The sequence below is a fragment of the Peromyscus maniculatus genome, chromosome 1, assembly GCF_049852395.1.
Source record: "Peromyscus maniculatus bairdii isolate BWxNUB_F1_BW_parent chromosome 1, HU_Pman_BW_mat_3.1, whole genome shotgun sequence".
NCBI lineage: Eukaryota > Metazoa > Chordata > Mammalia > Rodentia > Cricetidae > Peromyscus > Peromyscus maniculatus.
The window spans coordinates 10,607,042-10,737,975 of NC_134852.1; the positions used below are offsets into that span (position 1 = coordinate 10,607,042).

A 130,934-nucleotide genomic window follows, 5' to 3' on the forward strand; every position below is an offset into this window, starting at 1 on the left:
GGGGGCCTGGGAGGAAGGGGAGGGGGACAGGAAGGGAGAAAACAAGGGAATCTGTGGCTATTATGTAGAACTGAATAGTATTGTAAAATAAATTTAAAAAAGGGGAAAAAAGCCAGAAATTGTCTTTGTATGATCTGTATAGCATTGTGTTGAAATATTGATGTGACTGCATAGATGAGATTCTTTAGATTACTTTTGAGAGAATGGGCATTTTTACTATACAATTCCTACTGACACATGAGCATGAGGGATTCTCCATCTTTTGATATTTTTTTAAATTCTAAGAACAAATTTCAAATACAGAAAAGCTTACTTGCTTTGTTTGTTTGATTTTTAAAAGGTGGAATTTTATTTTCTAAATATGTACATGATTAATTAAGAAACTCAATAACTTTAACATAAAACTGGAATAATTCAGTATAATCACTTTGACTGAAACATTAGGACTATTCTTACAATATGAAAAATAATTATGGAACATGTTGTATACAATGCCAGAGGAAACACTGAGTCTTGAACTTAAAAAGCAAAGAGAACACATCAAAAGTTTGAGAAAAATAATCAGATTTAACCACTTTGCATAAAGGTGATGGATTCAAGATACAATTCAATTGTAGTCATGGTAAATACTTCTGCTGAAAAGCTAAAGCCTGAACCATTTCCAAGAAGTTATGATCCACAAAGTCAATGGCAAAAGAGATTTCATTAACTTAGTATGAGAACACACACATTTAATTGAAGCACTTGGGAGGCAGATGCTGGTGAGGCTTTTAATTCAAAGCCAACGTAGCTTGGTCCACAAAGTACATTCCGGTATAGCCAGGGCTACAGAGAACCCTGTCACACACAAAATTAATGAACGTGGCAACAAGGGCAGATGTTTCTGTTGTTAAGCTTTCCGAGCTGTGGTCAGACAGACACCTCAAGCCTCTTTCAACACCCAATATGTTTTATTCTTGTTCTGACAGTTGTCAGCCAAAGCAGCACCATGCTGTCTGTGCTCCTAAACCTGATCTGTACTGGTGAGTCCTGCTGGGAATAGATGGTGAGCAATAACAGGATGGAAACATCATCCTGGGAGGCTAAATCTACCTACAGCAGAAACACTGGCCTCCATGGTTTATATTAGTACATGAGTTCATCTTAACTAAGTAAGCTCTGATTCTAATGTACAGAGGACCAACAGGATAGGGATGTCAGATGGCCAGGCTACTGAAAAAGAAAGATGAGTTCAACATGAGTTTTTCTTTCCAGGCCTCTTCCTAGTCCTCAGGACATTGGCACAAGCAGGTGAGTCCATCTTTAAATATTGAGATACTATCCATTGCAATAGATAGGTTTCATTCTAACAGGAGAGCAGGCATAACAGGGTGTTGGCTGCTGGTTTCTATGAGTGAATTGTTTTTGAGCCTTCTGAATTGTGAAGTTAGAACTCTGAACCCTGTCCATCAGCTCTCTCCTAGATTGTCCCAGACACAGCCCTTGGCTGAGTCAGGCATCAACATATATTGGATAAACTTTAATTTCTGGTTGTTCAACACAGGGTTTCTCTGTGTTGCCCTGATTATCCTAGAATTTACTTGGTAGACCAGGCTACCCATGAACTCAGATATTCACCTCTGTCTCTCAAGTGGTGCAATTAAAACACCTAATAACATATGACCAGCCTTTATTTCAGCATGAGGCATTCCACAGATTTTCCAGAGCTTACTGCAAAGAACTCTGTCTGCTACAGGTATTCTGATAAAATTTTATATACTTCATCTCTGAAGGAGAGTGTTGCTGACAATTATAGGCACAGTTTTTTGTTGGAGACCGACTCTGGACAGCGGTGTCTAGAACCTTGTGTTACCTGCCACGATTTATCAAGCCTCATGTAAATAAGAGGCTTTTAGTCTAACCTAGGAATGTAGGATTAAATAAACCTCTTTAAATCAGCTAGCTGCAGGGGCCTGGGACCAAAGCGACCTCCTGCTGACCCTCCTTAGGAATTTTCTTTGTCCTCTCCTCACTCCTGCTCCCCCTCCCTACCTAAAGCCCTGTTTATAAGCTCTAACACCAGTCAATAAAGTGAGGCCTTGAAGCAACTCAGACTGCTTTGTCTTTCTTCACGCGCTTGGTCTCCTTTCCCTCTCGCCCCCCATTGATTCACAGGTGGTCCCTCCTCGAGACCCTCGAATAACCTGGCCTGCTGGACGGGCCAAGTGGCGCCCGAACGTGGGGCTCGAGGCACGGTGGCTCACTACTGGACGGCAAAGAGAAAACGTGGTCTGGCCAGACTCACTAGGGTAGAGGTGCCCCAACAGCATCACTCGTGCGCCGTGGGCAGCCTTGAGGTAAGTGCCGTTCATCAATCAATGGGTAAAGCACTCTCTAAAGAGGCTCTCTTCATTAAGGAAATGAAGAAATCAGGGAGAGGGGAATAAGAGTCAAAAACAAAGAAAGAAAAAAAGATTTAACTAAGTTTTTCTGTTTCGTGGAAGAAAAATGTCCCTGGCTGGTTATTAATGGCCCGGGCATCCACCCTTTGACGTGGAATAAAGTTGGAAAGGATATCAATAACTTGCTTAAGGACGGAGAGTACGTCCCCGATGCATTCTTTAGTTTCTATGGAGTAATCAGAGATGTTTTAAAGGATTCAGAAAAGGATAGTAGGGTGTCATATCTTCTGGCACTTGCTGAGGACCTATTAAACGATGTGTCCATCCCAGAAGATGGTAAGAGTGAGGTTGTCACAAATCACATTGAACAAAAGACCAAAAGACCCCACCGGGACCCTCTAGGGTCCAGAGGTTTATTGACATCTACCGGTAAGAGCGCTCTCTGTCTTGTCTCTGTCTCTGTCTTGTCTCTTTTAAGTTTTGTGCCGGTCAACTGATTTGTACTTTGCAGGCTCACTGGGACAGACGTGTCCGGACAGTGATCCTGGGAGGGAAAGAGAGACGTCTCATTCCCTGATTTGGGCAAGGGACCCCCTAGTCCCGAGCCATTTGGGGCCACCTCAGAGGTGACCATTTGATTTTAGGAGTTTCCTCCAGGGAGTGCTCAGGAGAGGAGCATCTTTGGGTACCTTTCTCCATGGTGGGAGGAAGTGCCACTTTGTATTTTGTCCCGGGAAATTGTTAGAGACATTTTGTGGGGTTTTTTGTGTGTTTTATTGTGGTCATTGTTACTTGACACTCTGTTTCTCTTCCAAGAAATAAGGTACATGTCTGAATGACAGGGATGTGAAAGCCCCCTTATGTCTGTTTGATCAAGGACAGAGATCCTTGAGTCTGGATTGTTTTTGGTGTGATTGAGCCTGGAGGGTCACTCTCCACAGAGCACATCAGGCTGTCATTGTTCTTGGAGCTTTGTTGGTTGTCTCGTTGGGGCAAAGTTTTTTTTCGTGTGCCCTTTGTCTTGTGTGTAGTGTGTTAACTGTTCTCATTGTTGACTTGACTGTTTAAATAAATAATTTTTTGACTTGAGGAAACAGTTTAAGATGTAAAAATTTAAAGGCTTAAGCATGTCATGAGGGTTTAAAAAATATAATAAAACTTTAAGGTCTAACTTTGAAGTTGAAGTAAACATGTTTCAGATTTCTTTCTCTTGCTATTCTGCTGTTACATGGAGACTCCAAGGGGTCGTAGTTTTAAAAATGTCTGTCTATTCTGCAAGTATGAATGAAAATGTGGCCACATGTATGTTTGGTTTTGAATGTCTGCTTTTGCATGCATGTCCTTCTGTGTTAAAGAATACAAGTTAATACTAGTCATCTGGCTATCCAGATACTAGTTTAAAGCATAAACGGTTCTATTTAAAATAAAACAAACTAAAAGGTATATTTGACTAATATATCTATAGGAAAACAAATTAGCCTGTTCATTATTAACAAACTTAGAGATATTTTCAAGATTAGGCCTAGATTTGTTTGGCTCAGATACATTTAATAGATAATGGTCCTCTAACCTGTCAATGATCTGATGAATATGACATTTAAATTATTTGATTAAAAACTTACTATCGGAAACAGAGACTCCTAGCTCCCCAGCTCCTAGCAATGACTCCCAAGGTCTCCAAAGAAGATATGGAATGACAAGAAGATGCCACCTGAATAGCGAACGACACTGACCACAGGGCAAGATGCCCCAATGCAACACCTGCCTCCAGGACCCAGCCCAGACTGTGGACAAGTAGTAGGACACTGTCAGTCTTCCGTGTCCCTATTCCACAGAAAAGGTACTCTGCCTTATGGGCTTGATGGTGGTAGAAGATTGATGTTGTTCTGACTGGTACCTCCAACGCTATAGAGACCTGGGTAGGGATTGAGCACTGTAATTTATAGGATTGGATGCTTCTTGGTCTTCACTCAGATATAGTTTATCCTTCTCAGATCTTTGATGGCTAGGCTAGCTCTAACTTTGTCAGCATGGCAGCATCAGACAACCAGATCCTTCTGCAAGGCCATAGCTAGCCTTTTAGCTCACTTTAAAAGAAAATGTTCTAAGATATAAAAAGTTAAATAAATTATAAAGGTTTGGATATGAGTCTAAAATAAGATATGTTTCAGATTACTCTCCTGTTCTGTGGTTCAGAGCTTAACATTTAGGAGTCCTGATGAGCTGATAGAGCAATGACCATTTACTGTCCAGTCACAAGCTCAACATTTTGGATTTGTTTTAGATGTCATCTAGATATGTCTAAATGTAAACCTAAAAGTGCTTTTCACCAGGCTTAAAATCTCTGTTCAACTTACACCTGGCTTTCTGGACAGAAGTAAAATGCCCAAATCTGTAGCTCTTGTTGGGACTCAAAGGTATAAGTCTACTTCTGCTGTTTTACAGATACCCATTATCTGCTTTGTCTACAATATGGATTTCAGTACAGATTGGTAATACTAATGTATATAAAACTTTTATGTCATTTTGTAAGTAGGCCTCAAAGGATTAAAAGAGTCATAAAAACATAGACCCACTTCACAGAGGTCGAAAGAACCCCAGATAAGTATTCCTAAAGATGGTATTTTTCCTCTCTCCTGGTCTTGGGATTAGTGCTTTTCCCATTACTAAGGGTATAAACCTAAGGGTTCCAAATAAGTTCACAAATTTTAACCTCTGTTCCTAGTTTAAATCTGTCTCAACAGATTTCTACTTGGCTGTCAGATACCTCCAAGTTTCAGTTGCTGACTCCACCACTCCAGACGACTGTGGACTCCGGACGTGCTAAAGGCTAACTTGGACCAGCCCAGCTAACATGATTCTTCTCTGTCACTATGGTGTCAGGCAGCTATATGCTACTGACAAATGCCCCCTGCCCAGTCTTTGACCAGCTTTTCAGCCTTTTGGGGGAGGGGCCCTGATAACAACGCCCCAATGCCAGCTTGAAGCAGTTCCAGAAAGAGAATACATCGTCCCATTTTCCTTGTTCATAAAAGGCTGAAATGCTGGGTCAAAAGAAAACTCCCTGGAATAGAGACCAGATGGCTAATTGTACATGAACTATGCATGGCCATTACAGGCCATGAGTTACTAAAATAGGCCATGAGGTACCAAATGTAATGCCATAATTTTAAGATTAAAATTTGCCAAAAAGAAAACGGGGGAGTGAAAGACCCTAGCCCTTCAGGCTTACACCCCCAAGCCTCAGGAATAGAGAAAACTTCAAGCACCAGGAAATGAGAAACTAAAAATCTAGTTCCAAAAGCAACCTGACTTAGCCATTGTTCAATCTCCCCTGCAACCATATAACAATGTAAAGAGATTTCTGCTAAGATATGTGCTCAACTGTGACTGGGAGAGTTGCAGGTGTTCCAGGAAGGACCACTGTGACCTTTGTGTAAACTCCACTTTGGAACCCTGATACCCCCTTGAGGTTTCAGGAAAAATGTACCTGTTGACATAACTGTACCCCTCTGTGATTACTCTGTAACCAGACCATGATCTTGTGAAACGAAATTGTATGGGAATTGTAATCTTGTGGGTTTTTCCTTTATTAGCCTTTATGGGGCTGCAGTAAGATGTGTCTCTTGCTCTTAGGAGCAGGGTTTGCCCTTCTATATAGAAGCTTTAAAGAATCCCCTTGGCTTTCTACCCTGATCCCCACCCTCCTGGACCCCTCATTATTTTCCTTCTCCTTCTCATTACCTTTGGTCCCTGGGCCTTTCAGCGGTTGACTCAGTTTATCAAAAATCAGATTGATTTGGCCTTACCACGACACGTCTCGATTCATTATCACAGAGTAGATTCCAAGGAGGCTGGCCAGGAGCCCCATCAAGGACTCAGATTCAGTGTCCTAAAGCCCTAACATCCCCACGGTCTTGCTAGAGAGTACTCAATGACGGGAATAGTACAGGGCCCACGCAGGAGACAACAGCGTACAGAGGTCGTTGAGACCGGCTCAACATGGCAACTGCCATGCGTGGGAGTCCCCCTGTATAGCCTAAGACAGAGGCTCTCTCGGACCTCCGCAACCCCGATCACATGGACTTGGTCCATTTTTGAGAAAAGAGGGGGAAGTGTTGGAGGCCGACTCTGGACAGCGGTGTCTTGAACCTTGTGTTACCTGCCACGATTTATCAAGCCTCATGTAAATAAGAGGCTTTTAGTCTAACCTAGGAATGTAGGATTAAATAAACCTCTTTAAATCAGCTAGCTGCAGGGGCCTGGGACCAAAGCGACCTCCTGCTGACCCTCCTTAGGAATTTTCTTTGTCCTCTCCTCACTCCTGCTCCCCCTCCCTACCTAAAGCCCTGTTTATAAGCTCTAACACCAGTCAATAAAGTGAGGCCTTGAAGCAACTCAGACTGCTTTGTCTTTCTTCACGCGCTTGGTCTCCTTTCCCTCTCGCCCCCCATTGATTCACAGGTGGTCCCTCCTCGAGACCCTCGAATAACCTGGCCTGCTGGACGGGCCAGTTTTTCTTTGTTCCACCCAGCTGATCATCCTGGTCTCCTGTGTCCTGTAGGTGTTTGCTCAGAAGTCTAACATTAGCTGAACTGGAAGTCACCTATGTTCTTTTCCTCTTTTGTCAATCTGATGTCAGGATCTCTCATGACAATTATATGATCAGTGATCTTGATGATTGGATTTGAATTTGTTTCATGTCATTTGACCATCTTTTACCTGACCATTTTCAGTTTTCTTCATGTCTCCAGAGTGTTGTACAGTAACGTTTGTAAATAAGTTTTTCTCTCCTTTTTTTCTAAGCTTTGTTTTTCTGTCTTTATGTAAATATTATACAATTTATTTGTGAATTTCATATAATATTTTAATAATATTCATTCTGCTCCCAAAACTCATTCTAAATGCCACTTCCATCATCCCAATTAAACCTCAATGTTCCTTTACCCTTTCTTGAATTTTTATGATTTAAAATTTGGTATTTGGATGGTTTCAATTTATTTTCATTGTACTTTCATTCAGGTTTTGTACTTCCATGTCAGATCATGTAATGTATGATCTAAGCTCACTCATCTCCTATATTATAGTCAAGTAAACTGTTGAAATGTTCTATTAACTTTTAATTTTTACATTTATTTGGGGAATGTGTGTGAGTGAGTGAGTGAGTGAGTGAGTGAGTGAGTAAGTATGTGTGTGTCTGTGTGTGTGTGTGTGTGTGTGTACTTTCACCATGCCACTAGTGTGGAGGTAGAAGAAAACCTGCTGAAATCAATTTTCTCTTTTCACCATGTGCATCCTGGCGATGGTTTTCAGAGAGTCAAGGTTCGCCAGACAGAGCCTTTGCCCACTTAGACATTAAGCTGGCCCATATATTCTTCCAATTCAGTAGCTGATTTTTTATATCTGTGGGGGTGGTTTACAAAAATTTTATGCTAATGTTGATTCATTTCAAAATTCAAAATATTTTCTACCCAGAGTTTCTTTTTTTATAGTTAGATTGCATTTCTTTTCTTTTATAAAAGATGATTTTCTTTGTTAATTTAATATATTGGAGAAAATTATACATAACTATTATATGTACATCATTTCCACCCCTTGGAATGTATCCTAAGAACTTGACGTCCTATGGCATAAATGCTTTTTCAGCCAAGTTCTTTGATGCTCTATTTTCAATAGCCAGGACAAGGAAACAACCTGAATGTCATTCAGCTGATGAATGGATAATGAAATTTTAACACATATACACTGTGAAATACTGTTCAAAGGTAAATAACAATGGAATTAGCACTGACACAGATAGAACTAGGAAATCTCACACTGACCAAGGTAACCCAGACCCAGAAACACAAATAGCATATTTTCTATTTTGTCACTGGATGATAGCTCTAAAGCTGAATCAGTGAGTTTTATTCTCCTAACAATTGACAAGTATTATTTTTTGTTTTCTCTCATACATTATATCCCTACCACAGTTTCTCCTACATTCATTTCATATTCAGAAAAGAGCAAGGCTCCCTGGGATATTAACAGAGCAAAGCACAAAAAGTAACACTAAGCCAAGGTCCATAAGCTTGTATCAACACTGAACAAGGAAACCATATAAGAGGAACAGGGTTCCAAGTGTAGGTATAAGAATCAGAGACAGAACCAAGTCCCAATTCTAGGAGTCCAAGAAGAACACCAAGATGTACATCCATACCACTTATACAGAGTAACTATCTTAGACCCATACAGGTTCCCTGATGAACTCTTCCGTCTCTGTAACTGAAGGCCATGACCCCTTCTACTTGAATCCTTGGGTCATGTTCTGGTGATGCCTTTGACCTCTTGGCTCCTACAATTCTTCCTTCCCCTCTTATTTGAGCTTCCTGGAGCACTGCCTAATGTTTAGCTGTGGATCTCTGCATCTGCTCCCATCTGTTCATAAATCTGGTTTGATATTGAGGTCTTTGATCCACTTAGACTTTAGTTTTGAAGGGTAATAGCCTGCTTCTTCTATCCCTTTGCCTAGAAATTATTGAACCTATGCTTTATTCTGAGATATTGAGGTGATGTTTACCTTTGCTATTAGTGCTGTTTCTTGTATGCAACAGAAGGATGGGTACTGTTTTCACACCATTCTTCTAGTCCGATCTTTTCATGGAGGAATTGTGTCCATTGATACCAAAAACAGTAATGACCGATGATTGTTAATTCCTGTTACTTTGGTGGTGGTAGTGGTAGTCTCTGTCTCTGTCTCTGGCTCTGTCTCTGTCTCTGTCTCTCTCTCTCTCTCCCTCTTCCTCTCCCTCTCCCTCTCCCTCTCTCTGTGTGTGGGGGGTGTTGGCAAGTACATGAACATAAATGTCCTTCCATTATTTGCCTTTACTAGTGTGAAATTATTTATTTCCTGTTTTTACATGGGTGTAGTTGAAGTTATTGGGATGGAAATGTCTTTCTAGTATTTCTGGATCTTCAGGTAGATATTGTTCGAATTTGGCTTATATCATGGAATATGTTGCTTTTCCCAGATATGGTGATTGAAAGTTTTGCTGGATAGTAGGTCAAGAACGGTGGTGGCATATTGAGTCTTGGGAAACTGAACCTACTGATTCAGAGAGCTACATGTGGTGGAGGGCAGCCTATCTGCTCTTCATGCTGGTGTGGCCTTCACCTGTTCTTCTGATTATTCTGACCTGTCCATGAGCAACAGATATCTGCCCAGGTTTTGTTGGTGGTTTCTTAGACTTGTAACTTAATTAAAACACACTCTGGGAATTATTCATCATGGGGTTTATAGGTTTCTCTTTTTTGTGTTTACTTCTTGAGCCTCACCATTGTTCTCTGTAATGTTTTACGTCTCTGATTTTAATTCTTATGCTCTTACACTTGGATGACTGTGCACTAATAATAATAAACTCCTCTGCCATATAATGGAGTTCACTGTTGGTAAATAGACCTTTACTATTTAGTATAACTGGTGATAGTAGTCAGGTCAACTTGTTTTAACCCTGGATTGGCTGACTTTGGTGTCAGCTTCTGTATTTCAGCTGGGATCCTTCATATATTTTGAGATCAGACGCTGTTCCTAGATGTACTTCCTACTGCTTTAAGGGACCTCAAAACACTCTGCAATGAAGAATAGTCCCTGGCTAGGGTCTACGATGACTACTGGGTAGCCAGTGTTGCAAGATGTCTACCAGACCTGACTGGTAGTATACCTTGGAGTCTACATAGTTGAGAATACTGAGACTAGCTGTTGTCTCATTCCTCAGGAATATCCACAAGGTGGATACAGATAAATGAACAAGATTCATGGGCTGACCATTATGAGTCCAAATCCATTCTAAATACAAATAAACAAGTTGCTGAGCTATACTAGACTCCCAATACTTCACATAAGGAGTCTTGAAATGAAGAAGGAAATATCTATCAGCCTCTAGCTTATCACCTGAGTGTAGAACATGAGCCTGTATAAACTCTGTGAATACAAATTTTTACAAAAGTACATCACAGGCAAAGTGATTCAAAAGACTCATTCCTCATCATTGTTCTAGATCTTCTCAATTATGTGGTCCTGGCTGCTATCTCTCCATCATCCATGAGTTTTGGAATATTCATGATATAATTCTCATCTCAATATTGTTAGATTTCTAGAGTTGGTGAATCTAGAACTGTCTTTTTCTGCTCCCTTTGTGGCATCAATTGTGATCTATCATCTCAATCACACTAACCTTTCCTTCTACACTTCTGGTGTAATTTTTTTAATTATAATGTTTTCATGATGAAATTTACTTCATGATTCCAAATTCAAAATCCTCAGTTAGAATATCTTAACATGAAAGATATATCATATATATGGTATGTTGGATAACACGTGCAGTCTTTTGTCTTAGGGTTTCTATTGATGTGAAGAGACACCATGACCATGGAAATTCTTATAAAGGGAAAGATCTGATTGGGCTTAACGTACAGTTTAGAGTTTTAGTCCATTAAAATCATGGTAGAAAACCTAGCAGTGTGTAGGCAGTCATGATGATGATGCTTGAGAAGGAGCAGAGATTTCTTCATTTTGATCCACTAGCACCAGACTAAGACTGTGTTTCACACTGTTAATAGCTTGAACATAAGAGTCCACAAAACGTGCCTCCAAAATGACACACTTCCTCCACCAAGGCCACACCTACTCCAATGAGGCCCTATCTCCTACTAGTAATATTCCCTATGTGACATACAATTAAACAGAAGAGTCTATAGGGACCATACATATTCTAAAAACCACAGTCTCTCACACTTATCACTTCAAAATGGCCCTCTGTGTACAACACATACAAATCTACTCAACTCATGGGAGAAATCCATGGCAGAGCAGTGATTGCAGCAAAGCATAACTCTTTGAATCTATGGGTTTACTGTGTTACTGATAGCAATGTGGATTATGGGTTACTCATAGAATCAAGGGTGACTCAAACCTTACTTAAAGCACACCCCAATATGAGTGATTTTCATGAAGCCAAAACCCTGGAGTTCAGTGCACAACTTGCAGGCAGACCAACAGGTCTTAGACATTAGCACTCAGAGCTCAGCTGGTCCAGGGTCTCAATCTTTCCATAGAATTAGGAATGGCCACTGATGACTCTTGAATGTTTCACCTTTCCATGACATAGAAAGTTTGTTTACTTTCTGAATCTCCTGAACATCTCAGCCTATTACATTGAAGAAGGGATGTATGAAATCAGAGAAAAGTGTTATACAAAGTACATCAAAGAAGAGAAAAATTGGAGACTTAGCTCTCAGGGATGAAGGAGCAACATTAAATATTTTCTCTGTGCACCCCTCTGCAGGATATCATGACAAGCCTTCACTCTCAGCCTGGCCAAGCCATATTGTTCCTTTGGGACGGCATGTGGAACTTCAATGTGACTCTCCTAGTGATTATTACACATTCAAGTTGTACAAAGAACTCGGTCATCCTATCCCTCACATCCAGGGAAGACCATTCCAGAAGAAATTTGTCTTTGGACCTGTGACATTAGAACATGCAGGGACATACAGATGCTATGGTTTCAATGGTCATTACCCTACTAAAATTTCAGCCAACAGTGACACTCTGAAGATAATAATTTCAGGTTCGAGATGGTGTTTTGAATGCCTTTCATTTCCCCAAACCTCCCAACCCGGGAATTTTCAGAAACAATGTTACTAAGAAGTTTGGACTTATAAAGGAATATTAAACACAGAAAAATATATAATGTTCTGGGCATAATAAAATATACAAGGTCATATATTTTTTTAGTACCTAAGGCTTCCTTTTTGTTAAATAAGTCAAGGAAAATTGGGCTGGAAGATGGAACTCAGATTTTTAACAGTTGATATCAGGATGCAAGAATATCCTGAATTATTTCAGGTGGTAGATCTTCAAGGGTTGGTGTAACAAAATAAGGAAAAATTCAGTTGTGGGCCAAAGAAATTATCATGAAGGAGACACCCTGTCACTAACTCTAAACATGGATGAAGTGTCCGGGTGCCAAGGAATGCATGAGGCTCTAGAAGCTAGAAGGTAAAAACAAATACTTTCCTAGGGATTTCAGTTGTTATTATCCCTGAAGAAACCTGATTTATGCCATTTGAGCTTTTCAGAATTCTGATCTGCACAATAATTGTATTCTGTTTAAGAATCAAATTTGTTGTAATTTGTTAAGATAGCAACTGGAAAATAATATATGTTCTCATGTCAAGGGCAAATTAAGATGGAGGAAAGGGATGCTCTGAGAGCAGTAAAACCAGGATGCTAATTCATCAACGTGTTAGAGTAAACAATGTTCATGATCCTGGACGAGGAATGCCTTATAGGGGTTTGAACCACAGTGAGAGCTAGAAGTCATTCCCTCATAACTATGTTCAATACTAATTCCTTTGTCCTACCAAGGATTATACTTAATCCAAAGTTGCATAAAAAGACACATAAAGCAGCCTGGTGTGAAGCTTGCCATGTTTCCTGCACTTTCCTATCTTAGAAAAAGATGATAGGACCTATGGAAGTAGTATTAAAAAGACACATTATCATAACAAGCCAGTGGGAAGATATTGTTCTAATCCTAGACTCAAAAAAGTGGGAAATGGACACAAAGATGGAGGTGGTTGTGTCTAGAGTGGAAGCAGACAAAAACAAATTCACTGGAGTACTAACAGGGAAAACAGACCAATTGAGGGGGACCAAGGGTCTTCAAGGACACAGAGATTTTGATCAGGTTCATACAATTTTTTTTATTCTTAGGAGTCTACAGAAAGCCTTTCCTCGTGGCCTTACAACCTCCCCTGGTGGATTTAGGAGAGACGGTGACACTGGAGTGTCGATCAGAGATTATGTTTGAAACCTTCATTTTGACTTCACATAAAACTGGAACAATCAAAGGCTCTTTCGAGCTTTCTGCAGAACATTATCATGGGGGTTCCCAAGCCAACATCTCAATAGGTCCTGTGACACCTGATGATGCTAAGACATACACATGCTATGGTTCTTACAATCACTCCCCATATGAGTGGTCTGAATCCAGTGACCCCATTGACGTAAAGATCACAGGTAAGAAAATGTTACCTGCTCATCATTCTCTTTGTGAACAGAAAAATATTCTATACACTAAAAACTATGGGAGGTCACCAGAAAAAGGAGTGTAAATAATTTATATAAAGGCAACCTTGTTAAGTGTCTTACTGACATAGACAATGAAATGAAATACACAAGAACAGACTCTTGCTTATAACATAAAGCACAGATACAGGGAGGTGCAAAGGAATCATAAGTAGATATAAACAGAAAATGACAATTAGGTGAGCATAATATGAACCAAAGGGAATGAAGTCTTTCTATTGACATCCAGAAAATTATTGACTTTTACATCTATAAGAAGTCTACCAAAAGAGCAAGAGAGACCTGAGTCCAAATACTTAGTTGGACTGGTACTTAATGAGTCTTTAAGCCTTCACACAGGTGGAGCCCAGGTAGGGCTGAAACTAGTAAACATGGAACATGTGGCAAGAGAAAAATCTACACAAAGACAGAAGCCTGCATGGAAAATTTGATAGTAGAGATGAAAAAATTATAGCACATGTTAAATATGTCAAGACAGAGCTTATCAGACACATGGTATGTCTTGCTCTCTTGGTAGAAGTCTTAAAAGGTAAAAGCAAAAAACAAATTCTGAACTAAGTGCTTGGAAAGCACATGATAGATCACACTTGAGCAGTACACACACTAAGAGGAACAAGAGAGGAAAGATCACCATGGCCTTTGTTCAAGATAAATATAGATATTTATGGAGTATTATGTACTTTGAAAAGAGACATTAATTAACACAAATATGTAAACAGATACAAGAATGAAAAAGAGAATGACATTAGATTCTAGATTTTTATTATACATAGGATGGCAAAGTTAAAGGTCATGAAATTAGCAAGTGACGATGGGAGGAAAAAAATTTTCATAGAGAGGGATGGGAAAGAAATGACAGACGTATGACATGGAGGAAGAAATGAGGGGAGTAAAGAGATCAGCAATGCTGTACAAAGAGGGAAGAGAGAAGAAAATGAACAAAAGGAGCTGTATGAGGATAATATAATGAAGACTGTTACTTGGTATGCTAATTAAAACAAAATCATAAGTAACTCTAATTGAACCCATTTACTTGTAAAATAATTGAAAAAAAATGAAAGTATAGAGAAGACCAATTAGAAAAATGAGTGTGATTAGTGGAAGTCGAGGGGCAAGAAAGAATAATAACATTAATATGGTTAATAGTATACATCTATAAATATATGTAACAACAATTTTTAAAAACATTAAATGATATAAATACATTAAATTATATAGCTCAATTTCAAAAATTAAGAAATATTTTCAAAACAAGCACAAAAATATATTTTGCATGCAAATGAATATTTCATAATGAAGGTTATTGCTAGAAAAATTAATTATGCTCATGAAAACAAACTTTAAAAGACAGATGGAATGAACCAATGCAAATAGAGGCAGAAAATGTCAATAAGCAAAAGTTGGCATAAAATATTTGACTCCAGAGTGAGGTCATAGACTAAAGATGGTAACATAAAAATAGAGAGAATGAGAGAAAGAGAGGAGAGGAGAAATAGAGAGGAGGAGATGGTAAGAGGCAGAGAGAAAACAAAAAATAGAAGCTGGTAGGGGAAACACTCAGGAGTGAATGAACACTGGTAACTAACTCCATCTTCCTCTTTTCTTCCAGGGTTATACAAGAAACCTTCTCTGTCATCATTGATGGGCCCTGTGGTGATGTCAGGAGAGAACATGACCTTGTCCTGTGTCTCTGACCTTCAGTTTGACATGTTCCATCTATCCAGGGAAGGGGTACCCAAGGAACATGGGCTGCCTTCAGTGCAGAACCACAATAGGACATTCAGGCCAACTTCCATCTTGGTCCTTTGGTCCAGGCAGGGTACTACAGATGCTATGGGTCTTTCAGGAAGTCTTCCCATTTGTGGTCAACCCCAAGTGACCCCTTGTACCTTCCTGTCACAGGTAAGAAAACTTCATATATATCTCATACTGTGTGACTAATGAAATACTGAAGCCATGTCTCAGAATCCTCCAATAGATGATAGAGAGAAAGTAGCATTGGGAGCTACAAAGGACTGCTGTGAGTTCTAAAGTCACGTGTGTGGGATTAAACATATATTTGTGTGTGTGTTACATTTATATATGTGTGTATACATATGTGATGTGTATATGTGTACATGTATGCATATATATGTGTGTGTATATATGTCATGTGTATATATATATAAGTGAATATACATAGCTTTAGACATATATCTAACAATAATTTTCAGGGGAAAACAGGCTATCAATTTAAGAGTGTTGTGAGGATATGAGAAAGCTTGGAGGAAGGGTTGCTGGGAGGGACTGGAGAGAGGAAAGGGAGGGGAAGGCAAAGAATTACATTTCAATTGAAATCTTTTGTAAAAAACATGGAATTTGGGACTTTGTAGCAAATTACAAAATAACAGACAGACAGCCTCCTGTACACTTCTTATACGACTTATATGTATCCATACTGGGATATCTATAAATAGAGGTAGATATTATAATATGTCAGGACAGACACATTAGGGATGAGGTTCATATCAGTTTGGGCAGACCAAGGATGGAGCAGCCTTCTTGAACTCTTGCTCACATAGATCTTCCCACAGCAGTCCTATGAATCATCAAAACTTGAAATCCAAAGAGAGAGCCAACACCTAGAAGCAAACCACTAAAAGTCATCCTATAACTCTACAGGCTCAGCACTAAGAGGTGGAGTGGGTGGTGGTCACTGTCCAAATTTAAAAAACTTTCCTTAAGGGGAAGGCAGACAGCCTCTGATGAACTTTCTCCCTCTCCTGTCCCCTTCTCTAGTTAACTCAACACGAAATTGCACTTCATGCACAGAAGTAGACTCCACAAATGGTGAGTAAGTGATTTCCCTCCTATTGTGGAAAATTAGGGACCAAAAGCTCTTTAGTTTATTTCTAATTCAACTCCCATCTTGACTCTGTATTCTTGTCATCATCATCTCCCCTCTCTGATTCTTGAACTCTTCAACATTAGATGTTATTTAGAGCAGCATGGGAAATTTAATGACTATTCATCTCTAATTTCTGTACCTGAGACCTTGGTGAGTGAAAAGGAGAGTAAATTTTCTCCCTTCTCAGGATCATTGAAGTGCTCATTCTAGCTCTGTTCTTCCTGGAGAGGAGGTGATGGGGACTGAAGAAGGAAACAAGTGTTGAAAAGGGAGGATTTTATATAAAAATACTACTTCTGACAGAATAGCCTTGACTTCCCTTTTTCCCTACAAGAGAATTCAATGTCTAGTTCAAGGTGTTGTAGAAGTAGAAGTTGCAAAGCAGCTTAGCTGAGCACTGGTGTCAATCTCAGATGGAGAATCTGAACATGTGATTTACACATAGGGTCCTGTAGGTTTCTGCCAATGGCACAATGCAAATATATATCATTGGATCTGTGCATTCTGCTGGGTCATAGTCAATTTACTAGTAACAACACTCCTAACACTGACACTCCTCTGAATAGTTATCAGTTGTCTATACCTTGGCTAGGGGTGGGACTTCATGTCACCTCCAGTCCCCATGCTAGGATTTTCTCTAACTTGAGCATGCACTGACCATGGGAATGCAGTCACAACCTCTTGTGGAGTTCATATATGTGTCTGCCCTACTGTGTCCAGAGACACTTTCCTGTAGTTCATATATATGTATATATGTACATATGTGTATATTCATATATATATGTGTGTGTATGTGTGTTTTGTATTAAAATGCAATACTCAGTGATATATATATATAAACATTACAATATATCAATATATAAACACTATGACACATACAAAAATAATAATCAAAGAAAAAGAGAATAACAACTTAAGAGTGGTAGGTAATATGGAAACTTGGAGTAAGGATATTTGGGATGTGCTGGAAAGTTGCAAGGGAGAGTGAAGGGATATAATTTTATATAAATTAAATTTTTTTTAATAAAAACAGATGAAGTTTGAGTAAGAATATCATATTACATAATAATAGACCAGGAGCATCCCAAACAGTCCTGACCCTGCTTGACCAGACACACCAGGACATCGTATGTACATACAGATATAGAAAGTGGTCAGGAAAGACTCATAATGGATGAGATTGGGATCAGTTGGGTAGAGCAGAGATGGAGCAGCCCTCCTGATATCTCAATCACATAGATTTCTCCACAGTATTCCTATTGTCTCATCACAACTTGAAATCCAAGGACAGAGTGTGATCCTCTAAGCAAACCATATGAAGGCCTCCTATAACACTGACACTCAGAACTAAGGGTAAAGTGGGTGCTGGTCACTGACCAACCTGAAAGGACTTTCCATAAGAGGAAGACAGACAGCATCATTGACAACCCCCCCCTCTCCTCTTTGCATTACATAGTAAACTCATCCAGAAATTGTTCTTCCTGCAGAGAACCAGAATCCAAAACTAGTGAGTAAATTATTCTTTTTTATGTAAAAGTGTAGGTAAACCTCTTGGTGCCATGTGCTGTGTCAGCTATCTCACAGCTCTGTAAAGTTTGTCTAGTCACTTCTCTTCTCTGACTCTCAAACTCAGCAAAATCAGAAATTATTCACTGGCATAATGGGATCCATGGGGACTCTCAATCCTTTATGTCTTCACCTGAGTCCCCTGCAAGTGAAGAGAAGGGGAAAATTGACTCTCTTCTAAATAACAGTGAAGTGATAATTCCTCTCTATTAGTTCAGGAGAGGGATGATCTGGCCTGATAAAGGTAGGAAGCAAGGGGAACATTACTAACTTTAGAAACAATATCTGTGATGGAATGGCCTTGACTTCACTTTTTTCCTTTGGGAGAAGTTAATGTTGGTTCAGTGGTGTTGTAGATATATTAGTTCCACAGGACATTCAATGAACACTGATATGAATCTCAGATTAAGACACTTAACACAGGACCTTTACAATGTGTCCTGCCATTTTTCTGTCAGTGGCATAGGGGTGATGAGATTGAAAACTTATGCACAAGTCACATGAAATAGAATTACTTATAAGTAAAGTATAAGAGATACAAATTGATGTTTCAAGTTATTAGAGTCTATCAGTCAAGGAATTTTGCAAAATGACAATGGCATTGCATCAATACTTTCCTTCTGCACAGTGCTTCATGGAAGATGAAAGACAGCCTATCCTGGATTTTATACAATGAAGCCATAGGAACACACAGCTAAACTAGATGGCATTTGTAGTGTAGGCAGAAACAGAGCCCAGGTTATTCTGGAATGTTCCTCCTTACTACCATTAATACCATATATATTACATGTTATATTAATTCTTAGAATTACATTTTAGAAAATGCAGAACACATAGTCATAGGATATTTACCATCTAGATCAATATTTCTTAATACTTGATTTGCATTAGTTTTTTGAGAATTTCAACCAATGGGCTTTAATCATATACACCCCCTTACTCAAATCCTCCTGGTGCTACCCAAACCAAGTGTTATCTCTTTTGTCCAAGAAGTTCAATTTGTGATGGACATATATTTGAGAATGTGTGGCCTCTCACTGGAGCATGGTCAAATTACTTGTCACAACTCTCTTGAAACTGACTCTCCCAACAGCTATCATTTGCTTATACCCCCTTGATTAATGGCAGGACTTTATTACCATGGCCTCAATGTATGCTAGGATTTGATCTAGCTTGCACATGTACTGTTCTTGTGCATGCTGTCACAGCTACATTTGAATTCATCTATGCAACTTCCTTCTTGTGCCCAGTAGATACTATTTCTTTTTAATTATCATAAACCTTTGATCCATCAATTCCACAACTAAGACTGAGACTTTGTAGACTTAGATGTCATGTAAATGTCATATATAGAGCCAAGTGTTCCACAGTCTTTTATGCTCTGCAGTGTGGTGAATTTGTGTTCCCCAAAATATTGTGCACACTAATAAACTCATCTGGGGTCGGAGAACGGAATAGCCACTAGATACAGGGGCCAGAAAATGGTGGAACACATACCTTTAATCCTAGCATTCTGGAGGCAGAGATGTGACTGGATCTCTGTGAGTTCAAGGCCACACTGGAAACACGCAGGAGTGTTAACAAGAAAGAGCTTTTAATCCCAGGAAGTGATGGCAGAAAGCAGAAAGGTATATAATGCATTAGGACCAGGAACTAGAGCTGGTTAAGCTTGTAGGCTTTGAGCAGCAGTTCAGCGGAGATCCATTTGGATGAGGACTCAGAAGCTTCCAGGCTGAGGAAACAGGATCAGCTGAGGAACGGCGAGATGAGGAAGCTGTGGCTTGTTCTGCTTCTCTGATCTTCCAGCGTTCGCCCCAATACCTGGCTCCAGGTTTGTTTTTATTAATAAGATTATTTAAGATTCATGTTACACTGCATTTGGCTATTGTAGGTACCTGTATTGATAACCATATATTGCAAATATAACTTTCCTGCTGAGGTTTGAGAGATGCATTAATATAGGGATCCAAAGCAAAGCCATAGGAGTCAGTTTAATACCATGTGCATTTAGCAGAATGAGAATAGTAGGTTCTTCATCAAGAATCTTGTCCTAAAGATTAATAATATATTAGTTATCCATCTACCAATAAACGTTAGGGAATCTATTACAGGGATCTTATGATTGTCATCTTATTTATTGCATTCATATGTTCCATCAGATAATCATGGGCTCCTGTATATTCTGATTAGACTGTCATTCTACATGATGGTTTTTTTTTTATCATTTTCCTCATCCATTCTTGGTGCCGGGCAAAAAGGAATGTACAACAAGAAGAAGGCTGTGAGTGTCATCTGAGTAGCATGAGAAACTGAACCTGGAGGAATACAGGTGTGTGGTCTTCATTTACTTGGCCTAGGACAGGGACACTGATGTGGGTCTTTGCAGAGAGAACAGCTGAGCCCTTGTTCTTTCCCTCAGCTCACTGTATATTCACATTCAAAGCAGACTAATATCTAGAAGAAGGTTTTATGAAAGACAGAGCACTAAAGAGAGAACTAGGAGCACAGAGCAAGAAAGAGATGGGGCTGGAACATAGAGATGCAGAACATCTGGTTCTCATGTGTGGGAGAAGAGAAACCTTGGGGTTTACCGTATCTCTCCTTAATAAATTGGTATTTGAAATGAACATGCAGAAGTGCTTTCTTAGATGTTATTAATTACTCCTATGCTCTAAAAATTCAGCATCAATGACCAAGGGTCTGAAGTGAAAAGAATTTGGAAGAGATAGGTCCTCATGAACTCACACTTTCCCATAAAGGGTTTCCTACATCCCCTCATACTGCACAAGAATATGTTCATATAAAAGCACTCAACAATTGCCTCTTTTTAGGACCCTGAAGGAAAATAAATGCAGAATGTGACATGCACAGAATTTGATCAGTGGATCTTCAAACAACAATTTATCAGGACCAGTTCCTCACAGCCCAAGGAAGCCTCCATGCATATCAGTGTGTGCATGTGAGTTATGAAATGACAAGCTGAGATCAAAGATTGTTGGTACCCTATGAGTTCTCAAAGAAAGATATTAGGAACTCTTCTGTAAAGACCACAGCTCTTTTGGAAGCAAAAATGAATAGACGCAGTGAAACAATTGCTGTAATCTTAGGATAGAAGTCTCTAACTTAGGGGCCATCTGTCATTATTCTGATATGGATCTTAATGTGGATTTCCTACACTTAAAATGCTATGGCTCTCACTTTTCCTTTGGACAGAAATCAAACTATAATATGATATTGGACTTGAAATGTTAAAGCCTGCTAAGAGTTCTTTTTTGTAATTGCCTAAATTGCAGAAATTTAACAAACCTTCATTGCATGTTTCTGTAAATTAAAGCGTGCTGGGTACCAGATGACCTTCTGTTTGCCCGAAGATAGAGTGTAATGTTAGGTACTCTGCCTTTAAAATCCCCTGATTGAGGTGTCCTGGGGCTGCCTTTGGGAACCCCAAGTCTCAGGTATATATCTGGTATCAGTATGTGAATAAAAACCTTTGCTTTCTTGAAATTTATTAATGATCAGAGAGGTAAATCTCTGAATGAGCCCACTTCCATAACACTATGATCCTGTAAGTAATCACAATATCACAATAACCTTCTTAGTTCAATAAAATAGACCTGTCTGGTTCATTTATTGGATCTGTCATTGGTGCCCTATCTGCTAGAATCAAGAGATGTATGCTCTAGTTTTACCAGAAAAATTCACAAAATCTTTGTACACACTAAAAATCTTAAACTCATTTTTTGTTGTTGTTGTTGCTATGATAAAAGCCCATGATCAAAAGCTCATTGAGGTAAAGGGTTTATTTGGCTCACATATCTTAAATATCCCAGGTCACAATCCATTGAGGGAAGCTAAGGCAGGAACAAGGATGAAAGAACTGAAGCAGATGCAATGAAGTTTCACCACATACTTGAATGTTCTTAATGGCTTGGTCAGCCTGCATTACTCTGCAATTTATGATGACCTGGCAAGAAGTGTAACTACCCACAGAGGTCTAGGCCTTCCCACATCAACCTTGAAACAAGAAAATTCCCAACAGATTGCCTCCAGGCAATTTGTGTGGATGCATCTTCTCATTTCATAGGCCCAAATGACTATATCTTGTTTCAAACTGACAAAAATAAATAAATAAATAAATAAATAAATAAATAAATAAATAAATAAATAAATAAATAAAATAACTGGGACACTACCCCATATGTTCTCTTTTGCATTTTCTTTGTTTTCATATGTGATAAAATGTGTTTGTTAAATGAAAAAGAAAAGCTGAGCTATTCAACAGATTGTCTTCTTGCCCTATATTATACTGATTTGAGGGTCAGTCAACTAATGTATCTCCTAGAAGCAGACATCTAACCCTTAGTAAGTACTTAATTTCCAATGTGCCATTGCATAAAGAAATGTTGACTCTCCCAAGATCCAGCTATACCACTCTTGGGCATATACCCAAGAAATGATCAATCATACCATAAGAGCATTTGCTCAGCTATGTTCATATCAGCATTGTTTGTAATAGCCAGAACCTGGAAACCACCTAGATGCCCTTCAGCTGAAGAATGGATAAATAAATTCTGGCACATATACACAATGGAATACTACTCAGCATAGAAAAACAATGACATCATGAGGTTTGCAGGCAAATGAATGGATCTAGAAAAAAAAATCATCCTGAGTGAGGTAACCCAGACTCAGAAAGAAAAACATGTTATGTACTCACTCATAGGAAGATAATAGATGTGGAACAAGCATGACTGGACTGCTACTCACATCACCAGTGAGGCTACCTGGAAAATAGGACCCCAAGAAAGACATGAGGATCACAAAATGATGGCAAGATGGCTGAGATCTATATGAACAACCTGGACAAGAGTGGGAGCAATGAAAGGCGAGGGTCAAGGGAAAGAGAGCCTGTGGGAGCGGGAGATCCCAGCTGGATCAAGAACAGAGAGGGAGAACAAGGAATAGGCGACCATGGTAAGTGCAGACCACATGAGAAAAGGAAGAAACAAAGTGCTAGAGAGGCCCACAGAAATCCACAAAGGTACCCCCACAATAGACTGCTGGCAATGGCTGAGAGACAGCCAGAACTGACCTACTCTGGTGATGGGATGGCCAAACACCCTAATAGTTGTGCCATAAACCCCATCCAAAGACTGAGGAATCTGGATGCAGACATCCACGGCTAGGCCCCGGGTGGAGCGCCGGCAGTCTAATTAGCGAGAAAGAGGAGGGTTTGTATGAGCGAGAATTGTTGAAACCAAGGTTGGATAAAGCGCAAGGACAAATAGCCAAATGAATGGAAACACATGAACTATGAACCAAAGGCTGAGGGGCCCCCAACTGAATCAGGCCCTCTGAATAGGTGAGACAGTTGATTGACTTGATCTGTTTGGGAGGCATCTAGGCAGTTGTACCAGGTCCTGGGCTCGCTACATGTGATAGCTGTTTGAAAGCTGGGACTTATACAGGGATGCTTAGCTCAATCTGGGAGGAGGGGACTGGACCTGCCTGGACTGAGTCTATCAGGTTGATCTCAGTCCTCAGAGGAGGCCTTGCTCTGGAGGATGTGGGAATGGGGGTGGGCTGGGGGAAAGGGGAGGGGACAGGAAAGGGGGAGAACAAGGGAATCTGTGGCTGTTATGTAGAACTGAATAGTATTGTAAAATAAAATAAAAATATATTTAAAAAAAGAAATGTTGATAAATGATCCTACCTTATGCATCACTGCTGTGACATAATCTTTTGTACACTCTGAAGATAAGTTACTCTCACTGGTTTAATAAAGAGCAAACTGTCTAATAGCTAGGCAGGAATAGGTTAGGCAGCAGAACCAGACTGAGAGAACAATGCTAAGAAGGCCACAGTCACCATCTAGAAAGAAAGCAGGATAGGGAGTAGAGAATAAGGGAAACTAAGCCACTTTAAAGACTGTAGATTTAAAAATATGGGTAAATTTAAGCGATAAGAACTAGTTGAAAACAAACTTAAGCTATCTGCTGAGGTTTCATAATTAGTAAGTCTCCATTTGGTTATTAGGGAGTTGGCTGGTGGGACAGAAACTTTTTCCTGCACATGGCAGAGCGTGAGCATGATGGATCCAAAACAGTACAACCCAGTCTTATCTAAGTGTTGAGAATGTAAGCTAGATTCCCAGGTGCGATGTTTCTAGGTGTATGCTCCGGGGTAATTTTCTGAGACTCGGGTTTTACATTTATCATTTGGGGACCATAAGATCTAACTATGATTATTGATGTGGGGAAAACATTCACAGTACTTGATTTTTGTTATAGTGAAGCCCTTTATCAAAGGACTTTTGGCAAAATATTGAAACTTAATCAGGTCTTAAAATTAAGAGTGAATCTATACTAACAACTAGTGACTCATATCTGGACTTGGTTTCCATAACTAGTAGTTTTCAATAACTCAAATCAAATAAGAAATCCTTGGTCAATGCATCCATTTATTTACTACTAATAAGTACATGTCACAGTAGGTGATCTTTTCTAAAACTGTTTTAAATTTAAGACATTTAACAGAAGACAATTATGTTTATGACTCAGATATTAGTGTGTTCAATGCAGATAGAAAGATGTGCTCCATACAATCGTAATATGACCAATGGGATAAGAAGCCCCGTCATTTTATTTTATTTTATTTTATTGGTATAACTCTTTTAATTTATTTTTCCTGCCAACTGCAGTTTCCCCTTCTACTCTCCTCCTAGTACCCTGTGACTTCCCATCTAGCCCTGACTTCCACTCCTCCTCCATATCCATTCAGAAATGGGCTGGCCTCCCACTGGTTTGAACAAAACATGGCACATCAAGTTGAGGCAGGAATCCAGCATTGTACCCATATAACTCATTTAACAATGCAAATTTCTAGTCCTTGAAAGTTATTATTAGCAACTAAGTAGGATATAAAGAAATGCAACTTAGTAGTTATTCATTACAATCAAATGTTTTTTTCTAAGAATAATCTCAACAGAAGAGCCCTACCTGCTGGACAATGCAGAAGGTGTGACAAAGGCAGACATTGCAACAATGAATGCAAATCAATGAGGGACAGTCAAAGTAACCCTTCACCATTCAGAAATGCCTTGAGGGGCCTCTCACAGCCTCCATGTCAAATTGGGTTCAGTCATTTCCTGTCATCATGGAGGAAACTCCTTCTCATAGCAATTAAAAACCTAATGCCTACTGTAAAAACATCATATTGCTCTCAATAATAGAACAGCTTTCAAAAATAAAATGAATATTTCAAGAGAAAGTATAAATAAAAAAATTGATAATGATTAGATATGAACAAGAGAATCCTCTTAATTAGTAGAGAAGATAGTTCATTAAACACCATGACAGTTCAATCTACACTAATATATATCACTAAAAAACAATCTTCATTTGGCAAGCATAACTTGCCAAAATGGAACCCCCCATGTTAGCGTTTGGGCAGAATTTTGTTTTTGTCTTTCCATGAAAATAAAAGAACCATCTTGAGGAATTAAAAGACCTTTGGACAAATAAGCTTCCAAAGAAGAAGAGAGAACTACCTGGAAAAAAATTTAATATGATCTAATGTGATCTATGAAGTCTCCAAAAGGAGGATGAGGCCCCAAAGCAATGATTCTAGCGGGACTATGGCAATGCCACTAAGCTGACAGACACCACCTAAAGATCGGCTTTGGACTGCAAACTGCTCAAGACAATTTCAGGATGACCAACTGACATGATCCAGCCTCACAGGCTAATATGTCTGCTGTTTCCCATTATGAAAAGACTGGACAACAAATGATACAGCTAGCTCTTCCAGGACTTGACAGTTATCCCAATTTCTTTACAGGATCCCCTAAAGATGCAGTCACACCCAGACAGCAGGAAGTAATCTTAAGAACACAACCCCAACATTCCCAAGAAGTAGGCTGTGTGGTTTATTTGTTCTGTCAAAAGATTATGGATATTTGTCATTGTTTAGGGTGGTTGTTTACAAGTTGTTACTGGTAATGGTCAGGAAAAAAGCTAAATGAAGGAGACAAGATTCAGGCTACATGTTTTGAAATGAAAAATGGAGGATACCGATATGATAGGATAGAAGGGTAGCTTTTTGAATCTACTCTGAAAACAAAAAAAGGGGATATAAAAATGATAAGATTAAAAAGAATTCAGGTTATTGAATTTCATTTTAAAAAGCAACTACTAGTATTAAATATTTTACATGGATTTGGATCTTTGTATATTGATAACAATTTAAGTTTATTTTTGTTAGAACATGTCTACTCTTATGCAAGCATTGTACCCATATAACTCATTTAACAATGTAATACAAATTTCTAGTCCTTCAAATTTATTATTAGCAACTAAGTAGGATATAAAGAAATGCAAGTTAGTATTTATTCATTACAATCAAACTTGTAGTCATATAAGGTATGCTTTCAAGGTCAAACAGAGATATATTTTAGATAGACAGGTTGTCTTCAAACACTTCAGAGGTTTACAGAATATGACATTTAAGATATTTTAATAACGAAGGTTCTTTTTTTTTTACAATGAGATATGTCTGCTCTGGCAGCACCAATCTAAATCAGAGAAGATGATGGGAATTGAAGAAAATCCATAGAAGTTTACTTTCTTTGTCGCAAAAGAGAGCCACTGGGCAAGAAAGAGCTTTTGCTTCAACTGCTGGCAGTTTGTGTCCAAACTGGACAAGCAGGACACAAAAGAAAGCATCTGCCAAAATTTTGCCAAGGCTAAATAGAACAGCCCTTCAGAACAATCTGCTTCACAGTCAGTCAGATAGTCTAGGCCTGTAGCCCAAAGATGGATGCCCCAACATTACCGATGAACTTTGGGTGACTGTCTAGGCAGCTCACCGTTTCTGCCATTTCTCACAATTTTTGGAAGTCACTTGCCTGCACTCCCTGCATACTAAGATAATATTACTTCCTTCTCCAATCTCTGAGGGAATTAAAAACTTTATAGCTATACTATAGTTTTCCATATTACAGATTCAGATAATATACTCACTAAGGCATAAAGTGTATAGGATTGAGTGATTTGGTGAGCTAGGAGATGATGTGACTAGCTCCTTTGTCTCTCTGATCTTGAAGCATTTACAGATATCTAGCTCCGAGTCTTTATTTTAATACCAATTAGGATTCAAACTACAATGGAAAAGTGTTCTAACCTTCACTGAGGACTTAGCCCTTCACACTGGTTGTCAGCTGTGGGGATCCTTGCAAATGCTATGGGTGGCAGAGAAATAAACATTGAAAGACAAGAAGGAAACTCGGTTCAGCATGACTTAGTTGTCCTGACTGGTGCAAACTTCTGGAGTCTGAAAACAGTTTGTTTTAAGCACATTGAAACAGTGCACTTTGAAGGGAAAAAATATCCTGATATAATGCAGTCCCTAATGCAAAAGGAAGTATAATGGCATCAAAAGTCAAAACATTGTATATGTAATTTGTTCCAAAGATAGACTGTAGAGATAGGCTACCTGTATTAGTGTAAGGGTCTAGGGTAGGCTCTTATGTGTTCTCTATCACACAAATAGCTTAGTGATCATTGGACTATTAAACAACTCTGTTCCTGGTTCTTGGAGCCTGAGGGAGTACCTGGCTATGAGGATAATGTAAAGGATTCAAAGACTAATAAGCATCTGCAGACCTCATTTGGAGCTTCATATGGCCTGGCCTTTCAGAGAAAACAGTGTTTATATAGACTATTAGCTACTTACAGCTTATAGGCAATTAATAGGACCTGAACCTTCAGACAACAGAGATCACCAGGTTATTGATCACTTTTAATCCCTAGATCTCAAGGAAAAAATCAGGCTACACATCTGTTTTTTTGAAAAGACAACCATGGATGTTTGAACTTCTTGGCTTCCCTAGTGGTCATTGGGCACAAATATATTGTTTTCCTAACATGTATTCAAAATGAAAAATTAAATAGAAAGTTTTCAGGACAATTTAATCAACTGGAAATCATAGTTTATCATAATGAGCAAGTTTCAGAAAGATATAATAACATATATTTCGTTATGTTGAATAAAATTAAAAATTATGCTTCTATATTTTTAATTATTATTAATTTTTATGTTAGCTAACAAAATATAGCATTTCCTCATGGCATGTATATATATACATGTAAGTATATATATACACATATATATGTGTATTATACTGTATGTGTGTTTGTGTCTGTGACAGAGAGAAAGAAGGAGAGAAACATTGCTGTCTCTTATGATGATCCATGAGACTTGTAGAAGCAGATATGACAGAAAAGATGAGGAGAATAAAAAGGGTGGAGAATAAAGGATGGTGGGTGAGAAGTGCATGTAACAGGAAAGCAGAAGAGAGACCAAGCTAGAAGTAGAAAGGAAACCAGCAGGAGCAGTGGGTGTGATCTAAAGTCTTCCAAGAACAAATTCAGGCATTTCTCAGACACATCAGCCCAAGAGTCCGAAAACACTATATAGAGACAAACAGCCATCTTGGAACATCTACAGCAACCCCTTCCAAGATTCAGGGATGATCACAAAAAAAGGCTTTGAAGAGAGCATAAGAGCTAGAAGATGGGAAGGAGTACGGTGAGAAGCTGGTCTCTGAACATGAAAAAGCTGTTATACAAATGAAAGCACCACAGATGTAAAGCTACCTAGTGGATCAGCAGACATGAATATACAACTGTATCCATGGTGTGCTGATGACTAACAGTCCTTCAAGTATATTCTCAAGAGAGGTGTAGCTCTTGTTTCTAAATGTTTTAGGCAATTGTAAATGGCAGTATTATCTTGATATATCTGCTAGTGTGATTTTTAATTTAAAATGTCAACTTGCCAGAATCCAGAATCATTTCAAATATCTAAGAGTTGAATAAACCACAGATATTTTGCATATTGGCATGTCTGGAGGAAAATTTTCTGATTCAGTATAATTGGTATGAAGAGATCTGCTCAATATATAGTGAGTGGCATAATTTCCTAAGTAGAAAGTCCTTAAAGTTTTAAGAGTCAAATAAACAAGTTGAATATAAGCATATATTCCTTGATCAGATTTTTATTTGTAGATACAATGTGACCACTGTCTCTTGAGTGACAGTACAGTTGATTCATCCACAAAGATGAAATTGCAAGTGAAACAAAACTTTGCTCCTTCAAAAATAAAAATGAAGATAAAAATGTTTACAGGCAGGTGTGGTAGTGAACACCAATATTCCCAGAATTGGGCAGGATGGAGGAGAATTAACTCAAGGTTGAGGCCAGTCTTGGCTTCATGACTGAATTCTGGTATAACCTGGGCTGCATAATATAGGCTGCCAGGAAAAATATAAAAAGAAATTTAAGATGAGAAAAGAGACAAGAATTTGAGCAACCTTAGACATTTTTAGGGAAAACCTCCTTTCATGTTGGAAATATAAACAGAAGGATTCTTTGTTTCTTCTGCAATTCCCCACAAGACCAACTAAGTATTTCAAAAGGGAACTGCATATTTTGCATTTGAGGTAACAAATTTAGAAAACTGTGGTCAGTAACTGAGACCTCACACCTCCTGAGGGTCCTACTACCTCACAAGTACCTGTGGTTTTGAATGCACACTAACAGGAAGCTAACTGGACTGCAGCTATATCAGCATTTAAACCCACAAAAAAAACATCTTCCTATGTCCCAGTGAGTCCTTAATGAAAGCGAGTTATCAAGGAAGACAGGTCTCCCCAAAAGCTAGACTGTCTCTTAACAGGAAGACTAACTCATTTTAGTGGCAGGCAAGGATAGTCTAACCTCCTAAGCATTCTGCTAATGTGACTGTAATTGTGTCTGGAACTGTGGGACTTGGCTGCCTGTCTTCAACCCATGACATTCTGTCTGGGTTTCAGGGTGAATGAACATTACTGAGAGGACAATGCGTGACTGAAAACTACATAGAAACCCTCAAGCCTCTGCTTATTTGAAAAGAAAATGTGCTGTGAATATATAGAAAGACAGGGGGGAATTTTATTAGCCTGGTATAAGAGCACACACTGATTAAATAATGTGTAAAGGTATGCATGTGAGTTCTGGTGCTTGTAAGAGAAGAAGGGGGCATTGATGGGATCCCCTGGAGCTGGAGTCACAGGCAGTTGTGAGCCTCCCGCTGTGAGCACTGGGAACTGAAGTTGGGTCCTCTGCAAGTTCAGAACACACTCTTAATGGATAAGTGATTTCTCTAGCCCTGTACGCTCACCATTCTTTACCAAGACACCAGAAATGTATTTTTATGTCGTGTTGTTTCAATTCATTGTTGAATGGTTGACTTAGAAATATTTAAGAATGTTTAATAGGTACAATTTGACAAATGGTTTTGCATATTTTCAGACATTTTTACTTTACAAGGCTCTTTCCTGACTCTGCAGCACTTGCTCTTTATTTCAGTAGGACATATGCCATCCTCGACAATGAACCTAGAAAAGAAACATCAATATTCTCATGATAGAGAATATTCTTTCTAGAAGATTCTGTCAGGGGTGAAAGCTACATTTCCATGTATCTGTAAGGAGGATATTTAATTATTTAGAATGCAATTAGGGATTATACTCATTTTGAGTTTGTTGCAATTGATAAGTATAAAGCTATTTGCATTCTTCTACATGTGGCCATCCAGTTTGATCAAACCATTTGTTGAAGATACTGTCTTTTTTCCAGTGAATGTTTTGGGTTTTTAGCAAGGATCAGATACGCATACATGTTTAGAATTATGTCTGGGTCTTCAAATTGATTCCATTGATGAATCTGTCTGTCTTTCCTCCAATACTGTGGTGTGTGTATTCACATAGGTCTATAGTATGACCTGAAGTTAGGAGTGGTGAGACCTCTAGCAGTTATTTTAGTGTTCATGATAGTTTAACTATCCTGTTAGTTTCTCTGTGTGTTTACATTAAAGCTGAAATTGTCTTTATAGATCTGTGTAGCATTTTGTTGGAATTTTGATGTGACTGCATAGATGGGATTCTATGGATTACTTTTGATAGGATGGCCATTTTTACTATGAAATTCCTACTGATACATGAGCAGGAGAGATTCTCCATCTTTTGATATTTTTTCAGCTTCTTAAAACAAATTTCAAATATAGCAAAAACTTACATGCTTTGTTTGTTTGATTTTTAAAAAGTGGAATTTTATTACTCTAATACCAACATGATTAATTAAGAAATTGAGTAACTATAATGTAAAACTGGAATAATAGCAGTATAATCATTTTGACTGACACATTAGGACTATTCTTACAATACGAAAAATAATTATGGGACATATTGTATAGAATGCCAGGGGAAACATTGAGTCTTGAATTTAAAAAGCAAAGAAAAAATCAAAAGTTTGAGAACAATAATCAGATTTAAACATTTTGAATAAAGGGAGTGGGTTCAAGATGCAATTCAGTTGTAGTCATGGTACATACCTTTGCTGAAAAGCTAAAGTCTGAATTCCAAGAAGTTATGATCCTCAAAGTCAATGGCAAAAGAGATTTTTTTTAACATACTATGAGAACATACACATTTAATCAAAGCACTTCAGAGGCAGATGCTAGTGGGGTTTTAATTCAAAGCCAAAGTAGCTTGGTCTACAAAGTGCTTTCCAGGATAGCCAGGACTACAGAAAAACCCTCACACACACACACACACACACACACACACACACGCACACACACACGCACACATACACGCACACACACACATACACACACACACACACACACACACACACACACACACACACACACACACACAATGAACGAGGCGGTGAGAGCGGATGTTTCTGTTGGTAAGTTTTCCGATCTGTGGTCAGGCAGACGCCTCAAGCCTCTTATGACACCCAATATGTTTTATTCTGGTTCTGCCACTTGTCAGCCAAAGCAGCACCATGCTGTCTGTGCTCCTAAACCTGATCTGTACTGGTGAGTCCTGCTGGGAATAGATGGTGTGGAATAACTGGGTGGAAATATCATCCTGGGAGGTGGAATCTGCTACAGCAGAAACACTGGCCTCCATGGTTTATATTAGAACATGAGCTCATCTTAACTAAGTAAGCTCTGATTCTAATGTACAGAGGACAACAGAGATAGGGATGTCAGATGGCCAGGCTACTGAAAAAGAAAGATGAGTTCAACATGAGTTTTTCTTTCCAGGCCTCTTCCTAGTCCTCAGGACATTGGCACAAGCAGGTGAGTCCATCTTTAAATATTGAGATACTATCCATTGCAATAGATAGGTTTCATTCTAACAGGAGAGCAGGCATCACAGGGTGTTGGCTGCTGGCTTCTGTGAGTGACTTGTTGGTGAGCCTTCTGAATTGTGAAATTAGGACTCTGAAAACCTGTCACTCGGTTCTTTCATAGATTGTTCCAGATACTGTTCTTGGCTGAATCAGACTTCAACTTTTATTGGATACACTTTTAATTTCTGTTTGTTCAACACAGGGTTTCTCTGTGTTGCCCTGACTATCCTAGAATTTACTTGGTAGACCAGGCTACTCATGAACTCAGATATTGACCTGCCTCTGTCTCCCAAGTGCTGCAATTAAAAGTGTGGGCCATAACACCCAGTAACTCATGACCAGACTTTCTTTCAGCTTGAGGGATTCCACACACTTCCCTGAGCTTATTGTCAGGAACTCTGTCTGCTACATTTTTTCTGAGAAAATTTTTATTATCTCTGAAGGAGACTGTTGTTGACATTTGTAGGCAGAGTTTTTCTTTTTTCCACTCAGCTGGTCATCCTGTTTCCTGTGTCCTGTACATGTTTGCTCCAAAGTCTGACATTAGCTGTTGCTAGAGTTTTCCGCCTTGCCCACAGTCAGGACAAATCTTTGTCACCCGCCAGTCCCACAGCCACTCAGATCCAACCAAGTAAACACAGAGACTTATATTGCTTACAAACTGTATGGCCGTGGCAGGCTTCTTGCTAACTGTGCTTATAGCTTAAATTAGTCCATTTCCATAAATCTATACCTTGCCACGTGGCTGGTGGCCCACCAGCATCTTCACATGCTGCTGGTCATGGCGGCATCTGGCAGTCCGTCCTTCTGCCTTCCTGTCCTTTTATTTCTCTACTCTGTTAGTCCCGCCTATCCTTCCTGCCTAGCCACAGCCGATCAGGTTTTATTTATTGATCAATCAGAACAACTTGACATACAGACCATCCCCCAGCACAGCCAAGTGCAGACCATCTCAGACACCTGCACTCAGGCCCATGGTCCTAATCATCCTCTATGCGGACCTGCTGGGTAATGCCACAAAGAACCCAAGAAGTGCTCCCACAGGACATACAGAACATCCCACAGCACTTCCCCTTTTCTTTTTTTAAAAAGGAAGGTTTTAACTTTTACACATCTTTAAAGCCAGCTTGGTATATTTGGGAATTTGGGCGTAGCTTCTCTTACTACTTCCTTCTGGAGGGGGGCGCAGTATCTTATGGGGATACAAAGAAAATTTTAGGTTCATGGAGTAGTCCGTGAGACTGTATCGTCTGAGCCAGTTGCCTTGAAACGATTCTGGATGTTGGATCATCTGGGCCATGGTGTCATCGGAGACCTTTCAGGGGGTCTTGGCTGGTCAAATCTGATGTATCTTAATCTGGAACAAATCCATAGCCTCTGGCTTTCTGTAGAGACAAAAACAGAGCCTCTTTTCCAAAGCAACATATCCTTACATCTAAATTTTGAAGTCAAGGTACCTTTAAAATATACATTTTGGCATAACTCAACAGCCTTTGCAATCAAATGTTTTTCTTCAGCTACAAATATCAAAGAGAACATAATCCAGATTCTCTGTGCGATATCCATCTTTATGTGGCTTATTTTTTATATTACTTTTACTTTCTCTTTAAAGACTTTATTTTTTTTAACTTTCTATTTCTTTATATAACTGTCTATGTTCCTTTTCCTCTCTCTTCCAAGCCTATGTACATTTTTACACACATTGTAAAGCATTTAAAGTCTTGTTCCATCTGAATCTGTCTTATTGCGAACTTATTGCTTTAAACTGTAGCCTTCTAAGCCTGAAACGCCTCTGTGGCTGCTGGCTCCGCCCCCTTCAATTTCCCAACTTGGCGGTGGTACGTTTTCCACCAGCTCTGGGAGCCATCAAGTCTCAGAAATAGTGGGTCTACACTTTTATCCAAGCAGCGTGTAGCCCAGAAACCTCTTTTTTTTTGTACTAGCAAAGGCTAAATCCGCCACGCAGCTTAATGTTCCATTTGCAGAGGCCTCATTCCCGCCATACTGCAGGTCAAGCGCACACGCCAGGAACCCGCCAGGAACTCAAACAGGCAGCTGCTGCTCATTTGAGAGAGACAATTAAGAAGCTGTTTTTAGTTCCGTTTTAGAATCTTTTTTCTCAGGTTTTAGGTACAAACTCTTGCCCCACGTTGGGCGCCAATTAGCTGTACTGGAAGTCACTCATGTTCTTTTCCTTTTATGTCAATCTGCTGTCAGGATCTCTCATGACAATTGTATGCTCGGTGATCTTGATGATTTGATTTGAATTTATTTCATGTCATTTGACCATCTTTAACCTGGCCATGTGCTCTGTGACTTTACCTGTGTGCCATTACATGCTGCTTCCTGGACTGGAGGCTGTCATCTCCTGACTCAGCTTTCCTCTTCCCAAAAATATCATTGTCTGTTTATCCTGTCTATACTTCCTGCCTCGCTACTGGCCAATCAGCATTTTATTTATCAACCAGTTGGAGCAACACACTTTCACAGCATACAGAACATCCCACAGCAAGGTGGTGTCCATTCTGTTGATTTTCTCAAAGAACGAACTCTTCATTTTACTGATTCTTTATATTATTTTCTTTGTTTCTCCTTTGTTGATTTCAGCCTTCAGTTAGATTATTTCCTGCTGTCTTGGATGTATTTGCTAATTTCTGTTTGAGATCGTTCAGGTGTGCTGTTAAGTTGCTAATATGAGATCTCTTTAATTTATATATGTAGGCACTTAAAGTTATGAACTTTTCTCTTAGCACTGTTCTCATTGTGTTCCATTGGTTTGGTTATGTTCTGCATTCATTTTCATTGAACTCTGTAATGTTTTTCATTTCTTTCTTATGTTGGTCTTGGCCCAGTTTTCATTCAGTATAGTGTTCTTAAGTTTCTATGAGTTTATAGGCTTTCTTTTGTTTCTGTTTCCTAGAATTCCAGCTTCAAACTATAGTGGTCTGATATAATACAGGGGTTATTTAAAGTTTCTTGTATCTGTAGAAACTCTTTCTGTGAAAGAGTATGTGATCAATTCTTGAAAAAAATTCATGAGGTACTGTGAAGAAGTTATATTCTTTAGCATTTGGGTGATATGTAATGTAGATAGCTATTATGTTCATTTGGGACACCATGTCTGTTAGGTCCAGGATTTCTCTGTTTTCCTTCCTTCAACAAGACCACAGAAACCCCAACAAGACCACTCTTCCTAATAGCCCACTCCCTTTCATGCCATTGCCTTTCAAATCACCACAGAAGTCTATTTTGTTAGATATTAGAATGGAAAAACCAACCTGCTTCTTATATCCATTTGCTTAGAAATTCTTGGACCAGTGCTTTATTCTGGAATAATGAGGTGATGTTTACCTTCAATATTAGGGGTGTTTCTTGTATGGAGCAAAAGGATGGGTCCTGTTTTCACACTATTCTGCTAGTCTGGATCTTTTTATTGAGGAATTGTGTTCATTGATATTAAAAAATATTGATGACCAATGATTGTTAATTCCTGTTGTTTTGGTGGGGGTAGTGGTAGTCTCTCTCTTTCTCCCTTTCTCTTTTTCTCTCTATCTCTTTCTCTCTCTCTCTCTCTCTCTCTCTCTCTCTCTCTGTGTGTGTGATGTGTGTGGTGTGTGTGTGTGATGTGTGTGTGTGTATGTTGGCAAGTACATGAACATACATGTTCTTCCATTATTTGCCTTTACTAGTGTGAAATTATTTATTTCCTGTTTTTACATGGGTGTAGTTAATATTATTGGGATGAAGATGTCTTTCTAGTATATCTGTGGGGCTGGATCTCGAGACAGCTATTGTTCAAATTTGACTTTATCTTGGAATATGTTGATTTTCTTATATATGGTGATTGAAAGTTTTGCTGGATGGTAGGTCAAGAACGGTGGTGGCATATTGAATCTTGGGAAACTGAACCTACTGGAGTTATAGAGTTACATGTGTTGGAGGGCAGCCTATCTGCTCTTCATGCTGGTGGGGCCTTTGCCTGTTCTTCTGACTGTCCTGGCCTGTCCATGAGCAGCAGTTGTTTGCCTATGTTTTGTTGGTGGTTTCTTATACTTCTGTAACTTAATTAAAAACACTCTGGGAATTATTCATCATGGGGTTTATAGGTCTCCCTTTTTTGTGTTTTCTTCTTGAGTCTCACCATTGTTCTCTGTAAAGTTTTACATCTCTGATTTTAATGCTTATGATCTTACACTTGGGTGCCTGTGCACTAATAATAATGAACTCCTCTGTCATATAGAGGAGTTCAGTGTTGCTAAATAGACCTTTACTATTTATTATAACTGGTGATAGTAGTCAGGTCAACTTGTTGCAACCCTGGATTGACTGACTTTGGTGTCAGCTTCTATACTTCAGCTGGGTACCTTCCTGTATTTTGAGATCAGATGCTGTTGCTGGATATACTTCCTGGTGTTTTAAGAGGCCTGAAAACACTCTGAAATAAAGAACAGTCTCTGTCTAGGGTCTATGATGGCTGCTGGGTGGCCAGTGTTACAAGATGTGCACCAGACCTGACTGGAACTATAGCTTGGAGTCTACATAGTTGTGAATACAGAGATTATCTGTTGTCTGCTTTCTCAGGGGCATCTATAAGTTGGATGCAGATAAATTAACAAGTTTCATGAGCTGGCAATTATCAGTCCAAATCATTTCTAAATATACATAAACAAGGTGCTGAGAGCGGGGCGGTGGTGGCGCACGCCTTTAATCCCAGCACTCGGGAGGCAGAGCCAGGCGGATCTCTGTGAGTTCGAGGCCAGCCTGGGCTACCAAGTGAGCTCCAGGAAAGGCGCAAAGCTATGCAGAGAAACCCTGTCTCGAAAAACCAAAAAAAAAAAAAAAAAAAAAAAAAACAAGGTGCTGAGCAATACTAGACTCCCAATATTTCACATAAAAGGAGACTTGAAATGATGGAAGAACTATATATCAGCCTCTAGTTTATCACACTTAGTTTAGAAACATGAACCTGTATAAACTATGTGAATGAAAATTTTTACAAAAGTACATGAGGGCAAATTAGTTCAAAAGACTCATTCCTCATCATTGTTCTAGATCTTCTCACTTCTGTGGTCCTGTTGGCTATCTCTCCCTCATCCATGAGTTTAAGAACATTCACGATATACTTCTCACTGGAATATTGTTAGATTTCTGGAGTTGGTGCATCAAGAACTGTCATTTTCTGCTCCTTTGGTGACATCAACTCTGATCTATCATCTCAATCACATTAACCTTTCCTTCTACACTTCTGGTGTAATTTCTCTTTAAAATGTATTATTTTCATGATGAAATTTGCTTCATTATTCAAAACTCAAAATTCTCAGCTAGAATATCTTAACATGAAAGATATAGCATATATATATATATATATATATATATATATATATATATATATATATATGGTATGTTGGATAACACCTACAGTCTTTGTCTTAGGGTTTCTATTACTCTGAAGAGACACCATGACCATGGGAATCTAAGAAAGGAAAACATCTGATTGAGGTTGACTTACAGTTCAGAGTTTTTGTCCATTAAAATAATTGTAGAAAACCTAGCAGTGTGTAGGTAGTCAGGATGATGATGGTAGAGAAGGAGCAGAGATTTCTTCATTTTGATCCACTGGCAGAAGAAAGTGACTGTGTTTCACACTGCTAATAGCTTGAGTTAACAGACTACAAAGTGTGCCTCCACAGTGACACACTTCCTCCAATAAGGCCACACCTACTCCAATGAGGCCATGGATCCTATTAGTGATATTCCCTGTGTGCCATGTAATTAAACAGAAAAGTCTATGTGGACCATAACTATTCAAAAAACCATAGTCTTTTACACTCATCATTTCAAAATGACTCTATTGTGTACAACACATACAAATCTACTCAACTCATGAAAGAAATCCATGGCAGACCAAACAGTAATTGCACCAAAGCACAACTCTGTGAATCTATAGATTTACTGTTACTGATAACATTTTGGATTAGGGGTTACTCATAGAAGCAAGGGTGACTCAAACCTTACTTAAAGCACACCCCAATATGAGTGATTATCATGAAGCCAAAACCCTGGCGCTCAGTGCACAACTTGCAGGCAGCCCAACAGGTCTTAGACATTAGCACTCAGAGCTCAGCTGGTCCAGTATCTTACTCCTTCTATAGAGCTGGGAAGGGCCACAGATGAATCTTGAATGTTTCACCTTTCCAAGACAGAGAAAGTTTGTTTACTTTCTGAATATCCTGAAAATTGCAGCCTCTTACATTGAAGCAGGGATGTTTCAATTCAGAGAAAAGTGTTATACAAAGGACCCAAAGAAGAGAAAATTGGAGTCTCAGCTCTCAGGGATGAAGGAGCATCATTAAATATTTTCTCTGTGCATCCTTCTGCAGGATATCATGACAAGCCTTCACTCTCTGCCTGGCCAAGCCATATTGTTCCTTTGGGACAGCATGTGGAACTTCGATGTGACTCTCATAGTAACTATTATTCATTCAAGTTGTACAAAGAACATGGTAATCCTATCCCTCAGATCCAGGGAAGATCATCCCAGAAGAAAATTTTCTTGGATTCTGTGACATCAGCACCTGCCGGGACATACAGATGCTATGGTTTTAATCTCCAATACCTTTAAAAAATTTCAGCTAACAGTGACCCTGTGAAGATCATAATCTCAGGTTAGAGATGATGTTTTGAGTTCCTTTCATTTCCCCAAATCTCCCAACCCTGGAATTTTCAGAAACAGTGTTAGTAAGAGGTTTGGATTTATAAAGGAATATTCAACACAGAGAAATATATAATGTTCTGGGCATTATAAGACATACAAGGTCATGCATTTTTCTAGTCCCTAAGGCTTCCTGTGTGTTAAATATGTCAAGGAAAAATTGGGCTGGAAGATGGAACTCAGGTCTTAACAACTTGATATCAGGATGCAAGAATATCCTGAATTATTCCAGGTCTGTAGAACTACAAGGATTGATATAAGAAAAGAGGGAAAATCCATTTGTGGGAAAAACAAGCATCATGAGTGAGACACTGTGTCACAAACTCTGAACATGGAGGGAGGGTACAAGTGCCAAGGAATGCATGAGACTAAGACAAAAAAATGGATACTTTCCTAGTGATTTCAGTAGTTACTATCCCTGAAGAAACCTGATTTATGCCATTTGGGCTTTCAGAATTCTGATCTCCACAATACTTGTATTCATTTTAAGAATGAAATTTGTGGTAATTTGTTATGTTAGCAATTGGAAAATAACATAGGAACTCATGTCAAGAGCAATTTTAGAAGCATGGAAGGGATGCTCTGAGAGCACTAAAGTCAGGATGCTAATTCATCAACATGTTTGGGAGGAAACAATGCTTTTGATTCTGGATCAGGAATGCCTTATAGGGGTTTGAACCAAGCATAGAGCTAAAAGTGTTTCCCTGATAACCATGTTCAATACTAATTCCTTCATTCTGCCAAGGATTATACTTTATCCAAATTTGCATTAAAAAGGACACATAGAGCAGCCTGGTGTGAAAATTGCCATGTTTCCTGCACGTTCCAGTCTTAGAAAAAGACAATAGGGCCTATGGAAGTAGGGTTCAAAAGACACATTGTCACAACAGGCCAGTATGAAAATATTGTGATAATCCTAGAGTCAGATAAGGAGGAAATGGACACAAAGTTGGAGGAGTCTGTGTCCAGAGTTGAAATAGAAAAGAACAAGTGCACTGGAGCACTAACAGGGAGCACAGACCAATTGAGGGAGAACCATAGGTCTTCAAGGACACAGAGATTTTGATCAGGTTCCTACAATTACTTTATTGTTAGGAATCTACAGGAAGCCTTTCCTCTTGGCCTTACAACCTCCCCTGGTGAATTTAGGAGAGAAGGTGACACTGGAGTGTCGATCAGAGATTATGTTTGACACCTTCATTTTGACTTCACATAAAAATGGAACAATCAAGGACTCTCTCAAACTTTCTGCAGAACATCATCGTTGGAATTTCAAGGCCAAATTCTCAATAGGTCCTGTGACACCTGACCATGCTGGAACTTACAAATGCTATGGTTCTTACAATCACTCACCATATGAGTGGTCAGACTCTAGTGACCCCATTGATATAAAGATCACAGGTAAGAGGGTGCATACACACTTTTCATTCTCTTTGTGATACAGAAAAATATTCTATACACTAAGAGCTGTGGGAGGTCTCAATAAAATGAGTGTGGGAAATTTACATGAAGGCATCTTTGGTGAGTATTTTACTGATATAGAGAATGAAAAGAAATACACAAGAACAGACCCTTGGTTATAACATAAAGCACAGATACAGGAAGGTGCAAAGGAGTCATAAGCAGATATAAACAGAAAATGGCAATTAGGTGAGCATAATATGAACCAGAGAGAATGAAGTCTTTCTACTAACATTCAGAAATTTTTTACTTCTACCTCAATAAGAAGTCTGTCAAGAGATCCAGAGAGATCATGTGTCTGACCTGAGTCCAAATACTTAATTGGGCTGGTTATTAATGAACCCTTATGCCTTCACACAGGTGGAAACCAGAAAAGACTGTGAATTAGTAAACATGGAATGTGTGCTAAGAGAAAAAATACAAAAAGACAGAAGCCTGCATGGAAACTTTGATAGTAGAGATGGAATAATTGTAGCAGATATTAAATATGTCAAGACAGAGCTTGTCTGACACATGATATGCCTGGCTCTCTTGGTAGAAGTCTTATAAAGGTAGAAGCAAAAAACAAATTATGAACTAAGTGCTTGGGAAGTAGATGACAGATCACACTTGAGCAGTACACACACTAAGAGTAACAATAGAGGGAAGATCACCATGGCCATTGTTCAAGAGAAATATAGATATTTATGGAATATTCTGTACTTTGAAAAGAGAGATTAATTAACACAGATATGTAAAAAGATACACAACGAACAAAGAAAAATAGAAAGATATTAGATTCTAGATTTTTATTATATATAGGATGGCAATGTAATAGGTCATGAATTTAACAAGTGACCATGAGAGGAAGAAATATTTAATATTAAGGGATGAGAAATAAATGAAAGATGTATGACCATGGAGGAGGAAATGAGGGGAGTAAAGAGATCAGCAAATCTGGTCCAAGGGAGGGAAGAGGGGAAAAAATGAACAAAAGGAGCTGTATGAGAATGTTATAATGAAGACTGTTACTGGGTATGCTAATTAAAACAAAATCATGATTAACTCTAATTGAACCCATTGACTTGCAAAACACTTGGAAAAAATGAAATATAGAGAAGACAAATTGGTAAAATGAATGTGATTATTGGAAGTAGAAGGTCAATAAAGAATACTAGCCTTAATATGGTTAATATTGTACATCTATAATTATATATGTAACAACAATTTTAAAAATATTAAATGATATATAGTTTAATTTCAAAACTTAAAACAAGCATAAAAATATATTATGTTTACATAGGAATATTTCATAATGAAATTGAGTGCTAGATAAAAATCAATGATGCTCACAAAAGCAAACTTTAAAAGACAGATGGAATGAACCCCTGCAAATAGAGGGAGAAAATGTCATTAAGCAAAAATTGGAAAAACTAGTCTATGACAGAGTGAGGTCATAGACTAAAGATGGTAACATAGAAATAAAGAGAGAGAAGGAGAGAAAGAGAGGAGAAGAGAAAGGGAGAAATAGAGAGGGGGAGATGGTAAGAGGCAGAGAGAGATCAAAGAAATAGAAGCATGTAGCAGGAACACTGAGGATGAATGAACACTGGTAACTAACTGTCTCTTCCTCTTTTCTTCCAAGTTTATACAAGAATCCTTCTCTGTCAGCCCTGATGGGCCCTGTGGTGATCTCAGGAGAGAACATGACCTTGTCCTGTGTCTGTGCCCTTCAGTTTGACATGTTCCATTTGTCCAGGGAAGGGTTACCTGAGGGACATGGTCTGCCTGCAGTGCAGAACCAAAATGAGACATTCCAGGCGGATTTCCTTCTTGGTCCTGTGGTCCCAGGAGGGAACTATAGATGCTATGGTTCTTTCAGGAACTCTTCCCATGTGTGGTCCCAAGTGACCCCTTGTATCTTCTTGTCACTGGTAAGAGAACTTCATTTATATATCATATACTGAAGCCATGTCTCAGAATCCTCCAATTGATGATAGAGAGAAAACAGCATTGGGAACTACAGAGAAGGACCGCACTGTGTTCTAATGTCGTGTGTGTGTGTGTGTGTGTGTGTGTGTGTGTGTGTGTGTGTGTGTGTGTGTTACATTTATACATGTGTGTATACATATATGATATATATGTACATGTATTTATATATGTATGGGTATATATGACATGTGTACATATATATGTGAATATGCATAGCTTTAGACATACACATAACAATAGTTTTCAATGAAAAGGAGGATATCAATTTAAGAGTGGTGTGGGGATATGAGAAACATGGAGGAAGGGTTGCTGGGAGGGACTGGAGAGAGGAAAGGGAGGGGAAAGGGAAACAATTATAATTCAACTGAAAACCTTTTGTAAAAAAACATGGAATTTGGGAGTTGGTAGCAGATTACAAAATAACAGAAAGGAGTAATAATGAGTAAATCTAATTGAGCCCATTGACTTGCAAAACAACTGGAAAAACTGAAATATAGAGAAGACCAATTAGTAAAATGAATGTGATTATTGGAAGTAGAAGGGCAATAAAGAATACTAGCCTTAATATGGTTAATATTATACATCTATAATTATATATGTAACAATTTTTAAAACACTAAATGATATATAGTTCAATTTCAAAACTTAAAACAAGCATAAAAATATGTTATGCATGCATATGAATATTCCATTATGAAGGTTATTGCTAGATAAAATTAATTATGCTCATAACAACAAACTTTAAAATACAGATGGAATGAACCCATGCAAATAGAGGCAGAAAATACCATTAAGCAAAAATATTTGAGTCCAGAGTGAGGTCATAGACTAAAGATGGTAACATAGAAATAAAGAGTGAGAAGGAGAGTAAGAGAGGAGAAAAGAAATGGAGAAATAGAGAGAGGGAGGTGGTAAAAGGCAGAGAGAGATCAAAGAAATAGATGCAAGCAGAGGGAACATTGAGGAGTGAATGAACACTGGTAACTAACTGTCTCTTCCTCTTTTCTTCCAGGTTTATACAAGAAACCTTTTCTGTCAGCTCTGATGGGTCCTGTGGTGATGTCAGGAGAGAACATGACCTTGTCCTGTGTCTCTGACCTTCAGTTTGACATGTTCCATCTGTCCAGGGAAAAGGTACCCAAGAAACATGGGCTGCCTTCAGTGAAGAGCCACAATGGAACATTCCAAGCCAACTTCCATCTTGGTCCTATGGTCCAGGCTGGGTACTATAGATGCTATGGCTCTTTCAGGAACTCTTCCCATTTGTGGTCAACCCCAAGTGACCCTTTGTACCTTCCTGTCACAGGTAAGAGAACTTCATATATATCTCATACCATGTGACTAATGAAATCCTGAAGCCATGTCTCAGAATCCTCCAATCGATGCTAGAGAGAAAGTAGCATTGAGAGCTACAGAGAAGGATTGCTGTGAGTGCTAATGTCATGTGTGTGTGTGTGTGCTACCTTTATATATGTGTGCATGAATATGTGATATATATGTACATGTATGTATATATGACATGTGTACATATATATGTGAATATGCATATCTTTAGATATACACATAACAATAATTTTCAATGAAAAGGAGGCTATCAACTAAAGAGTGGTGTGGGGATATGAGAAAGCTTGGAAGAAGGGTTGCTGGGAGGGACTGGAGAGAAAAAAGGGAAAGAATTATATTTCAACTGAAAAACTTTAAAAAAAAACATGGAATTGGGGACTTGGTAGCAGATTACAAAATAACAGAAAGAAGTCTCCCAAAAACTATTTATATGACTTTGCATCCACACTTGGATAGCTATGTATAGAGGCAGATATAAAAATGGGTCAGTACAGACGCATTAGGGATGAGCTTCATATCTCTTTGGGCAGAGCAGAGATGGAGCAACCCTCCTGAACTCTTGCTCACATAGATCTTCCCACAGCAGTCCTATGAATCATCAAAACTTGAAATCCAAAGAGAGAGCCAACACCCAGAAGCAATCCACTAAATGTCACCCTATAACTCTACAGGCTCAGCACTAAGAGGTGGAGTGGGTGGTGGTCACTGTCCAAATTTAAAAACTTTCCTTAAGGGGAAGGCAGACAGCCTCTGATGAACTTTCTCCCTCTCCTGTCCCCTTCTCTAGTTAACTCAACAAGAAACTACACTTCTTGCAGAGAACCAGACTCCAAAACTAGTGAGTAACTGATTCCTCTTCTAATGTGGAAAGTTAGGGACCAAAAGCTCTTTGTTTTGTTTTGTTTTTTGTCTCAGCTCCTTCTTGACTCTGTATTCTTATCATCATAATCTCCCGTCTCTGATTCTTGATCTCATCAACATTAGATATTATTTAGAGCAGCATGGGGAATATAAGGACTATTCATCTCTAATTTCTGTACCTGAGACCTTGGTGAGTGAAAAGGAGAGTAAATTTTCTCCCTTATCAGGATCAATGAAGTGCTCATTCTAGCTCTGTTCCTCCAGGAGAGGGGGTGATGGGGCCTGTAAAAGGAAACATGTGAGCAGAAGGGAGGGTTTTATATAAAAATACTACTTCTGACAGATTAGCCTTGACTTCTCTTTTCCCTACAAGAGAATTCAATGTCTAGTTCAAGGTGTTGTAGAAGTAGAAGTTGCAAAGCAGCTTAGCTGAACACTGGTGTCAATCTCTGATGGAGAAATTGAACACATGATTTACACATAGGGTCCTGCAGGTTTCTGCCAATGGCACAATGCAAATATATATCATTGGATCTGTGCATTCTGCTGGGCCATATTCAATTTACTAGTAACAACACTCCTAACACTGACTCTCCTCTGAATAGTTATCAGTTGTCTATACCTTGGCTAGGGGTGGGACTTCATGTCACCTCCAGTCCCCATGCTAGGATTTTCTCTAACTTGAGCTTGCACTGGTCATGGGAATGCAGTCACAACTCTTGTGGAGATCATATATGTGTCTGCCCTACTGTGTCCAGAGACACTTTCCTGTAGTTATTCATATATATGTATATATGTACATATGTGTATATTCATATATATGTGTGTATGTGTGTGTGTTTTGTATTAAAATGCAATACTCAGATATATATATATATATATATATATATATATATATATATATCAGAAATTATTCACTGGCACCATGGGATCCAAGGGGACTCTCAATCCCTTATGTCTTCACCTGAGTCCTCTGTAAGTGAAGAGAAGGGGAAATTTGTCTCTCTTGTAAATAAAAGTCAAGTGATAATTCCTCTCTATAGTTCAGAAGAGGGATGATCTGCTCTGAAAAAGGTTGGAAACAAGCAGAATATTACTTCCTCCCAGAGAGGAGGTGATGGGGACTGAAGAAGGAAACGAGTGAGCAGAAGGGAGGATTTTATATAAAAATACTACTTCTGGACAGAATAGCCTTGACTTCACTTTTTTCCTTTGAGAGAAATTAATGTTGGTTCAGTGATGTTGTAGATAGATTAATTCCACAGGAGATTCAATGTACACTGATATGAATCGCAGTTAAGACAATGAACACGTGACCTTTACATTGTGTCCTGCCATTTTTCTGTCAGTGGCATAGAGGTGATGAGATGGAAAATTATGCACAAGTCACATGAAATAGAATTACTTAGAAGTAAGCTTTAAGAGATAAAAATTGAGGTTTCAAGTTATTGGAGTCTATCAATCAAGGAATTTTGTGAATGACAATGCATTGCATCAATACTTTCCTTCTGCACAGTGCTTCATGGAAGACAAAAGACAGCGCATTTTGGATTTTATACACTGAAGCCAAAGGAACATACAGCTAAACTATATGGCATTTGTAGTGTAGGCAGAAACAGAACACAGGATATTCTGGAATGTTCCTCCTTACCTCCATTCATACTATATAGATCACATGTTATATTTATTCTTAGAATTTCATGTGAGATAATGCAGAACACATAGTCATAGCACATATGCCATCTAGATCAATATTTCTTAATAATTGATTTGCATTAGTTTTTTGAATTTCAACCAATAGGCTTTAATCATATACACCCCCTACTCAAATCCTCCTGGACCTATACAACCCAGCTGTTATCTCTTTTGTCCATGAAGTTCAATTTGTGATGTCCATATATTCATGAATGTGTGACCTCTCACTGGAGCATGGTCCACTTACTTTTCCCAACTCTCTTGAAACTGACTCTCCCAACAGCTATCATTTGCTTATAGCCCCTTGTCTAAGGGTATGACTTCATGTCCACAGCCTCAGTGCATGCTAGGATTTGGTCTACCTTGCACATGTACTGTTGTTGTGCATGCTGTCACATCTGCTTTGAATTCATATGTGCAACTTCTTTCTTGTGTCCAGTAGATACTATTTCTTTTTCATTATCATAAACCTCATTCAGTCATTTTTGGTCCATCATTTTCACAATTAAGACTGATCATTTGTAGAGTTAGATGCCATGTAAATGTCATATTTAGAGCCAAGCATTCCACAGTCCTTTATGCTCTGCACTGTGGTGACATTTTGTTCCTCAAATAGTGTGCACCCTAATAAACTCATCTGGGGTCAGAGAAAGGAACAGCCACTAGATACAAAGGCCAGAAAATGGTGGCACACATACCTTTAATCCTGGCATTCTGGAGGCAGGGATCTGACTGGATCTCTGTGAGTTCAAGGCCACACTGGAAACAGACAGGAGTGGTAACAGCTTTTAATCCCAGGAAGTGATGGCAGAAAGCAGAAAGGCATATAAGGCGTGAGGACCAGGAAATAGAGCTGGTTAAGCTTGGAGGCTTTGAGCAGCAGTTCAGCTGAGATTCATTTGGAAAAGGACTCAGAAAATTCCAGTCTGAAGAAACAAGATCAGCTGTGGAATTGGCAAGGTGAGGAAGCTGTGGCTTGTTCTGCTTCTCTGATCTTCCAGCGTTCACCACAATACCTGACTCCAGGATTGTTTTTTATTAATAAGATTATTTAAGATTCATGTTGCACTGCACTTTGGCTATTGTGGGAACCTGTATTGATCAACATATATTACAAATATAAACTTTCCTGCTGAGATTTGAGAAATGCATTAAAGTAGGGACCCAAAGAGAAGTCATAGGAGCCAGTTTAATACTGTGTGCATTTAGCAGAATGAGAATAGTAGTTTCTTCATCAAGAATATTGTCCTAAAGAATAATAATATGTTAGTTATCCATCTATCAATAAATGTTAGGCAATCTGTTACACGGATCTTTTGATTGTCATCTTACTTACTGCATTCATATGTTCCATCAGATAATCATGGGCTCCTGTATATTCTGATTAGACTGTCTTTCTACATGATGGTTTTCTTGTTCATTTTCCTCATCCATTCTTGGTGCCATGCAAAAAGGAATGTACATCAAGAAGAAGGCAGTGAGTGTCATCTGAGCAGCATGAGAAACTGAACCTGGAGGAATACAGGTGTGTGGTCTTCATTTAGTTGACCTAGGACAGGGACAATGATGTGGGTCTTTGCAGAGAGAACACCTGAGCCCTTGTTCTTTCCCTCAGCTCTCAGACCGGTGACTAATTCCTCACTGTATATTCACATTCAAAGTAGACTAATATCTAGAAGAAGGTTTTATGAAAGAGAGAGCACTAAAGAGAGAACTAGGACCATAGAGCAAGAAAGAGATGGGGCTGGAACATAGAGTTACAAAATATCTAGTTCTCATGTGTGGGAGAAGAGAAAACTTGGGTTTTACCATATCTCTAATTAATAAATTGGTATTTGAAATGAGCATGCAAAGTGCTTTCTTAGGTGTTATTAATTACTCCTATGCTCTAAAAATGCAACATCAATGACCAAGGGTCTGAAGTGAAAAGAATTTGGAAGAGATAGGTCCTCATGAACTCACACTTTCCCATGAAGGTTGTCCTACATCCCCTCATACTGCACAAGGATATTTTCATATAAAAGCACTCAACATTTGCCTCTTTTTAGGACCCTGAAGGAAAATAAACGCAGAATGTGACATGCACCGAATTTGATCAGTGGATCTTCAAACAGCAATTTATCAGGACCAGCTCCTCACAGCCCAATCAAGCCTCCACATGTATCAGGGTGTGCATGGGAGTTATGAAATGACAAGCTGAGATCAAAGATTGTTGATACCCTATGAGTTCTCAAAGAAAGATATCAGGAATTCTTCTGTAAAGACCTCAGCCCTTTTGGAAGCAAAAAATGAATAGATGAAGTAAAACAATTGCTGAAATCATAGGATAGAATTCTCTAACTTTGGTGCCATCTGTCATTGTTCTGAAATGGATCTGAATGTGGACATCCTATATTTAAATGCTATGGTTCTCACTTTTCCTTTGGAGAGAAATCAAACTATAAAGTGAAATTAGACTTGAAATGTTAAAGCCTGCTAAGGGTTCATTTTTGTAATTGCCTAGTCTTGCACAGCTTTAACAAAACTTCTTTGCATGTTTCTGTAAATTAAAGCTTGCTTTGTGCCATATGACCTTCTGTTTGCCTGAAGATAGAGTGTAATGTTAGGTACTCTGCCTTTAAAATCCCGATTGAGGTATCTTGGGGCTGCCTCTGAGAGCCTCAAGTCTCAACTATATATCTGGTGTCAGTATGTGAATAAATGCCTTTGATTTCTTAAATTTATTAATGACCAGAGAGGGGAATCTCTGAGTGACCCCACACCCATAACACCATTATCTTGTAAGTAATCATAATAACCTTCTTAGTTCAATAAATTAGACCTGTCTGGATAATTTATTGGATCTGTCATTGGTGCCCTATCTGCTAGAATCAAGAGATGAATGCTCATGCTTTACCAGAAAGATTCTCACAAACTTTGTACACACTAAAAATCTTAAATTTGTTTTTTTGTTGTTGTTGCTATGATAAAACCCCATGATCAAAAGCAAATTGAGGTAAAGGGTTTATTTGGCTAACATATCTTAAATATCCCAGGTCACAATCCATTGAGGGAAGCCAAGGCTTGAACAGGGATGAAAGAACTGAAGCAGATGCAATGAAGTTTCACCACATACTTGAATGTTCTTTATGGCTTGGTTAGCCTGTATTACTATGCAATTTATGATGACCTGGCAAGAAGTGAAACTACTCACAGAGGTCTAGGCCTTCCCACATCAACCTTGAAACAAGAAAATTCCCAACAGATTGCCTCCAGGCAATTTGTGTGGATGCATATTCTCAATTGGTAAGCCCAAATGATCATATCTTGTTTCAAACTGACAAAAATAAATAAATAAATAACTGGGACACTACCCCATATATTTTCTTCTGTGTTTTCTTTGTTTTGATATATGATAAAATGTGTTTGTTAAATGAAAAACAAAAGCTGAAACAGATTGTCTTCTTGCCCTATATTATACTGATTTGAGGGTCAATCAACTAATGTATCTCCTAGAAGCAGACATCTAAGCCTTAGTAAGTACTTAATTTCCAATATGCCATTGCATAAAGAAATGTTGATAAATGATCCCAACTTATGCATCACTGCTGTGACATAATCTTTTGTACACTCTGAAGATAAGTTACTCTCACTGGTTTAATAAAGAGCAAACTGTCTAATTGCTAGGCAGGAATAGGTTAGGCAGGAGAACCAGACTGAGAGAACACTGGGAAGGGCACAGTCACCATCTAGACAGAGAGAAAGCAGGATAGGGAGTAAAAATAAGGTAAAACAAGACACTTAAAAGAGTGTAGATTTAAAAATATGGGTAAATTTAAGCTATGAGAACTAGTTAGAAACAAACTTAAGCTATCTGCTGAGGTTTCATAATTAGTAAGTCTCCATCTGGTTATTAGGGAGTTCACTAGTGGGACAGAAACTTGTTCCTGCACACGGCAGGAAAATAAAAGAACCATCTTGAGGAATTTAAAGACCTTTGGACAAATAAGCTTCTAAAATCAGCCCGAGAGACCTCAAACACTATATAGAGACAAACAGCCATCTTGGAACATCTACAGCAACCCCTTCCAAACTTCAGGGATCATCACAAAAGAAGCCTTTGAAGAGAGCATAAGAGCTAGAAGATGGGAAGGAGTATAGCAGAGGCTGGTCTCTGAACATGGCAAAGCTGTTATACAAATGAAAGCACCACACCAATAAAACTACCTAGTGGATCAGCAAACTGAATGTGAAATTGTATCCATAGTGTGCTGATGACTAACATTCCTTCATAAATATTCTCAAGAGAGGTGTAGCTCTTGTTTCTAAATGTTTTAGGCAATTGTAAATGTCAGTTTTCTTGATATATCTGCTAGTGTGAATTTTAATTTAAAATGTCAACTTGCTAGAATCCAGAATCACTTCAAATATCTAAGAGTTGAATAAACCACAGAGAGTTTGCATGTTGGCATGTCTGGAGCAAAATTTTCTGGTTCATTATAATTGGTATGAAGAGATGTGCTCAATATATAGTGAGTGGCATAATTTCCTAAGTAGAAAGTCCTTAAAATTTTAAAAGTCAAGTAAACAAGTTGAGTATAAGCATACATTCCTTGATCTGATTTTTATTTGTAGATACAATGTGACCACTGTCTCTTGAGTGACAGTTCTTTTGATTCGTCCAGAAAGATGAAATTGCAAGTGAAACAAAACTTTGCTCCTTAAAAAATAAAAAATAAAGACAAAAATGCTTACAAGCAAGTGTGGTAGTGAACACCTATATTCCCAGAATTGGGTAGGATGGAAGAGAATTAATTCAAGTTTGAGGCCAGTCTTGGCTTCATGACTGAATTCTGGTACAACCTGGGCTGCTTAATATAGGCTGTCAGGAAAAATATAAAAAGAAATTTAAGATGAAAAGAGAGACAGGAATTTGAGCCACCTTAAACATTTTTAGGGAAAACGTCTTTCATGTTGGAAATATAAACAGAAGAATTCTTTGTTTCTTCTGCAATTCCCCACAAGACCAACTAAGTATTCCAAAAAGAACTGCTTATTTTGCAGTTGAAGTAACGAATTTAGAAAAGTGTGGTCAGTAACTGAGACCTCACACATCTTGTGGGTCCTACTACCTCACAAGTACCTGTGGTTTTGAATGCATGCAAACAGGAAGCTAACTGGACTGCAGCTATATCAGCATTTCAACCCACAGAAAAACCCTTCCTGTGTCCCCAGTGAGTCCTACATGAAAGCGAGTTATCAAGGAAGTCAGGGCTCACACAAAAGCTAGACTGTCTCTTAACAGGAAGACTTACTTATTTAGTGGCAGGCAAGGATTGTCTACTCTTCATAGCATTCTGCTAATGTGAGTGTAACTGTGTCTGGAGCTTTTGGGTTGGGCTGCCTCTCTTCAACCAATAACATACTGTCTGGGTTTTAGGGTGAATGAAAATTATTGAGAGGAGATTGAGGGACTGAAAACTACATTTGAACTCTCAAGACTGTGCTTATTTTGAAAAGAAAAATGTGTTTTGAATATACAGAAAGACAAATGATAAAGATATTTATAAGAAATCATAGAAAGGCCAGCAATGGTGGTGCATGCCTTTAATCCCAGCACTCGGGAGGCAGAGCCAGGCAGATCTCTGTGAGTTCGAGGCCAGCCTGGTCTACAGAGCGAGATCCAGGACAGGCACCAAATTTACACAGAGAAAACCTGTCTACAAAAACAAAAAAAAAAATTTAAAGTAATGATAGATGAATGGCAAGCAGAGATAAATAGATAATGAGTAGAATAAAGATGTGTAAAAATAGATGATTAGAAAAATAGTTTAACAAATCACAAATATATAAATGACTGACAGAACATTTGATTGATAGAATGAAGAGGATTAAAAAAATATGATTGATAACTAATACATATACATATGTATATATATATATATGTATACAGATAATAGATAGATGATAGATACATACATACATATAGATACATAGAAAAATACAAAGATGACTAGATATATGATAGATAAATAATAGATTCATAGATGATAGATAGATAATAGGTGCTAGAAAGATAGCTACCAACATGATTACAGATCACAGTGACATACATAATTGATATACCCAAACTTATTGTCAGATCATTAAGTACATAAATAAAATATTGTAGAGGTATAATGAAAGGAAGTTAACAGCATACCAGAAAGCTCTAAATCAAAAAGAAGAAATCATACACAGCAGGACGATAGAGCAATAAATAATCAAAATCATGGTTGAATTTAATACAATACAAACAAAATAAATACAAAGAATCAATAAAACAATTTTAGTCATCAGAAAAAACAAGATTGACAAACCCTTATCCAACTTAAATAAACCATAGGAAGAATACCTACATTAAGAAATAAGTCATGAACATGAGATATAAAAATAAAGAAGGTTAAATCAAAGGAATCCTAAGGACATACTTTAGGTACCTGTACCACACCAAATTGGAAAAATCTAGAAGAAATGGATAATTTTCTCTATGCACACCACTTATAAAGGATAAAAATTAAATAAAGATTAGATAAGCAATTTAAGTGGACCTGTAACACCTACTGAAATCAAAGCAGCAGTCAATAAAACATATCCTCAGCAAAAAAAAAAATAGATTTAGCACAAAATTTTGCCAGAATTTCAGAGTTAATGCCAATATCCCTCCAGTTATTCCACCTAATATAAAAATGGTATTTTATGAGGCCACAGTTACCCTAATACACAAACCAAGCTATGGTCCTTGGTAAATGATAAAAGGCAATGGTAAACAGTGGGTTTACTTTTAGCCTGGTATAAGAGTGCACACTGATTAAATGATGTGTGAATGTGTGCATGAGAGTTCTGGTGCTTGTAAGAGAAGGAGAGGGCATTGATGGGATCCCCTGGAGCTGGAGTCACAGGCAGTTGTGAGCCTCCTGTTGTGGGCACTGGGAACTGAAGTTGGGTCCTCTGCAAGTTCAGAACACACTCTTAATGGATAAGTGATTTCTCTAGCCCTGTACACTCACCATTCTTTACCAAGAGCACCAGAAATATATTTTTATGTCTTGTTTCACTTCATTGTTGAATGGTTGACATGGAGATATCTGAGTATGTTTAATATGTACAATTTGACAACATAGTTTTGCATATTTTCAGACATTTTTATTTTACCAGGCACTTTCCTGACTCTTCAGCAATTGTTCTTTATTTCAGTAGGACATATACTATTCTCAACAATGAACATAGACAAGAAACATCAATATTCTGATGATGGAATTCTAGAAGATTCTGTCAGAGGCCAAGAAGCTGTAAAAACACTGCAAAGAACTGGGAACAGGTGAAACTGGACTGACTACTGGCCACAGAAATCCTAGCAGTAGAGTATGCATATGTAATGTTTAGTACCTGCAACATTTTATTATATTGTTAGGCTTTTTCTTCTATATTATTCTACATTTCTAAACTTAAAACTTTTATTAATAAATTTTTTCAAATACATTATAACTAAACCATTTTCTCTTCTTACTCTTCTCAGGCTCTCATATACAGCCATTTTCTTCTCTCAAATTCATCTTTATTTTCAATTACCTTTAAATATCTATATATTTTCCTAATTTTATGAATATAATTAGATTAGTGTGTATAATGTTGTATACATTTACATAATTTTATATTGACATTTCTAGCAGATGCCATCTCACAACAAACTTCCTCCTCTTGTTAGTAGAATCTTTCTTTCCCTTCTTCCATAATATTGCCTGTGCCTTAGATGCGGGAATTCTGCTGTTAAAGATCAGCTAGGCTTGGATACCTCATAATCATCTTTTCTCTCTATTTTTTTGTTTTCCGGTTTTTATTTGCATTTGTTTGATGCTAATCAATGAATGTATTTTTCTCTTCATGTGTGAGAGCTACATTTCTATGAATCTATAAGGAGAACATTTAGATATTTAGAATGCACTTAGGGATTATACTCATTTTGAGTTTGTTGAAATTGATAAGTATGAAGCTTGCATTCTTCTACATGCAGCCATCCAGTTTGATCAAACCATTTGTTGAAAATACTGTCTTGTTTTCCAGTGAATGTTTTGGGTTTCTTTGGCAAAGATAAGCTATGCATATATGTCTGTAATTATGTCTGGGTCTTCAAATTGATTCCGTTAATGAACCTGTCTGCCTTTCGACCAATACTGTGGTGTGTTTATTAATATAGGTCTATAGTAGGACTTGAAGTTAGGAATGATGAGACCTCCAGAAGTACTGTTAGTGTTCATGATATTTTAACTATCCTGTTATTTTCTCTGTGTGTTTACATTACAGCCAGAAATTGTCTTTTTAAGATCTGTGTAGCATTGTGTTGAAATTTTGATGTGACTGCATAGATGAGATTCTTTATATTACTTTTAATAGGTTGGGCATTTTTACTATGCAATTCCTACTGATACATGAGCATGAGAGATTCCCCATCTTTTGCTATTTTTTTCAGCTTCTAAAAACAAATTTCAAATACAGCAAAAACTTATTCGCTTTGTTTGATTTTTAAAAGTGGAATTTTATTATTCTAAATACCTACATGATTAATTAAGAAACTGAATAACTATAACATAAAACTGGAATAATTCAGTATAATCAGTTTGACTGACACATTAGGACTATTCTTACAATATGAAAAATAATTATGGGACAAGTTGTATAGAATGCCAGAGGAAACACTGAGTCTTGAATTTAAAAAGCAAAGAAACACGTCAAAAGTTTGAGAATATTAATCAGATTTAACCATTTTGCATAAAGGTGATGGATTCAAGATGCAATTCATTTGTAGTCATGGTAAATACTTCTGCTGAAAAGCTAAAGCCTGACCCATTTCCAAGAAGTTATGATCCACAAAGTCAATGGCAAAAGAGATTTTTTAACTTAGTATGAGAACACACACATTTTTTTTTTTTTTTGGTTTTTCGAGACAGGGTTTCTCTGTGTAGCTTTGCGCCTTTCCTGGGACTCACTTGGTAGCCCAGGCTGGCCTCGAACTCACAGAGATCCACCTGGCTCTGCCTCCCGAGTGCTGGGATTAAAGGCGTGCGCCACCACCGCCCGGCGAGAACACACACATTTAATTGAAGCACTTGGGAGGCAGATGCTGGTAGGGCTTTGAATTCAAAGCCAACGTAGCTTGGACTACAAAGTGCATTCCAGTATAACCAGGGCTACAGAGAACCCTGTCACACACAAAATTAATGAACGTGGCAACAAGGGCGGATGTTTCTGTTGTTAAGCTTTCTGAGCTGTGGTCAGACAGACACCTCAAGCCTCTTTCAACACCCAATATGTTTTATTCTGGTTCTGCCACTTGTCAGCCAAAGCAGCACCATGCTGTCTGTGCTCCTAAACCTGATCTGTACTGGTGAGTCCTGCTGGGAATAGATGGTGTGGAATAAGAGGGTGGAAATATCATCCTGGGAGACTGAATCTGCCTACAGCAGAAACACTGGCCTCCATGGTTTATATTAGTGCATGAGTTCATCTTAATTAAGTAAGCTCTGATTCTAATGTACAGAGGACCAACAGGATAGGGATGTCAGATGGCCAGGCTACTGAAAAAGAAAGATGAGTTCAACATGAGTTTTTCTTTCCAGGCCTCTTCCTAGTCCTCAGGACATTGGCACAAGCAGGTGAGTCCATCTTTAAATATTGAGATACTATCCATTGCAATAGATAGGTTTCATTTTAACAGGAGAGCAGGCATCACAGGGTGTTGGCTGCTGGCTTTTGTGAGTGACTTGTTGGTGAGCCTTCTGAATTGTGAAATTAGGACTCTGAACCCTGTCCATCAGCTCTCTCCTAGATGGTCCCAGACACAGCTCTCGGCTGACTCAGGCATCAACGTATTTTGGATAAACTTTTAATGTCTGGTTTTTCAACACAGGGTTTCTCTGTGTTGCCCTGACTATCTTAGAATTTACTTGGTCCACCAGGCTACCCATGAACTCAGATATTCACCTGCCTCTGCTTATCATGTGATGCAATTAAAAATGTGAGCCATAACACCTGGAAACTCATGACCAGACTATCATTCAGCTTCAGGAAATCCACAGAATTTTCTGATCTTATTGTTAGGAACTCTGTCTGCTACAGCTTTTTTGAGAAAATTTTTATATACTTCATCTCTGAAGGAGAGTGTTGCTGTCAATTATAGGCATAGTTTTTCTTTTCTCACTCAGCTGGTCATCCTGGTCTCTTGTGTCCTGTAAGTGTTTGCTCAGAAGTCTGATATTAGCTGTACTGGAAGTCACCCATGTTCTTTTCCTCTTTTGTCAATGTGATGTCAGGATCTCTCATGACAATTATATGCTCATTGATCTTGATGATTGGATTTGAATTTGTTTCATGTCATTTGACCATCTTTAACCTGACCATTTTCAGGTTTCTTCATGTCTCAATACTGTTGTACAGTAATTTTCTAAATAAGTTTTTCTCTCCTCTTTTCTAAGCTTTGTTTTCCTGTCTTTTTGTAAATATTATACAATTTCTTTGTGAATTTCATATAATATTTTAATAATATTCATTCTGCTCGCAAAACTCATTCTAAATGCCACCTTCATCGTCCCAAGTAAACCTCAATGTTCCTTTATTTTTCTTGAATTTTTATGATTTTTAATTGGGTATTTGGATGGTTTCAATTTATTTTCATTCAGGTTTTGTATTTACATGACATATCATGTAATGCGTAATCTAAGCTCACTCACTCTCCTATATTATAATCAAGTAAACTGTTGGTATGTTCTCTTAGCTTTTACATTTTTACATTTATTTGGTGAATTTGTGAATGTGTGTGTGTGTGTGTGTGTGTGTGTGTGTGTGTGTGTGTGTGTGTGTGTGTACATCCACCATTACACTAGTGTGGAGGTAGAGGAAAACCTGCTGAAATCAATTTTCTCTTTTGACCATGTGCATCCTGGCAATGGTTTTCAGAGAGTCAAGCTTGACAGAAAGAGCCTTTGCCACTTAGACATCCAGCTGGCCCATATATTCTTCCAATTCAGTAGCTGATTTTTTTGTCTGTGGGGGTGGTATACAAAAATTTTATGTTATTGTTAGTTCATTTCAAAATTCAAAATATTTTCTACCCAGAGTTTCTTTTTCTCATAGTTAGATTGCATCTTTTTTCTTTTATAAAAGATGATATCTTTGTAAATTAAATATATGGAGAATGTCATACATAACTGTTATATGTACATCATTTCCACCCCTTGGAATGTATCCAAAGAACTTGACGTCCTATGGCATTAATGCTTGTTCAATCATGTTCTTTGCTGCTCTATTTTCAATAGCCAGGACATGGAAACAACCTGAATGTCCTTCAGCTGATGAATGGATAATGAAATTTTAACCCATGTACACTGTGGAATACTGTTCAAAGATAAATAACAATGAAATTAACATTGACACAGATAGAACCAGGAAATCTCATACTGACCAAGGTAACCCAGACCCAGAATCACAAATAGCATATTTTCTATTTTGTCACTGGATGATAGCTCTAACGCTGAATCCGTGTGTTTATTCTCCTAACAATTGACAAGGATTATTTTTATTTTTCTCTCATATATTATATCCCTATCACAGTTTCTCCTACATTCATTTCATATTCAGAAAAGAGCAAGGCTCCCTGGGATATTAACAGAGCAAAGCACAAAACGTAACACTAAGCCTAGGCCCATAAGCTTGTATCAACATTGGACAAGGAAACCGTATAAGAGGAACAGGGTCCTAAGTGTAGGTATAAGAATGAGAGACAGCACCAACTCCCAATTCTAAGAGTCCAAGAAGAACACCAAGCTATACATCCATAACACACATGCAGAGTAACTATCGTAGACCCATACAGGTTCCCTGATGAACTCTTCAGTCTCTGTAACTGAAGGCCATGATCCATTCTACTTGAATCCTTGGGTCATGTTCTGGTGATGCCTTTGACCTCTTTGACTCCTACAATTCTTCCTTCCCCCTCTTATTTGAGCTTCCTGGAGCACTGCCTAATGTTTGGCTGTGGATCTCTGCATCTGCTCCCATCTGTTGATAAATCTGGTTTGATATTGAGGTCTTTGATCCACTTAAACTTTAGTTTTGAAGGGTAATAGCGTGCTTCTTATATCCCTTTGCCTAGAAATTACTGGACTAGTGCTTTATTCTGAGATATTGAGGTGATGTTTACCTTTGATATTAGTGCTGTTTCTTGTATGCAACAGAAGGATGGGTACTGTTTTCACACCATTCTTCTAGTCTGGATCTTTTCATGGAGGCATTGTGTCCATTGATACCAAAAACTGTAATGACCGATGATTGTTAATTCCTGTTATTTTGGTGGTGGTAGTGGTAGTCTCTCTCTCTCTCTCTCTCTCTCTCTCTCTCTCTCTCTCTCTCTCTCTCTCTCTCTCTCTCTCTCTCTCTCTCTGGGGGGTGTTGGCAAGTACATGAACAGACATGTTCTTCCATTATTTGCCTTTACTACTGTGAAATTATTTATTTCCTATTTTTACATGGGTGTAGTTGATGTTATTGGGATGGAAATGTCTATCTAGTATTTCTGGATCTTGATGTAGATATTGGTCGAATTTGGCTTTACCATGGATTATGTTGCTTTTCCCAGATATGGTGATTTAAAGTTTTGCTGGATAGTAGGTCAAGAACAGTGGTGGCATATTGAGTCTTGGGAAACTGAACCTACTGATTCAGAGAGCTACATGTAGTGGAGGGCAGCCTATCTGCTCTTCATGCTGGTGTGGCCTTCACCTGTTCTTCTGACTGCTCTGGCCTGTCCATGAGCAACAGATATCTACCCAGGTTTTGGTGGTGGTTTCTTAGACTTGTAACTTAATTAAAAACACTCTGGGAATTATTCATCATGGGGTTTATAGGTTTCTCTTTCTTTTGTGTTTACTTCTTGAGCCTCACCATTGTTCTCTGTAATGTTTTACGTCTCTGATTTTAATTCTTATTCTCTTACACTTGGATAACTGTGCACTATTAATAATAAACTCCTCTGCCATATAAAGGAGTTCACTGTTGGTAAACAGAACTTTACTGTTTAGTATAACTGGTGATATTAGTCAGGTCAACTTGGTGTAACCCTGGATAGGCTGACTTTGGTGTCAGCTTCTGTATTTCAGCTGGGATCCTTCATGTATTTTGAGATCAGACGCTGTTCCTAGATGTACTTCCTGCTGCTTTAAGGGGCCTCAAAACACTCTGCAATGAAGAATAGTCCCTGGCTAGGGTCTATGATGACTGCTGTGTGGCCAGTGTTGCAAGATGTCTACCAGACCTGACTGGTAGTATACCTTGGAATCTACATAGTTGAGAATACTGAGACTAGCTGTTGTCTCATTCCTCAGGAATATCCACAAGGTGGATACAGATAAATGAACAAGATTCATGGGCTGACCATTATGAGTCCAAATCCATTCTAAATACAAATAAACAAGATGCTGAGCTATACTAGACTCCCAATATTTCACATAAGGAATCTTGAAATGAAGAAGGAAAAATCTATCAGCCTCTAGCTTATCACCTGAGTGTAGAAACATGAACCTGTATAAACTCTGCAAATAAAATTTTTTACAAAAGTACATAACGGGCAAAGTGGTTCAAAAGACTCATTCCGCATCATTGTTCTAGATCTTCTCAATCATGTGGTCCTGGCTGCTATCTCTCCATCATCCATGAGTTTTGGAATATTCATGATATAATTCTCATCTCAATATTGTTAGATTTATGGAGTTGTTGAATCTAGAACTGTCATTTTCTGCTCCCTTTGTGGCATCAATTGTGATCTATCATCTCAATCACATTAACCTTTCCTTCTACACATCTGGTGTAATTTTTTTAATTATAATGTTTTCATGATGAAATTTACTTCATGATTCCAAATTCAAAATCCTCAGTTACCACTCATGACCAGGCTATTCATGTAGATCTTGTCCATTTCTCCGTGTCTTTTTTGGGGTCCCGTTTTCCAGGTAGCCTCACTGGTGATGTGAGTAGCAGTCTAGTCATCCTTGTTCCACATCTAGCATCTTCCTATGAGTGAGTACATACCATATTTGTCTTTCTGAGTCTGGGTTACCTCACTCAGGATGATTTTTTCTAGATCCATCCATTTGCCTGCAAACCGTGTAATGTCGTTGTTTTTCTCTGCTGAGTAGTATTCCATTGTGTATATGTGCCACAATTTATTTATCCATTCTTCAGTTGAAGGGCATCTAGGTTGTTTCCAGGTTTTGGCTATTACAAACAATGCTGATATGAACATAGCTGAGCAAGTGCTCTTGTGGTATGATTGAGCATTTCTTGGGTATATGCCCAGGAGTGGTATAGCTGGATCTTGGGGGAGATTGATTCCCAATTTTCTAAGAAAGCGCCATATTGATTTCCAAAGTGGTTGTACAAGCTTGCATTCCCACCAGCAGTGGAGGAGAGTTCCCCTAGTTCCACATCCTCTCCAGCATAAAGTGTCTTCAGTGTTTTTGATCTTAGCCACTCTGACAGGCGTAAGGTGGTATCTCAGAGTTGTCTTGATTTGCATGGTCATGAGTTGTCTTGATTTGCATGGTCATGAGTGGGAACAATGAAGGGCGACAGTCGAGGGAAAGAGTGGGAGATCCTAGCTGGATCAAGAAAAGAGAGGGAGAACAAGGAATAGGAGACCATGGTAAATGAAGACCACATGGGAAGGTGAGAAGGGGAGGAAGCAGAGAGCTAGGGAGGCCCACGGAGATCCACAAAGATACCCCCTCAAAAGACTGCTGGCAATGGTCGCGAGACGGCAGGAACTGACCTACTCTGGTGATGGAATGGCCAGACACCCAAATAGTGATGCCATAAACCCCATCCAAGGACTGAGGAATCTGAAGGCAGACATCCACGGCTGGGCCCCTGGTGGAGCACTGGGAGTCTAATTAGTGAGTATGAAGAGGATTTATATGAGCGAGAATTGTTGAAGCCAAGGTTGGATAAAGCACCGGGATAAATAACCAAATGAATGGAAGCACAGGATCTATGAACCAAAGGCTGAGGGGCCCCCAACTGCATCAGGCCACCTGAACGGGTGAGACAGTCAGTTGGCTTGATCTGTTATGGGAGGCAGCTGTGCATTGGTGCCAGGTCCTGGGCTCGTTGCATGAGTTGGCTGTTTGAATCCTGGGACTTATGCAGGGACACTTGGCTCGGTCTGGGAGGGGGGAATGGACCTGCCTGGACTGAGTCTACCAGGTCAACCCCGGTCCTCGGGGGAGACCTTGATCTGGAGGAGGTGGGAATGGGGGGTGGGCTGGGGGGAGGGGTGGGCGAGAGGGGGAGAACAGGGGATTCTGTGGCTATTATGTTGAACTGAATGGTGTTGTAAAATAATAATAATAATAATAAAAAAAAACAAAATCCTCAGTTACAATATCTTAACATGAAAGATATATCATATATATGGTATGTTGGATAACACGTGCAGTCTTTTGTCTTAGGGTTTCTATTGATGTAAAGAGACAAAATGACAATGGAAATTCTTATAAAGGGAAACATCTGATTGGGCTTAACTTATAGTTTAGAGTTTTAGTCCATTAAAATAATGGTAGAAAACCTAGCAGTGTGTAGGCAGTCATGACGATGATGCTTGAGAAGGAGCAGAGATTTCTTCATTTTGATCCACTAGCAGCAGACTGAGACTGTGTTTCACACTGTTAATAGCTTGAGCATAAGAGTCCACAAAACGTGCCTCCAAAATGACACACTTCCTCCACCAAGGCCACACCTACTCCTATGAGGCCATACCTCCTATTAGTGATATTACCTATGTGCCGTGCAATTAAACAGAAGAGTCTATAGGGACCATAACTATTCTAAAATCTATAGTCTCTCACACCCATCACTTCAAAATGGCCCTCTGTGTACAACACATACAAATCTACTCAACTCATGAGAGAAATCCATGGCAGAACAAACAGTGATTGCACCAAAGCATAACTCTGTGAATCTATGGGTTTACTGTGTTACTAATAGCAATGTGGATTAGGGGTTACTAACAGAAGCAAGGGTGATTCAAACCTCACTTAAATCACACCCTAATATGAGTGATTATCATGAAGCCAAAACTCTGAAGCTCAGTGAACAACTTGCAGGCAGCCCAACAGGTCTTAGACATTAGCACTCAGAGCTCAGCTGGTCCAGGGTCTCACTCTTTCTATAGAATTAGGAATGGCCACTGATGATTCTTGAATGTTTCACCTTTCCATGACATAGATAGTTTGTTTACTTTCTTAATCTCCTGAACATCTCAGCCTCTTACATTGAAGAAGGGATGTATCAAATCAGAGAAAAGTGTTATTCAAAGTAAATCAAAGAAGAGAAAAATTGGAGATTTAGCTCTCAGGGAAGAAGGAGCAACATTAAATATTTTCTCTGTGCACCCCTCTGCAGGATATCATGACAAGCCTTCACTCTCAGCCTGGCCAAGCCATGTTGTTCCTTTGGGACAGCATGTGGAACTTCGATGTGAATCTCCTAGTGACTATTACACATTCAAGTTGTACAAAGAACTTGGTAATCCTATCCCTCACATCCAGGGAAGACCATTCCAGAAGAAATTTGTCTTTGGACCTGTGACATCAGAACATGCAGGGACATACAGATGCTATGGTTTCAATGATAATTACCCTATTAAAATTTCAGCCAACAGTGACCCTGTGAAGATCATAATTTCAGGTTTGAGATGATGTTTTGAATGCCTTTCATTTCCCCAAATCTCCCAACCCTGGAATTTTCAGAAACAGTGTTACTAAGAGGTTTGGACTTATAAAGGAGTATTCAACACAGAAAAATAGATAATGTTCTGGGCATAATAAAATATACAAGGTCATACGTATTTTTAGTCCCTAAGGTTTCCTGTGTGTTAAATAAGTCAAAGAAAATTGTGCTGGAGGATGGAACTCAGATTTTTAACAATTGATATCAGGATGCAAGAATATCCAGAATTATTTCAGGTGGTAGAACTACAAGGGTTGATGTAACAAAAAAGGAAAAATTCAGTTGTGGGCCAAAGAAATCATCATGAAGGAGACACCCTGTCGCTAACTCTAAACATGGATGAAGGGTCCAGGTGCCAAGGAATGCATGAGGCTCTAGAAGCTGGAAGGTAAAAACAAACACTTTCCTAGGGATTTCAGTAGATACTATCTCTGAAGAAACCTGATTTGTGCCATTTGAGCTTTTCAGAATTCTTATCTGCACAATAATTGTATTCTGTTTAAGAATCAAATTTGTTGTAATTTGTTATGTTAGCAACTGGAAAATAATATAGGAACTCATGCCAAGGGCAAATTAAGATGGAGGAAAGGGATGCTCTGAGAGCAGTAAGGTCAGGATGCTAATTCATCAACGTGTTAGAGTAAACAATGTTCATGATCCTGGATCAGGAAAGCCTTATAGGGGTTTGAACCACAGTGAGAGCTAGAAGTCATTCCCTCATAACTATGTTCAATACTAATTCCTTTATCCTGCCAAGGTTTATACTTAATCCAAAGTTGCATAAAGAAGACACATAAAGCAGCCTGGTGTGAAGCTTGCGATATTTCCTGCACTTTCCAGGCTTAGAAAAAACAATAGGGTCTATGGAAGTAGTACTCAAAAGACACATTGTCATCACAAGCCAGTGGGAAGATATTGTACTAATCCTAGACTCAAATAAGTGGGAAATGGACACAAAGATGGAGGAGTCTGTGTGCAGAGTAGAAGTAGACAAAAACAAGTAAACTGGAGTACTAACAGGGAGCACAGACCAATTGAGCGGGAACCACAGGTCTTCAAAGACATAGAGATTTTGACCAGGTTCATACAAATTTTTTATTCTTAGGAGTCTACAGGAAGCCTTTCCTCGTGGCCTTACAACCTCCCCTGGTGGATTTAGGAGAGAAGGTGACACTGGAGTGTCGTTCAGAGATTATGTTTGAAACCTTCATTTTGACTTCACATAAAACTGGAACAATCAAAGACTCTTTCGAGCTTTCTGCAGAACTTTTTCATGGAGGTTCCCACGCCAACTTCTCAATAGGTCCTGTGACACCTGATGATGCTGGGACATACACATGCTATGGTTCCTTCAATCACTCTCCATATGAGTGGTCTGAATCCAGTGACCCCATTGACATAAAGATCACAGGTAAGAGCATGTTACCTGTTCATCATTCTCTTTGTGATACAGAAAAATATTCTATACACTACAAACTGTGCAAGGTCACCAGAAAAAGGAGTGTAAATAATTTATATAAAGGCAACCTTGTTAAATGTTTTACTGGCATAGACAATGAAAAGAAATATACAAGAAGAGACCCTTGGTTATAACATAAAGCACAGATACAGGGAGGTACAAAGTAGATATAAACAGAAAATGACAATTAGGTGAGCATTATATGAACCAGAGAGAATGAAGTCTCTCTCCTGACATTCAGAAAATCATTGACTTCTACCTCTATAAGAAGTCTACCAAAAGAGCCAGACAGATCATGTGTCAGACCTGAGTCCAAATACTTAATTGGACTGGTTCTTAATGAGTCTTTAAGCCTTCACACAGGTGGAACCCATGAATCGCTGAGAATTAGTAAACATGGAATGTGTGCTAAGAGAAAATCTACAAAAAGACAGAAGCCTGCATGGAAACTTTGATAGTAGAGATGAAAAAATTATAGCAGATATTAAATATTTCAAGACAGTACTTGTCAGACACATGATATATGTGGTTCTCTTGGTAGAAGTCTTATAAAGTTAGAATCAAAAAACAAATTCTGAATTAAGTGTTTGGGAAGCAGATGACTTACCACACTTGAGCAGTACACACACTAAGAGGAACAAGAGGGAAAAGATCACCATGGTCATTGTTCAAGAGAAATATAGATATTTATGGACTATTATGTACTTTGAAAAGAGAGATTAATTAACACAGATATGTAAATGATACAAGAATGAAAAACAGAATGATATTAGATTCTAGATTTTAATTATACATAGGATGGCAAAGTTAAAGGTCATGAAATTAGCAAGTGACCATGAGAGGAAGAAAAATTTAATAGAAAGGGGTGGGAAAGAAATGAAAGACATATGACATGGAGGACGAAATGGGGGGAGTAAAGAGATCAGAAATGCTGTACAAGGGGGGGAGAGGGAAGAAAATGTACAAAAGGAGCTGTATGAGGATGTTATAATGAAGACTGTTACTTGGTATGGTAATTAAAACAAAATCATGAGTAACTCTAGTTGAACCCATTGACTTGTAAAACAATTGGGAAAAAAATGAAAGTATAGAGAAGACCAATTAGAAAAAAGAATGTGAGCCCGGGCGGTGGTGGCACATGCCTTTAATCCCAGCACTCGGAAGGCAGAGGCAGGCGGATGTCTGTGAGTTCGAGGTCAGCCTGGTCTCCAAAACGAGTTCCAAGAAAGGCACAAAGCTACACAGAGAAACCCTGTCTCGAAAAAAATCAAAAGAAAAAAGAAAAAAGAATGTGATTAGTGGAAGTTGAGGGGCAAGAAAGAATAATAACATTAATATTGTTAATAGTATAAATCTATAATTATATGTAACAACAACTTTTAAAAACATTAAATGATATAAATACATTAAATGATATAGTTCAATTTCAAAAATTAAGAAATATTTTCAAACAAGCATAAAAATATATTTTGCATGCATATGAATATTTCATAATAAAGATTATTGCTAGATAAAATTGATTATGCTCATAAAAACAAACTTTAAAAAGACAGATGGAATGAACCAATGCAAACACAGGCAGAAAATGTTAATAAGCAAAAGTTGGCATAAAATATTTGAGTCCAGAATGAGGTCATAGACTAAAGATGGTAACATAAAAATAGAGAAAATGAGAGAAAGAGAGGAGAGGAGAAATGGAGAAATAGAGAGGCCTAGATGGTAAGAGGCAGAGAGAAAACAAAAAATAGAAGCTGGTAGGGGAGACACTCAGGAGTGAATGAACGCTGGTAACTATCGAACTGTCTCTTCCTCTTTTCTCTCAGGTTTATACAAGAAACCTTCTCTGTCAGCCCTGATGGGTCCTGTGGTGATGTCAGGAGAGATCATGACTTTGTCCTGTGTCTCTGACCTTCAGTTTGACATGTTCCATCTGTCCTGGGAAGGGGTACCCAAGGAACATGGGCTGCCTTCAATCCTGAACCACAATTGGACATTCCAGGCCAACTTCCATCTTGGTCCTGTGTTCAATGCAGGGAACTATAGATGCTATGGCTCTTTCAGGAACTCTTGTCATGTGTGGTCAACCCCAAGTGACCCCTTGTACATTCTTGTCACAGGTAAGAGAACTCCATATATATGTCATATCTTGTGACTAATGAAATATTGAAACCATGTCTCAGAATCCTCCAATTGATGATAGAGAGAAAGTAGCATTGGGAGCTACAAAGGACTGCTGTGAATCCTAAAGTCACGTGTGTGGAATTAAACATATATTTGTGTGTGTGTTACATTTATATATGTGTATATTCATATGTGATGTGTATATGTGTACATGTATGTATATATGTATGTGTATATATGACATGTGTACATATATAAGTGAATGTACATAGCTTTAGACATATATGTAACAATAATTTTCAGGGAAAAAGTGACTATCAATTTAAGAGTGGTGTGAGGATATGAGAAATCTTGGAGGAAGGGTTTCTGGGAGGGACTGGAGAGAGGAAAGGGAGGGGAAAGGGAATGATTTATATTTTAACTGAAAACCTTTTGTAAAAAAACATGGAATTTGGGACTTGGTAGCTAATAAACGCATCTGGGGTCAGAGAAAGGAACAGCCACTAGATACAGAGGCCCAAAAATGGTGGCACCCATACCTTTAATCCTGGCATTCTGGAGGCAGGGATCTGACTGGATCTCTGTGAGTTCAAGGCCACACTGGAAACAGACAGGACTGGTAACAGCTTTTAATCCTAGGAAGTGATGGCAGAAAGCAGAAAGGCATATAAGGCATGAGGACCAGGAACTAGAGCTGGTTAAGCTTATAGGCTTTGAGCAGCAGTTCAGCTGAGATTCACTGGGATAAGGACTCAGAAACTTCCAATCTGAGGAAACAAGATCAGCTGAGGAATTGGCGAGGTGAGGAAGCAGTGGCTTGTTCTGCTTCTCTGATCTTCCAGCGTTCACTCCAATACCTGACTCCAGGATTGTTTTTTATTAATAAGATTATTTAAGATTCATGTTGCACTGCACTTTAGCTAGTTGTGGGTACCTGTATTGATCACCATATATTGCAAATATAAACTTCCCTGCTGAGGTTTGAGAGATGCATTAAAATAGGGATCCAAAGGGAAGTCATAGGAGCCAGTTTAATACTGTGTGCATTTAGCACAATGAGAATAGTAGTTTCTTCATCAAGAATATTGTCCTAAAAATTAATAATATATTAGTTATCCATCTATCAATAAATGTTAGTCAATCTATTACACGGATCTTTTGATTGTCATATTATTTACTGCATTCATATGTTCCATCAGATAATCATGGGCTCCTGTATATTCTGATTAGACTGTCATTTTACATGATGGACTTGAAATTGAAGCAAGAAGGTTGGGTTCTCCGTGGCTGGAACTCACCTGCCTGAATTGAGCAGGAATGTCAGTTTTCCACTGCCCCTCGCTGCAGTCTTCTACTTTGCTTGGGGAATTGATGGTTGCAGAAGCCACACAGGGTTAAAGTAACTTCCATCATTGCCCATCAGGGGATCAAACACATGCTGATCTTGATGTCATATTTCTGTCATTTGCCAGTTGATGGAGCTAAGTTGACCTTTGGTTCTGGTGCTTCACCCAGTTTGGAACTATTATCTGTCTGTAACTCATGGATCCACAGATTCTTTTGGAAGCTTGAATAGCCCTTCTTGGACAATGGGGTCTGGAAATAGGGCTGTCTGCTATGGAAATTCTATCTGTAGACCTTGAGAGTTAACTGTACAGATGTTGCAGGTGACTACTGCTTGCTACCCACCCCGTCACATTTGACTCTGTGGGAGTGGGCACCCATGCACCTGTGTATGTGAAAGTCTCTCATTGGTTTAATAAAGAGCAAATTGTCTAATAGCTAGGCAGAAATAGGTTAGGCAGGAGAACCAGACTGAGAGAACACTGGGAAGAAGGGCACAGTCACCATCTAGACAGAGAGAAAGCAGGATAGGGAGCAGAGAATGAGGGAAACTAAAGCCACTTAAAAGAATGTAGATTTAAAAATATGGGTAAATTTAAGCTATGACAACTAATTAGAAATAAACTTAAGCTATCTGCTGAGGTTTCATAATTACTAAGTCTCCATCTGGTTATTATGGAGTTCACTAGTGGGACAGAAACTTGTTCCTGCACATGGCAGAGCATGAGCATGATAGAGCCAACACAGTACAACCCAGTCTTATCTAAGTGTTGAGAACCTAAGCGAGATTCCCAGGTCTGATGTTTCTAGGTGTATGCTCCAGGGTAATTTTCTGAGACTCGGGTTTTACATTTATCATTTGGGGACCATAATATCTAACTATGATTATTGATGTGGGGAAAACATTCACAGTACTTGATTTTCATTATAGTGAAGTCCCTTATCAAAGGATTTTTGGCAAAATATTGAAACTTATTCAGGTCTTAAAATTAAGAGTGAATCTATACTAACAACTAGTGACTCATATCTGGACTTGATTTTCATAACTAGTAGTTTTCAATCAAATGAGAAATCTGTGGTCAATCCATCCATTTATTTACAACTAGTAAGTACATGTCACAATAGGTGATCTTTTCTAAACCTGTTTTAAATTTAAGAGATTTAACAAAAGCAAATGTGTTTATGACTCAGATATTAGTTTGTTCAGTGCAGATAGAAAGAAGTATGATGTGCTCCATACCCTATGATGACCCATGGGATAAGAAGCCCCGTCTTTTATTTTATTTTATTTTATTTTATTTTATTTTATTTTATTTTATTGGTATAACTTTTTAATTATTTTTCCTACCCACTGCAGTTTCCCCTTCTACTCTCTTCCTAGTACCCTCTGACTTCCCATCTAGCCTCCCACTGGTTTGAATAAAACATGGCACATCAAGGTGAGGTAGGAGTCCAGCATTGTACCCATACAACTCATTTAACAATGCAATGCAAATTTCTAGTCCTTGAAAGTTATTATTAGCAACTAAGTAGGATATAAAGAAATGCAACTTAGTAGTTATTCATTACAATCAAATGTTTTTTTTTCTAAGAATAATCTCAACAGAATAGCCCTCCCTGCTGGACCATGTATAAGGTGTGGCAAAGGCAGACATTGCACCATTGAATGCAAATCAATGAGGGACAGTCGAAGTAACCCTTCACCATTCAGAAATGCCTTGAGGGGTCTCTCACAGCCCCCATGTCAAATTGGGTTCAGTCATTTCCTGTCATCATGGAGGAAACTCCTTCTCATAGCAATTAAAAACCTAATGCCTACTGTAAAAACCATCATATTGCTCTCAATAATAGAACAGCTTTCAAAAACAAAATGAATATTTCAAGTGAAAGTATAAATAAAAATTGATAATGATTAGATTTGAACAAGAGAATCCTCTTAATTAGCAGAGATGATAGTACATCAAACAACATGACAGTTCAATCTAAACTAATTTATATCACTAAAAAGTGATCTTCATTTGAGCAGATATAACTTGCCAAAAGGGAACCACCCATGTTAGGGCTTGGGCAGAATTTTGTTTTTGTCTTTCCAGGAAAATAAAAGAACCATCTTGAGAAATTAAAAGACCTTTGGACAAATAAGCTCCAAAGAAGAAGAGAGACTACCTTCAAAAATTTTAATATGATCTAATGTGATCTCTGAAGTCTCCAAAAGAAGGATGAGGCCCCAAAGCAATGATTCTAGCAGGACTATGACAATGCCACTAAGCTGATGAACACCACCTAAAGATCGGCTTTGGACTGCAACTTGCAAAGGACAATTTCAGGATGACCAGCTGACATGATCCAGCCTCACAGGCTAATATGTCTGCTTTCCCATTATGAAAAGACTGGACAACAAATGATACAGCTAGCTCTTCCAGAACTTGACAATTAACCCAATTTCTTTACAGGATCCCCTAAAGATGCAGTCACACCCAGACAGCAGGAAGTAATCTTAAGAACACAACCCCAACATTCCCAAGAAATAGGCTGTGTGGTTTTTGGTCTTTCAATAGGTTATGGATATTTGTCATTGTTTAGGGTGGTTGTTTACAAGTTGTTACTGATAATGGACAGGAAAAAGCTAAACAAAGAAGATAAGATTCAGGGTGCATGTTTTGAAATGAAAAATGGAGGATACCGATATGACAGGATAGAAGGGTAGCTCTTTGAATCTACTCCGAAAACAAAAAAAGGGGGATATAAAAATGATAAGATTAAAAAGAATTCAGGTTATTGAATTTCATTTAAAAAAGCAACTACTAGTACTAAATATTTTACATGGATTTGGATCTTTGTATATTGATAACAATTTAAGGTTATTTTGGTTAGAACATGTCTACTCTTATGCAAGCATTGTACCCATATAACTCATTTAACAATGTAATAGAAATTTCTACTCCTTGAAAGTTATTATTAGCAACTAAGTAGGATATAAAGAAATGCAAGTTAGTAGTTATTCATTACAATCAAACTTGTAGTCATATATGGTATGTTTTCAAGGTCAAACAGAGATACATTTTAGATAGACAGGTTGTCTTCAAACACTTCAGAGATTTACAGAATATGACATTTAAGATATTTTAATAACGAAGGTTCTTTTTTTACAATGAGACATGTCTGCTCCTGGCAGCACCAATCTACATCAGAGAAGATGATGGGAATTGAAGAAAATCCACAGGAGTTTACTTTCTTTGTGGCAAAAGAGAGCCACTGGGTAAGAAAGAGCATTGGTTCAACTGCTGGCAGTTTGTGTCCAAATTGAACAAGCAGGACACAAAAGAAAGCAACTGCCAAAGTTTTGCCAAGACTAAGTAGAACAGCCCTTCAGAATAATCTGCTTCACAGAAAAGTCAGTCAGATAGTCTAGGCCTGTAGTCCAAAGATGGATGCCCCAACATTACAGATGAACTTTGGGTGACTGTCTAGGCAGCTCACCATTTCTTCCATTTCTCACAATTTTTGGAAGTCACTTGACTGCACTCCCTGCATACTAAGATAATATTACTTCCTTCTCCAATCTCTGAGGGAATTAAAAACTTTATAGCTCTACTATAGTTTTCCATGTTACAGATTCAGATATTAAACTCACTAAGACATGTAAAGTGTATAGAATAAAGGGACATTAAAAGACACTTTTGATAATGCAAATTAGGATAGAAAATCAATTAGGTACAACTTTTGGACTCACCAAGATAGGATAGATTATGGAGTATTTTCTCTGAATTTGTCAAATGTTTATGGACTAGACATTTTTCATGTACTCATTGCCTGTATATATTGTATATAGTTATGTAGTTATTGTATATAGTTTTTCTTATATTAGTTTTACCCTACTTTTTAAAAATTTAGACAAAAAGAAATGTGGTAAATTTTTTTTTGTGCTCTAACAAATAAAGCTTGACTGGAAATCAGAGAGCAGAGCTAGCCATGAGTTAAGCATAGAGGCCAGGCAGTGGTGTCACATGCATTTAATCTAACACATGGGAGAAGGAAAGAGGAAGTGATGCGGCTGGGCAGAGAGAGGAAGTGATGAGATGGGGTGGAGACAGGAACTTGACTCCCTTTCCAGGCTGTGGATTTGGTAAGATAAGAGATGAAGTGGCTAGCTCCTTTGTCTCTCTGATCTTTCAGCATCTAGGCTGTTATTTGGCTCCGAGTCTTTATTTTAATACCAATTAGGATTCAAGCTACAATGGAAACGTATTCTAACCTTCACTGAGGACTTAGCCCTTCACACTGGTTGTCAAATGTGGGGATCCTTGCAAATGCTGTGGGTGGCAGAGAAATAAACATTGAAAGAAGAGAAGGAAACACAGTTCAGCATGACTTAGTTGTCCTGACTGGTGCAAACTTCTGGAGTCTGAAAACAAACAGTTTTCTTTAAGCACATTAAAACAGTACAATTTGAAGGGAAAAAAGTATCCCGATATAATGCAGTCCCTAATGCAAAAGGAAGTATAATGGCATCAAAAGTCAAAACATTGTACATGTAATTTGTTCCAAAGATAGACTGTAGAGATAGGCTACCTGTATTAATTTAAGGGTCTAGGGAAAGCTCTTATGTGTTCTCTATCACACAAATATCTTAGTGATCATTGGACTATTAACCAACTCTGTTCCTGGTGCATGGAGCCTGAGGGAGTACCTGGCTATGCAGATAATGTAAAGGATTCAAAGACTATTAAGCATCTGCAGTCCTCATTTTGGAGCTTGATATGGCCTGGCCTTTCAGAGAAAATAGTGTTTATATAGATTATTAGCTACTTCTAGAACTGCTTATAGGAGATTGATAGGATCTGAACCTTCAGACAACAGAGATCACCAGGTTATTGATCACTTTTAATCTCTAGATCGAGGAAAAAATCAGGCTACACATCTGTTTTTTGAAAAGACAACCATGGATGTTTGAACTTCTTGGCTTCCCTAGTGGTCATTGGGCACAAATATTTTGTTTTCCTAACATGTATTCAAAATGAAAAATTAAATAGAAAGTTTTAAGGACAATTTAATCAACTGGAAATCATAGTTTATCATAATGAGCAAGTTTCAGAAAGATAAAATAACATATATTTCGTTATGTTGAATAAAATTAAAAATTATGCTTCTATTTTTATTTATTATTAATTTTTATGTTAGCTAACAAAATATAGCATTTCCTCATGGCATGTATATATATACATGAGAGTATATATATACATATATATTTGTATTATACTGTATGTGTTTTTGTGTCTGTGACAGAGAGAAAGAAGGAGAGAAACATTGCTGTCTCTTATGATGATCTATGAGACTTGTAGAGGCAGATATGACAGAGAAGATGAGGAGAATAAAAAGGGTGGAGAATAAAGGATGGTGGGTGAGAAGTGCATGTAACAGGAAAGCAGAAGAGAGACCAAGCTAGAACTAGAAAGGAAACCAGCAGGAGCAGTGGGTGTGATCTAAAGTCTTCCAAGAACAAATTCAGGCATTTCTCAGACACGTCAGCCCGAAGTTCTAAAACACTATATAGAGACAAACGGCCATCTTCCAAACTTCAGGGATCATCACAAAAAAAGGCTTTGAAGAGAGCATAAGAGTTAGAAGATGGGAAGGAGTACAGCAGAGGCTGCTCTCTGAACATGACAAAGCTGTTATACAAATGAAAGCACCACAGCTGTAAAACTACCTAGTTGGTCAACAGACATGAATATACAACTGTATCCATGGTGTGCTGATGACTAACAGACCTTCATAAATATTCTCAAGAGAGGAGTAGCTCTTGTTTCTAAATGTTTTAGGCAATTGTAAATGTCAGTATTATCTTGATATATCTGCTAGTGTGAATTTTAATTTAAAATGTCAACTTGCTAGAATCCAGAATCACTTCAAATATCTAAGAGTTGAATAAACCAGAGAGTTTGCATGTTGGCATGTCTGGAGCAAAATTTTCTGGTTCATTATAATTGGTATGAAGAGATCTGCTCAATATATAGTGAGTGGCATAATTTCCTAAGTAGAAAGTCCTTAAAGTTTTAAGAGTAAAGTAAACAAGTTGAATATAAACAGACATTCCTTGATGTGATTTTTATTTTTAAATACAATGTGACCACTGTCTCTTAAGGGACATTACTTTTGATTCATCCACAAAGGTGAAATTGCAAATGAAACAAAAATTTCTCCTTCAAAAATAAAAATAAAGACAAAAATGCTTACAAGCAAGTGTGGTAGTGAACTCCTATAGTCCCAGAATTGGGTAGGATGGAAGAGAATTAATTCAAGTTTGAGGCCAGTCTTGGCTTCATGACTGAATTCTGGTACAACTTGGGCTGCTTAATATAGGCTGTCAGGAAAAATATAAAAAAAAAATTACGATGAAAAGAGAGACAGGAATTTTAGCAACCTTAAACAGTTTTAGGGAAAACGCCTTTCATGAAGGAAATATAAACAGAAGGATTCTTTGTTTCTTCTGCAATTCCCCACAAGACCAGCTAAGTATTCCAAAAAAGAACTGCTTATTTTGCATTTGAAGTAACAAATTTAGAAAAGTGTGGTCAGTAACTGAGACCTCACACCTCCTGTGGGTCCTACTACCTCACAATTACCTGTGGTTTTGAAGGCACACAAATAGGAAGCTAACTGGACTGCAGCTATATCAGCATTTCAACCCACAAAAAAACCTTCCTGTGTCCCCAATGTGTCCTAAATGAAAGTGGGTTATCAAGGAAGACAGGGCTCCCCAAAAGCTAGACTGTCTCTTAACAGGAAGACTAACTCATTTTAGTGGCAGGCAAGGATAGTCTACTCTCCTTAGCATTCTGCTAATGTGACTGTAACTGTCTGGAGCTGTGGGGTTTGGCTGCCTCTCTTCAACCACTGACACACTATCTGTGTTTCAGGGTGAATGAAAATTAGTGAGAAGAGACCGAGAGACTGAAAACTACATTTGAATCCTCAAGACTGTGCTTATTTTGAAAAGAAAAATGTGTTGTGAATATACAGAAAGACATATGATAGTTAAAGATATTTATAAGAGATCATAGACAGGCCGGCAGTGGTGGTGCATGCCTTTAATCCCAGCACTCGGGAAGCAGAGCCAGGCAGATCTCTGTGAGTTCAAGGCCAGCCTAATCTACAGAGCAAGATCCAGAACAGCACCAAAATTACACAGAGAAAACCTGTCTACAAAAATCAAAAATAAAAAATTTAAAGTAATTATAGATGAATGACAAGCAGAGATAAATAGATAATGAGTAGATTAAAGATGTGTAAAAATAGATGATGAGAAAAATAGTTTAACAAATCACAAATATATAAATGACTACAGATGATTTGATTGATAGAATGAAGAGGATAGAAAAAAAGATGATTGATAGCTAATACGTGTGTGTTTGTATATATTTATGTATACAGATTATAGAAAGATAGATGATAGATACATACATACATATAGATACATAGAAAAATACAAAGATGACTAGATATATGGTAGATAAATAATAGATTCATAGATGATAGATAGATAATAGGTGCTAGAAAGATAGCTAACAGCATGATTACAGATCACAGTGACATACATAATTGATATACCCAAACTTATTGTCAGATCATTAAGCACACAAATAAAATATTGTAGAGGTATAATACAAGGAAGTTAACAGCATACCAGAAATCTCTAGAACAAAAAGAAGAAATCATACCCAGCAGGATGATAGGTCAAGAAATAATCAAACTCATGTTTGAATTTAATACAATACAAACAAAATAAATACAAAGAATCAATAAAGCAATTTTACTCATCAGGAAAAACAATATTGACAAACCCTTATCCAACATAAATAAACCATAGGAAAAATATCTAAATTAAGAAATAAGTCATGAACATGAGATATAAAAATAAAGAAGGTTAAATCAAAGGAATCCTAAGGACATACTTTAAGTACCTATACCGCACCAAATTGGAAAAATCTAGAAGAAATGGATAATTTTCTCTATGCACACCACTTATAAAGGATAAAAATTAAATAAAGATTAGATAAGCAATTTAAGTGGACCTGTAACACCTACTGAAATCAAAGCAGCAGTCCATAAAACATATTCTCAGCAAAAAAAAATGGATTTAGCACAAAATTCTGCCAGAATTGCAGAGTTAATGCAAATATCCCTCCAGTTATTCCACCTAATATAAAAATGGTATTTTATGAGGCCACAGTTACCCTAATACACAAACCAAGCTATGGTCCTTGGTAAATGATAAAAGGCAATGGTAAAAGTGGGTTTACTTTTAGCCTGGTATAAGAGTGCACACTGATTAAATGATGTGTGAATGTGTGCACGAGAGTTCTGGTGCTTGTAAGAGAAGAAGAGGGCATTGATGGGATCCCCTGGAGCTGGAGTCACAGGCAGTTGTGAGCCTCCTGTTGTGGGCACTGGGAACTGAAGTTGGGTCCTCTGCAAGTTCAGAACACACTCTTAATGTGTAAGTGATTTCTCTAGCCCTGTACACTCACCATTCTTTACCAAGAGCACCAGAAATGAATTTTTATGTCGTGTTGTTTCACTTCATTGTTGAATGGTTGACTTAGAAATATCTGAAAATGGTTAATATGTACAATTTGACAACTTGTCTCTGCATATTTTCAGACATTTTTATTTTACATGGCTCATTCCTGACTCTACAGCAGTTGCTCTTTATTTCAGTAGGAAATACACTATTCTCAACAATGAACATAGACAAGAAACATCAATATTCTCATGATGTATTTCTAGAAGATTCTGTCAGAGGCCAAGAAGCTGTAAAACACTGCAAAGAACTGGGAACAGGTGAAACTGGACTGACTATTAGCCACAGAAATCCTAGAAGTATAGTATGCATATTTAATATTTAGGACCTTCAACATTTTATTATATTGTTAGGCTTATTTTTTCAAATAAATTATACTTAAATGATTTTTCCTTTCCTTACTCCTCTCAACCTCTCATATACGGCCATTTTCTTCTCTCAAATTCATCTTTATTTTTAATTACCTTTAAATATCTACATTTAAATATATTTTTTTCCTAATTTTATGAATATAATCAGATTAATGTGTATAATGTTATTTACATTTACATAATTTTATATTGACATTTCTAGCAGATGCCATCTCACAACAATCTGCCTCCTCTTGTTAGTAGAATCTTTCTTTCCCTTCTTCCATGATATTGCCTGAGCCTTAGATGCAGGAATTCTGCTGTAATATATCAGCTGGGCTTGCACACCTCATAATCATCTGTTCTCCCTATTTTTTTGTTTTGGGGTTTTGATTTGTGTTTGTTTGATGCTAATCAATGAATTTTTTTTCCATTCATGTGTGAGAGCTACATTTCTATGTATCTATAAGGAGAATATTTAGATATTTTGAATGCATTTAGGGATTATACTAGTTTTGAGTTTGTTGAAATTGATAAGTATGAAGCTATTTGCATTCTTCTACATGCAGATATCCAATCTGATCAAACCATTTGTTGAAAATACTGTCTTGTTTTCCAGTGAATGTTTTGGGTTTTTAGCAAAGATCAGTTATGCATATATGTCTGGAATTATGTCTGGGTCTTCATATTGATTCCATTTATGAACCTGTCTGCCATTCCACCAATACTGTGGCATGTTTATTCACATAGGTCTATAGTAGGACTTGAAGTTAGGAATGATGAGACCTCCAGAAGTACTGTTAGTGTTCATGATAGTTTAACTATCCTGTTATTTTCTCTGTGTGTTTACATTAAAGCCAGAAATTTTCTTTTTAAGATCTGTGTAGCATTGTGTTGAAATTTTGATTTGACTGCATAGATGAGATTCTTCAGATTACTTTTGATAGGTTGGGCATTTTTACTATGCAATTCCTACTGATACATGAGCATGAGAGATTCTCCATCTTTTGATATTTTTTTCAGCTTCTAAAAACAAATTTGAAATACAGCAAAAACTTATTCGCTTTGTTTGTTTGATTTTTAAAAGTGGAATTTTATTATTCTAAATACCTATATGATTAATTAAGAAACTGAATAACTATAACATAAAACTGGAATAATTCAGTATAATCAATTTGACTGACTCATTAGAACTATTCTTACAATATGAAAAATAATTATGGGACATGTTGTATAGAATGTCAGAGGAAACACTGAGTCTTGAAATTAAAAAGCAAAGAGAACACATCAAAAGTTTGAGAACAGGGCTGGAGAGATGGCTCAGAGGTTAAGAGCACCGACTGCTCTTTCAGAGGTCCTGAGTTCAATTTCCAGCAACCACATGGTGGCTTACAACCATCTGTAATGAGATCTGGCACCCTCTTCTGTATACATAATAAATAAATAAATCTTTAAAAAAAAGTTTGAGAACAATAATCAGATTTAACCATTTTGCATAAAGGTGGTGGATTCAAGATGCAATTCACTTATAGTCATGGTAAATACTTCTGCTGAAAAGCTAAAGCCTGACCCATTTCCAAGAAGTTATGATCCACAAAGCCAATGGCAAAAGACATTTTTTAACTTAGTATGAGAACACACACACTTAATTGAAGCACTTGGGAGGCAGATGCTGCTGGGGCTTTGAATTCAAAGCCAACGTAGCTTGGACTACAAAGTGCATTCCAGTATAGCCAGGGCTACAAAGAACCCCTGTCACACACAAAATTAATGAACGTGGCAACAAGGGCGGATGTTTATTTTGTTAAGCTTTCCGAGCTGTGGTCAGGCAGACGCCTCAAGCCTCTTACGACACCCAATATGTTTTATTCTGGTTCTGCCTCTTGCCATCCAAAGCAGCACCATGCTGTCTGTGCTCCTAAACCTGATCTGTACTGGTGAGTCCTGCTGGGAATAGATGGTGTGGAATAACTGGGTGGAAATATCATCCTGGTAGGCTGAATCTTCATACAGCAGAAACACTGGCATCCATGGTTTATATTAATGCATGAGTTCATCTTAACTAAGTAAGCTCTGATTCTAATGTACAGAGGACAACAGAGATAGGGATGTCAGATGGCCAGGCTACTGAAATAGAAAGATGAGTTCAACATGAGTTTTTCTTTCCAGGCCTCTTCCTAGTCCTCAGGACATTGGCACAAGCAGGTGAGTCCATCTTTAAATATTGAGATACTATCCATTGCAATAGATAGGTTTCATTCTAACAGGAGAGCAGGCATCACGGGGTGTTGGCTGCTGGCTTCTGTGAGTGACTTGTTGGTGAGACTTCTGAATTGTGAAATTAGGACTCTGTGGCTGTTTGAAACCTGGAGCTTATGCAGGGACACTTGGCTCAGTCTGGGAGGAAGGGACTGGACCTCCCTGGACTGAGTCTACCAGGTTGATCACAGTCCTCGGGGGAGGACTTGTCCTGGAGGAGGTCTGAGTGGAGGTAAGGGGAGGGGGTGGGAGGGGGGAGAATAGGGTAATCCATGGCTGATACATAGAACTGAATGGTATTGTATATATATATATATATATATATAATATATATAAATAAATTAGGACTCTGAACCCTGTCCATCAGCTCTCTCCTAGATTGTCCCAGACAAAGCTCTCGGCTGAGTCAGGCATCAACGTATTTTGGATAGACTTTTAATGTCTGGTTGTTCAACACAGGGTTTCTCTGTGTTGCCCTGACTATCTTAGAATTTACTTGGTCGACCAGGCTACCCGTGAACTCAGATATTCACCTGCCTCTGCCTATCATGTGCTGCAATTAAAAGTGTGAGCCATAACACCTGGAAACTCATGACCAGACTTTCTTTCAGCTTCAGGAATTCCACAGACTTTTCTGATCTTATTGTTAGGAACTCTGTCTGCTATAGTTTTTCTGAGAAATTTTTATATACTTCATCTCTGAAGGAGAGTGTTGCTGTCAATTATAGGCACAGTTTTTCTTTTTTCACTCAGCTGGTCATCCTGGTCTCCTGTGTCCTGTAAGTGTTTCCTCAGAAGTCTGACATTAGCTGTACTGGAAGTCACCCATGTTCTTTTCCTCTTTTGTCAATCTGATGTCAGGATCTCTCATGACAATTACATGCTCAGTGATCTTGATGATTTGATTTGAATTTGTTTCATGTAATTTGATCATCTTTAACCTGACCATTTTCAGGTTTCTTCATGTCTCAAGACTGTTGTACAGTAACTTTTCTAAATAAGTTTTTCTCTCCTCTTTTCTAAGCTTTGTTTTCTGTCTTTTTGTAAATATTATACAATTTCTTTGTGAATTTCATATAATATTTTAATAATATTCATTCTGCTCGCAAAATTCATTCTAAATGCAACTTCCATCGTCCCAAGTAAACCTCAATGTTCCTTTAACTTTCTTGAATTTTTATGATTTGTAATTGGGTATTTGGATGGTTTCAATTTATTTTCATTGTATTTTCATTCAGGTTTTGTATTTACATGACATATCATGTAATGCATGATCTAAGCTCACCCATTCTCCTATATTATAATCAAGTAAACTGGTGGAATGTGTGTGTGTGTGTGTGTGTGTGTGTGTGTGTGTGTGTGTGTACATGCACCATGACACTAGTGTGGAGATAGAGGAAAACCTGCTGGAATCAATTTTCTCTTTTCACCATGTGCATCCTGGCAATGGTTTTCAGAGAGTCAAGCTTGACAGAAAGAGCCTTTGCCCACTTAGACATCCAGCTGGCCCATATATTCTTCCAATTCAGCAGCTGATTTTTGTCTGTGGGGGTGGTTTACAAAAATTTTATGTTATTGTTGATTCATTTCAAAATTCAAAATATTTTCTACCCAGAGTTTCTTTTTTTCATAGTTAGATTGCATCTTTTTTCTTTTATAAAAGATGTTTTTCTTTGTAAATTAAATATATGGAGAATTTCATGCATAACTATTATATGTACATCATTTCCACCCCTTGGAATGTATCCAAAGAACGTGACGTTCTATGGCATAAATGTTTGTTCAATCATGTTCTTTGCTGCTCTATTTTCAATAGCCAGGACATGGAAACAACCTGAATGTCCTTCAGCTGATGAATGGATAATGAAATTTTAACCCATGTACACTGTGGAATACTGTTCAAAGATAAATAACAATGAAATTAACATTGATACAGATAGAACCAGGAAATCTCATACTGACCAAGGTAACCCAGACCCAGAAACACGAATAGCATATTTTCTATTTTGTCACTGGATGATAGCTCTAAAGCTGAATCCGTGTGTTTATTCTCCTAAAAATTGACAAGGATTGTTTTTTATTTTTCTCTCATACATTTTATCCCTACCACAGTTTCTCATACATTCATTTCATATTCAGAAAAGAGCAAGGCTCCCTGGGATATTAACAGAGCAAAGCACAAAAAGTAACACTAAGCCTAGGCCCATAAGCTTGTATCAACATTGAACAAGGACACTGTATAAGAGGAACAGGATTCCAAGTGTAGGTATAAGAATCAGAGACAGCACCAACTCCCAATTCTAGGAGTCCAAGAAGAACACCAAGCTGTACATCCATAACACTTATGCAGAGTAACTATCGTAGACCCATACAGGTTCCCTGATGAACTCTGCAGTCTCTGTAACTGAAGGCCATGACCCATTCTTCTTGAATCCTTGGGTCATGTTCTGGTGATGCCTTTGACCTCTTTGGCTCCTAAAATTCTTCCTTGCCCCTCTTATTTGAGCTTCCTGGAGCACTGCCTAATGTTTGGCTGTGGATCTCTGCATCTGCTCCCATCTGCTGATAAATCTGGTTTGATGTTGAGGTCTTTGATCCACTTAGACTTTAGTTTTGAAGGGTAATAGCCTGCTTCTTATATCCCTTTGCTTAGAAATTATTGGACCAGTGCTTTATTCTGAGATATTGAGGTGATGTTTACCTTTGATATTAGTGGTGTTTCTTGTGTGCAACAGAAGGATGGGTCCTGTTTTCACACTATTCTGCTACTCTCGATCTTTTCATGAAGGAATTGTGTCCATTGATACCAAAAATAATAATGACTGATGATTGTTAATTCCTGTTATTTTGGTGGTGGTAGTGGTAGTCTCTCTCTCTCTCTCTCTCTCTCTCTCTCTCTCTCTCTCTCTCTCTCTCTTTCTCTGTGTGTGTGTGTGTGTCTCACTCTCTGTGTGTGTGGGGGAGTTGGCAAATACATTAACATACATGTTCTTCCATCATTTGCCTTTACTAGTGTGAAATTATTTATTTCCTGTTTTTTACATGGGTGTAGTTGAAGTTATTGGGATGGAAATGTCTTTCTAGTATTTCTGGATCTTGAGGTAGATATTGGTCAAATTTGGCTTATATCATGGAATATGTTGCTTTTCCCAGATATGGTGATTGAAAGTTTTGCTGGATAGTAGGTCAAGAACGGTGGTGGGATATTGAGTCTTGGGAAACTGAACCTACTGATTTAGAGAGCTACATGTGGTGGAGGGCAGCCTATCTGTTCTTCATGCTGGTGTGGCCTTCACCTGTTCTTCTGACTGCTCTGGCCTGTCCATGAGCAACAGATATCTGCCCAGGTTTTGTTGGTGATTTCTTAGACTTGTAACTTAATTAAAAACACTCTGGGAATTATTCATCATGGGGTTTATAGGTTTCTCTTTTTTGTGTTTACTTCTTGAGCCTCCCCATTGTTCTCTGTAATGTTTTACGTCTCTGATTTTAATTCTTATGCTCTTATACATGGATGACTGTGCACTATTAATAATAAACTCCTCTGCCATATAAAGGAGTTCACTGTTGGTAAACAGAACTTTACTGTTTAGTATAACTGGTGATAGTAGTCAGGTCAACTTGTTGTAACCCTGGATAGGCTGACTTTGGTGTCAACTTCTGTATTTCAGCTGGGATCCTTCATGTATTTTGAGATCAGACGCTGTTCCCAGATGTACTTCCTGCTGCTTTTTTTTTTCTTTTCCATCACAGGCAATTTATTTTGTTCTATTCATTCACAGTTAATACAGAAAATACTTGGAAACATTTCCATATAATGTTTGACACAGAAATCATCAAATAGAAGTATACAATGTTGACAGGAGGCAGTATGTTTATAATTTATAACCCCAAATGTATTTATAAATTAGAAATGGAAAGATCTACAAATGAAATTATGAAGGTTCACCAAAGTCATTTAATCTGTCAGTTTCTCATTCATTTTTATGTCTTAATAATATTCTATTGTATGAATAAACCACATTTTATTTCTCTCCAGTATTTGATAGCTATTTGAGTTGTTTTAACTTTTTTACTATTAGCAACACACTGCTGTAAACCTTCATGTACATGTTTCATAGGTGCACATTTTCAGTAGTTTGAGGATATATTCCTAAGGGTAGAATTGTTGAGTAACAGAGTAACAATGTTTTGCATTTTGACCAACCACCAAACTGTTTTGCCAAAGTGGCACACCATTTTACAATCTCACCAAATCCTTGTTTTTAAGGCTCTGATTTTTGTACAAAAGCATTCAATCATTCTGTCAGACCAAACCAGGAAAAGTTAGCTATAGTTCAGAGCTGTTCTATTCCATTTACTATGCAAAGCCATTCTTGGCGTTTGCAACTCTCAGCCCTTTTGAGTATTCTTGCAGTGTTCACCTTTTCCTCCACCACTTTTTTTTTCTTCTTTTTTTCTGGTTTATTTCTATCTATTACAAATGTATAAAAAATCCTCCATCAACGCTGCTGTTAGCAGCAGAACCTTGAGAAATATACCTTTGGTTTGCCTCAGAAAAGGAACACATATTGCACTGTAAAGTTTATAAAATTGGCGCAAAACATTGTGATAATGTTACAATACCAGTTTTAAGAGTTCAGTGACTAATGGGGAGCCAATGGGATACATGCAGAACTGTGAAAGCAATCTCACTTAGCCAGCTATACACGTAGACTGTAAATCTACATTCAGATCATTTCTGAACTAAGACTATCATCTCAGTTTATCTGTTGAGGTCAACCAGGAAACCCTAGAATATACCTTGATTTTTGCAAAAAACAAAATAGGGGGAGGGGTTTCTTCAGCATTTCAGTCCACGAGTAACAGTATCCTAACAGGCAAAGTGTTCTCTCACTGTCAACATAGAATGAACTGCTGCTGGAGGTCAACTTGGGCTTTAATTTGCATTAGCACTTACATGCATAGTAGTCCAAGTTGTTGACCTCATGACTTTAAAAAGTAACTCTAAAAAAGTACAATGGCCCTTCTTGGAAGACTAAAGAAAGACATCCAGCCACAGTTGTAAAAAGTCTCATCAAAACAATATACCCTTTTATGAAATACGCCTAATTTAAAAAAAAAGTAGCCCCAAATAAGAAGCAGCTCTGAAAAAGAAAATATAACTTAAGATATTTGAAAAAAACAAGGTGAATACAGGTTCAAAAATAATTAAGATACATTTTCTTAAGGCTACCTAGAATTAGGCTTTAAAGAATTCTACCATTTCAAGTTTACCACTAGTTACTAGATACCTATTTACAAACAAGATGTTCACCTTTTTTGTTTCTTTATCAAGAGAAAAATCTACCTTCAGACTATGAGGGTGGTGATGGGGAGGAACTAGAAAACAAGATTCAAACAATCCCATGCAAATATCACATTTTTCAAATGGAAGAACTCCAAACTGCACTAGAAGTTCCAATCACTAAGACACTTTCCATTGAAATGATTTAAGTACAACTACATGGCACCAAGGTTTAGGCCTAATATAGGCCTGACAACCAAGTCCTTGTTTTCTGGAAGAAAGGCCTCAAAAGTCCCACACAATTCCACATAACAATACTTCAAAGATCAGTTAGGTTTTCCTTTCCTTAATATTTTTGTTTTTGACTTCTAATCTTAAAGACTAGATTAAAACTTAGCTCATTTCCCAGAAGGCATTGCTTCCCTTTGCTCTATGAAAGAGTCCACCAAGACTTCTTCCTCAAAACCATCTAGCCCCCAGCCTCCAGCCTGTGCTTGTGATGCATCTTTCTCAACATCCTGATAAGGTAATGTAGGTAAAATATGCTCATAAACATTAAAACTAGTTGTTAGAAAGACATAACTAGCTTTAAGTTTTAGAACATAAATACTTGCAGCTTAATCTGCACTGACAATGATTGTCGAAGCCTAGAATTCAACATTTATAAATTCTCATTCACACACACAAAACACACTATTATCACACAACTTGTATGTTGAGAGAATCTTCTGCTTTTTAAATCTTTGGCCTCCCAGTCAATCCCAAGTTCAACCAACTATTCCAAGTTCTGGTAGTTACCTGGACCACTGAGCATTGCCACAAGACTTCTTCTCTTTTGAAACATCCTTTTTCTCTAGATATTAGGATAGCTACACCAGCTTGTTTCTTCTGTGGTGTATGTTGGTGTGGGATTATCTATTGCTTGATTTTTCATGGATGTGTTTAGCTTCTTTGGGTTGAATTTTCCCTTCTAGTGCTTTCTGTAGGGCTGGGTTTGTAGACAGGTATTGATTAAATCTGGTTTTATCCTGGAATATTTTGTTTACTCCGCCTATGGTGATTAAGAGTTTTGCTGGGTATAATAGTCTGGGTTGGCATCCGTGGTCTCTTAGTGTCTGCATGAGATTTGTCCATGATCTTCTAGCTTTCATAGTCTCTATTGAGTAGTCTGGTGTTATTCTGATGGGTTTACCTTTATATGTTACTTGGTCTTTTTCCTTTGCAGCTCTTAATATTTTTTCTTTGTTCTGTGTGTTTAGTGTTTTGATTATTATGTGGCGAGGGGACTTTTTTTTTGGATCCAGCCTATTCGGTGTTCTGTAAGCTTCTTGTATCTTCATAGGTATTTCTTTCTTTAGGTTAGGAAAGTTTTCTTCTATGATTTTGTTGAATATATTTTCTGTGCCTTTGAGTTGGTATTCTTCTCCTTCTTCTATCCCTATTATTCTTAGGTTTGGTCTTTTCATGGTGTCCCAAATTTCCTGGATGTTTTGTGTTAGGACTTTTTTGTCTTTAGTGTTTTCTTTGACTGATGAATCTATTTTCTCTATCGTGTCTTCAGTGTCAGAAATTCTCTGTTCCATCTCTTGCAATCGGTTGGTTATGCTTGTTTCTGTAGTTCCTGTTCGTTTTGTCAGGATTTCTATTTCCAGCATTCCCTCAGCATGTGTTTTCTTTATTGTCTCAAATTCATTTTTCAGATCTTGGAATGTTTCTTTCATCTGTTTAATTGCTTTTTCTTGGCTTGATTTGATTTCTTCCCATTTTTTGTTCATTTTTTCTTCCATTTCTTTAAGGGAGTTTTTTATTTCCTCTTTAAGGGAAGTTTTTATTTCCTCTTTAAGAGAGTTTTTCATTTCCTCTTTAAAGAAAGTTTTTATTTCCTCTTTAAGGTAGTTTTTCATTTCCTCTTTAAGGAAAGTTTTTATTTCCTCATTGAGGGAATGTTTTATTTCTTCTTTAAGGGCCTCTATCGTCTTCTTAAAGTCATTTTTAGGGTTGATTTCTTCTGTTTCTTCTGCCATGGTATGTTTAGGTCTTGCAGGTGTAGAATCACTAGGTTCTGATGTTGCCATATAGGTCTTTATGTTGTTGCCTGTATTTTTGCACTGGCGTCTACTCATCTTTTCCTCTGTGCGGTGCAGGTGGTGTCTGTGTCTGAGAGTGCCTCTCTTGTTCTAATTTTTAGTCTTGGTTTAGTAGGGGTTCTTGGTTAAATTGGTGCTATTGGGCTGTTTCTTCAGGGACAGCTGATTTCAGTTGGTGAATTATATACTTATGATTCTGGTGATCTGGTTTAGTGGCTGGGTAGCGCCTTCTTCTGTGTTCCCAGGTCACGTTTTGTTCATTTGTCAACTCCTCAGCTGATCTTGTTTCTTCAGACTTCAAACTGTAGGCATCTGAATCCTCTCCCAGATGGGTTTCAGCTGAGCAGGGTAGTCTCACCAACACCTTCAAGTTGTTGGGTTTCACAGGATCAGCAGTTGGGCCCTGGGTTGTCCCCAGATGGAGTGCCCAGACTCGCCCTGGTTCTGACCCACGGAGATAGCCTCTTCCCCAGGTGTTGGGGCTAGGGGCTTCCCCGTTCCAAGCTGTGTCTGCCCCTCTCCGTCCCCGGGCCTGTCCACCCCTGTGGCCCGCTGCCACAGGCCCACTTGTGTCCGCTTGTCTCCTCTGCCAGGCCTGTATGGCCCTGTCAGCTGCCGCTGAGTCTGTCTGCCTCTGCAGACGGCCAACGGGCCTGTATGTCTCTGCCGGCTGACACTGCGGGCCTACCTACCTCCGTCTGTCACTGCTGCCGGGCCCATCCACCTCTGCGAACTGCCACCGGGCCTGTATGTCTCTGCCGGTTGCCACCGCGGGCCTGTATGTCCCTGTCAGCCGCTGCCACGGGGCCCTTACACCTCCGCAAGTCGCCGACCTGCGTCCGCCTGTCTCTGCCGCGTGGCCCGTCTACTTCTGTGGACCGCCGCCGGGCCTGAATGTCTCTGTCGGCCTCCTCCGCTGGGCCCGTCCACCTCAGTCTGCTTATCTCCGCTGCAGGGCCTGTCCACCTCTGTGGACCACCACTGGGCCTGAATGTCTCCGCCAGCTGCCGCCGGGACTGAATGTCCCTGTCGGCCACTGCCGCCGGACTCGTCTACCTCTGCGGGCCGCTGCCACAGGCCTACCTGCGTCTGCTTGTCTCTGCCATCTTGCACTTCCTGCTGCTTTAAGGGGCCTCAAAACACTCTGCAATGAAGAATAGTCCCTGGCTAGGGTCTATGATGACTGCTGTGTGGCCAGTGTTGCAAGATGTCTACCCAACCTGACTGGTAGTATACCTTGGAATCTACATAGTTGAGAATACTGAGACTAGCTGTTGTCTCATTCCTCAGGAATATCCACAAGGTGGATACAGATAAATGAACAAGATTCATGGGCTGACCATTATGAGTCCAAATCCATTCTAAATACAAATAAACAAGGTGCTGAGCAATACTAGACTCCCAATATTTCACATAAGGAGTCTTGAAATGAAGAAGGAAATATCTATCAGCCTCTAGCTTATCACCTGAGTGTAGAAACATAAGCCTGTATAAACTCTGCGAATAAAAATTTTTACAAAAGTACATAACAGGCAAAGTGGTTCAAAAGACTCATTCCTCATGATTGTGCTAGATCTTCTCAATCATGTGGTCCTGGCTGCTATCTCTCCATCATCCATGAGTTTTGGAATATTCATGATATAATTCTCATCTCAATATTGTTAGATTTCCAGAGTTGGTGAATCTAGAACTGTCATTTTCTGCTCCCTTTGTGGCATCATCTCAATCACACTAACCTTTCCTTCTACACTTCTGGTGTAATTTTTTTTAATTAAAATGTTTTCATGATGAAATTTACTTCATGATTCCAAATTCAAAATCCTCAGTTACAATATCTTAACATGAAAGATATATCATATATATGATATGTTAGATAACATGTGCAGTCTTTTGTCTTAGGGTTTCTATTGATGTGAAGAGACAACATGACCATGGAAATTCTTATAAAGAGAAACATCTGATTGGGCTTAACCTACAGTTTAGAGTTTTAGTCCATTAAAATAATGGTAGAAAACCTAGCAGTGTGTAGGCAGTCATGATGATGATGCTTGAGAAGGAGCAGAAATTTCTGCATTTTGATCCACTAGCAGCAGACTGAGACTGTGTTTCACACTGTTAATAGCTTGAGCATAAGAGTCCACAAAACGTGCCTCCAAAATGACACACTTCCTCCACCAAGGCCACACCTACTCCAATGAGGCCATACCTCCTACTGGTGATATTACCTATGTGCCGTGCAATTAAACAGAAGAGTCTATAGGGAACATAACTATTCTAAAAACCACAGTCTCTCACACTCATCACTTCAAAATGGCCCTCTGTGTACAACAGATACAAATCTACTCACCTCATGAGAGAAATCCATGGCAGAGCAAACAGTGATTGCACCAAAGCATAACTCTGTGAATCTATGGGTTTACTGTGTTACTAATAGCAATGTGGATCAGGGGTTACTAACAGAAACAAGGATGATTCAAACCTCACTTAAAACACACCCTAATATGAGTGATTATCATGAAGCCAAAAGCCTGGAGCTCAGTGCACAACTTGCAGGCAGCCCAACAGGTCTCAGACATTAGCACTCAGAGCTCAGCTGGTCCAGGGTCTCACTCTTTCTATAGAATTAGGAATGCCCACTGATGACTCTTGAATGTTTCACCTTTCCATGACATAGAAAGTTTGTTTACTTTCTTAATCTCCTGAACATCTCAGCCACTTACATTGAAGAAGGGATGTATCAAATCAGAGAAAAGTGTTATTCAAAGTACATCAAAGAAGAGAAAAATTGGAGATTTAGCTCTCAGGGATGAAGGAGCATCATTAAATATTTTCTCTGTGCACCCCTCTGCAGGATATCATGACAAGCCTTCACTCTCTGCCTGGCCAAGCCATATTGTTCCTTTGGGACAGCATGTGGAACTTCAATGTGACTCTCCTAGTGACTATTACACATTCAAGTTATACAAAGAACTTGGTAATCCTATCCCTCTAATCCAGGAAAGACCATCCCAGAAGAAATTTGTCTTTGGACCTGTGACAACAGAACATGCAGGGACATACAGATGCTATGGTTTGAATTATCATTACGCTATTAAAATTTCAGCCAACAGTGATCCTGTGAAGATCATAATTTCAGGTTCGAGATGATGTTTTGAATGCCTTTCATTTCCCCAAAACTCCCAACCTTGGAATTTTCAGAAACAGTGTTACTAAGAGGTTTGGACATATAAAGGAGTATTCAACACAGAAAAATAGATAATGTTCTGGGTATAATACAATATACAAGGTTATACATTTTTTAGTCCCTAAGGCTTCCTGTGTGTTAAATAAGTCAAGGAAAATTGGGCTGGAAGATGGAACTCAGATTTTTAACAGTTGATATCAGGATGTAAGAATATCCTGAATTATTTCAGGTCTGTAGAACTACAAGGGTTGGTGTAACAAAATAAGGAAAAATTCAGTTGTGGGCCAAAGAAATCATCATGAGACAGACACCCTGTCACTAACACTAAACATGGATGAAGGGTCCAAGTGGCAAGGAATGCATGAGGCTCTAGAAGCTGGAAGGTAAAAACAAACACTTTCCTAGGGATTTCAGTAGATATAATCTCAAGAAACCTGATTTATGCCATTTGAGCTTTTCAGAATTCTGATCTCCACAATAATTGTATTCTGTTTAAGAATCAAATTTGTTGTAATTTGTTATGTTAGCAACTGGAAAATAATATAGGAACTCATGCCAAGGGCAAATTAAGATGGAGGAAAGGGATGCTCTGAGAGCAGTAAAACCAGGATGCTAATTCATCAACGTGTTAGAGTAAACAATATTCATGATCCTGGATCAGGAATGCCTTATAGGGGTTTGAACCACAGTGAGAGCTAGAAGTCATTCCCTCATAACTATGTTCAATACTAATTCCTTTATCCTGCCAAGGTTTATACTTAATCCAAAGTTGCATAAAGAAGACACATAAAGCAGCCTGGTGTGAAGCTTGCGATGTTTCCTGCACTTTCCAGACTTAGAAAAAAACAATAGGGCCTATGGAAGTAGTACTCAAAAGACACATTCTCATAACAAGCCAGTGGGAAGATATTGTACTAATCCTAGACTCAAATAAGTGGGAAATGGACACAAAGATGGAGGAGTCTGTGTCCAGAGTAGAAGTAGACAAAAACAAGTAAACTGGAGTACTAACAGGGAGAACAGACCAATTGAGAGGGAACCATGTGTCTTCAAGGACATAGAGATTTTGATCAGGTTCGTACAATTTTTTTTATTCTTAGGAGTCTACAGGAAGCCTTTCCTCTTGGCCTTACAACCTCCCCTGGTGAATTTAGGAGAGAAAGTGACACTGGAGTGTTATTCAGAGATTATGTTTGAAACCTTCATTTTGACTTCCCATAAAAATGGAACAATCAAAGACTCTTTCAAGCTTTCTGCAGAACATCATCTAGGGGGTTCCCAAGCCAACTTCTCAATAGGTCCTGTGACACCTGATGATGCTGAGACATACACATGCTATGGATCCTTCAATCACTCCCCATATGAGTGGTCTGAATCCAGTGACCCCATTGACATAAAGATCACAGGTAAGAACATGTTACCTGCTCATCATTCTCTTTGTGATACAGAAAAATATTCTATACACTAAAAACTATGGGAGGTCACCAGAAAAAGGAGTGTAAATAATTTATATAAAGGCAACCTTGTTAAGTATCTTACTGGCATAGACAATGAAAAGAAATTCACAAGAACAGACCCTTGGTTATAACAAAAAACACAGATACAGGGAAGTGCAAAGGAATCATAAGTAGATATAAACAGAAAATGACAATTAGGCAAGAATAATATGAACCAGAGAGAATGAAGTCTCTCTACTGACATTCAGAAAATTATTGACTTCTACCTCTATAAGAAGTCTGTCAAGACAGCCAGACAGATCATGTGTCTGACCTGAGTCCAAATACTTAACTGGGCTGGTACTTAATGAGCCTTTAAGCCTTCACACAGGTGGAACCCAGGAAGGACTGAAAATTACTAAACATGGAATGTGTGCTAAGAGAAAATCTACAAAAAGACAGAAGCCTGCATGGAAACTTTGATAGTAGAGATGGAAAAATTAGAGCAGATATTAAATATTTCAAGAAAGAGCTTGTCAGACACATGATATGTCTGGCTCTCTTGGTAGAAGACTTATAAAGGCAGAAGCAAAAAACAAATTCTGAACTAAGTGCTTAGGAAGCAGATGACAGATCACACTTGAGCAGTACACACACTAAGAGGAACAAGAGAGGAAAGATCACCGTGGACAATGTTCATAAGAAATATAGAATTTTATGAAGTATTATATACTTTGAAAAGAGAGATTAATTATCACAGATATGTAAACAGATACAAGAATGAAAAACAGAATGACATTAGATTCTAGATTTTTATTATACATAGGATGGCAACGTTATAGGTCATGAATTTAGCAAGTGACCAAGGAAGAAAAATTTAATAGAGAGGGGTGGGAGAGAAATGAAAGACATGTGACATGGAGGAGGAAATGAGGGGAATAAAGAGATCAGCAATGCTATACAAGGGAGGGAAGAGGGAAGAAAATGAACAAAAGGAACTGTATGAGGATAATATAATGAAGACTGCTACTTGGTATGCTAATTAAAACAAAATCATAAGTAACTCTAATTGAACCCCTTTACTTGTAAAACAATTGGAAAAAAAGGAAAGTATAGAGAAGACCAATTAGAAAAATGATTGTGATTAGTGTTTGAGGGGCAAGAAAGAATAATAACATTAATATTGTTAATAGTATACATCTATAAATATATGTAACAACAATTTTTAAGAACATTAAATGATATAAGTACATTAAATGATATAGGTCAATTTCAAAAATTAAGAAATAATTTCAAAACAAGCATAAAAATATATTATGTATGAATATGAATACTTCATTATGAAGGTTAATGTTAGATAAAATTAATTATGCTCATAAAAACAAACTTTAAAAGACAGATGGAATGAACCAATGCCAATACAGGCATAAAATGTCAATGAGCAAAAATTGGCATAAAATATTTGAGTACCAGTGAGGTCATAGACTAAAGATGGTAACGTAAAAATAGAGAGAATGAGAGAAACAGAGGAGAGGAGAAATGGAGACATAGAGAGGAGGATATGGTAAGAGGCAAACAGAGATCAATGAAATAGAAGCAGGCAGAGGGAGCACTGAGGAGTGAATGAACACTGGTAACTAACTATCTCTGCCTCTTTTCTCTCAGGTTTATACAAGAAACCTTCTCTGTCAGCCCTGATGGGTCCTGTGGTGATGTCAGGAGAAAACATGACCTTGACCTGTTTCTCTGACCTTCAATTTGACATGTTCCATCTGTCCAGGGAAGGGGTACCCAAGCGACATGGGCTGCCTTCAGTGCAGATCCACAGTGGGACATTCCAGGCCAGCTTCCATCTTGGTCCTGTGGTCCAGGCAGGGAACTATAGATGCTATGGCTCTTTCAGGAACTCTTCCCATCTGTGGTCAACTCCAAGTGACCCCTTGTACCTTCCTGTCACAGGTAAGAGAAATTCATATATACTTTATATCTTGTGACTAATGAAATTCTGAAGCCATGTCTCAGAATCCTCCAATCGATGATAGAGAGAAAGTAGCATTGGGAGCTCCAAAGGACTGCTGTGAGTACTAATGTCATGTGTATGGAATTAAACATATATATGTGTGTGTATGTTACATTTATATATGTGTGTATGCATATGTGATGTGTATATATGTACATGTATGTATATATGTATGTGTATATATGAGATGTGTACATATATAAGTGAATATGCATAGCTTTAGCCATATATGTAACAATAATTTTCAATGAAAAAGAGGATATCAATTTAAGAATGTTGTGAGGTTATGAGAAAGCTTGGAGGAAGGGTTGCTGGGAGGGACTGGAGAGAGGAAAGGGTGGGGAAAGAGAAAGATTTATATTTCAACTGAAAATCTTTTGTTAAAAAACATTTAATTTGGGACTTGGTAGCAGACTACAAAATAACAGACAGACAGCTGACTGAACACGTCTTATATGACTTATATACATCCATACTGGGATATCTATGAATAGAGGTAGATATTGTAATGTGTCAGGACAGACACATTAGGGATGAGGTTCATATCAGTTTGGGCAGAGCAGAGATAGAACAGCCCTCTTGAACTCTTGCTCACATATATCTTCCCACAGCAGTCCTATGAATCATCAAAACTTGAAATCCAAAGAGAGAGCCAACACCTAGAAGCAATCCACTAAATGTCATCCTATAACTCTACAGGCTCACCACTAAGAGGTGGAGTGGGTGGTGGTCACTGTCCAAAATTAAAAAAACTTTCCTTAAGGGGAAGGCAGACAGCCTCTAATGAACTTTCTCCCTCTCCTGTCCCCTTCTCTAGGTAACTCAACAAGAAATTGCACTTCATGCACAGAAGTAGACTCCACAAAGGGTGAGTAATTAATTCCTCTTCTATTGTGGAAACTTAGAGACCCAAAGCTCTTTAGTTTATTTCTATTTCAACTCCCATCTTGACTCTCAGTTCTTATCATCATCTCCCCTCTCTGATTCTTGATCTTATCAACATTAGATGTTATTTAGAACAGCATAGGGAATATAAGGACTATTCATCTCTAATTTCTGTACCTGAGACCGTGGTGAGTGAAAAGAAGAGTAAATTTTCTCCCTTCCCAGGATCAATGAAGTGCTCATTCTAGCTCTGTTCCTCCTGGAGTGGAGGTGATGGGGACTGAAGAAGGAAACAAGTGAGCAGAAGGGAGGATTTTATATAAAAATACTACTTCTGACAGAATAGCCTTGACTTTGCTTTTTCCCTACAAGAGAATTCAATGTCTAGTTCAAGGTGTTGTAGAAGTAGAAGTTGCAAAGCAGCTTAGCTGAGCACTGGTGTCAATCTCAGATGGAGAAACTGAACATGTGATTTACACATAGGGTCCTGCAGGTTTCTGCCAATGGAAAAATGCAAATATCTATCATTGGATCTGTGCATTCTGCTGGGCCATAGTCAATATACGAGTAACAACACTCCTAACACTGACTCTCCTCTGAATAGTTATCAGTTGTCTATACTTTGGATAGGGGTGGGACTTCATGTCACCTCCAGTCCCCATGCTAGGATTTTCTCTAACTTGAGCTTGCACTGGTCATGGGAATGCAGTCATAACCTCTTGTGGAGTTCATCTATGCATCTGCCCTACTGTGTCCAGAGACACTTTCCTGTAGTTATTCATATATATATACATATATATATATATATATATATATATATATATATATATATATATGTGTGTGTGTGTGTGTGTGTGTGTATATGTACATATGTGTATATTCATATGTGTGTGGTGTATTAAAACACAATACTCAGTGAGATATATATATATAAACATTACAATATATCAATATATAAACCCTATGACACATACAAAAATAATAATCAAAGAAAAAGAGAATAACAACTTAAGAGTGATAGGTGATATGGAAACTTGAAGTAAGGATACCTGGGAAGTGCTGGGAAGATGCAAGGGAGAGTGAAGGAATATAATTTTATACAAATTAAAAACTTTTTTAATAAAAACAGAAGAAGTTTGAGTAAGTATATCAGATTACAAAATAATAGACCAGGAGCATCCCAAACAGTCCTGACCCTGCTTGGCCAGACACACCAGGACATCGTATGTACACACAGATATAGAAAGTGGTCAGGAAAGACTCATAATGGATGAGGTTGGGATGAGTTGGGTAGAGCAGAGATGGAGCAGCCCTCCTGATATCTCAATCACATAGATCTCTCCACAGTATTCCTATTGTCTCATCACAACTTGAAATCCAAGGACAGAGTGCCAACCTCTAAGCAAACCATATGAAGGCCTCCTATAACACTGACACTCAGAACTAAGGGCGAAGTGGGTGCTGGTCACTGATCAACCTGAAAGGACTTTACATAGGAGGAAGACAGACAGCATCATTGACCGCCTCTCTCTCTCTCTCTCTCTCTCTCTCTCTCTCTCTCTCTCTCTCTCTCTCTCTCTCTCTCTTCTCTCTCTCTATCTATCTATCTCTATCTTTATCTATCTATCTATCTATCTATCTATCTATCTATCTATCTATCTATCCATCTATCTATCTATCTTTCTATCTATCTAACTCCTGTTCCCATTACATAGTAAACTCATCCAGAAATTGTTCTTCCTGCAGAGAACGAGACTCCAAAACTAGTGAGTAAATTATTCTTTTTTATGTAAAACTGGAGGTAAACAAATCTCTTGGGGCCATGTGCTGTGTCATCTGCCTTGCAGCCCTGTAAAGTGTGCCCAGTCACTTCTCTTCTCTGACTCTCAAACTCAGCAAAATCAGAAATTATTCACTGGCACCATAAGATCCATGGGGACACTCAATCCCTGATGTCTTCACCTGAGTCCCCTGTAAGTGAACAGAAGGGGAAATTTGTCTCTCTTCTAAATAAAAGTGAAGTGATAATTCCTCTCTATAGTTCAGAAGAGGGATGATCTGCTCTGAAAAAGGTAGGAAGCAAGCAGAACATTACTACCTCCCGGAGAGGAGGTGATGGGGACTGAAGAAGGAAACAAGTGAGCAGAAGGGAGGATTTTATATAAAAATACTACTTCTGGACAGAATAGCCTTAACTTCACTTTTTCCCTTTGAGAGAAGTTAATGTTGTTTCAGTGGTGTTGTAAATATATTAATTCCACAGGAGATTCAATGTACACTGATATGAATCTCAGTTAAAACACTGAACACATGACCTTTACATTGTGTCCTGCCATTTTTCTGTCAGTGGCATAGGGGTGATGAGATGGAAAACGTATGCACAAGTCACATAAAATAGAATTACTTACAAGAAGGTTTTAAGAGATAAAAATTGAGGTTTCAAGTTGGTCAAGGAACTTTGCGAATGACAATGCATTGCATCAATACTTTCCTTCTCCACAGTGCTTCATGGAAGATGAAAGACAGCCCATCTTGGATTTTATACACTGAAGCCATAAGAACATACAGATAAACTATATGGCACTTGTAGTGTGGGCAGAAACAGAGCACAGGATATTCTGGAATGTTCCTCCTTAACTCCATTCATACCATATAAAGCACATGTTATATTTATTCTTAAAATTTCATGTGAGAAAATGCAGAACACATAGTCATAGCACATATGCTAACTAAATCCCTATTTCTTATTACTTGATTTGCATTAGTTTTTTGAGAATTTCAACCTATAGGCTTTAATCATATACACACCCCCTTACTCAAATCCTCTTGGACCTACCCAACCAAGCTGTTATCTCTGTTGTCCATGAAGTTCAATTTGTGATGTCCATATATTCATGAATGTGTGACCTCTCACTGGAGCATGGTCCACTTACTTGTCACAACTCTCTTGAAACTGACTCTCCTAACAGCTATCATTTGCTTATAGCCCCTTGTCTAAGGGTGGGACTTCATGTCCACAGCCTCAGTGCATGCTAGGGTTTTGTCTACCTTGCACATGTACTGTCACATCTGCATTTGAATTCATATGTGCAACTTCCTTCTTGTGTCCAGTGGATACTATTTCTTTTTCATTATCATAAAACTCATTCAGTCATTTTTGGTCCAACATTTTCACAATTAAGACTGATCATTTGTAGACTTAGATGTCATGTAAAAGTCATATTTAGAGCCAAGCATTCCACAGTCCTTTATGCTCTGCACTGTGGTGACATTTTGTTCCCCAAATATTGTGCACCCTAATAAACTCATCTGGGGTCAGAGAAAGGAACAGCCACTAGATACAGAGGCCAGAAAATGGTGGCACACATACCTTTAATCCTGGCATTCTGGAGGCAGGGATCTGACTGGATCTCTGTGAGTTCAAGGCCACACTGGAAACAGACAGGAGTGATAACAGCTTTTAATCCCAGGAAGTGATGGCAGAAAGCAGAAAGGCATATAAGGCGTAAGGACCAGGAACTAGAGTTGGTTAAGCTTGTAGGTTTTGAGCAGCAGTTCAGCTGAGATTCATTTGGATGAGGACTCAAAAACTTCCAGTCTGAGGAAACAAGATCAGCTGAGGAATTGGCGAGGTGAGGAAGCTGTGGCTTGTTCTGCTCCTCTGATCTTCCAGCATTCACCCCAATACCTGACTCGAGGTATTTAATCTTATTAAATAATTAATAAGATTATTTAAGATGCATGTTGCACTGCACTTTGACTATTGTGGGTACCTGTATTGATCACCATATATTGAAAATATAAACTTCCCTGCTGAGGTTTGAGAGATGCATTAAAATAGGGATCCAAAGCGAAGTCATAGGAGCCAGTTTAATACTGTGTGCATTTAGCAGAATGAGAATAGTAGCGTCTTCATCAAGAATCTTGTCCTAAAGATTAATAATATATTAGTTATCCATCTATCAATAAATGTTAGTCAATCTATTACAGGGATCTTATGATTGTCATCTTATTTATTGCATTCATATGTTCCATCAGATAATCATGGGCTCCTGTATATTCTGATTAGACTGTCATTCTACATGATGGTTTTCTTGATCATTTTCCTCATCCATTCATGGTGCCATGCAAAAAGGAATGTACGTCAAGAAGAAGGCAGTGAGTGTCATCTGAGTAGCACGAGAAACTGAACCTGGAGGAATACAGGTGTGTGATCTTCATTTACTTGACCTAGGACAGGGACACTGATGTGGGTCTTTGCAGAAGGAACAGCTGAGCCCTTGTTCTTTCCCTCAGCTCTCAGAGCAGTGACTAATTCTCCACTGTATATTCACATTCAAAGCAGACTAATATCTAGAAGAAGGTTTTATGAAAGAGAGAGAGCACTAAAGAGTGAACTAGGAGCATAGAGGAAGAAAGAGATGGGGCTGGAACATAGAGATACAGAACATCTGGTTCTGATGTGTGGGAGAAGAGAAACATTGGGTTTTACCGTATCTCTCCTTAATAAATTGGTATTTGAAATGAGCATGCAGAAGTGCTTTCTTAGGTGTTATTAATTACTCCTCTTCTCTACAAATGCAACATCAATGACCAATGGTCTGAAGTGAAAAGAATTTGGAAGAGATAGGTCCCCATGAACTCACACTTTCCCATGAAGGGTGTCATACATCCCCTCATACTGCACAAGAATATGTTCATATAAAAGCACTCAACATTTGCCTCTTTTTAGGACCCTGAAGGAAAATAAATGCAGAATGTGACACTCCCAGAATTTGATCAGTGGATTGTCGCTGGAGGGCTTCTCACCAGGTTGCACCAAGCCCCATGGTCCCACAATCCACGTATAAAATAATCACTCAGATGCTTATATTACTTATAAACTGTATGGCCGTGACAGGCTTCTTGCTGTTTTTTTTTTTTTACCTTAAATTAACCAATTTTTATAAATCTATACCTTGCCACGTGGCTGGTGGCTTACCGGCATCTTTACATGCTGCTTGTCCTGTCGGTGGCTGCCTTGTCTCTCCCCTTCTTCCTGTTTCCCCAATTCTCCTCTCTCCTTGTCCCGCCTACACTTCCTGTCTGGTCACTGGCCATCAGTGTTTTATTTATATAGAGCTATATCCACAGCACTTCCCCTTTTCTTATTTTAAAAAGGAAGGTTTTAACTTTAACATGGTAAAATTACATATAACAAAACAATTATCGAGCATGAATTACAGTTACAATATTAAAGAAGATGTCCTGTCTATCTTATATTTGTGAGTTTAAGGTTTTATATCTAACTTATCTTTTATCATAACTGAGGAAATTACAACTATCTAGTCTTTAACCACATCAAAGACCTGAGAAGGAATACAATGGTACCTGAGAAATGGTAGATGGATGCAAGCAACTTTCGGGAATCTTGCAAGAGTAGACCAAGACAGCTGGCAGCCTGGACAGTCACCTAATGTTTCTCAGCATTGTTGGTGCATTCAAATTGGCTATAGGCCTGGAGTATATGACAGACCATTTTCATAAGCAGGAATTTTGAAAGATCATCTTACCCTGTCTTGGCAGAGTACAGTGGTCGCTTTCCTTGTGTCCCGCTTGTCCAAAAAGGACAGCATTGTATTCGTACTGTCAGCTGTCAAGGCAAGGGCAGTTCTTTGCCCAGTAGGCCATTTTGTGCCAAGAAGACAAACTTCCAAATGGAAATGCCTTAGAAACCCAACGTTCTCTCCAGATCAAATTGGTGCAGCCTGGAGCAATTGTGTCTCACGTCAACAGAATTCTAAGTTATTTAAATGCCATATTCTCTAGGTCAATGAAGTATTTGAAGAATACCTATCTATCTGAAATATATATATATATATATATATATATATATATATACATATATATATGTATATATATATATGTATATATATATATATATATATATATATATATATACCTAGAAGACTTAAATAACATGGCTACAAATATGATTATCATAGGTGACTAATTATTAATCTATTTTTTAATTATCCATTACAATTTTAAATGAGTTAAATAAACATAATACCTCAAACAAGAATAGAAATATATATATACAGTATAACAAAATTAGCTTCATGTTTGTATCAATAAACAAAAAATTTATACCAATGTAAAACATTTTAAACATAAACTAAAATCTATACTGATGTAAAACATTTTAAACAAGTTGTTCTTTAAAAATAGGTTCATTAAACTACTCTTGTATCTTATCATCTCTATATCCTATATATCTATATCATATCCCCTTTTCTTTTTTAGAAAGATCGCATTTATAATCAACCTGTTTTAAATAAAAATATTGAAGATCCAATAGTGGATATTCAAACAGCAATTTATCAATACCAGTTCCTCACAGTCTAATTAAGCCTCCACACATATCAGGGTGTGCATGGGAGTTATGAAATGACAAGCTGAGACCATAGATTGTTGGTACCCTATGAGTACTCAAAGAAAGATATCAGGAATACTTCTGTAAAGACCACAGCCCTTTTGGAAGCAAAAATGAATGGATGCAGTGAAACAATTGCTGAAATCGTAGGATAGAAGTCTCTGACTTTGGGTCCATCTGTCATTGTTCTGAAATGGATTGGAATGTGGATTTTCTATATTTAAATGCTATGGTTCTCAATTTTCCTGTGGACAGAAATCAAACTATAAAGTGAAATTAGACTTGAAATGTTAAAGCCTGATAAGGGTTCATTTTTGTAATTGCCTAATCTTGCACAACTTTAACAAAACTTCTTTGCATGTTTCTGTAAATTAAAGCTTGCTTTGTACCAGATGACCTTCTGTTTGCCTGAAGATAGAGTGTAATGTTAGTTACTCTGCCTTTAAAATCCCCTGATTGAGGTATCTTGGGGCTGCCTTTGAGAGCCCCAAATCTCAGGTATATATCTGGTGTCAGTATGTGAATAAAAGCCTTTGCTTTCTTAAAATTTATTAATGATCAGAGAGGTTAATCTCTGAATGACCCCACACCCATAACGCCATGATCCTGTAAGTAATCATAATAACCTTCTTAGTTCAATAAATTAGACCTGTCTGGATCATTTATTGGATCTGTCATTGGTGCCCTATCTGCTAGAATCAAGAGATGAATGCTCATGTTTTACCAGAAAGATTCACACACCCTTTGTACACACTAACAATCTTAAATATGTTTTTGGGTTCTGTGATAAAATCCCATGATCAAAAGCTAATTGAAGTAAAGGGTTTATTTGGCTAATATATCTTAATATCCCAGGTCACAATCCATTGAGGGAAGCCAAGGCAGGAACATGGATGAAAGAACTGAAACAGATGCATTGAAGATTCTCCACATACTTGACTGTTCTTAATGGCTTGGTCAGCCTGCATTACTCTGAAATTTGTGATGACCTGGCAAGAAGTGAATCTACTCACAGAGGTCTAGGCCTTCCCTCATCAACCTTGAAACAAGAAAATTCCCAACAGATTCCCTCAGGCAATTTGTGTGGATGCATATTATCAATTGATATGCCCAAATGAATATATCTTGTTTCAAACTGACAAAAATAAATAAGTAAATAACTGGGACTCTACCCCATATGTTCTCTTCTGCATTTTCTTTGTTTTGATATGTGATAAAATGTGTTTGTTAAATGAAAAAGAAAAGCTGAGCTATTCAACAGATTGTCTTCTGGTCCTGTATTATACTGATTTGAGGGTCAGTCAACTAATGTATCTCCTAGAAGCAGACATCTAAGCCTTAGTAAGTACTTAATTTTCAACATACCATTGCATAAAGAAGTGTTGATAAATGATCCCAACTTATGCATCACTGCTGTGACATTATCTTTTGTACACTCTGAAGATAAGTTACTCTCACTGGTTTAATAAAGAGCAAACTGTCTCATAGCTGGGCAGGAATAGGTTAGGCAGGAGAACCAGACTGAGAGAACACTGGGAAGAAGGACACAGTCACCATCTAGACAGAGAGAAAGCAGGAGAGGGAGTAGAAATAAGGGAAAACAAGCCACTTAAAAGAATGTAGATTTAAAAATATGGGTAAATTTAAGCGATAAGAACTAGTTAGAAACAAACTTAAGCTATCTGCTGAGGTTTCATAATTAGTAAGTCTCCATCTGGCTATTAGGCAGTTGGCTGGTGGGACAGAAACTTTTTCCTGCACATGGCAGAGCGTGAGCATGATGGATCCAAAACAGTACAACCCAGTCTTATCTAAGTGTTGAGCATATAACCAGTATGGGCAATGGATTCCCAAAATCTAGCTAAGTACCAGGGACAGGTCCTGATCTCACTGCTAGGATCCTTACAAAGAGCTGGAGCTACATAACTATCAAATATATGCAGTGGGCCTAGGTCTGTCCCATGGAAGTTCCCTAATTCGTGGACCAAAGTCCATGAGCTCACACCAGTTCAGGTCAGCTCTCTCTGTTGGTTCCCCAGTCATGAGCCCTCTGGCTCCAATAATTCCTCTGCCCTTTCTTCAGCAAGTTTCCTGGAGCTCAGTACAGTGCTTGGCTGTGGATCACAAATCTGCCTCCATCAGTTACTGAATGGATTATCTCTGATGACAGTTAACAGTAATGGCCAGGTCAGGCACTCTCTCCACTACTGCTAAGAGTCTGAACGGTGGTTATCCTTGTGAATTCTTGAGGGTTTCCCTGGTGCTAGACTTCTCTGTAACCCCTAGAATTTGCCCCTAGAATTAAATCTCTTTCATTACACTACCCTTCTGTCCTGCCTCCTTCTCTCCTGTCTCTAGCACCCAGCCCACCAAACTCATTCCTTCAAATTCCCATCTCTCCAATCCTCCCTCCTTTCCACCCAGTTTACTTAGGAGATCTCTTTTATTTTGCCCACCCAGGGATATCCATGCATCCCTCTTTGGGCCCTCCTTGTTATCTAGCCTCTCCGGGGCTGTGGATTGTAGTTTCTGTATCCTATACTTAATCCAAATATTCATTTATCAGTGAATATATACCATGTTTACCTTTCTGGATCTGGGACACCTCACTCAGAATGATATTTTTCCAGTTCCATCTATTTGCCTTCAAATTTCATGATCTCATTGTTTTTAAATGTACCACATTTTCTTTATCCATTTCCTTGGTTGAGGAGAAATCTAAGATGTTTCCAGGTTCTGGCTATTATGAACAATGCTACTATGAATGTAGTTGAGCAAGTGTCCTTGTGATATCATTGAGCATCCTTTGGGTATACACCCTATAATGGTATAACTGGGTGAGGAAGATTGATTCCCAGTTTTCTGAGAAACTTCTATATTGATTTCCAAAGTGGCTGTACAAATTTACATTCCCACCAACAATGGAGGAGTGTTCCCCTTACACTACATTCTCTCCAACATGAGCTATCATCAGTATTTTCTATCTTAGCAATTCTGACAGTTTTAAGATAATATCTCAGAGTCATTTTGATTTGCATTTACCTGATGACTAGGATATTGAGCAACTCCTTAAATGTCTTTTGGCCATTTTAGATCCTTCTGTTTAGAACTCTCTGTTTAGATTTGTATCCCACATTTTGATGTCCAGTTGCTTGAGTTTTTTATATATTTTGCAGATCAACCCTCTGTCAGATTTTGGGTTGTTGAAGATCTTTTCCCATTCTGTAGGCTGCCATTTTATCTTATTGACCATGTCATTTTCCTTACAAGAGCTTTTCAGTTTCAGGAGGTACTGTTTATTAATTATTGATCTCAGTGTCTGTGCTACTGGTGTTAAATTCAGGAAGTGGTCTTCTGTGCCAATGTGTTCAAGGCTACTTCTTACATTCTCTTCTATCAGGTTCAGTGTAACTAGATTTATGGGAGGTCTTTGATCCACTTGGACTTCAGTTTGTGCAGGGTGAAAGATGTGGTTCAATTTGCATTCTTCTACATGTTGACATCCAGTTATGCCAGCACCATTTGTTGAAGATGCTTTTTTTCATTGTCTAATTTTGGGATTTTTGTCAAAAATCATATGTTCATAGTTGTGTGGAAATAGTTCAGGGTGTTCAATTTGATTCACTTGATCCATATGTCTCTTTTAATGGTAATACAAAGATGCTTTCTTACTACAGTTCTTTAATATTGCTTGAAGTCAAGAATGTTGATGCCTCTGGGAGTTACTTTATTATACACAATTGTTTTAGCAATTTTGGGTTTGTTTTTCCCTATGTAATTGAGTATTGTTATTTCAAGGTCTGTGAAGAATTGTGATTGGGTTTGATGGGGATTGCACTGAATCTGTAGATTGCTTTTGGTAAGAGTGCTGTTTTTACTATGTTAACCCTACCTATCCATGAGCTGAGAGAGCTTTCCATTTTCTGATATCTTCTCCAGTTTCTTCAAAGTCTTAAAGTCATTTTCATGCAGGTCTTTCACTTGTGTGTTTAGAGTTACCCAAAGATATTTTATACTCTTTGTGGCTATTGTAAAGGGTTATGTTTCTTAGATTTCTTTCTCACCCCATTTCTCATTTGTATATAGGAGGGCTGTTGAATTTTTTAGTTCATCTTGTATCCCACCACATTACTGAAGGGGTTTATCAGCTGTGGGAGTCCTTGGTAGAATTTTTGGTTCACTTATGTATACTATCATATCATCTGCAAATAGTGAAAATTTGACTTCTTCCTCTCCAATTAGTATCCCCTTGTTCTCATTTTATTCTCTTATTGCTCTATCTAGAACTCTGAGTACTATATAGACTTGATACAGATGAAGTGGACAGACTTGTCTTTTTCCTGATTTTAGTGAATTGATTTGAGTTTCTCTCCATTTATTTTGAAGTTGGCTGTCAGCTTGCATGATACTAGTTTATATTGGTTTTATTATGATTAAGCATGTTCACTGTACCCCTGATTTCTACAAGACCTTTTTCATAAAAGGGTGTTCAATTTTGTCAAAGGCTTTTTCAACATCCAATAAGATGACAATGTGGTTTTTTTCTTTCAATTTGTTCATATGATGGATTACATTGACAGATTTTTTTGATGTTGATCCATTCCTACATCTATGAGATGAAGCCAACTCGGTCATGGTGCATGAATTTTTATGTGCTCTTGGATTTGTTTTGCCAGTGTTTTATTGAATATTATTGCATCAATGTTCATCTGGGACATTATTCTGTAATTCTCTTTTTGTTGCATCTTTGTATGGTTTGGATTTCAGGGTAGCTATAGCTTCATAAAAAACAAATTGGCAATATTCTTTTTCTATTGTGTGGAAAATATGAGCTGTATTGTTATATGCTCCTATTTGAACTGGCCCTGGGCTTTTATTTTAGTTGGGGTCCTTTTAATTACTGCTTCTATTTCCTTAGGGGTAATAGGTCTTTTTAAGTTGTTTATCTGCTTTTGATTTAACTTTGGTATGTGGGCCCTATCAAGAAAATTGTCCATGTCTTTTAGGTTTTTCAATTTTGTAAAGTACAGGTTTTTCATGCTGGTATTGTGAGATGTATCATTTTGTGTGTGTATTCTGTCTGTCTGTCTGTCTGTCTGTCTGTCTGTCTGTCTGTCTGTTGGACTGTGGATTTGAAACAGGGATGGCCTAAATATACTCCAACTTGGCATATTCTTGCGTCAACCTATCAAGAGTTAAGTTTTCCAGGACTTTGAGTATCCTGAAGATATAATCAAAATAGATATAGCTGGATAATTTGATTCCATTCAGATGGCTTTGGAGGGTGAGCCCTGAATGGATGTGACCATACTAGAATTGCATCAGCTGCAAAGACCACTAGGACCACCACCCATCTGAGAGCTGACAAGATATGTCCAGTAGGAAACTCACATCCTCCCCCACTTATTACTCAATTTCTTTCTGTCTCTGTCTCTCTGTCTGTCTCTGTCTCTCTCTGCCTGTTTGTCTCTCTGCTTCCTCTCTCCTTTTATTCTTTTGCATTTATTCATCCCAAGGGGAAACAAGCAAAATATTACTGTTCTGTGGCTTCCAAAATAATTGGCAGGGATTTTCTCTCCCCTTTGTAATCTCTACTTATACTAGTTCTTATGCAAATAAAATTGTAGAGCTATTGTTCTGAATATTTTGTTACATTTACTTTTAGTCTTAGCAAATATCCAATAATTATTAAAAATTATTTGCTTCGACCCAACTCAGCCTCAGCTGCCGGGCAGTAGGGAAAACTCCTGAGGGAAGCCTCCCTCACAAAACCCCCCCAATGGACCCTGCAATCTAAAAATTTCATGCCCAGCCCTGCCACATATCTTCCTGTGGGCCCAGTAACTTTCTGAGGCTCAGAAACAAAACCGCCAGGTTTCATTGGACCAAGAAGTGAGTGACTCCTTTCACACCCAGAGAGCAGACCCTGGGATACAGCAGGTCCCCAGGAACCCCCATCCAACCCTGCCCCAGTTGCCAGCAAGCAGGGAAAACTACTGCAGGAAGCGCCCCCCTGTCACCCCCCCCCCCATCGGATCCTGCAATCTACAACTTACTCGCCCTGCCCCGCTACCCATCTGACTGTGGACCCAGTGACACTCTGAGGCTCAGAAACAAACTGCCAGCTCTCATTGGACCAGGAGCTCTCATTGGACCAACAGTAACTTCCAGAGACAGGGAATCCACCAGACCTCATTGAACCAAGTGTGATGGTCTTGAAACATAGAATCTGCCAGCTCTCATTGGACCAAGAGAGGATTCCTGAGACACAGAAAATGTCAGCTCTGACTGGACCAAGAGTCCTGATAAGACCAAGAGCTGCTCCGCCAGTCACACAATAAAATTGCTTTTGTTAGTACAAGATCAGTTCCCTGAGATACAGAATCTGACAGCTCAAATTAGACAAAGAGCTAAGATTGGACCCAGAAGTGCCCGGTGAGACGCCGACACAAAATGCACAGAGTGGACCAATAGCAACTCCCTTAGACACAGGGAGGTCTTATACCTATTGGAGGAGGAAATGGGCAGATATCGATGCAAAAATACTTAAACAACATAAAGAGCAAAATGACATCACTAGAACCTAGCCCTCCTTCAACAGCAAGACCTGAACATTACAATATAGAAGAAGCAGAAGAAAATGACCTTAAAAATAGTTTCATGAAGATGATAGAGGCATTTCAAGAAAAAAAATAAAAATTCTCTTAAGAAATTAAGGAAAAGGCAAACAAAAATGGAAAATCAATAAAGGAATTGAGGAAAAGACAAATAAAAATTTTCTCCTGAAACTGAGAGAGTTCTGTGAGGCCAAGGACACAATAAATCAGACAAAAAGATAGCCTACAGAATGGGAAAAGATCTTCACCAACCCCACATCTAACAGAGGGATGATATCCAGAATATATAAAAAAAAAAAAAAACTCAAGAAATTGCCATCAAAATTCCCAACAGTCCAATTAAAAAAATGGGCTATAGAGCTAAACAGAAAATTCTCAACAGAAGAATCTCAAATGGCTGAAAGACTTTTAAGGAATTGCTCAACATCCTTTGTTTTTGGGGAAATGCAAATCAAAATGACTCTGAGATACTACCTTACACCTGTCAGAATGGCTAAGATCAAAAACACCAAAGAAGCTTATGTTGGAGAGGATGTGGAGCAAGGGGAACACTCCTCCACGGTTGGTGGAAATGCAAACTTGTACAGCCACTTTGGAAATCAGTATGGCGGTTTCTCAGAAAATTGGAAATCAATCTCCCTCAAGACCCAGCTATACCACTCTTGGGCATATAGCTAAGGAATGCTCAATCATATCACAAGGACACATGCTCAACTATGTTCATAACAGCACTATTTGTAATAGCCAGAACCTGGAAACAACCTAGATGCCCTTCAATTGCAGAATGGATAAAAAAAAAATGTGGCACATATACACAACAAGGTACTACTCAGCAGAGAAAAACAATGACATCATGAGGTTTGCAGGCAAATGGATGGATCTAGAAAAAAATCATCCTGAGTGAGGTAACCCAGACTCAGAAAGACAAACGTGGTATGTACTCACTCATAGGAGGATACTAGATGTCAAACAAAGGATGACTAGACTGCTACTCACAACTCCAGGGAGGCTACCTAGAAAACAGGACCCTAAGAAAGACACAGGGATCACCCAGTGACAGAAGTGGATGAGATCTACATGAGCAAAGTGGACGTTAGGGGAGTGGGGGTAATGAAGGGCAAGGGTCAAGGGAAAGAGAGCTTAGGGAAGCAGGAAATCCCACCTGGATCAAGAACAGAGAGGGAGAACAAGGAAAAAGAGATCATGATAAATGAAGACCCCATGGGAATAGGAAGAAGCAAAGTGCTAGTGAGGTCCCCAGAAATCCATAAAGATAGCTCCACAATAGACTACTGGCAATGGTCGAAAGAAAGCCCGAACTGACCGACTCTGGTGATAGGATGGCCAAACACCTTAACTGTTGTGCTAGAACTCTCATCCAATGACTGATGGAAGCGGATGCCCCAGGTGGAACTCTGAGAATCCAATTAGTGAGAAAGAGGAGGGATTGTATGAGCAAGAATTGTTGAGACCATGATTTAAAAAAGCACAGGGACAAATAGCCAAACTAATGGAAACACATGAACTATGAACCAAAAGCTAAGGAGCCCCCAACTGGATCAGGCCCTCTGGATAAGTGAGACAGTTGATTCCTTGAACAGTTTGGGAGGCCCCCAGGCAATGGACCTGTCCTTAGTGCATGAGCTGGTTGTTTGGAATGTGAGTTCAATGCAGGGACACTTTGCTCAGGCTGGGGGAAGGGAGGAGGGGACTGGACCTGCCTCTATGGAATCTACCAGGCTGAGCTGAACCCCAAGGGAGTCCTTGCACTAGAGGAGATGGGAATTGGGGGTGGGATGGGGGATGGCAGGGCGGGGCTGGAGGAGGGAGGACAGGAAAATCCATGGCTGTTATGTAAAATTAAATTAAATTATAAAATAAATAAAAAAACAAAAAAGGCATTTAAGGTTATTTTTGTCAGAACATGTCAACTCTTTTTCAAGTGTTGTACTCATATAACTCATTTAACAATGTAATGCACATTTCTAAAACTGAAATTTACTATTAGCAATGAAGTAGGATATAAAGAAATGCAAGTTGGTAGTTATTCACTACAATCAAACTTGTAGTCATATAAGGTTTGTTTTCAAGGTCAAACACAGATATATTTTAGATAGACAGGTTGTCTTCAAACACTTTAGAGATTTACAGAATATGACATTTAAGATGTTTTAGTAACATAGGTTCTTTTTTTTGACAATGAGACATTCTGCTCCTGGAAGCACCAATCTACATCAGGGAAGATGATGTGCACTGAAGAAAATCTACATGAGTTTGCTTTCTTGTGGCAAAAGACAACCACTGTGCAAGAAAGTGCTCTTGCCTCAACTGCTGGCAGTTTGTGTCCAAATTGGACAAGCAGGACACAAAAGAAAGCAGCTGCCAAAATTTTGCCAAGGCTAAATAGAACAGTCCTTCAGAACAATCTGCTTCACAGAAAAGTCAGCCAGATAGTCTAGGCCTGTAGCCCAAAGATGGATGCCCCAACATTACAGATGAACTTTGGGTGACTGTCTAGGCAGCTCACCATTTCTTCCATTTCTCACAATTTTTGGAAGTCACTTGCCTGCACTCCCTGCATATTGAGGTAATATTGTTTCCTTCTCCGATCTCTGAGGGAGTTGAAGACTTTATAACTATAGTTATAGTTTTCCTTGTTACAGATTCAGAAAATAAACTCACGAAGACATGTAAAGTGTATGGGATTGAGAAACATTAAAAGATAATTTTGATAATGCAAATTAGGATAGAAAATGAATTAGGTACAACTTTTAGACTCACCAAGATAGGATAGATTATGGAGTATTTCATCTGAATTTCTCAAATATTTATGGACTAGACATTGTTGATGTAATTATTGCTTGTATATTATTTATAGTTATGTATATATTGTATGTAGTTTTTCTTATATTAGTTTGCCCTACATTTTTTAAATTTAAAAAAATGAAAAATGCAGTAATATTTTGTTTGTGCTCTAACAAATGAAGCTTGCCTGGAAATCAGAGGGCAATGCTAGCCATGAATTAACCATAGAGGCCAAGCAGTGGTGTCACATAACTTTAATCCCAGCACTTGGGAGAAGGAAAGAGGAAGTGATGTGGCTGGGCAGAGAGAGGAAGCGATAAGATGGGGTGGAGACAAGAGCTTGGCTCCCTTTCCAGGCTGTAAATTTGGTGAGATAGGAGGTGATGTGACTGACTCCTTTGTCTCTCTGATCTTTCATCATTTACACTGATATCTGACTCTGAGTCTTTATTTTACTACCAATTAGGATTCAAGCTACAATGGAAAAGTGTTCTCACCTTCAGTGAGGACATAGCCCTTCACACTGGTTGTCAGCTGTGGGGATCCTTGCAAATGCTATGGGTACCAGAGAAATAAAAAATGAAAGGTAAGAAGGAAACACAGTTCAGCATGACTTAGTTGTCCTGACTGGTACAACTACTGGAGAATGACAACAAAGAATTTGTTTTAAACATATTGAAACAGTACACTTTGAGGGAAAAAAAGTATACAGATTTAATACAATCCCTAGTGCAAAAGGAAGTATAATGACATTGAAAGTCAAAACAATGGACATGTAATTTGTTCCAAAAGTTAGACTGTAGAGATAGGCTACCTGTATTAGTTTAAGGGCCTAGGGAAGGCTCTTATGTGTTCTCTAAAACACAAATAGCTTTAGCTGTCATTAGGCTATTAACCAAATCTGGTCCTGGTTTTTGGAGCCTGAGGGAATACCTGGCTGTGAAGATAATGTAAAAGATACAAAGAGTATTAAGCATCTGCAGTCCTCATTTTAGGAGCTTGATATACACTGGCCTTTCAGAGAAAACAGTGGTTATATAGACTTTTAGTTACTTCTAGACCTGCTTATAGGCGATTCATATGATCTGTCCCTTTAGACAACAGAGATCACCAGGCTATTGGTCACTTTTAATTCTAGCACTCAAGGAAAAAAATCAGACTATACATCTGTTTTTTGAAAAGACAACCATGGATGGTTGACGTTCCTGGATTCCCTAGTGGTCATGGGACACAAATAATTTGTCTTCCTAAAATGTATCCATAATGAAAAATTAAATAGAAAGGTTTTAGGAAAATGGAATCAACTGGAAATCATAGTTTATCATAATGAGCAAGTTTCAGAAAGATAAAAGACCACAAATTTCATTATGTTGAATAAAATTAAACATTGTTTCTATATTTTTAATTTTCATTAATTTTTATGTTAGCTGACAAAATATAGTTTCTTTATTATATATATATATACATATATATATATATATGTCATACTGTGTGTGTATTTGTGTCTGTGAGAGAGAGAGAGAGAGAGAGAGAGAGAGAGAGAGAGAGAAACAATGCCATCTCTTATGATGATCCATGAGACTTGTAGAGACAGATGTGACAGAGCAGAAAAGGAGAATAACAAGGGTGGAGAATAAAGGATGGTGGGTGAGAAGTTCATGTAACAGGAAAGCAGAAGTGAGAACCAACTAGAATTAGAAAGAAAACCAGCAGGAGCAGTGGGGTGTGATCTAAATCCTTCCAAGAACAAATTCAGGCATTTCTCAGACACATCAGCCCGAGAGTTCTAAAACACTATATAGAGAAAAAGGGCCATCTTGGAACATCTACAGCAACCACTTCGAAGCTTCAGGGATGATCACAAAAGAAGGCTTTGAAAAGAACATAAAAGCTAGAAGATGGGAAGGAGTACAGTGAGAGGCTGTTCTCTGAACATGACAAGGCTGTTATACAAATGAAAGCACCACAGCTGTAAAACTACATAGTGGATCAACAGACATGAATATGCAACTGTATCCATGGTGTGCTGATGACTAACAGTCCTTCAAGTATATTCTCAAGACAGGTGTACTCTTGTTTCTAAATGTTTTAGGCAATTGTAAATGTCAGTATTATCTTGATATATCTGCTAGTGTGAATTTTAAATTAAAATGTCAACTTGCCAGAATCTAGAATCATTTTTAGAATCTAAGAGTTGTATAAATCACAGAGAGTTTGTGTATGGGCTTGTCTGGAGAGAAATTTTCTAGTTCAGTATAATTGGTGTGAAGAGACCTGCCCAATATTTAGTGAGTGGCATCATTTCCTAAGTAGGTTGTCCTTAAATATTTAAGAGTGAAATAAACAATTTGAGTATAAGTATACATTCCTTAATTTATTTTTATTAGATACAATTTAACCAACTATCACTTGAATGACAGTTCCTGTGATTCATCCACAATGATGAAACGGTAAGTGAAACAAAACTTTTCTCCTTCAAAAATAAAAATAAAGACAAAAATGCTTACAAGCAAGTGTGGTAGTTAACACCTATATTCCCAGAATTGGGTAGGATGGAAGAGAATTAATTCAAGTTTGAGGCCAGTCTTGGCTTCATGACTGAATTCTGGTACAACCTGGGCTGCATAATGTATAGGCTTCCAGGAAAAATACATAAAGAATTTTAAGATGAAAAGAGAGACAGGAATTTTAGCAACTTTAGACATCTTAGGGAAACCCTCCTTTCATGTTGGAAATATAAACAGAAGGATTCTTTATTTCTTCTGCAATTCCCCACAAGACCAACTAAATATTTCAAAAAGGAACTGCTTATTTTGCATTTGAAGTAATGAATTTAGAAATGTGTGGTCAGTAACTGAGACCTCACACATCCTGTGGGTTGTACTACCTCACAAGTACCTGTGGTTTTGAATGCAAGCAAACAGGAAGCTAACTGGTCTGCAGCTATATCAGCATTTGAACTCACAAAAAAACCTTCCTGTGTCCCCAGTGAGTCCTAAATAAAAGCGGGTTATCAAGAAGACAGGGCTCACACAAAAGCTAGACTGTCTCTTAACAGGAAGACTAACTCATTTTAGTGGCAGGCAAGGATATCTACTATCCTTAGCATTTTGCTAATGTGACATAACTGTCTGGAGCTGTGGGGTATGACTGCCTCTCTTCAACCACTGACATACTGTCTGGGTTTCAGGGTTGATGAAAATTATTGAGAGGAGACTGAGAGACTGAAAACTACATTTAAACCTCAAGACTGTGCTTATTTTGAAAAGAAAAATGTGTTGTAAACAGAAAGACATATGATAGTTAAAGATATTTATAAGAGATCATAGACAGGCCGGCAGTGGTGGTGCATGCCTTTAATCCCAGCACTCAGGAGGCAGAGCCAGGAAGATCTCTGTGAGTTAAAGGCCAGCCAGGTCTACAGAGCAAGATCTAGAACCGCACCAAAATTACAGAGAGAAAACCTGTCTCTAAAAACCAAAAAAAAAATTTGTTTTAAAGTAATGATAGATGAATGACAAGCAGAGAAAAATAGATGAGTAGAATAAAGATGTGAAAAAATAGATGATTGGAAAAATAGTTTAATAAATCACAAATATATAAATGTCTGACAGATCATTTGATTGATAGAATTAAGAGGATAGAAAAAAAGATGATTGATAGTTAATACGTGTGTATATATATATATACAGATAATAGACAGATAGATCATAGATAAATATATATACATATAGATACATAGAAAAATACAAAGATGACTAGATATATGATAGATAAATAATAGATTCATAGAAAATATATAGATAATAGGTGCTAGAAAGATAGCTACCAACATGATTACAGATCACAGTGACATACATAATTGATATACCCAAACTTATTGTCAGATCATTAAGTACATAAATAAAATATTGTAGAGGTATAATACAAGGAAGTTAACAGCACACCAGAAAGCTCTAGAACAAAAAGAAGAAATCATACCCAGCAGGACGATAGGGCAAGAAATAATCAAACTCATATTTGAATTTAATACAATACAAACAAAATAAATACAAAGAATCTATAAAACAATTTTAGTCATCAGGAAAATCAATAATATTGACAAGCCCTTATCCAACTTAAATAAACCATAGGAAGAATATCTAAATTAAGAAATAAGTCATGAACATGAGATATAAAAATAGAGAAGGTTAAATCAAAGGAATCCTAAGGACATACTTTAAGTACCTGTACCATTTTTCCAAATTGGAAAAATCTAGAAGAAATGGATAATTTTTTCTATGCACACAGCTTATAAAGGATAAAAATTAAATAAAGATTAGATAAGCAACTTAAGTGGGCCTGTAACCCTTACTGAAATCAAAGCAGCAGTCAATAAAACATATCCTCAGCAAAAAAAATAGGTTTAGCTCAAAATTCTGCCAGAATTTCAGAGTTAATGCCAATATCCCTCTAGTTATTCCACAAAATATAAAAGGGGTATTTTATGAGGCCATAGTTACCCTGATACACAAACCAAGCTATGGTCCTTGGTAAATGGTAAAAAGGCAATGGTAAAAATTGGGTTTTCTTTTGCCTGGTGTAAGAGCGCACACTGATTAAATGATGTGTGAATGTGTGCATGTGAGTTCTGGTGCTTGTAAGAGAAGAAGAGGGCTCTGATTGGATCCCCTGGAGCTGGAGTCACAGGCAGTTGTGAGCCTCCTGCTGTGGGCACTGGGAACTGAAGTTGGGTCCTCTGCAAGTTCAGAACACACTCTTAATGGATAAGTGATTTCTCTAGCCCTGTGCACTCACCATTCTTTACCAAGAGCACCAGAAATGTATTTTTATGTCTTGTTGTTTCACTTAAACTTAAAACTTTTATTAATATATTTTTTCAAATAAATCATAATTAAACCATTTTCTCTTCCTTACTCATCTCAGGCTCTCATATACAGCCATTTTCTTCTCTCAAATTCATCTTTAGTTTAATTACCTTTAAATATCTATATATTTGCCTAATTTTATGAATATAATTAGATTAATGTGTATAATGTTGTTTACATTTACATAATTTTATATTTACATTTCTAGCAGATGCCATCTCACAACAAAATTCTTCTTCCTCTGGTTAGTACAATCTTTCTTTCCCTTCTTCCATGATATTGCCTGAGCCTTAGATGCAGGAATTCTGCTGTAATAGATCAGCTAGGTTTGGATACATCATAATCATCTGTTCTCTCTATTTTTTTGTTTTGCAGTTTTTATTAGTGTTTGTTTGATGCTAATCATTGGATTTTTTTCTCTTCATGTGTGAGAGCTACATTTCTATGAATCTATAAGGAGAAAATTTAGATATTTAGAATGTACTTAGGGATTATACTCGTTTTGAGTTTGTTGCAATTGATAAGTATGAAGCTATTTGCATTCTTCTACATGCAGATATCCAATCTGATCAAACCATTTATTGAAGATACTGTCTTGTTTTCCAGTGAATGTTTTGGGTTTCTTTAGCAAAAATAAGCTATGCATATATTTCTGGAATTATGTCTGGGTCTTCAAATTGATTCCGTTAATGAACCTGTCTGCCTTTCCACCAATACTGTAGTGTGTTTATTAATATAGGTCTACAGTAGGACTTGAAGTTAGGAATGATGAGAACTCCAGATGTTCTGTTAGTGTTCATGATATTTTAACTATCCTGTTATTTTCTCTGTGTGTTTAACATTCAAGCCAGAAATTGTCTTTTTAAGATCTGTGTAACATTGTGTTGAAATTTTGATGTGACTGCATAGATGAGATTCTTTAGATTACTTTTAATAGGTTGGGCATTTTTACTGTGAAATTCCTACTGATACATGAGCATGAGAGATTCCCCCTTTTGATATTTTTTTTCAGGTTCTAAAAACAAATTTCAAATGCAGCAAAAACGTATTTGCTTTGTTTGTTTGATTTTTTAAAGTGGAATTTTATTATTCTAAATACCTACATGATTAATTAAGAAACTGAATAACTATGACATAAAACTGGAATAATTCAGTATAATCACTTTGACTGACACATTAGGACTATTCTTACAATATGAAAAATAATTATGGGACATGTTGTATAGAATGCCAGAGGAAACACTGAGTCTTGAATTTAAAAAGCAAAGAGAACACATCAAAAGTTTGAGAACAATAATCAGATTTAACCAATTTGCATAAAGGTGATGGATTCAAGATGCAATTCACTTGTAGTCATGGTAAATACTTCTGCTGAAAAGCTAAAGCCTGAACCATTTCCAAGAAGTTATGATCCACAAAGCCAATGACAAAAGACATTTTTTAACTTAGTATGAGAACACACACATGTAATCGAAGCACTTGGGAGGCAGATGCTGGTGAGGCTTTGAATTCAAAGCCAACGTAGCTTGGTCTACAAAGTGCATTCCAGTATAGCCAGGGCTACAGAGAACCCTGTCACACACAAAATTAATGAACGTGGCAACAAGGGCGGATGTTTCTGTTGTTACGCTTTCCGAGCTGTGGTCAGGCAGAGGTCTCAAGCCTCTTACGACACCCAATATGTTTTATTCTGGTTCTGCCACTTGTCAGCCAAAGCAGCACCATGCTGTCTGTGCTCCTAAACCTGATCTGTACTGGTGAGTCCTGCTGGGAATAGATGGTGAGCAATAACAGGATGGAAACATCATCCTGAGAGGCTGAATCTGCTACAGCAGAAACACTGGCCTCCATGGTTTATATTAGTGCATGAGTTCATCTTAACTATGTAAACTCTGATTCTAATGTACAGAGAAAAACGGAGATAGGGATGTCAGATGGCCAGGCTACTGAAAATGAAAGATGAATTCAACATGAGTTTTTCTTTCCAGGCCTCTTCCTATTCCTGAGGACATTGGCACATACAGGTGAGTCCATCTTTAAATATTGAGATACTATCCATTGCAATAGATAGGTTTCATTCTAACAGGAGAGCAGGCATCACAGGGTGTTGGCTGCTGGCTTCTGTGAGTGAATTGTTGGTGAGCCTTCTGAATTGTGAAATTAGGACTCTGAAACCTGTCCATCATTTCTCCTAGATTGTCCCAGGCACAGCCCTGGTCTAAGTCATGCATCAACATATATTGGATAAACTTTTAATTTCTGGTTGTTCAACACAGGGTTTCTCTGTGTTGCCCCGATTATCCTAGAATTTACTTGGTAGACCAGGCTACCCATGAACTCAGATATTCACCTCTGTCTCTCAAGTGGTGCAATTAAAACACCTAATAACATATGACCAGCCTTTATTTCAGCATGAGGCATTCCACAGATTTTCCTGACCTTACTGCAAAGAACTCTGTCTGCCACAGGTATTCTGATAAAATTTTATATACTTCATTTCTGAAGGAGAGTGTTGCTGACAATTATATGCACAGTTTTTCTTTGTTCCACCCAGCTGGTCATCCTGGTCTCCTGTGTCCTGTAGGTGTTTGCTCAGAAGTCTAACATTAGCTGTACTGGAAGTCACCCATGTTCTTTTCCTCTTTTGTCAATCTGATGTCTGGATCTCTCATGACAATTATATGCTCTGTGATCTTGATGATTGGATTTGAATTTGTTTCATGTAATTTGACCATCTTTTACCTGACAATTTTCAGTTTTCTTCATGTCTCCAGAGTGGTGTACAGTAACTTTTCTAAATAAGTTTTTCTCTCCTTTTTTTCTAAGCTTTGTTTTTCTGTCTTTATGTAAATATTATACAATTTCTTTGTGAATTTCATATAATATTTTAATAATATTCATTCTGCTCCCAAAACTCATTCTAAATGCAACTTCCATCGTCCCAAGTAAACCTCAATGTTCCTTTACCCTTTCTTGAATTTTTATGATTTGAAATTTGGTATTTGGATGGTTTCAATTTATTTTCATTGTACTTTCATTCAGGTTTAGTACTTCCATGTCAGATCATGTAATGTATGATCTAAGCTCACTCATCTGCTATATTATAGTCAAGTAAACTGTTGGAATGTTCTATTAACTTTTAATTTTTACATTTATTTGGTGAGTGTGTGTGTGTGAGTGAGTGAGTGAGTGAGTGAGTGAGTGAGTGAGTGAGTGAGTCTGTGTGTGTGTGTGTGTGTGTGTGTGTGTGTGTGTGTGTGTGTGTGTACTTGCACCATGCCACTACTGTGGAGGTAGAGGAAAACCTGCTGGAATCAATTTTCTCTTTTCACAATGTGCATCCTGGAATGGTTTTCAGAGTGTCAAGATTGGCAGAAAGACCCTTTGCCCACTTAGACATCAAGCTGGCCCATATATTCTTCCAATTCTGTAGCTGATTTTTTTGTCTGTGGGGGTGGTTTACAAAAATTTTATGTTGTTGATGATTCATTTCAAAATTCAAAATATTTTCTACCCAGAGTTTCTTTTTTTCATAGTTAGATTGCATCTCTTTTCTTTTATAAAAGATGATTTTCTTTGTTAATTTAATATATTGGAGAAAATCATACATAACTATTATATGTACATCATTTCCACCCCTTGGAATGTATCCAAAGAACTTGACGTCCTATGGCATAAATGCTTATTCAGTCATGACCTTTGCTGCTCTATTTTCAATAGCCAGGACAAGGAAACAACCTGAATGTCGTTCAGCTGATGAATAGATAATGAAATTTTAACACATGTACACTGTGGAATACTGTTCAAAGGTAAATAACAATGAAATTAACATTGACACAAATGGAACTAGGAAATGTCATACTGACCAATGTAACGCAGACCCAGAAACACAAATAGCATATTTTCTCTTTTGTCACTGGATGATAGCTCTAAAGCTGAATCCGTGTGTTTTATTCTCCTAACAATTGACAAGGGTTATTTTTTGTTTTTCTCTCATACATTATATCCCTACCACAGTTTCTCCTACATTCATTTCATATTCAGAAAAGAGCAAGGCTCTCTGGGATATTAACAGAGCAAAGTATAAAAAGTAACACTAAGCCTAGGCACATAAGCTTGTATCAACATTGGACAAGGAAACCGTATAAGAGGAACAGGGTCTCAAGTGTAGGTATAATAATCAGAGACAGCACCAACTCCCAATTCTAGGAGTCCAAGAAGAACACCAAGCTATACATCCATAACACATATGCAGATTAACTATTGTAGACCCATACAGGTTCCCTGATGAACTATTCAGACTCTGTAACTGAAGGCCATGATCCATTCTACTTGAATCCTTGGGTCATGTTCTGGTGATGCCTTTGACCTCTTGACTCCTACAATTATTCCTTGCCCCTCTTATTTGAGCTTCCTGGAGCACTGCCTAATGTTTGGCTGTGGGTCTCTGCATCTGCTCCCATCTGTTGATAAATCTGGTTTGATGGTGAGGTCTTTGATCCACTTAGACTTTAGTTTTGAAGGGTAATAGATATCCATCCATTTGCATTCTTCTGCATGTAGACATCAGTTAGACCATTTGTTGAAGATGCTTTCTTTTTTCCATTGTATATTTCTGTCTTCTTTATCAAAAATCAGTTGTTCATAGCTTTGCAGATTGACATTTTGGGTCTTCAACTGATCAACCTCTATTTCTTTTCTTTTTTCTTTTCTTTTTTTTTTGGTTTTTTAAGTCAGTGTTTATCTGTGTAGTTTTGGTGCCAAATTGCATGCATACAGAGAAAGTGGGCAGCCTTGTGTTTTTCCTGATTTTAGTGGAATTGCTTTTAATTTTTTCCCTTTTAATTTGATGTTGACTAAAGGCCTTCTTGATATTGCTTTTGTTATATTTAAGTATATTCCTTGTATCCCTGATATCCCTTTATCATGTAGCTATGTTAGATTAATTTCAAAGTCTTTTTTAACATCGAATAAGAAAGTTATGTGGATACTTCAAAACCAGCATATCAAACTCGATTTTCATTAGAATGCTATTTTTTTCCACACTAGTAATTCAAAACCAAAGATCCAGATTTTATATGTTTATAAATATATATAAAATGCAAACAATTATTGTACCTCATCTTCTGGACAAGAATGCCAAGTCAGCCTCTCCTCATAAAAGGCGATGACAATCTGAGGACACTTCATATTTGCCTCCTTTGCCAGCACCAAGCCTGCCTCATCTGAGTCCTTCCATTTCATGAGCAACATTAATTCGCCACTGCTGTCTCTGGCACCGATTATTCGTTCAGGATCCAGACCTCTGGCAAAACCCCTTGTTTTGTCAGCAGCATCTCTTTTCTTCTTCGATTTGCTATCATCAGATTCACTGTCAGATAAAGATTTCCTTATTGTACCATCTTTTTCTTTACCAGCTTTTTGAAAATTAAGAAATGCTTCAATTAATTCTGGACAATCTAAATTTTCTTCTGGTTCCCAAGTATTATCAGCATCTGTGAACCCTTTCCACTTGAGGAAATACTCCACCTTCCCATTCACTACACGCCGGTCCAGTACTTTTTCTACCACAAATTCTTCAGGCTCTGCCTCTTCAACTTTTTTACTCTTTCCATTCTGTTTCTTTCCCATTTTTTGCAATGTAGTTTTATTGGAGGCCATTTTTTGTGTGTGTGTGTGTATTAGCATTTATTACAGACAGAGGTGTGACATCATAAAGGATTAGAATTTTTATTATTATTATTATTATTATTATTATTATTATTATTACTATTTTACAACACCATTCAGTTCAACATAATAGCCACAGAATCCCCTGTTCTCCCCCTCTCGCCCACCCCTCCCCCCAGCCCACCCCCCATTCCCACCTCCTCCAGATCAAGGTCTCCCCCGAGGACCGGGGTTGACCTGGTAGACTCAGTCCAGGCAGGTCCATTCCCCCCTCCCAGACCGAGCCAAGTGTCCCTGCATAAGTCCTAGGATTCAAACAGCCAACTCATGCAACGAGCCCAGGACCTGGCACCAATGCACAGCTGCCTCCCAAACAGATCAAGCCAAATGACTGTCTCACCCGTTCAGGTGGCCTGATCCAGTTGGGGGCCCCTCAGCCTTTGGTTCATAGATCCTGTGCTTCCATTCATTTGGTTATTTGTCCCGGTGCTTTATCCAACCTTGGCTTCAACAATTCTCGCTCATATAAACCCTCTTCTTACTCACTAATTAGACTCCCAGTGCTCCACCAGGGGCCCAGCCGTGGATGTCTGCCTTCAGATTCCTCAGTCCTTGGATGGGGTTTATGGCACCACTATCTGGGTGTCTGGCCATCCCATCACCAGAGTAGGTCAGTTCCTGCCGTCTCGCGACCATTGCCAGCAGTCTTTTGAGGGGGTATCTTTGTGGATCTCCGTGGGCCTCCCTAGCTCTCTGCTTCCTCCCCTTCTCACCTTCTCATGTGGTCTTCATTTACCATGGTCTCCTATTCCTTGTTCTCCCTCTCTTTTTTTGATCCAGCTAGGATCTCCCACTCTTTCCCTCGACTGTCGCCCTTCATTGTTCCCACTCATGACCAGGCTATTCATGTAGATCTCGTCCATTTCTCCGTGTCTTTTTTTGGGGTCCCGTTTTCCAGGTAGCCTCACTGGTGATGTGAGTAGCAGTCCAGTCATCCTTGTTCCACATCTAGCATCTTCCTATGAGTGAATACATACCATATTTGTCTTTCTGAGTCTGGGTTACCTCACTCAGGATGATTTTTTCTAGATCCATCCATTTGCCTGCAAACCGTGTGATGTCATTGTTTTTCTCGGCTGAGTAGTATTCCATTGTGTATATGTGCCACAATTTATTTATCCATTCTTCAGTTGAAGGGCATCTAGGTTGTTTCCAGGTTTTGGCTATTACAAACAATGCTGATATGAACATAGCTGAGCAAGTGCTCTTGTGGTATGATTGAGCATTTCTTGGGTATATGCCCAGGAGTGGTATAGCTGGATCTTGGGGGAGATTGATTCCCAATTTTCTAAGAAAGCGCCATATTGATTTCCAAAGTGGTTGTACAAGCTTGCATTCCCACCAGCAGTGGAGGAGAGTTCCCCTAGTTCCACATCCTCTCCAGCATAAAGTGTCTTCAGTGTTTTTGATCTTAGCCACTCTGACAGGCGTAAGGTGGTATCTCAGAGTTGTCTTGATTTGCATTTCCCTGATGATTAGGGAAGTTGAGCAATTCCTTAAATGTCTTTCAGCCATTTGGGATTCCTCTGTTGAGAATTCTCTGTTTAGTTCTAAAGCCCATTTCTCAATTGGACTGTTGGTCCTTTTGATGTCTAATTTCTTGAGTTCCTTATATATTCTGGATATCAGTCCTCTGTCAGATGTGGGGTTGGTGAAGATCTTTTCCCATTCTGTAGGCTGTCGCTTTGCCTTGTTGACCGTATCCTTTGCTCTACAAAAGCTTCTCAGTTTCAAGAGGTCCCATTGATTGATTGTTTGTCTCAGTGTCTGCGCTACTGGTGTTATATTTAGGATGTGATCTCCTATGCCAAGGCGTTCAAGATTATTTCCTACTTTCTCTTCTAGCAGGTTCAGAGTAGCTGGATTTATGTTGAGGTCTTTGATCCACTTGGACTTAAGTTTTGTGCACGGTGACAGATATGGATCTATTTGCAGCCTTCTACACGCTGATATCCAGTTATGCCAGCACCATTTGTTGAAGATGCTTTCTTTTTTCCATTGTACACTTTTGGCTTCTTTGTCAAAAATTATATGTCCATAGGTGTGTGGGTTAATGTCAGGGTCTTCAATTCGATTCCATTGGTCCACATGTCGGTTTTTATGCCAATACCAGGCTGTTTTTATTACTGTAGCTCTATAGTAGAGCTTGAAGTCGGGGATTGTGATGCCTCCAGAAGTTGTTTTATTGTACAGGTTTCTTTTAGCTATCCTGGGTTTTTTGTTTTTCCATATGAAGTTGAGTATTGTTCTTTCCAGATCTGTGAAGAATTGTGTTGGTATTTTGATGGGGATTGCATTGAATCTGTAAATTGCTTTTGGTAAGATTGCCATTTTTACTATGTTAACCCTGCCTATCCATGAGCATGGGAGATCTTTCCATTTTCTGAGATCTTCTTCAATTTCTTTTTTCAGGGACTTAAAGTTCTTGTCATATAGGTCCTTCACTTGCTTGGTTAGTGTTACCCCAAGGTATTTTATGTCATTTTTGGCTATTGTAAAGGGTGATGTATCTCTAATTGCCTTCTCAGCTTCTTTGTCCATTGTATATAGGAGGGCTACTGATTTTTTTGAGTTGATATTGTATCCTGCTATGTTGCTGAAGGTGTTTATAAGCTTTATCAATTCCTGGGTGGAATCTTTGGGGTCACTCAAGTATACTATCATGTCGTCTGCAAATAGGGAAAGCTTGACTTCTTCCTTTCCAATTTGAATCCCCTTAATCTCCTTATGTTGTCTTATTGCTCTGGCTAGAACTTCAAGTACTATATTGAATAAGTATGGGGAGAGTGGACAGCCTTGTCTCGTTCCTGATTTTAGTGGAATTGCTTTGAGTTTCTCTCCATTTAATTTGATGTTGGCTGTTGGTTTGCTATATATTGCCTTTATTATGTTTAGGTATGTTCCCTGTATTCCTGATCGCTCCAAGACTTTTATCATGAAGGGGTGTTGGATTTTGTCAAATGCCTTTTCTGCATCTAGTGAGATGATCATGTGGTTTTTTTCTTTGAGTTTGTTTATATGGTGTATTACATTGATGGACTTTCGTATGTTGAACCACCCTTGCATCCCTGGGATGAAGCCTACTTGATCATGGTGGATAATTGTTCTGATGTGTTCTTGGAGTCTGTTTGCCAGTATTTTATTGAGTATTTTTGCATCAATGTTCATGAGGGAGATCGGTCTGTAGTTCTCTTTCTTTGTTGCATCCTTGTTTGGTTTAGGAATCAGGGTAATTGTAGCCTCATAGAAGGAGTTTGGTAATGTTCCTTCTGTTTCTATTATGTGGAACAATTTAGAGAGTATTGGAATTAACTCTTCTTTGAAGATCTGGTAGAATTCTGCGCTGAAACCATCTGGTCCTGGGCTTTTTTTGGTTGGGAGAACTTTAATGACTGTTTCTATTTCCTTAGGGGTTATTGGACTATTTAAATAGTTTATCTGGTCTTGATTAAACTTAGGTATGTGGTATCTATCCAGAAAAATGTCCATTTCTTTTAGGTTTTCCAGTTTTGTGGAGTAGAGGTTTTTGAAATATGACCTTATAATTCTCTGGATTTCCTCAATGTCTGTTGTTATGTCCCCCTTTTCATTTCTGATTTTGTTGATTTGGATTCTCTCTCTCTGTCTTTTGGTTAGTTTGGATAAGGGCTTGTCTATCTTGTTGATTTTCTCAAAGAACCAACTCTTTGTTTCATTAATTTTTTGTATTATTCTCTTAGTTTCTAATTTATTAATTTCACCTCTCACTTTGATAATTTCCTGGCATCTATTCTTCCTGGGAGACTTTGCTTCTTCTTGTTCTAGAGCTTTCAGATGTGCTGTTAATTCACTAGTGTGCGATTTCTCCAACTTCTTTATGTGGGCATTTAGTGCTATGAATTTCCCTCTTAACACTGCTTTCATAGTGTCCCATAAGTTTGGGTATGTGGTGTCTTCATTTTCATTGATCTCTAGGAAGTCCTTAATTTCTTTCTTTATTTCTTCCTTAACCCATTGGTGATTCAGTTGAGCATTATTCAGTTTCCATGAGGTTGTAGGTTTTCTGTAGTTTTTGTTGTTGTTGAAATCTAGCTTTAAACCATGGTGATCTGATAGAACACAGGAGGTTATTCTGATTGTTTTGTATCTGTTGAGATTTGCTTTGTGGCCAAGTATGTGGTCGATTTTAGAGAAAGTTCCATGGGGTGCTGAGAAGAAAGTATATTCTTTCTTGTTAGGATGAAATGTTCTGTAGATATCTATTAGGTCTAATTGGGTCATGACATCGGTTAAGTCCTTTATTTCTCTGTTAAGTTTCGATTTGGGAGATCTGTCCAGTGGTGAAAGTGGGGTGTTGAGATCTCCCACTATTAATGTGTGGGGTTTTATATGTGGTTTAAGCTTTAGTAATGTTTCTTTTATATATGTGGGTGCCCTTGTGTTTGGGGCATATATGTTCAGAATTGAAACTTCATCTTGGTCGATCTTTCCTGTGACAAGGATGTAATGTCCTTCTTGATCTCTTTTGATTGATTTTAGTTTGAAGTCTATTTTGTTGGATATCAGGATGGTTACCCCTGCTTGTTTCTTAAGACCATTTGATTGAAAAGTCTTTTCCCAGCCTTTTATTCTTAGGTAGTGTCTATCTTTGAATTTGAGATGTGTTTCTTGTATGCAGCAGAAAGATGGGTCCTGCTTTCGTATCCATTCTGTAAGTCTATGTCTTTTTATAGGTGAATTAAGTCCGTTGATATTAAGGGATATTAATGACCAGTGATTCTTCATCCCTGTTATTTTTGGTGGTAGTGTGTGTGTACTTCTCTTCTTTGGGGTTTACTGTTGTGGCTTTATCTATTGCCTGTGTTTTCAAGTGTGTATCTGACTTCCCACGGTTGGAATTTTCCTTCTAGTGCTTTCTGTAGGGCTGGGTTTGTGGATAGGTATTGTTTAAATCTGGCTTTGTCTTCGAATGTCTTGTTCCTTCCGTCTATGATGATTGAAAGTTTTGCTGGGTATATTAGTCTGGGCTGACATCCATGGTCTCTTAGTGTCTGCATTACATCTGTCCAGGTCCTTCTGGCTTTCAAAGTCTCCATTGAGAAATCGGGTGTTATTCTGATGGGTTTACCTTTATAGGTCACTTGGCCTTTTTCCTTGGCTGCTCTTAATATTCTTTCTTTATTCTGTACATTTAGTTGTTTAATTATTATGTGTCAAGGGGACTTTTTTGGGGGGTCTAGTCTGTTTGGTGTTCTATAGGCTTCTTGTATCTTCATAGGCATTTCCTTCTTTAAGTTGGGAAAGTTTTCTTCTATAATTTTGTTGAATATATTTTCTGTGCCTTTGAGTTGGTATTCTTCACCTTCTTCTATCCCTATAATTCGTAGGTTTGGTCTTTTTATGGTGTCCCAGATTTCTTGGACATTTTGGTTCATGACTTTGTTGGCTTTAGTGTTTCCTTCGACTGATGGAACTATTTCTTCTACTGTATCTTCAATGCCAGAAATCCTCTCTTCCATCTCTTGCATTCTGTTGGTTATACTTGCATCCGAAGTTCCTGATCTTTTACTCAGGTTTTCTATTTCCAGCATTCCCTCTGTTTGTGTCTTTTTTATTTTTTCAATTTCCCTTTTCAGATCTTGGACTGTTTCCTTTGTTTGTTTCATTGCTTTTTCATGCTTTTCTTTCAGTGCTTTATTGTTTTCTTCTAGGATTTTAATGTTTTCTTCCAGGACTTTATTGTTTTCTTGGAGGGCTTTATTGTTTTCTTCTAATTTGTTTGCCCTTTCCTCTAGTTGTTTACAGCATTCTTCCAATTTTCTTGTCTTTTCCTCTACACAAGCCTCTACCTTCTTCATGAAGTTACTCATAAGGCTACTTTCTTCTGCTTCTTCCAATTTTTGGTGTTCAAGTCTAGATGTTGGAGGCGAGCTAGGTTCTGGTGATGCTGTATTGCTCTTCATTTTGCTGTATGTACTTCTGCTTTGACATCTGCCCATCTCCTTGTGGTTCCTTCTTGGTCTTATCAGTGTACTTGTTTCACAAAGAGCTGACAGACTCAGGAAGACTCTCTCTCTTGTCCAAAAGGGAGTTCTCTTGTCCAACTCTTTGGTCCAGAAGGGAAGTCAGGGGCAAGCTCTGGTCCAGAATGGCAGTCGGGGACAGGCTGGGAGCTGGGGGCCGGTCTCTAAGTCTCAGGAAGTGGCTGGGGTCTTGGGCAGATGGGCGTGGGGGCAGGGCGCAGAGACTGCAGGGGCTGCCGGGGGCTTGGAAAAGGGGATCCCTCCCGGTGGGGCTAGAAGGGGAGCTGCCCGGTGTCCAGAACCTGGTGCCAAGTTGGGCAGGTCCTCCCGGGGTGGCTGGTGGCCAGGGATGGGGTCCGGGCTGGACCCAGGCACTCACCTCTGGTCCAGAGGGGAAGTTGTCGGGGGCAGGCTGGGAGCTGGGGGCCGGTCTCTAAGTCTCAGGAAGTGGCTGGGGTCTCGGGCAGATGGGCGTGGGGGCAGGGCGCAGAGACTGCAGGGGCTGCCGGGGGCTTGGAAAAGGGGATCCCTCCCGGCGGGGCTAGAAGGGGAGCTGCCCGGTGGCCAGAACCCGGCACCAAGCTGGGCAGGCCTCTCAGGAGTGGTTGGTGCCCAGGGATGGGGTCCGGGTTGGACCCGGGTACTCACCTCTGGTCCAGAAGGGAAGTCGTCGGGGGCAGGCTGGGAGCTGGGGGCCGGTCTCTAAGTCTCAGGAAGTGGCTGGGGTCTTGGGCAGATGGGCGTGGGGGCAGGGCGCGGAGACTGCAGGGGCTGCCGGGGGCTTGGAAATGGGGATCCCTCCTGGTGGGGCTAGAAGGGGAGCTGCCCGGTGGCCAGAACCTGGTGCCAAGTTGGGCAGGTCCTCCCGGGGTGGCTGGTGGCCAGGGATGGGGTCCGGGCTGCTGGAGGCCATTTTTTTTAAAATCGAAGACTTGAAGAATTCACCGCTCCACTGCTCCTGGCCACGTGGGTCCTGCAGAGTCTCCGGCTGCGTGCCTCAGCTCAACCACATCCGAGGGTGATATGCTGGTTTTGAAGTATTGACAGTAGTTGGGATATTTTCGGTTTTTGTTCTGCATCAAAAGGCACTGATTCCTTTGAGCAAATGAAAGCTTTCTGTAGTTGCTTCTTTAACAATAGAATATGTGATATCACGCTGTATTTCCTCGGCTTTGAAGAACAGCTTTTCTTAAATGCTGAGGAGATTTTACAGTCATTACTCAATCAGAACTTATTTTTAACTGGGACACAGAAGGACCATTCTGGGTTTTTTGTTTGTATGCGTGTATATGCATAAAACACTTGCGTAACTGTTCTTCATTTTGTCTTGTTTTTTAATGCTCAAAAACTGTAGATGAAAACGTGTTGATGAGATTCCATCACTGTGAACATTTTCCTAAAACTATAACCTTTCAGATTAAGTAGATGATTCTGTAATTTATTGGATAGTTTTAAAGCAACCACATCAGAATTTATGTATTATCACATAAATACAGTAGTTTATTTACAAAAGTTTGTCCTTACACACTTCCCCTTCAGAAAATGGAATTAGACAAGTAGTAGTATGATTTAATAACAAGACTTAAGCTGGGTGTGGTGGTGCATGCCTTTAATCCCAGCATGAAGGCAGATGGACCTCTGATTTAGACTAGATCAGCCAGGGCTACACAGAGAAACCCTGTTTCTAAAAACCAAACAAAAAAACTTAAATGGGCATGTAAATGTTCCTCTAGTGAACCATTCCTTTATAGAAAGTTGAAATATACTAAAAGGTTGTGATTTGTGGAATATCTGTTTGCTGTGGAAATGGGGTCATGGTTAGAGATGATGTTGGCAATTTCAGACCCGCTGACATAAATGAACAAAATTTGGTAATATAAGTTAATGACTTGCATGCTTTTTCTGTACCCTGACTCATTCCTTACTGGTAGGATCAATCTTTTCAGTATTTGGGTTCTGGTTCGATGAACCAGAAAAGTAACTTTGTAGTAACAGAATGTCATCCAACTGTATATTTACTTTATTGTAAATAATGGTGAACAGTTTTCAATAAATAGTTTTATATTCCTTTTTTAAAAAAAGAAAGAAAGTTATGTGGATTTTTTTTTGCAGAATTATATGGTGTATTACATTGACAGATTTTCATATATTGAAACACCCAGACATCTCTGTGATGGAGGCTACTTGATCACTGAGGATGATCTTTTTGATATGTTCTTGGATGCATTTTGCTAGTATTTAATGGAATATTTTTGCATCAATGGTCATGAGGGAGATTGGCCTGTAATTATATTTTTATTGAATCTTGGTATGGTTTGGGTATCAGAATGACTACGCTTTCATAAAATGAAGCAGTGTTACTTCTGTTTCTAAGAATAATTTAAGGAATATTGGCATTAGCTCTTCTTAAGTCTGGAAGAATTCTTCACTAGAATGTACTGACTCTGTACTTTTTTTGGGGAAATTTTTATGGAGAACTGTTTCCTTAGGGGTTATAGGTCTATGTATATTGTTTACCTGACCTTGATTTTACTTTGGAAAGTGGTAAATAATGAGAAAATTATTCATTTCTTTTAGATTTTTCAATTTTGTGGATTATAGGTTCTTAATGCGTGCCCTAATGATGCCTTTGATATCTTAGATGTCTGTTGTTATGTCCCACATTTCATTTCCGATTTTGTTAATTTGTATATTCTCTGCCTGCCTTTTAGTTAGTTTGGATTAGGTGGTGTAGCTGAAAGGTTTACCCAGCCCAGCCTCACGGACCCCACAGCAGATTATAAAATAATCACTTAAACTCAGCCCATTATCTGTTCATCTTTTTGTCACCATGTGCTCTGTGACTTTACATGTGTGCCATTACATGCTGCTTGCTGGACTGCAAGCTGTCATCTCCTGACTCAGCCTTCCTCTTCTCAGAATATTCCCTCCCTGCTTATTCCACCTATACTTCCACCTGGCTACTGGCCAATCAGCATTTATTTATCAGCCAATCGGAGCAACACATATTCACAGCATACAGAACATCCCACAGCAAGGTGGTGTTCATTCTGTTGATTTTCTCAAGAACAAACTGTTCATTTTACTGATTCTTTATATTATTGTCTTTGTTTCTCTTTTGCTGATTTCAGCCCTCAGATTATTTCCTGCTGTCTTGGATGTGTTTGCTATTTTTTGTTCTAGATCTTTCAGGTGTGTGGTTAAGTTGCTAATATGAGATCTCTTTAATTTATATATGTAGGCACTTAAAGTTATGAACTTTTCTCTTAGCACTGTTCTCATTGTGTCCCATTGGTTTGGGTACGTTGTGCATTCATTTTCATTGAACTGCGTAATGTTTTTCATTTCTTTCTTAACTTGATCTTGACCCAGTTTACATTCAGTATAGGGTTCTTAACTTTCTATGAGTTTGTAGACTTTCTTTAGTTTCTGTTTCCTAGAATTCCCGCTTCAATCTGTAGTGGTCTGATATAATACAGGGGTTATTTCAATTTTCTTGTATCTGTAGAAACTTGTTCTGTGAAAGAGTATGTGGTCAATTTTTAAAAAAAAAATCATGAGGTGCTGAGAAGAAGGTATATGTTTTAGCATTTGGGTGATATGTGATGTAGATAGCTATTATGTTCATTTGGGACAACATGTCTGTTAGGTCCAGTATTTCTCTGTTTAGTTTCCTCCAACAAGACCACAGCAACCCCAACAAGGCCACCCCTCCTAATGGCCCACTCCCTTTCAGGCCATTGCCTTTCTTTATATATATATATATATATATATATTTATTTTACAATACTATTCAGTTCTACATAATAGCCACAGATTCCCTTGTTCTCTCCCTTCCTGCCCCCCTCCCTGTCCCCCCAGCCCACCCCCCATTCCCACTGCCTTCAGATCAAGGTCTCCCCCGAGGACTGGGATGGACCTGATAGACTCAGTCCAGGCAGGTCCAGTCCCCTCCTCCCAGATTGAGCTAAGCGTCCCTGCATAAGTCCCAGGTTTCAAACAGATAACTCATGCAACAAGCCCAGGACCTGGTACCACTGCCTAGATGCCTCCCAAACAGATCAAGCCAATCGACTGTCTAACCTATTCAGAGGGCCTCATCCAGTTGGGGGCCCCTCAGCCTTTGGTTCATAGTTCATGTGTTTCCATTCATTTGGTTATTTGTCCCGGTGCTTTATCCAACCTTGGTTTCAACAATTCTCACTCATATATACCCTCCTCTTTCTCACTAATTAGACTCCCAGCGCTCCACCAGGGGCCTAGCTGTGGATGTCTGCATCCAGATTCCTCAGTCCTTGGATGGGGTTTATGGCACAACTATTAGGGTATTTAGGCCATTGCCTTTCAAATCACCACAGAAGTCTATTTTGTTAGATATTAGAATGGCTAACCCAGCCTGCTTCTTATATACCCTTGCTTAGAATTTCTTTG

General features: G+C 38.4%; 2 protein-coding genes and 2 pseudogenes across 2 annotated transcripts; 3 read left to right on the forward strand and 1 right to left on the reverse strand.

Moving 5' to 3' along the window:
- The first annotated feature begins 11,589 nt into the window (after positions 1–11,589).
- On the forward strand, positions 11,590–21,340 carry LOC102916195 (killer cell immunoglobulin-like receptor 3DL1; annotated as a pseudogene).
- Positions 21,341–38,244: 16,904 nt separating this feature from the next.
- On the forward strand, positions 38,245–56,276 carry LOC143271834 (killer cell immunoglobulin-like receptor 3DL1). The gene is made up of 4 exons (XM_076564098.1): positions 38,245–38,308; positions 40,020–40,325; positions 43,369–43,662; positions 56,182–56,276. The coding sequence occupies exons 1-4, from the start codon at positions 38,245–38,247 to the stop codon at positions 56,274–56,276; spliced, it is 759 nt and encodes a 252-aa protein (XP_076420213.1).
- Positions 56,277–62,373: 6,097 nt separating this feature from the next.
- LOC102916820 (killer cell immunoglobulin-like receptor 3DS1) lies at positions 62,374–94,057 on the forward strand. Its single transcript, XM_076564163.1, has 8 exons — positions 62,374–62,437; positions 62,724–63,008; positions 64,156–64,461; positions 66,333–66,626; positions 89,393–89,677; positions 90,826–91,131; positions 92,827–93,120; positions 93,999–94,057. The coding sequence occupies exons 1-8, from the start codon at positions 62,374–62,376 to the stop codon at positions 94,055–94,057; spliced, it is 1,893 nt and encodes a 630-aa protein (XP_076420278.1).
- A 25,808-nt stretch (positions 94,058–119,865) lies between these two features.
- LOC143271913 (chromobox protein homolog 3 pseudogene) lies at positions 119,866–120,432 on the reverse strand (annotated as a pseudogene).
- Positions 120,433–130,934: the final 10,502 nt, after the last annotated feature.

Coding starts and splice junctions, on each gene's coding strand:
- LOC102916820 (XM_076564163.1), top strand. CDS start 62,374: ATGAGTGATTATCATGAAGCCAAAACTCTGAAGCTCAGTGAACAACTT. Junction 91,132..92,826: donor CATTGACATAAAGATCACAG/GTAAGAACATGT, acceptor CTTTTCTCTCAG/GTTTATACAAGAAACCTTCT. Junction 93,121..93,998: donor CTTGTACCTTCCTGTCACAG/GTAAGAGAAATT, acceptor CCCCTTCTCTAG/GTAACTCAACAAGAAATTGC.
- LOC143271834 (XM_076564098.1), top strand. CDS start 38,245: ATGAGTGATTATCATGAAGCCAAAACCCTGGCGCTCAGTGCACAACTT. Junction 40,326..43,368: donor CATTGATATAAAGATCACAG/GTAAGAGGGTGC, acceptor CTTTTCTTCCAG/GTTTATACAAGAAACCTTTT. Junction 43,663..56,181: donor TTTGTACCTTCCTGTCACAG/GTAAGAGAACTT, acceptor TTTTCAACACAG/GGTTTCTCTGTGTTGCCCTG.